The sequence below is a fragment of the Bubalus bubalis genome, chromosome 9 (assembly GCF_019923935.1).
Source record: "Bubalus bubalis isolate 160015118507 breed Murrah chromosome 9, NDDB_SH_1, whole genome shotgun sequence".
In the NCBI taxonomy this organism is placed as follows: domain Eukaryota; kingdom Metazoa; phylum Chordata; class Mammalia; order Artiodactyla; family Bovidae; genus Bubalus; species Bubalus bubalis.
Window position 1 is genome coordinate 77,260,654 of NC_059165.1, and position 144,179 is coordinate 77,404,832.

General features: G+C 37.9%; 1 long non-coding RNA gene across 1 annotated transcript; it reads left to right on the forward strand.

Annotated features, from left to right (window-relative positions):
* The first annotated feature begins 15,525 nt into the window (after positions 1-15,525).
* Positions 15,526-89,540, forward strand: LOC123335102. Its single transcript, XR_006553439.1, has 3 exons — positions 15,526-15,853; positions 86,671-87,157; positions 87,308-89,540. It is a non-coding gene; the product is annotated as an uncharacterized LOC123335102 (long non-coding RNA).
* Positions 89,541-144,179: the final 54,639 nt, after the last annotated feature.

A 144,179-nucleotide genomic window follows, 5' to 3' on the forward strand; every position in this document is an offset into this window, starting at 1 on the left:
AAGAAATATTTTTTCCAGACTTCATCAAATGCCAAAGCAGGGAGATGCTGATCTTTAATCACCTACCACACATGCAAGCTGGCATAGCAGCAAGAAAAGAAATGTCATCAGTGTGATACACCAATGTTATCTCAAAATACATTTTAAAATGTGAATTATAATTAGTATATGGTATTGTTTCTAATTCTTTGCCACCAAGCTTTACAAAGTGTGTACTGATGCATTTTCTTGGTATGAGATCAGTGTTCTAATTGCTATTACTTTTCAAAAACCTCCCATTTTATGTTTTATTTTTATCATTTGTCCAATGACCTTGAGATGTGGTCATCAAGAATGAATGTCACTGTGTTATAACTTAATTCTCTCACCTTTTTATGCCTATCTTCCAGCTTACTTTTTCAAATTCTTGAATTAATTTTTAGCCACAAAATTAAGATATTGAGGTTTGAGATACACAAAGCAGGACATTGGGGGAAAATGAAGAAGTAGACTTTCTGTATATGAGAACTAGTATATATGGTATGTGGGCCTTCCCTTGTGGCTCAGACAGTAAAGAATCTGCCTGCAATGCAGGAGACCTGGGTTTGATCCCTGGGTCAGGAAGATGCCCTGGAGAAGGGAATGGCTACCCACTCCAGTATTCTTGCCTGGAGAATTCCATGCACAGAAGAGCCTGGGGATCACAAAGAGCTGGACATGACTGAACAATGAACGGTTTCACTTCACATATATAGTAAACATTGTATTTTTCTCTATGTAAGTCAGCCCTTCATATGTACAGGTTCTGCATCTATGGGTTCTACATCCAAGTGTTCAACCAATGGTATTTGGGAAAAATTGCCAGAAAGTTCAACAAAACAAAACAAATTTGCCATGCTCTGGTAACTATTTAGATAGCATTTACCTTGTGTTAGATACTGTAAATATCCTAGAAATGCTTTAACGTTTATGTGAAGATTGCATAGGTTATATGCAAGTGTATAAGGGACTTCAGCATCAGCAAATTTTTGTGTCTGTAGGGATCCTGGAACCAAGCACCTAAGGATAAAGATTTGAAGGGCAGAGTATACATGATCTTGAGGAATGACTACATTGTGCGTGGTTTTCTGGAGAAGTATCAAGCCTAAGGAAAACTGGGTGCTATATTCTATTCCCCGAGTACATATTGACTATGCCTTTCCTCACCTGCATTCCATAATTAAAAGAATTTCCTTGAAGTCCCTTTAGGATTGAAGCATACACAAGGGATTTCTGCATTGATTCTATGGTGCACTAACAAATTTAATATCAGTTCAGTTCAGTCGCTCAGTTGTGTCTGACTTTGCAACCCCATGGACTGCAGCACGCCAGGCCTCCCTGTCCATCACCAACTCCCGGAGCTTGCTCAAATTCATGTCCATTGAGTTGGTGATGCCATCCAACCATCTCATCCTCTGTCATCCCCTTCTCCTCCCACCTTCAATCTTTCCCAGCATCAGGGTCTTTTCCAAAGATTCAGTTCTTCACATCGGGTAGTGACCAAAGTATTGAAGTTTCAGCTTCAGCATCAGTTCTTCCAATGAATATTCAGGACTGATTTCCTTTAGGATGGACTGGTTGGATCTCCTTGCAGTCCAAGGGATTCTCAAGGGTCTTATCCAACACCACAGTTCAAAAGTATTAATTTTTTGGCACTCAACTTTCTTTACAGTCCAACCCTCACACCCATACATGACTACTGGAAAAACCATAGCTTTGACTAGAGGACTTTTTTTGGCAAAGTAATGTCTCTGCTTTTTAATATGCTGTCTAGGTTGGCCATAGCATTTCTTCCAAGGAGTAAGCGTCTTTTAATTTCATGGCTGCAGTCACCATCTGCAGTGATTTTGGAGCCCACTGTTTCCACTGTTTCCCCATCTATTTGCCTTGGAGTTATGGGACCAGATGCCATGATCTTAGTTTTCTGAATGTAAAGTTTTAAGCCAACTTTTTCACTCTCCTCTTTCACTTTCATTAAGAGGCTCTTTAGTTCTTCTTCACTTTCTGCCATAAGGGTGGTGTCATCTGCATATCTGAGGTTATTGATATTTCCCCAAAAACAAATTTGCTATGATTCTCATGAAATCCCATTGAATGAATCAATGATATGTTGGTCTGCCAATTCTGGATAACTTTGTAGGTTTCAAGATGCTCATAGAGGACTTTTGCCATACTAAGTTGGCAAAAGTTTTTAAGAGGATAAAAAATTGTGGGTGGTATGTGTGGTCTTATTCTTTCTCCATCTAGCTTTTATTAGTATTGAGTAAGTAACTGGACCTTTAATTTAGTTGCACACTTTTCTGTTACCTCATGATTTATATTCACTTTTGTGAAGTAGTCTTTTTTTTAATATAAATTTATTTATTTTAATTGGAGGCTGATTACTTTACAATATTGTATTGGCTTTGCCATACATTGACATGAATCTGCCATGAGTGTACATGTGTTCCCCATCCTGAACCTCTCCCACCTCCCTTCCCATCCCCTCCCTCTGGGTCATCCCAGTGCACCAGCCCCGCGCACCCTGTATCATGCATTGAACCTGGACTGGTGATTTGTTTCACATATGATAATATACATGTTTCAATGCCATTCTCCCAAATCATCGCACCCTCACCCTCTACCACAGAGTCCAAAAGACTGCTCTATACATCTGTGTCTCTTTTGCTGTCTCACATACAAGGTTATCATTACCATCTTTCTAAATTCCATATATATGCGTTAGTATACTGTATTGGTGTTTTTCCTTCTGGCTTACTTCACTCTGTATAATAGGCTTCAGTTTCATCCACCTCATTAGAACTGATTCAACTGATTCAAATATATTCTTTTTAATGGCTGAGTAATATTCCATTGTGTATATGTAACACAGCTTTCTTATCCATTCATCTGCTGATGGACATCAAGGTTGCTTCCATGTCCTGGCTATTATAAACAGTGCTGTGATGAACATTGGGGTACACGTGTCTCTTTCCCTTCTGGTTTCCTCAGTGTATATGCCCAGCAGTGGGATTGCTGGATCATAAGGCAGTTCTATTTCCAGTTTTTTAAGGAATCTCCACACTGTTCTCCATAGTGGCTGTACTAGTTTGCATTCCCACCAACATTGTAAGAGCGTTCCCTTTTCTCCACAGCCTCTCCAGCATTTATTGCTTGTAGACTTTTGGATAGCAGCCATTCTGACTGGGGTGAAATGGTACCTCATTGTGGTTTTGATTTGTATTTCTCTGATAATGCGTGATGTTGACCATCTTTTCATGTGTTTGTTAGCCATCTGTATGTCTTCTTTGGAGGAATGTCTATTTAGTTCTTTGACCCATTGTTTGATTGGGTCGTTTATTTTTCTAGAATTGAGCTGCAGGAGCTGCTTGTATATTTTTGAGATTAATTTTTTGTCAGTTGCTTCATTTGCTATTATATTCTCCCATTCTGAAGGCTGTCTTTTCACCTTGCTCATAGTTTCCTTTGTTGTGCAGAAGCCTTTAAGTCTAATTAGGTCCCATTTGTTTATTTTTGCTTTTATTTCCATTACTCTGGGAGGTGAGTCATAGAGGATCCTACTGTGATTTATGTCAGAGAGTGTTTTGCCTGTGTCTTCCTCTAGGAGTTTTATAGTTTCTGGTCTTACGTTGAGATCTTTAATCCATTTGAGTTTATTTTTGTGTATGGTGCTAGAAAGTGTTCTAGTTTCATTCTTTTACAAGTGGTTGACCAGTTTTCCCAGCTCCACTTGTTAAAGTGATTGTCTTTTTATATTCTTGCCTCCTTTGTCAAAGATAAGGTGTCCATAGGTGCGTGGATTTATCTCTGGGTTTCTATTTTGTTCCATTGATCTATATTTCTGTCTTTGTGCCAGTACCATACTGTCTTGATGACTGTAGCTTTGTAGTAGAGCCTGAAGTCAGGCAGGTTGATTCTTCCAGTTCCATTCTTCTTTCTCAAGATTGCTTTGGCTATTCAAGGCTTTTTTTATATTTCCATACAAATTGTGAAGTAGTCTTATATATATACCTTATTATTATTCATTTGGAAAAATTAAAGCCTTCTTATTATAAAATATTAAAATATGTAATAAATTTTAAAAATTCATTCTGCATTGGGTAACACAAAGTGAGGAACACCATGTTAGGTGTAGGGATGATATAAGAGGGGATCCTCAACTACCCAGTTTATAATCTAAATGATGCATGAGGGAAGTTTTTGTCTTAGAATATTTATAATAAAGATAAATAAAACTACTTTTTTGACATAAAGACATAGGCCATCATGAGAAATGCAGTATATTTCAGAAATAGATGGTTAGATTCAAAAATATTCCAGCATTTGAAGATAGTTATTAGATTTAGGAATGCTCATAAGTTTGAACATGGGACAGAATCTAAGCCTGTTGATTTTTTGGCCAGAGTTTTACAAATATTTGAATTTGAATACTTTTGGCTGGGGAATGCATTTTCCTGTTTTACACATTGCCACTCTCTCCCAGCTGTATTTCCTGGCTTTTCGTGTTCCTGCCTTGCTCCTTTGCATTTGAGGTTGCATTTCCAGGTTTATACTGCAAATATCAATGAGTATTATAGAATTATAGAATTTCTTGCTTGAGAGTTATAAATGACATTTTAATTTTAAATTGAATTAAAGATAAGGAAAATAAATCATATTTCCCAAAGTTAATATCAATCAAAATGTAGAAATATGGCTACAGCAATGGATTATGCCTTGTCCCTCTGATTAGGCATTTCATTCATTCTAGCAGTTGGATCTTGTTACATATTTTGAATACCAACTCTGATTAATATAATTCTAACATGGTGTGTTTGTGTGTGCAATCCATTTCTTTCCACTGCAAGCACCATACATGCCATGCTTTCTATGAGACAGAATCTTTCAGCATCAGTAGGCTCCTTGTTTAACTTTGCTTCCTGCAATAACAAATGACTTTTTGTTCAAGAATGACAAGAGATCAATTAAAGAGAAAGAAGAATGTTAATCCAAGATGGAATTAGGCCCACCTTAATTGAAGAATGGTGAGCAAGAATCTGGTCAATGAATTATAACCTCATTTTAAAATTCATTCATCCATTTGATAATTAATTCTGAAGGCATCTTACATAATCATCAGAGGCTTTCCCTGCAAAGTACATGAAGGTAAATGAACCTCTACTTCAAGCTTGACATCTATCTTTGGCTCACTGTTGAACACATTATAATGAAGCAACAGACAGATGCCTGATCACTCAGGTTTAGTTAGAGAAAGACTAGTATCATTACTGTGTAATGAAATAATGGTATATATGAAACTCTGTGTCATCAACCTGTAAAAAGAGTTCTTTAATCCTATGGATTTACAAATGCTTCATTTTCATTTTGGGATTAGAAAATAATATTAAATTCTCATTTGAGTGTGATTTCTGACTTTGGTAAAAGTGAAGAGACTAATAAAAATTCTTGGAGAAGTTTGTGGTTGGAGTTGCCCTTTTATCTGGTTAGGTTTCAAGAATAAATTAGGAAAATGAAGGTCTTGACTGTCAGAACATGAAGCCAACCCATAAATAAAAGCTGGGAGAGTCTGAGACCCGAGAGAGTCTCCAGATATGAATCACCAAAGATAAACAGCCTCTGCAGTTGGTCCCTGTTTTGTACAGAGCCTCGTGCACTAATTGGAAGTACAGGGCTCGTCAGTGTCACTTGCCATCAGCCAGACTCAGGCAACTAAGTATACTGCTGACCTCTCTGAAGTGTACGACCAAAAATGAAGTCACAGTCCTGATATGGAGTTTAGAGGGTGCTCTAAAGAATGTTCCAACCATAGAAGCCTCTTTTCTTTAAAACTCCCATAACCAAGAAATATAGATAAATTCAAGCTCATGCAATTTTCTCAATATTTGAGTAAGACCCTTTCCTATTGGAGTATGGATGTTAATACAGAATTCAAAGTCAAAACATCCATTTTGCTATTTCCCCTGTGGGGATGGGTCTCTTTTTAGGTGGAGGCCAGTGGTCCGTATTTGCGCAGATGGCAGTGGATGTGATGGTCAGTAATTTCATTGCACTGGACCTGTCTTCCTGGATCATAGTTCTAACATTCATCCAAAGGTGAGGGAGTTGGGTTGTGTCTCCAAGAAGCTCTAGAACAACAGGATGGGCTCTTTGGTGAAGTTGTGGTCCTCTCACTGGTTTTGATCATCTCTGTGTCTTTTTCTATTTCAGTCACCGCAAGTAGATTTATTTTTTATCAAGCCTTTAACTTTTGACTTCTTAGTGAAATAAAATACCACCCTGCCAGAAATAGACAATTTTATTGTTAGCAATTGCTGACAAATGCAAGCTTATGCCTGTCTTTTTAAAGCAATCTATTCAACACTAAAATCAATGTGACAACTCAAAACTCCCATCTCTTCTTTCCTTAAGGCAGGATATTAACAAACAAAACACTTGCTATATAAACATACTTGACAACTGGCAACTCCCATTTCCTCTATTCTTTAAGGCAAAGTAATCACAAACAAAAAATTTCAGGAAAATCTGTATACCTTCATTTGAGGTCTAAGGATTGCCTTGAGTACTAGAGACTGATAGCAGACGTTAGATCAGCAGAGTAGAGGAAGAGATAAATGAGTGCAAAGAGATCTGGATTGTTCTGTTCTTTGAAATTTTAAAAAATTCTTGACAACCCAGAATTATACTTAGATCACTTATTTTCCTGTCTAGTTCTTTCTTTATAATTTTAATTATCTTTCCTCTACCTGTGTCTCTTACCTTTTTAATGTAAAGCCTTAATATTTAATATAGAAATTTGCTTTTAGAGAGATGGTTCCAAGCTTCAGCTATAAAGTCATCATTCATAGTGTAAGGAATCATGTGGTGGAACTCCAAGATATCAAATAGAAAGTAGATTTATGATGCGAGAAAAAAAAAAAAAAACTTGCCCAATGACTTTTATAGAGAACAAAGATGAAAAAAATTATTTTTAATTTTTACAGGAAAAGGAACCTACTCATTTCAAGAATAGGATTCAGGCACAGTAGATCAGGTTAATAACAAAGCTGAGTACTAGGAAGAGACTAGATTTAGCTCAGTTCGTAAAGAACCCGCCTGCAATGCAGGAGACCCCAGTTCAATTCCTGGGTTGGAAAGGTGACCTGGCAAAGGGAATGGCAACCCTCTTCAGTATTCTTGCCTGGAAAATCCCATGAACAGAGGAGCCTGGTGGGCTACAGTCCATGGGGTTGCAAAGAGTCAGACATGACTGAGCAATTAAGCATGAGATTATAAATAAACATTGACAGTCCTATGTTCTGCATGTGAGAGAGCAGTGCATGCAGAACTTCTGTCCCTTGGGAGGAGCAGAATATAGTACCTGGCAGATACCAGAAATATTAGTGTGGGCTCAGCATGGAGTTGAAGTCTATACTTCAGCAATCAGATAAGAACTAGTGAAATTAGAGTTATTATTGTTAATATGAGCTCCATTTATTACCAATAGACTAATGAAGCTTAGATAAATGGATGTTACCTAGTAATGAAAGCAAATTTCTCTGCTCTACTGGCCTATGAGCTTGAAGGGACAAGGCTATGCTTATATACCTCACTGTATGCAATACCCCACCATATGCAGTTTAATGAATTTGTTGACTTGCTTACATAAAATGATCAGAAACACCTTCTTATGCCGTGATCTGATGTTGCAGATGCTTTGTTAAGCATTGAGAAGAATCCAAGTAAAATTCTGAGCCACAGGGCAGAAAATCAGAAACCCAAGTTATGTTCATGGGACAAGTAGCCTCACTAACCAATTCGATTATTTTTTTCTAGAAAAACAATACTGGTCATACAAGAAATTTCAAATAAAAGGTTGCAGAACATGCTCTGACCCTTGTTTCATATCTTAAACCATATTTTCTAGTATAATGTGACAACGTTGTAAACATGAGGTGAATGATGAATAAAGTTTTGATTTTAAATTTCCATATACCAGAGAAAAATGCAGAATTTTCATAAGAATTGCTAGCTGTCAGGCCACATAAGCAAGAGGGAGTAAAAGTGTGAAGTAATAAGGCAACCAAATAAATATTAAGAAGAAATAAAATGAATTCTTAAGGTATGACACTTAAGATTAGAAATTTGAAGAAATGAAAAAAGAGAGAGAGAATCTAAAGGCAGTAACAAAGAATGGAGCAAGTGGAGACCTTCTCCAAGAGCCTCCTTTGACCACTCTATTTAAATATATCCCCTTTGTATTTCCTAGTGACTCAGACCATATTCTTGATCTGTAGGTTTATTTACTTCTTTGTAGTCTGTCTCCGTCACTAAGTGGAAAGCTTTATAAAGGCAGAAGCCATGCTGTGTTTTATCCATCACTTTGTCCTTATAACCAAGCACAATGCCTTCTGCTTGGTAGAAATAAATATTTGTTGAATAAATTAATGAATGAACAAATGAATGAAAGCGTAGAAAGAATGTGTTATAAGTTTTCATGATTTTCCATTTTGATAATGTATCAGTAGCAAAGATAATTCCAAAAAGGTAATTTATTCAAATAAAGTTATGCCTTTCTGTTTCAGGAATAAACACAAATACTCTTGGTATAACCCACCATTTTCTGAGAGGTCGTTAGAAAATTGCACTTATCTATAGCTTTCTGAATATGGGAGGTGATCCAGGATATATCTGCTGGATATATCAGAGAGATAACCTTAAGTTACATAAATAACCCTAATGTCAGAGTCCTGTTGACATAAAAGGTTCTAGTATAGATATTAATAGAGAAAATTATTATTTATTTATTTTAAAATGTATTTTTAATTGGAGGATAATTTTTACAATGTTGTGTTGGTTTCTGCCATGTGTCAACCTGAGTCAGCCATAGGTATACATAGGTCCCCTCCCTCTTAAATCTCCCTCCCATCTCCCTCCTCATCTCCCCCGCCTCCATCCCCCCACCCCTGCTCAGGTTGTCACAGAGCACCTGCTTTGGGTTCCATGTGTCCTATAGCATATTGCCACTGGCTATCTATTTTATATATGGTAATGTATATGTTTTAATGCTACTCTTTCAATTTGTTTCACTCTCTCCTTCCCTCACTGTGTTCACAAGTCTGCTCTCTATATCTGCGACTCCATTGCTGCCCTGCAATTAACACATATATATGGAATCTAGGAAGATGGTACTGAGAAAATAATTTATATGTAAATATAAATAGTTGGCAAATTATACTAGTCTAAATTTCCCCAGAGCAATCCTGTAGAGTTGGAATTTGTAAGTGAGTTGGCAAAATTTGCTCTTTTGGAATGTCTCTTGCTCCCAGTTGCTCTGCTCTTCTGTGATGGGACCGCATGGTTCATGAGTCAATGTCCTACTCATCCTGAGCACTCTAGTTATTAAGTCAGAGAGCCTATGAGTTAGCCACCATCTGGGGGAGGTGGACACTGTGTGGGCAGGGAGGTGTCAGATCAAATCTTTTTCCTCTCTTCCTTGCTTCTATCTTTAGCAGTTTAAGCAGCTGAGGATACACACGGCTCAGCCATGAGCCTTCACACATGGTGTGTATCTCCTCACATTGTGACATCTGCTTCCTTCAGAGTTACATTTTTATTCTTCTATTCAAGAAAAGCAAATGTCCTAGACTCTGTATTTAGGTAGTTTGATTGAAAACTCAGCTAGGGTGATCATGAGTTACCATTTGCTGGTTTATATCTCTTGTTTGGCATATTTATTAATAGCTCCTCCTTTAAAAATTTTTTATTTTAATGAAGTTTGGTTGATTTGCAATTTGTCTTAGTTCTGCTGTATAGCAAAGTGACTCAGTTATACATATATATATATGTATATGTACATATTACATATATATATACACACACATACATTCTTTTTCATATTTCTTTTCATTATGGTTTATTATAGGAAATTAAATATAGTTCCCTGTGCTAAATGGTAGGGACTTGTTGTTTATACATTCTATTAATATAAATAATAGTTTGCATCTGCTAATCCCAAACTCCCGTTCATCCCTCCCCTACCCCCTCTTCCCCTTTGCAACCACAAGTCTGTTCTCTCTGTGAGTCTGTTTCTGTTTTGTAGATAGGTTCATTTGTGTCATATTTTAGATTCCATATATAAGCTGTATCATATGATATTTGTCTTTGTCTGACTTACTTCGCTGAGTATGCACATCCATGTTGCTGCAAATGGCAATGTTTCATTCTTTGTTATGGCTAAACACTATTTCATTGCACATATGTACCACATCTTTATCTATTCATCAGTGAACATTTAGGTTGTTTCCCTGTCTTGGAATAATTCCTCCTTTTGATCTCAAGAGTGTCCTGAGCTGGATTATGAATTAGCCCTAATTGTAAGTCATTTCTCAAGAGACTCTTCTGAATTCCAAAATCTAGAAAAGAATCATCAATTAGTGTTGAATAGTAGTAGACACTGGCTAAGTATGTGCAGAGTATCCAGAAGTAACAAAGCAGGTTATCATCATTCATTTCTGATAAAGTCTTTTAAAGCAGGTTTCTAAATATTCATGGTTTACAGGGCCATCTGACTGCCCATGGGTGTCAGCTAGGATGTAAATCAGCTGGCTTTAGGTAAAACTAGTAGGTCTGTTGACAATCTGAGAGATAATTCTTCACAATCCATGTCCTATATATCTCTAATAAAGCAAAATGTAAATAAAATATTCAAGAACATCATAAATAACGGAATAAGGTAGTTTATAAAATTTAAAATCGGATTTCTGTTGGCAAAATAAACCCTATAGTATCTTACATGTCATCATTTTTACAATATCAACCTCATCCTCCTTGAATGTGCAATATGAAAGCAGCCTTGGTGAATGAGGAGGGCTGTTCTGTGTACTACACGTGACATGTGTGTATGTATTTACAGGTGTTTTCCTCATCAGACATTGAGCTCCTGTCCGGGGCTACCTCCCTCATCTTCTTCTAATTTCTTCAGATTGGAGGAGAGCAATTCTGCAGAAATGTGGTTACCTTATTCTTTTTCCTATTAACTTCATATTATATATGGCAAAAATATTTCTTTACCATTACTCTGTTAAAGGTCAGTTCATTTATTTTTGCCTCATGCAAAAAATTTGTACAAGCACCTGGCTTTCTAAGGATTCACATTTATGACTAAAGGCACATGTTTCCTGTACATATTTTCACATCATAAATTAAGCAGATTTTACCTTTCATCACAATTTTCTCTCTTCCTTGATGAGTAAGTAGGGCACTGGCGGAAATAATTTCATGAATCTTTCTTTTTTTTTCTTGTGTTTAGCTAGAATGAATATAGATAGAAAGCTTCAAAGAAGCAGGAATTATGCCCATTTTATTCAGCATCTGTACTTAGCATTCATCATAATGGATTGTACATGCTAAATGGTGGTGGATGGGGTGCTCAGTCATGTCCAACTCTTTGTGGCCCCATGGACTGTAGCCTGCCAGGCTCCACTGTCCATGAAATTCTCCAGGCAAGAATACTGGAGTGGGTTGCCATGTCCTACTCCAGGTACATGCTTAGGTACCCAGTTAATATTTCTTCAATATTTCTTCAATATCAATGATCTCATGGGTTCTATGATAATAAAAGAAAGAAAGAAAGTGAAGTCCTCAGTTGTGTCCGACTCTTTGTGACCACATGGACTGTAGCCTACCATGCTCCTCCATCCATGGTATTTTCCAGGCAAGAGTACTGGAGTGGGTTGCATTTTCCTTCTCCATCTATGATAATAGTCATAGATTTAAGCCACAGTCATATTCTACACTCCTAGCCTTTTATACTTTTGACATTTTCACAACCTCTATTTTCTAAATAAGAATAATCTTTTCCTTAAGCCATTTCACAAGGTTTACTTTCTAGTCCACTCTAGATAAAGAAATTCAAGATAACACATGGATAAGGATGTAGAATTGTTTGCTAGCTCATTTGTTAGTTAATGTGATTCAAATTCTTGGCTCAGAGAACAGTTACCTTCCATTAATACAGTCATTCAACAGTGAGATTTACCTTCATGTTCATAAAGCCTATAATGTAGATATTCACCATAAATACTGGGGGTGCTTCGTTTATGGTTCTTTGTTAGGGATGGGGGAGGGAGAGTAACAGAAACCAACTACCGTTAATGTTGCAATGATAAAATGTAACTTTCCTGAGGTACTAGGATGCAATGGGTGGAGAAGGCAATGGCATCCCACTCCAGCACTCTTGCCTGGAAAATCCCATGGATGGAGGAGCCTGGTGGGCTGCAGTCCATGGGGTCGCGAAGAGTCAGACACGACTGAGCGACTTCACTTTCACTTTTCATTTTCAGGCATTGGAGAAGGAAATGGCAACCCACTCCAGTGTTCTTGCCTGGAGAATCCCAGGGACGGGGGAGCCTGGTGGGCTGCCGTCTATGGGGTCACACAGAGTCGGACACGACTGAAGCGACTTAGCAGCAGCAGGATGCAATGGGAGCTACACACAAAGCAAAGGTCCTGTATTGAAATGAACAAAGCAGACGGACTTTTTTTTTAGACTCTTGGACCTCTCAGGTACCATGACCCAGGTCAATTGCATAAAAGGATCCAGGGAAGACAAAAGAAGAGATTTGTGAACTCTTGCCTAGATTCCCACTTCTCCATGAGAAAGAGGTGAGAGTCGTTCTGCCTCAATAGGACAACTCAGAAAATGTAAGATCTGCAGATCCAGGTGAGGCGCTGTTGCTGTCAACTGGTGGCAGCAGGGCAAAGGAAGAGAGCAGAGGACTGTCTGAAATGTACTTCACTCCTAGTGGCAGTTGTGCAAAGAATGCCTTCTTCCCATGCACCAAGGGTAGAACTCATAGGAAAGACAGAAATGGTGCTGCTGCTGCTGCTGCTGTTAAGTTGCTTCAGTCGTGTCGGACTTTGTGCGACCCCATAGACGGCAGCCCACCAGGCTCCCCCATCCCTGGGATTCTCCAGGCAAGAACACGAGTGGGTTGCCATTTCCTTCTCTAATGCATGAAAGTGAAAAGTGAAAGTGAAGTCACTCAGTCGTGTCTGACTCGTAGCAACCCCATGGACTGCAGCCTACCAGGCTCCTCCATCCATGGGATTTTCCAGGCAAGAGTACTGGAGTGGGGTGCCATTGCCTTCTCCAGACAGAAATCGTGAAGCTATGTCTAATTCTGTCCAAGAGAACCTCTCAGAGAACCTGAGAATTCGAAGAAAGAGTTTTGTATGGCATAGATTACCTGGATTCCTGGGAATGTGAGGGCCAAAGAAGAGAGGGCTACCAAAAGAATATGTGTATTTGTCACATTGCAGGAATTGTAGGGATTAAGCCTGCAGTGATTGGGGTATTCCTCTAGAAAACTCACTAAGGTTCTGATGAAATATATGAGCATCTGAACATCTTTCACCAAGAGGGGCCTATTGCTAGTTGATTCTAGCATTTCCTGTATGACTGCTCTTGAACCCAGCACCTCTTTCCCACTTGGATTCAACCTTGGGGATGTCAGAAACTAGTTAGAGGAGACATGGTGAGTAGAGAAAGAGAGATGATGCCCCCACCCAGCTTCTCCCGCATTTCCACTTGCAAATTGCTGTCAGTAGTAGCCTGAGAGGAAAATTGAGTTTGCATTATTATCTAGGCCCAGATACTTTAGAGAACTGAGGCAGTTTTGGGATTTTAAAGTGACTGGAGGACATTTTATACTTAAATGAAAACAGAAACTTATGGGGTTTGCTAGAGAAAGAATTTCACGCAAGGGTAAGAGAAAATTATTCTTTTAGTGAATAAAGTTTAAAGGGACAATGGGAGATAAAGTTGCATTTTGATTACATCCCATAAGGCACACTACATCAATTTTTCTGTTATTCTAGTTAAAGTGAAAAAGGAGAATTTATTAAAATATTGATTTAGCCAAAAAGTTCATTCGGGTTTTTACATAACATTGTACAGAAAGGCCCGAATGGAATTTTTTGCCAACCCAATTGTTTCTTATTGGAATTCATGTCAGGAAACATAGATGTATCTCACACAGGGAAATCACTGAGAATTGTAAAGCTGTTATAACCTTATTCACTCTCTCCCAAATCTGTTTCTCTTTGTATCTCATCTTCACTCTCTTCTCAGTAGATCAGCTTATCTCAGCTCTTCCATGTAAGAGCTGCAAACTATTGTAAAGGTCATTTTAGTTCAGGCACCAAAGAAATTAATTGGTATCTCTAGGTTTCATTCCAAATTTCTGATAGGTGGAAAATTTTCTGAGCTTATCTTGACTTGTATAACTGTATGTCTTTGGGTACAAGAGTGTGTGATTCTGGTATGATTGCAGGGACCCACAACTGTCAGAGGAGACCAGAAAGTTCTCTGAAAATAGGGGAGTTTGTTGTACAGGTATTCCATCTTTGTTTACTACGAAACCATGTGGTATGGAGGCCATGGGAAGAATGCTGGTAGCTCAGTTATTGGCAGTTTATCTGGGGTGTAAGAGTATTTGGTTTTGTGGGTTGAAATCATCTCAGAAATGTCAATGATTCTAGGTATATGTGTTTTATAGTATATTCTGCTAATTAAACATCTTAATAAAACTTCCTGGGAAGTGTACTTGTTCTGTATTTCAGATATTTCCGGGATTTCTAGGAAGGGGAATCATACTGACTGATACTTGAGAAAAATCACATAGATTTGCATGGGTTGATGCATAAACTTGGTCAGTTTGATCATGATGCTTCATTTCCTTGATATAATCTTATGTTCTCACTTGTATTTTGAGCTGAGGAGACAGCTTTGGGAGTTTGGGAGTGTTGATGTGGTTAGAGTTTTCAGAGAAAAATATTGGTGAGAGCTACAGAGAGTGAGAGAAAGAGGGAGAGGGTGCTCCAAACATCTTTGAGAGTCGGGGATCTTCAACTGACTTCTCAAAGCTGGGAAAATAACTACCAGAAAGGGGCAATCAAAACAATACCCTGAACACAGAGAGGGTCAGAAATTGTTGGAATTCCTATTAGCCACATGGGAGCGGGTGTTGGGCAGAGTATTCAGAAGGTTATTTATTGCTTCATTATTGAGGCAAAATTAACTCCAGACTAAAGACGAAGGAATGAAGTCAGAAGGAGAAGGGGGCAACAGAGGATGAGACGGTTGGATGGCATCACTGACTCAATGAGCATGAGTTTGAGCCAATTCTAGGAGATAGTGAAGGTCAGGGAAGCCTGGCGTGCTGCAGTCCATGGGGGTCGCAAAGACTTAGTAACTGAACAACAAAGACTGCTTTGGTTCTTCCTAACAAAGTTTCAAATAAATTCTTGCAAAGATCAGACATTGTAAAGTAACACTGCATCTCAGAATAGAGGTTTGGAAATCTTAAAAACATACACAAAATAATACTGGCACCTGGATTTTTTAAAATAGGTTGCTTTAGACCTAGAACTGCCTTTTAGGGATGTCCTAAATTGAGGCAAGAGGGCTGAGCCTCTGTACCTCTGCAATGACTGATATTTGGAGGTTCTTCTTTGGGAAGAAGTGTTTGTTACCAGTAAACCCCTGCATCTGAGATTAATTCCTTGAGTGGAATCAGCTGTAAGCAATCTGCGGTCAGCATTCCCAACCCCTGAGAGTAAAATCGTGAGATCTCAGCTTTGGTCTTGTGAGCTAGGTCTGGACAGGACAATCTAGGAATCACTTAAAACTCTTACATATTAAGACAGTTTATGGGCAGTTTCACCACTTTTTACTTTTATTTGCATAAAAAAAAGTCAGACATGGGATTTTTAAAAAATAATGTGCCTTGAAAGAACCTGAAAATCATGTCAAGTTCAAGATATTCAACTTTCAGATTAAGAGTAGGAGGTGAAGGTAAGTGCTTTGCTTGATGGAACAGAAGAAACTGATGCGGATTCTAGAATTCTGGTCTTCTATCTTCACCTCAGTTCATTTTCATTCTTAGAATCTCTCAGGTCTAGAGAACCAGAGAATTGCAAGTTGTTTCCTATAGTTCAAAGGTTTAGAATTTGGTCTCTACTGTAACATACTGTAGAGGCTAAGCCCGTGATTGCAGTTTGCCTTTCAAGACAGTTTCTTCTTTTTTTTTTTATTTTCTAGAACTACTGTTGCTTTGTGTAGGATCAGGATAGTAAGTAGATTGAGGTTTTAAATTCCAGTAGTAGATTGGTGAACATATATAATCTATTGTGCTTTTTTCCCTGGAAAATTGTTTTGAGTAAGTTTGTTAAATTTTATTTTTTTCTTTCTGAGTTTAACAAGAATCACCTGGGTTAAAGTGACGGTTCACAGAAATGGCTCAAATTCTGTTGTTTTGAAATGGGCTCTTTGGTTGGATTATCTCAAGGTTGGTATTGAGCACGCTTCTATAAAGCTACCCTTGTTTCAGCTAACAGGTTTTTTTGAATCCATCTGCATTCAACCACAGGGAGTTTTTCTGGCAACTGGAAAAGGCTACTGGTCTTTGGTCTCCCTGCTTGTTATTCTGCTTACTAGGTTGGCTTTTCCTAAAACAAAGAATTCTCTCTGAAATGCACAGTCTACTTCCAGGTTGAAATGTTTCCGGAAAGAAATTGTTTTCAATTTGATATTTAAGTCCCATGGTCTTTTACTGAGAGTTTATAATGTGCTAAGTGTTGGGTTATGTGTAGGGATACAAAAATGTTCAAGATAGGATATCTGCCCTGAAGGAACTTGATCTAATTGGGATATAATAAAGACCTTGGCAAATAATTTCGCTATTAAGTAATGTGTTTTATAAAGATGTGCACAGGGCTGTAGTTTCCAGAGAAAGTTGTGGGAATAACGTTGATGTAAATGAGGCATTAGCAAGTTGTGGTATCTTTGTCAGAAGGCTGCAGTTAATACACTTAGGGAGTGGTCAACTGATTTGCGTAATTAGCATGCTAAGCAGGAATGATTTCTAAGGCTAGCCAGCAGATACTGTGGACCAAGAAGGAAACGGATACAGAAGGTGAATCTCCATGCAGTGCTTAGGAATTGGGCAGCAGAGGGTTGAAAAGAGCAGACACAAAGCAGAGATAAGCTTTTGGTAGTGAGGAGAAACAAATTGAATGAATAAGTAATGCCTGCTTAGGATGACAACCCCCTGAAGCTGTGGGAATCTAAAAGTGAGGTGAGAAGCTGGGAATGAAGGATAAGCAGACCAGCCCTCCTTAGTTTAATTTGACACTTCCCCGAAATGTATGTTATGTAACATTTCCTAAATCACCTTTGGATTTAGAATAAATGTTAATGGTAAAGTTACTACTATTGTATGTTCAGTATGCATTTCTAAAGAGACTGCATTTAATTAGGATTGTGTTGCAGTATGCCTATCAAATTGACACATAAAATATCCTGCAATTACAGTATTTACATTAATATTTGGATTAGTTTCAAATGCCCCTTCCACTTCCCAGGAACTCCTCTAATGTACCTTTTTATATTTTAAAATAAAATAGCTCTTGAGAATGCATTATCCATAGCACACTGAATATGGAGTTATGTTTGGTTTTGTCAAAGCAGGAATTTACTGCAACTTATTTTTTTAGAGAGAAAGTAGGATGAGGAACAGAAGGGTGGGAAAGAGGTGGATGTCTGCATCTCACTATGTATCTGCTCCTTGCTTTTCACACTCATCTTCATGATTTGTTTTCCTTTCCCCGATATTTAAAAATTTTGAAACATTTTAAAGAACACTTGAATACCTTTCTCCTAGATTTCCAAATTGTTCACATTTTGGTGTTCCACTTTACGACATACACAGCTGGTCCTCTTCTCTTTCACTTTGTTTTCTCACAGTATCATTATGAACTCAGATTAAAAAAAATCAGTGTTATCCATTACTGTCCTTATTTTTGCTGTAAACATCAAATTAAAGAACCCTAATACTACCTGTAGATATCAATACTCTATTCCAAGAGACTTCTATCATTTTATGCATCAATGTCTTAAAAGATCTGGGAAAAATGGGTTAAAGCAAACTGGTATATTTTATACAGCCAAAAGAGCTTTGGATACTTGGAGTATTGGGGTTATGTAGGATCTTAGAAATAATTTTCTTGTATTCTTTCTTGTATTCAAGCTTTTGCATCCACTCAAGCATTTACCACTGAGAATAAGTGAAACAAAAATATGCTATCTGTAAGTCTGCAGCTTAAACTGAAGCTGCCATAGGTAGGCAATGTCTTTGAAATCATAGTTATCTTATAAAACACATCTAAATTTTTGTTTCTTCTATACTATACACTGACTTTTGTTGAAGATTAATATTTAAAATATATTAAATATAAAAATGAACACAACTATAAGTAAATGGGTGTTCATTACAGTAGGGTCTGCAACAGTGAAAGACTGGGGAAAACTTGCATACCATTCAATAGAGGATGGGTTAAATATACTACAGATTTATGGAATGGATATTGTTATGTCTCCTTCCACAAATATATAATTATGTCCTATAGTGAAATGTAGTTTTAAAGACCGTAAAGCAACTTAAGAATGATAAAGAGGCACAGAGAGTTATGGCTACTCTTCCCTATAGGAGTCAGGGACAAAGTGACATTTCAAAGCAGAGACCTCAGGATGGGTAGGAGCAGATAGGAGAGGTTAAGGATAGGAATGCTTTCTCTAGCTTTATCATTTTGAGTTTTGAGTAATGTAATTATTTAGTGAAAATAAGATTAAATTATCAGTAAAAGCCCCTAAAATTAAATAGAAACACATATAAATGAACCTGATGTTATGAAATTGATAATACAACCACACAAAGTAAAAATTCAAATAGCTTTGAACAGCCCTTTGTTAGAATTCATTCACAGCACAGAATGGCAATAAAATCTTAAACTGGACTTAGCAGGTTTGTTGTAGGTATTGATATTGATAATGTAATTCCAAAATTATTTTAAGTATATTAGAAGATAAAGAAGGTGAGTTTATATATTGATCCTTTGGGGAATCAGGGTTTTCACTGTCAAAGAAGACAGATTGAAAGTTGCTCAGTCATGTCCAACTCTTTGCGACCCCATGGATTATACAGTGGAGAAGAAAATGGCAACCCACTCCAGTATTCTTGCCTGGAAAACCCCATGGACAGAGGAGCCTGGTAGGCTACAGTCCATGGGGTCACAAAGAGTCGGACATGACTGAACGACTGGAATTCTCCAGGCCAGAAGACTAGAGTGGGTAGCCTTTCCCTTCTTCAGGGAATCTTCCCAACCCAGGAATCGAACCCAGGTCTCCCACATTGCAGGTGGATTCTTTGTCAGCTGAGCCAGAAGGAGAGCCCAAGAATACTGGAATGGGTAGCCTATCCCTTCTTCAGGGGATCTTCCTGACCCAGGAATCAAACCGGGGTCTCCTGCATTGTAGGCAGACTCTTTACCAACTGAGCTATCAGGGAAGGCAGATTACATAAATGGTATTGTAGAACATAAGGAACACCCTGTGTTAGGGTATGAGGATTTAGGAATACATGGTTTTTGTTAAGCCTTGCAGCTTATATAATTTTGGAGACTCTTTAAGAAAAATTAGAAATACTAAATTAGGTAGAGAACCTTAGAAGGAGCTCATTAGCTTCACAGTGAATCTTTGTCTCATCTGCTCGTGTTGACTTGGACTTGAAAGCATAGGTGTATTTCCTTGAGCTATAAACTGGAAAGGTCTAGATATAAGAATACCCTTACAGCAATGAGCCCACTTAGTGCTCAGAATTTGTTTTCTAAATACATTCATCTAGACAAAGAAATGAGGGTCTCTAGAGAAATGGTTGACCCAGGTTTGGGCAAGAAAAGCACAAGGAGATACTGTCACATCTCATGCCACATATAAGAAAGTGCTCCAAGACTATAGGGGTGACATCAAGATTATAAGCATTTTGCCCAACTTTGCTGTTTATATGTATATACTTACATGTTGATATAAAGACACTTTCCCCCAAGCAATGTTCAGCTCGTTGTTCTATGTTAGAGGGAATTGGCCTCATGGCCAATTAGTGTTGGGAGCTGAGCTTGGTCAAATTGAGGGGAGATGGGAAATTCTCATAAGGGAAAGGGCCCAGAGCCATTACTCAGGGATGGGGTTGCATATGTCTTACTACAAAACTCGCTCTGTGCTCTGCTTTTCAGAGAATCTGGAAATGAGTAAAATTGTTTCCTTGTGAATATCTTGATTGGCTCTTTGTTGGATATTGCTTACCCAAGGAGATCGGGGTAGGGGGGTGTTCTACTCTCCTCAAACAGTTGTGTTTTCACCTTCTCTTCTGATTTTGTCTGTAATTAAAGAAATTAATCTACTTATTGGCTTCCCTTGTATATAATTAAAATGACTCACTAACCGATAATGACTTAAAATTCTTCTTTGACATTTCCTAAATTTGTTTTAAACTCATAAATCCTGTTATGTATAAAAACCAGTTGTACCGGGAGAAAATAGGTCCTTTTTTAAAATTAAAGATGATACAGGAATAATAAACACCTTCTTTCCTATAAGGACCTTTTTTGAGAGTTAATGACTAGCTGGGTTAATGACCTTAAAATTTTAGGACCCTCAGTTTTCCCAAAATTCCCAAGACTGAAATAATTAGCATTTAAATAAAAGCAAAAATAGTGAGACCAGTAGGATATTGGCGAGATGTCAGAGACCGTTTTTATAGTGCAAATTATGAGAAAATACTGAATGTATGTGATGAATTGGTTGGCCTATAAAAAGAACTGAAAGCAAGTAATTACTGGAGTAAAAGGAAAGGGGAATAGAAAATAGTAGAGGTTGGCCAAAGAAATTATGACTGGGTAATTTAGTACCATTCAGAGTGGGTAAAAAGAAAAAAAGTGCTCACTTACAATGATAGTAGGAAATAGTAGTTCAAATACAGTCCTTGTGGAAATTTCAACCAAGTATGAATGGTGCAGTTTTTGAATATGCTGTAATTGAAAGTTGGCTTTCAAAATTCAATGTTACCCCTAAAAAATGGGTATATAAAGTAGAGAGAAATAAATGATAAGACTCTGAGGAATGCTGGTACCATGAATTGTTGTTAGAGCCTCACTTAGATTTACATGATGGTAAAACTGCATGAACAATTTTTTTGTGTGTGTGATGGGCCAAAAGGAGAATAGCTACATGTACTGTTAAACTCAGATAAAGAGAAAATGCAGAATAAACATGCATCTTCCAAATCAAACCCATTATATTACATTAAAAAAAACCTTAAGTATGCTGTTACTTCCCAGAAAGGCATACCTTATAATGTAGACTAAAACTGCATTAGAATGGATCAACATTTTGTAAATTTGAGAAAAAAGAAAGTTCTTTAACTGATTTAACTAAGGCTGAGCCTGTCATTAAGAGTATAGAAATAACTAGTAGAGGCTGTAGAAATTGTTATTAAAAAAAAAAAAATTTGTTTACTGATTTATTTTTGGCTGTGCTAGGTCTTTGTTGCTGTGTGGGCTTTAGGAAGACTTGGAAAGCTGATGAGACATCTATTTGATATGGAGATTTAAGAAAATTGGGCCAAGAATATAAAGAAAGCCAGACGGACAATTACGTGTAAAGACTGAATATTGTTACACAACTGCACTGAGTCACTCTTAGCACTTAAACAAATGATTACCAGAAGAGAACAATGCATTTGAAATTCACTCTATGTTACTCTGGGAAAAAAGTCTGAGGCAGACCATAAATCTTGTTTGTATGCTTAACATAAGCTTGGGTTCTTTTCTTGTTATTTTTTTGGCGTCACCTTAGTCATTCTAAAGTTACAGAATCAGAGTTGGAAGGACGTCTAGAGATGTCAATTAAATTACTTCTCTGCATCAATTTACCTACCTTTTGTGTAAACATTTCCAGGAACAAAACATTTTACAGCTCTCCCATGGAGACTGTTAAATCATTCCAATGTTTATAAGCTCTCACAGCCAGGAGTTCTCCATATGAGTGTCATATTTACCCTCATTCCTCTGTTCCCCGCCTTCTCACCTCCCACTCCATTCAACTTCATATTTATTTTTCATATACTATTTTTCTTTATCCAAATAAATCTGTTTTTCTTCTTTCTGCAACTCTATGACAGGTTTTTTTCTAATGTCCCAGTGCCATATTTGTTTTTCTTGTATTTCTTCTCAGCATCCCCAGATCTTTTATATTTTCTCCTAAATTTTAAGTAAGCTTATTTTGTCTTATTTTGAATTGAGAGCAAATGAACCAAAATGCTAGAAATCAAGCTGGGAGGAAATGAAGAGATTGGAAAGTATGGGTATCTAAAGGAGCATTTTCACCAATTGCAGAATTTAAAGGCGTTCTTGCAGGCTTAGGAAAACCTCAGTGCGGATGACTGCCAAACTCTCTCTTAGGTTTACTTACCCAGGCAAAATTGTTGGGGATGTTCACTGGCCAACACTATTAGCATACATAAAGCTCTCTGTTGGAAAGTTTACAGAATCAATTAAAGTTCAGAATTTTTTTTAACAGTATGGTTGAGGGACTCATTTAATGAATTGCATTTCAGGATGTTTCTATTCTTGTAGGAACTGCCTGTAAAATATTAGCGGGTGGCACATTAAGGCCATGGGAGACTGTACACTTAAAGAGGTATTTATTTGGATATATATTTTCCATCTAGCGTATTACCACATCAGTATAGAGGTTGTACTATTTCCCAAGTTGTCCCAAACTTTATAAGTTCCATAACATTTTCTGAAGAAGAATTGGTACTTTTTATCTAGACTCACTATCTATAAATTGATTTCCAAATAAATCCAGTGATTCTTCTTTTGTGAGCTAATTTTTTTTTAATTTGTAACATTTATTTAGGCAAAAAAAAAAAATTTCCTCAAGCAAAAATCTGTATACACAGCATTAATACCTAAGTTATGTCCTGATTTAAAATATAGCATGATTGTAAGCTAAATTCTTGATTCATTTATATGAATAATGCTGAAGGAGTCCTGTTGAGTTTTCACCATCAAGGCAATCCCTTGATTTGCTTAGCATTAAGTGGATATTTTTGAGCTAAGTGAGGAGCACAGTTATTTCCAAAGTTTCTGCTCTCGATAACCATACAATTGTAATCTAAAAGTAATACGTATTTATTAAGTTTTGGATAAAAATAAAGCAGTATTTTAATTTATAATATTAATAGAACGTCTGCAACCTATTTATGTTTGTGGAGGCTTACTATTTGCAGGATGTATTCCATAAAGAATCATTGTCTATCAGACAAGAATTGTATTGCAGTAGTACTGCAGAGAAATAGATTATTGTTTTGAATGACTCAGGAGTGGGAGTATTGATAGTTTGAGGTCAGGGCTCAAATACATGGGACAAGGATTTGGGGGAAGCATGAATGAATCAGAAGGGTGATTGAAGAATTCTTCATAGCTGAAGAAATAAATTTATCACTTAATTACTTTGTGACAACAAGGATAGCCCTAGCAGATAACTGAAGAAAAAAAAAAACTTGCTTTTTTTTCTGAAAGTGTGCATGTGTGTTTGTATGTGTGTTTATGTTCTGTTCTATGGGATGTTTAATTATGAATATGAGGTATAATGAGTGTCCTGGTGGCATGTGCGTTTAAAAATAGTCTTTTCTTTACTGTCAATACATAAAATCTATTCTGGAGCCTGAAGCTATAGCCTGTTATTATTCCTAACCTCTGTCCTTAAAAGCCTGTCTGCTAGGTAAGGAGACAGTCAACTTTTTCTGTAAAAAGACAAATAGTTAATATTTTCTGCTTATAGGCCATGTGGTCTCCATTGTAACTATGTGACCATTATTATAGTTTGAAAACAGCCATAGACAATACAAAGACAAATGGGCATGAATGTGTTCCAACAAAACTTTCTTTTCAAAAACAGATGGCAGGTGGGGTTTTGTCTAAGAAGTCTAGTTTACTGACTTTTGTTCTAGATCAGTGATTCCTACCCATTAATCATTTCAAACAGTGCTTTAAGAATGTTTGAAAAGGCTTTTTTTAGTCCTTTCCAATGAAGCCTATAAGAACTATATTGCAGTCAGTGTCCCTTCAATGTGAAATATTGGAAGCATGAATGGGGTACTACTTCTCTTCCAGAAGTGCTAGAATGACTCCCAGAGAAGCCCTGAAGTGAGTGCAAGAAAGAGCTCTGGCATAAGACACAGGAAGCTTGAGGTCTAGTGTCTGGCTCAGACGGTAAAGAATCTGACTGCGGTGCAGGAAACCAAGGTTTGATCCCTGGTCAGGAAGAAGGGAATGGCTACCCACTCCACTGTGGAGAATTCCATGGACAGAGGAGCCTGCTGGGCCGCAGTCCATGGAGTCGCAAAGAGTCGGAAACGACCGAACGACTAACACTTTCACTTTCTGTGACTTCAGGTCTGGGTTTCCTCAGTGCCAGAGAAGGATATTGGGACTAGACACTCTTCAAATTCTCTACCAGCTCTAGGATTTCACAGTGCTAAATTAAGGTTCTTGGCAAAGCTCTTTCTGTAGGAAGTCTCAGTTCGTGGTCTCACTTTTAAGTCGTTTCCTCTAACAGAGCCAACAGCAGACACTGGTAACTTTTAAAGGGGAGCACACTTCTTGTTTCTGCCTTAGGAATTGATAAGAATGATCCTATTTGGGCAGCTTTTAACAGTTTTGGGACTTGCCATGTAGTCATTGCTTCTCTGTGTGAGACTAACATTGCCCTTGAAGATACTTGTGGATAGAATTAGGAGTATTTTTCTTTTAAAATTTGTAGCTATAGTGTACATTAAAAAAAAAAAAATTGACTTACATTCTTATTGTTATATACTTTATCATTTTTAAGAACCACACTATTTTTTACATTTTGACATGTGTGAAATCAAAAGGCATCATGCAGTTGCTTCCATGTAGGCGACAATTGATATGCATTTGTTAATGCTTATATATGGGCATAAAAATATGTATCAGTGTGTGTGTGTGTGTATATATATATATATCACATACATGGATACTGATATTTATATAATCTAAAGCTTGCAGGAGAATCCTGAAGACAGTTATGAGGCATGATTAAAAAATGCTATTTCACCAAGGATCTTGAAACAAAGGAATATTTTATATGGAAATTATGAACCTTAATGACTCTGAATTGATCAGTAATTTGGAATCTATATGTGAAGAAATTTTAGGAATAATTATTATGCTTATGTATTTTTTTCCATGAGAATCAGTAATTTAGTAAACACATGTCTAAACGAATTCAAAAGGGCTCTTTTTGTAATATAAAATTAATAATAATTTTCATGTTCATGTTCATGTTCATGGAATTCTCCAGACAACAATACTGGAGTGGGTTGTTATTCCCTTCTCCAGGGGTCTTCCTAACCCAGGGATCGAACCCAGGTCTCCTACATTGGAGGCATATTCTTTACTGTCTGAGCTACCAGGGAAGCCCCTAGACCTATAAACATGGTTCTATTAATTATGATGGGAAATGTTTGAGAATTTAGAAGTAAATACTATCAATTTAAAATAATTAGGAAGCATAATATGTCAAGAAGGAGATTTCATTTTGCCTTTCAGCACTGAGAGAAGTACAAGATGAAGAAAACAAATCTTGATGTATGATTGTCAGCCACAGAATGAGCCAAGATTACCAGTGGAATGCTACTAAGTCCCTTGAACACTGACCTTGCCTGTCTTCTACCGCAAGGTTTCTAGCACCTAGAACAATTCCTGGCAAAGAGCTGGCTGCCCATAATTTTTTGTTGAGTGGTAGGAAAAGTAGCCCCTAGGGCAATATTGGTGTGTGGGAGAGGCAAGGCTGTGCAGAGCTTGGCTTTGAGGGTCAATAATGTTTACCAAAGTTACTCTTCACACTTGTTGATCTTACACTTGATCTCTGAGTTCATTAGACAAAGATGCATGAGTCAGTAGCACTGATGTTCAGAAGTACAGGTGTTTGTACTGAAACTGTAGCCTTGATAAAAGAAGTTAACCAGTTTGAATTGAATGAGAACAAAGTATGAGTAATCCCTGAACTTTAAAGAAAATATAACTCTGCTATTAAGATCTTGGCAAAACACTTTCTAGTAGTATTCCTTGATGAAACTATCCTTGAGGCATTATCCTGAGAGAAGAAACCAAAAGCCAAGTTCATCAGTTTCTGTACCAGTTTTGATAGAAGCAGATGCTAACTACACAGAATTCTTGCAGAACTTGTTTCCATATGGTCTCCAGTATGTTTTGTTCCTGCAAATTTTAGAGTCTGGAATACTTTGGGATGCTTAGGTGTCATCACCACCCAAGCAAAACCAAATTCTTATAAAACTTACAAAAGTGTCTTTTGGGATAGAGAAGTAAATTTATTTTTTTTAAGTGTTAGGATGTTAAAGATGATAGCTTTGCTGGGGTGGATATTAAGAATTTTAGTATGTACATATGGGCCTTAGTTTTCTTTAAGATCCTCCTTGTGGTGTTATCTAAGACATCTAATAAATATATCTAATACATATGAAGTTATCTAATTCTAATCACTTGATTCTAAATCAGTGTTCTTTGACATAGTAACTCTAGGAATAAGTATATATATAAACGTATGTATTCAGAGTTTAGTTTAGGAAATGATGGCAGCATATATTAAGGAATTAGAATATTGTTATATATATATATATGGATTATAATTTTGTGGAGACATTTTAAATGATAGAGAAATAATAAGGAGCAAAAGATCAGCGAGGGTAAGATGACTTCATCAGAATTTTGGCAGACCAAGCAGGAAGGGTTGAGTATTCCTGGCAAGGGAGGTGATGAGTGAAGTCTCAGAGATGGATATAGTGTACCGTGATGCAAAGAGGAGACAATTGTTGTGAACACAGTGGAGAGCAAGAATCTGGGAGTAGAGACAAATAGTTGAATAAAATTAAAACCGTTGATAGGATGTCCCATGAATAATGATGGCATACACACCATCTCCTAGGCTCTGTCGTAGTGCTGGTGAGTCAGTGGTGGAAAAGACACATGTAATATACTGCCCTTATGTGACTTACCTTCTAGTTGACTGCAGCAGATAAGCAAAAACCAAGTAAACAAATATAAGAAGCAAGTTTGTGATAAGTAATGGTGGTAGTGATACTGCTATATGATGAAGACGATATGAGCTGGATGCTGCCACAGTGAAAGTGGGAGATGGGAAAACATTTTAGGTAGGGTGGTCAGAGAAAACATCTCTAGGGAGTTGACTTTCAAGCCAAAATCTAAAGGTTCAGAAGGAGTCAGGTAGGTGAGAGGTAGAGAATAGAACAGATAACACTAAAAGGCATTGATGGATTCTATAAACTAACAAAAGCTTAAGGCCTGGAGACAAGAAGGGCGTAAGAAGCTCAAGATGAGTTGGATGGATAGACAAGACTCAGATCATGCTGGACATTGAGGGACAGAGTAGAGAATTTGAATTTTGTTCTTTGTGTTATTAATGGAAATTCTTTGAAAAGTTTTGAGAATATTTTCCAATATGACATAGTTTTATAAGATTGTTCTGGTTCTTGTGTATATAGTAAATTCATTGGATCACTCATCATCATCATCACCATTATCACCAAGCTACTACCTGTATAGCACTTACTCTGTGTCACACAATATTTTCACCCCTTTATAAATACCCATTTAATCCTCATAACAACCCTTTACATGCATGCTAAGTCACTTCAGTCATGTTCGACTCTGCACAACCCTATGGGCTGTAGCCTGCCAGGCTCTTTGGTCCATGGGGATTCTCCAGGCAAAAATACTGGAGTGGGTTACCATGCCCTCCTCCAGGGGATCTGTACATCCAGGGATCAAACCCATGTCTCTTTCATATCCTACATTGGCAGGCGGGTTCTTTACCACTTGTGCCACCTGGGAAACCCAGCAACACTATGAGGTAGGTACTATTATTATGTCCCATTTTAGCGATAAAGTTAGTAAGCTACAAGGAAGTCAATTCCTTTCACCAGGTTTACATGGTTTTTTGACACCAAGGCTAGTCTTTGAACTGAAAAAGTCTGTGCTCTTAATTTCTGTGCTGTCTTATAAGTAAAAAGCAGGAAATGTTACAGAAGTCTGAGAGAGAACAGATAGGATTTGGTGTGGTAGGTTAGAGCTTAATTTAGAAGGAGAATTGGCGCAGAAAGGGAAAGTCATGAATGGTGCCTAGGTTTCTTATATCGGATTACAAAAAGTATTAAATGTCAGAGTGGGTTTGTGTTGATAAATAGAAAAATCACAGAACCCAGTAGTTTTGGAAGGTGCTATAGAAAATGCTTGTTTAAGAAAGATGTGTTGGATTATGGGGGATACTGTAGTAGAACTGCAAAGTCTGAAAATCAGGGAAGTCTTTGTTACTTTTTCTGCAGTAACCCTCTGTGAGAAGCTGGTGGATTGGGTCAGGCAGTGGCCATGGGATTAGAAAAGAAAACATAGCCATGAAGGCATGAAGGATATCTTTACAGAAGATTTTTTCTTTTGAAACTTATTGGAAATGAGAAATGAATCAGAAGTGTGTACCTAAGACAGCCGAGGAATCTTTTGTATGACCTGGATGTTTTTTAATCTCTGAGCACTTCAACTCTGTTTCCAGGAGTTGCATGAACTCTTAGGCAGGGGTAAACCTGATTTCCTGGACCAACCACCTTCAAATTAGTACCCTTACCTTTGAAATGTATCATGCACAGAATGGAAATTATACAATTAAAACTTATATCCTGCTCATCACTTAGAAATAAAAAATGCATTATATTCATCAAGGGTTTATTCTGCATCAGTGAGGTGCCAGGGACATAATGGTGCAAAAAGAAAACTCATGTAGCTTTGCTTTATTTGTGAATGTTATCTACGCTTTGTTCTTGTGATGCACAAACCCACAGAGCATAATGGAAAGAACATACATGCATGTGTTAAAAATAATGCGACTGTCCACAGAGTTCCCTTAGAGATGTCATGTCATCAAAGTCAAATATCCAGAGGCTTCATTGTCTGTGGGTGGGGATGGTTTTTAAAGTGCCTATTGTAGAAACCTCTTGATACTGGTTCCAGTTTGTATTTTGAGAAAAATAATTTCAAAACATGACACATAAAAACATCAAATGGCAACAAGAATTTAAAAAATGTTTCCTGTTTTCCTTTATTTAATACATATTGAGTGCTAAATTTCTGTTTTCTACAAAGTACAGCTAATTAAGTTTTGTCACTGCCCTGCAGGAGTTTGCTGTCTGCAGCAGATAGTGCGAACAGCCATCTCTTTTTTCACATGGGATGAGGCCATACCAAATTGGGAGTTGGGAAAGCAACTTTTTTGAGGGAGACTGTAAATGTTGTTTGAATGAAGACAAAAGGAGAGGAAGCTGTAGGCAGCTAGGTGGAGAGAAATCAAATGCATATGTTTGCACATCAGAGAGCTTTGTGGAATCTCAGGGGCATCAGAAAGAGGAGAATCTATAAATGAACCCATGAGAGACTATTGAGGAGTGGCCAGTTCCTAATGGGGTGGCACCAGATGTCTAATTTAGTCTGTGCGGGGAGAATTGGGAAAATAGGATGAACATCTTGGCAATGAACACAACAGCCAAGAGAGTTAATGTCATAGAGTGAGAGGGCTAAATGAAGAAGAAGGATTTGTTCCCTCAAGTTAACTGCTGGCAGATAAAGAGGAAATTGTAGTTGCCTAGGTGAGAAATGATTGAGTTTGATGCTGAGACAGTGGCAGACTAATGGAGAACAGGACAGTGTGGGATTATCAAACCTCAGCTAGATTTCAGAGCTTGATGGTGCCTTAAAATACAACCTTCCAGATGAGAAACCGAGATTATATCTTATTATTCGAGTAACATTGAACCAGTTTCCTAATGCGGCTGATGGCCAGTTTTAGTAATCTGTAAGACGGTGTCCTGGTGCTGTTGTGACCCTACTGACATCATGTATGTGTGAACCACATAGATAGTAAACAGGAAAGGCATAATTATAGGAGACATTTAGGAAGCCATAGATTTTGGCAACAGACTCCATACAGAGTGAGAGAAATGAGTCAGAGTTTAGTCATTAACACATTCTGTTCTTTTTGGTCATAAGTATTTATGAGACTCTATAAATGAGGATGAGTAACATTCACTTGACTGTTAAGAGACACATTGGTAAAACAGTTTTCTCTGTTGGCCTTTTGTACTGTAACTCCCAAACTTTCCGTCGCTGGAGAAGCAATCATTGGTGCTGCTTGTTTTTATTGTGATCTGTCATTTGTGCAGCACAAACATCAGGTCAGTTGTTCCTTTCTTACCTTCTGATCCAGGGTATCTCTGAACAAAAGATTTAATTCTGTGTGGCTATCTTGGCCATGCTCTTCAGTGTCATCCATGGATCTCCTTGTCACCTTCATTGGCTATGTTTTGCATGAGTGTTTTGTATGGGGACTTTTATTTTCAGCAGAGTGTTTCATAGCATCCTTAGGTAGCTGTTGTTTCATAAGTACTATTGCAAAGAAAAGTCCAGGCATTGTTTTTCTTTTTGCTCAACGAAACCTTGGAGAGGGTGGAATGAATGGAGAGAGCAGCATGGAAACATATATATCACCATATGTAAAATACATAGCCTGTGGGAATTTGCTGTATGATTCATGGAACTTAAACTGGGGCTCTGTGACAACCTAGAGGGGTGGGGGGGCCGGAGGTGGGAGGGAGGGAACACATATATATCTATGGCTGATTCATGCTGATATATGGCAGAAACCAACACAATATTGTAAGGCAATGATCCTTCAATTAAAAACAAGTAAATTAAAAAAAGAAACCTTGGAACCAGAAGCCCTCCAATGGATAGCTCTGGACCGTGACCCCAAGTCACCTACTTATGAACTTACTGATGCCTGTGTGGCCAAAGGATGTTTCATTTCTAAATAGAAAATCTAACAAAACAGAAATTCCAGTCAATTGGCTAAAAAAGACTGGCTTTGATATCTTGCCTTCACTTCAGCTAAAGGTGTATTGGCGTGTGTGCTCAGTCACTTCAGTTGTGTCCGACTCTTTGCAACCCCATGGACTGTAGCCTACCAGGCTCTTCTGTCCAAGGGATTCTCTAGGCCAGAATACTGGTGTGGGTTGCTGTGTCTTCTTTGGAGAAGCCCAAAGCTGTATTTAAAATACATCAATTCTAAAATCTGTCCTTATCCTCACAAAACTCCAGTACCTGCATCTCTTATTCCTTCAAACTTACAGCATGGCTCCTGAGCAGGTCCCAGGAAATGAGAAGAGTCCTATGACAATTACTGGTGCCCAGATGAGTATCCTGCCAAGACATAGCACCAGCCTAGTAGGATCAGGCCAACTATAAGAAGCAGATGAGCTCAAAGAAAGCCTGCTTCCTGGGTTTGGAAGCAAGATCAACAGGTTCATGGGCCACCCTACAAATCATGCACCACACCCTGCCTCTGACATTTCAATGAAACAACAAATAACACACAAGGGGATACCCATAAGGATAACAGCTGATCTTTCAATGAATCTGAACATTTGAGTTTCTCAATTGGATCTTTCCTTCCCTGATTCATTGTAATATCTTTATGGAGGCAGAAGTGATAACTTTGCCAAGTAAGTAGCAGTAGCTGTGAGGCTCCCTGGAGCTCTCTCTGAATCTACTAATGGTGAATGCATCCAGTTTGGGTATTTAGCAATATCTCTTAGATGTGAAATAAAAGGAGCATATCATTTGGGTCCTTCTAAGAACCTCAGACTCAGGGCAGACACTAAATTTGAGCTGGAAAAGCTTCACCCATGTTTTTCTTAGCTATATTTACAGATTTGGTTTGTCTACCTGTCACAGTGTTGTCCAGAAGTGTTGGAACACTGGGATTCGATATGCTGGCAACATACTTTCTCTGCCTCCCTTACAGATGGGATTATTCTGCATGATCCCATCAGACTAAGTGTGTTTATTTGTTCTGTCAGCAATCTCACCACCGTCCAAGGGATTGTTTTGTTCTTTTTGTCTTCATTCAGTAAACATAAGAGTGCTCCTTCTATGCCATTCTCTGTGATAGATTCACTATGTAAATTATTATTGTTGCATAATGCTAGATAAGCACCCTCATAAAATATGAACCAGCTGCAGTGGGCACAGAGAGAAGAGAACCAGATTGTCCAATTAGGAATTTGGAGTTTTAGAAAGGTGTAGTCCATCCAGGAAACTGTGTTAGTTCATTATGGGTGGATTATAGGATCAAATAGCCAGAGATAAATTTGCTGAGTTCCTTGCCAAACCACAAGGGTCTGCCCTGCCACATGAAGTAAACTCGTGAATGCACTTCCCCATCTCACCTCAGCCTTCCTGAGTTCACCTGCGGCTGAAGGATGAGACCGTGTCTTTGCATCACAGAAGTATCTGCTTCTCCCTTTAGTACCTGAGGTCTTTGTCCAAATCAGGGGAGATATATCCTTTTCAAGAGTACCAATTGGGAAGGGTATTAATATGTCTTGAAGCATCCTCAGTAAATGGTGGTGGTAGTCAATGAGTAAACGCTCCAGTCCCTAAACAATTTTTTAAGATTTGGTCCACACACAGGGAGTCTGCAGTGGAATTGAGCCCCAGGTACCTGCAAAGCTAACTACGTGTTAACACATCCTTTACAGACTTTTCTCCCTTCCCTGTCTCTCTTTTATCATTTCATCATTTGTGCCTCTTGGGCGTACCTGCAAAAAACCAAATTGTACCCAAATACTTGTTTCAAACTGAGACACAAGAAAAAAGTATGGACTTGATCCTCTAGGCTACAGGCAGCCAATTGAATTTTAAAGCAGTGGAAAGATGTGATCTGATTTACATTTCAGAAAGTTCACTGTCTGAAGTGTGGAGAATATATTACAGCAGGACAGGACTGGAGGCAAGAATAGAAGGAGGTCATTCAGTTAATCTGGACAGGAAGTGATTCTTTGGGGGGAAAAAAAAAACTTTGAGAAAAGTTACTTCTTTAGCCCTTTTAAACCCTTATAACATTAGTACCACTCTTCAATTTGGGGAGCAGTCTTCGTAACAGTGTAAATAACATAGTCTTGTTTCTGGGGTATCAAATCTCAACTCTCTAACCCTCAATTGACTTCCCTGGTGGCTCAGATAGTAAAGAACCTGCCTGCAATGCGGGAGACCTGGGTTCGATCCTGGGTTTGGAAGATCCTCTGGAGGAGGGCATGGCAACCCACTCCAATGTTCTACTGTCCATGGGGTTGCAAAGAGTCAGGCATGACTGAGTGCCTAAGCACAGCACGCATTGTCATTTACTGTCATTCTTTGGCCTAGTCATCTACTCTTAAATCATTACATGCTCTGGATCTGTGAACAGGCTTTCATTTTTGTTAAACAGAATGACTAGTGCTCCGTTAGTCTTACTATACTTGAAATTCTGCTTCAGAGCAGAAAGTGGACATCAGCACTGATCCCCAAGAGGTTGTAGTCTGGTTGTTAGAAGATCAGGGCTCTTTTTGGGGTTTAATCCCATGAGGCACTCACTAAGTTTGTAAATTATTTAAAACAACACATTACTAGTGTCATTTCCTATTATTTTCTACATTTGTGTTTACTGAATTATGCTACTGAGGTTGTTTGTTTATCTGGAGGACAATGACCTATAATTTGAGTAATCAGCTTCCCTAAATTTGGGTACGTTTGTGATGTTTAGGCTGTGACTTACAGGCTTAAGAGGCTGCACTTATCCTTGGCTCAGAAGGAGACCACAGCTCTGATGGGATCTTCTTGTATTGACTACCACAGAGTGAAGTCTACCCCAGCATCCCAAATTACCTACCAGATAGGCTCCAAATGTGCGGATGTCCACAGTTGATGCATTCTCCCAACAAATTACTTGTTTTCTTGTTCAAATATGAAGTCTGTATAAATAGTAAAGCATGCAAAATAATTACTATTTAAATTGCACCTTTTAAGATGTATAATGTAGTCACTTTGTCTTGCAAAATGATAGCCACAATCATTAGTTAGCATACCCACAATAAAGTTAGTTAGCATGCCCATTGTCTCACATTGTTATATTTCTTTGGTGTGTGGTGAGAACTTTTCAAATCTACTCGTAGCAACTCTCAAATAAATGATAAAGTATTGTTAAATACACTTACCACGTTGAACATTACATTCCCAGAACATAACTGGAAGTTTGTACCCTATTGTCACCTTACTCCCTGTCTTGCTCAGACCCCCAGGAAACTACCATTCAGTTCTCTTTTCCTATGAGGTTTTTTCTTTCTTTTTTTTTTTTAAATTTCACATATAAGTGAGTTCGTACACTGTCTTTCTCTCTCTCTTGCTTATTTCACTTAGCATAACAGGTTCATTCATGTTGTCACAAAGGGCAGGGTTTCCTTTTTTGTGGTTGAATACTATTCTACTGTATACAACACAGTTTCTTTATTCATCATTGATGGCCACTTAGGTTATTTCTGTATCTTGATTATTGTAAATAAAGCTGCAATGAACATAGGGGTGCAGATGTTTGAGACAGTTGGATTTCATTTCCTTCAAATATATACCCCAAAGTGGGATTGCTGGATCATATGGTAGTTTTGTTTTTAATATTTGGAGGGACATCCATACTGTTTTCCATAGTGGCTTCACTAATTTATATTACCACTAACAGTATACAGGGCTCCTTTTCTCTGTATTCTTTTCAGTACTTACCTCTTGCCCTTTTGAGAATAGTCGTCCTCACAGGTATGAAGTGATATTTTATTATGGTTTTGATTTGCATTTCCCTGATGATGGGTGATGTTGAATACCTTTTCATCTACCTGTTGGCTATTTGAATATCTCCTTTGGAAAAAATGTTTATTTCGGTATTCTGCCCATTTTTAAAATTAAATTATTTGAGTGTCATTGAACCAGTGTATGACTCAATTGGTGACAATTTATGCACTTGGGCTCCCTCCTAACTTGTAGCTGCACCATTGCTCACTGAAGGCATCCAGAACTGCCTGATCATCTAGATCCAGTTGGGGGAAGGGGCAAAGCCTTGAGGAGAATGTGCCATTTTTAATGAGCTGGGCCTGGAAATGTCACTCATTTTCCTCTCCTATTCCATTAGTTAGATCTCAGTTATAAGGACATACTTAGCTGTAAGGAAAATTAAGAAATACAGTTCCTTGCTGGAAAATGTTTGCCTATTAACAACTCTACACTGAAGAATGGGAAGCTTGTATGTTTTTTGAACAGTGAATTGGTTCTGCCACAATGAATGAATCAAAGAACTCATAAAAATCCAAGAATAATTTGTTTTATATTTAAATATATATGCTTTGTAACCATTTTATAGAATTATTTTGAAATACAATTATCCTTTAGGTAATTACATCTATTAATGTATTCATATGTGGTTATATTAATATTTTGTCTTTATATTACTTATCTGAGGCACACCTGAATATAAACTAATGGGATTAATATGTTATTAAGGGAGGTTACATGACTGAATAATTTACCTGGCTTTGCGCTGGATCATCAAAAAATCAAGAGAGTTACAGAAAAACATCTATTTCTGCTTTAGTGACTATGCCAAAGCCTTTGACTGTGTGGATCACAATAAACTGTGGAAAATTCTGAAAGAGATGGGAATACCAGACCACCTGATCTGCCTCTTGAGAAACTTGTATGCAGGCCAGGAAGCAACAGTTAGAACTGGACATGGAACAACAGACTGGTTCCAAATAGGAAAAGGAGTTCGTCAAGGCTGTATATTGTCACCCTGTTTATTTAACATTTATGCAAAGTACATCATGAGAAACGCTGGACTGGAAGAAACACAAGCTGGAATCAAGATTGCTGGGAGAAATATCAATAACCTCAGATATGCAGATGACACCATCCTTATGGCAGAAAGTGAAGAGGAACTCAAAAGCCTCTTGATGAAAGTGAAAGTGGAGAGTGAAAAAGTTGGCTTAAAGCTCAACATTCAGAAAACGAAGATCATGGCATCCGGTCCCATCCCTTCATGGGAAATAGATGGGGAAACAGTGGAAACAGTGTCAGACTTTATTTTGGGGGGCTCCAAAATCACTGCAGATGGTGATTGCAGCCACAGAACTAAAAGACGCTTACTCCTTGGAAGGAAAGTTATGACCAACCTAGATGGCATATTGAAAAGCAGAGACATTACTTTGCCAACAAAGTCCGTCTAGTCAAGGCTATGGTTTTTCCAGTGGTCATGTATGGATGTGAGAGTTGGGCTTTGAAGAAAGCTGAGCGCCAAAGAATTGATGCTTTTGAACTGTGGTGTTGGAGAAGACTCTTGAGAGTCCCTTGGACTGCAAGGAGATCCAACCCGTCCGTTCTAATCAATCCTGGGTGTTCTTTGGAAGGAATACTGCTAAAGCTGAAACTCCAGTACTTTGGCCACCTCATGCAAAGAGTTGACTCATTGGAAAAGACTCTGATACTGGGAGGGATTGGGGACAGGAGGAGAAGGGGACGACAGAGGATGAGATGGCTGGATGGCATCACTGACTCGATGGACGTGAGTCTGAGTGAACTCTGGCGGTTGGTGATGGACAGGGAGGCCTGGCGTGCTGCTATTCATGGGGTCGCAAAGAGTCGGACACGACTAAGTGACTGAACTGAACTGAACTGAACTCTTCCTATGTAGTTTCCTTAACTTTTCTAGATTCGAGAGCTGAATTTCTTGGTGCATGACCCTTCCTCAGTCTTTAAGGTCAGCAGCATAGCATCTTCAAATCTTTTTCTGGTCTTGTCCTGTTACCTTCTCCTTTGTATTCAAATATCCCTGCCTCTCATTTTATAAGAACACTTGTAATTGCGTGCATGAGTCATCCACATAATACAGAATAATCTCCATATATCAATATCCTTAACTTCTCCAGAGTCTCTGTTGCCTTAGTAAATTAGCAATCACAAGTTCTAGTGATTAGGACCTGGGTATATTTGATAGTCAGTATTAAGCCTATGACAGTCTGTTCTCTCAGGTCATTCCTCTAGACCACAGTTTCCTTAATCTCACATTATAATGAACCAACTAAATCTTTACTTCTATTCTGAGGTTTTAAATTATTTTTTTTCAAATTTGTTGAATTATGCTTTATATGGTTGAACAATGTAAGTAATTAGAGAATCATTTTTTTGCTGTTAATGTTTACCAATATGGCATAAAGTACATCCAGTTTAATGTGGTGTAAAAAACTCAAAAGTTTTGGTTGTAATTTAGATGTGTTTAAATTCCTGCTTCATTTACGTTTTAGCCATGTAAACTTGAACAAATTGCTGCTCTAATCTGAGCTCATTGCTCATATCTAAAATAATGTTGATAATACTTCATTAGGATTATTGCAATAAAACATTAATAAAATGTGATTTGCCCTGTTTATTGCAAAATTACAACTAAAATGGGTTTACCATTATGCTACTTTAATTCCTTTATAGATAGACTTCCTAAGGAAGAAAATGATTCAAATAAATGGCTCTAAAAATAAGATGAATCCTCAGTACGTATGTCTATGTAAACTGCTTAGTCACTGCTGACAAAGCAGCAAGTTCTAGAGCACTTCTCCAGTTAGCTCCTTCCATTTAATGTGTGTGGATCCTTGGAGAGCATTTTTTTTCCTGGTTTGTAAACACAAGTTAAGAGTATTGTATGCGGTCTGGGTGGTTCTAAATGCTTCATTTGAATTTATTCTGTAACATCAGGCTCTTCCCAAGGCAGCACATTTGTAGTTCTCATCTTGACTCATCTGTAAACCTCTTACACCCTTGTCAGCAAATATGTAGCCATAGAACATACACTAAAGCAGCTGTCAAAAAGGAAGATGTGGGCACTGTTCCATCGTCCTGCAGCATAGGGATAGCTTGTATATGTGATGATCAGATGGAATGAATTGTTAAGCACAAATCATATATTCTTTTAGAAGGGAAATAGTGGGAGTTAGGACAACTGGTTTTCTGTTGTTGTTCTGGGCTAGAAGAGCAGAGGAATGGAGTCATTAAAATGTATATACTTATATATTTGCTTCGTAATTTCATGAAAGCTTATTAGTAGATATAAAATCAATGAGAGCAGGCGCTTGGCACTGTAGTCCAGTGCTTATTAGGAAACATCTCACTCATTACCTAGCTCATAAATACATTGATGAACACATCAGTAAACATTTGCTGAATAAGTGAATAAATGCTAGGGCTCAGTGGTCTTCTTTCATGGAAATAGAGTTGCAGAGATTAGGTCACTATTCCCTCAAGAGGAGTGTTATATTTAATGGTATCTCCTGCAATCTGTACGAGAGAGTAGGCGGTTAGGACTTATGACTTTATTATGATTTTCTCAAAATTGTCACTGGTATCAGATACTGCTAAATTTTATTTCTCTTTGACTATAAACATAGGAACATTTATACTAGAATGTTTTTTTCATTTCTTTGGTTCATAGCCACTATGAACTGCTTTGCAATGCAACTGTGGATATTTGATGAATGTAACAAGTATACATTTTGTTCAAGTAAGCATTAATCACAATGTAATGCTCTCATCAGCCTATAATTGTACTGTTTGTGCAGTTATAGAATGTCAATGGAAATGTAAAAATGTTATTACATATAGGCTGTTGCTTAGTCTCGCAGGACAAGAAAAACAGTATCTCAAGGTGGACCTCTTACGGTGAAGGTAGTCATGATCTGGTGAAAGGAAATCCCCCCAAAAATAGATATGTGATAATGATAAATGTGAACTAAAGTGGAATGAAGTGAGGTAAAAAAATATGCCAACTCCTCTATTACAGGCTCAATGGGCAATCTGGTCAAAGAATGACAGTCCTCTCACAGGAGGAAGCTTTAATGTTCTCTACTCCTGCAAGCAACTTTAATCTACTTAGGAATTTCTATTCCTTCTAAGGATCCATGGATTAGGTTTTATCCTTCTCTATAACCACACACATGGGCACACACACGTACACACATCTCATATTCAAACCGTTGAAAATAAAACACTAAAGGAATCTTGAAAGCAGCCAGAGAAAAAGGACACATTATATACAGAGAAGAAAAATACGAGTATCAACTGACTTCTAATTAGAAATCAGAAAAGCCAGGAGAAAATGGAGTGACACCTTTAAAGAGTTTTTTGTTGTTTGTTTTTAAGTCAATTATATCTAGAAGAAATATTTTTCAAAAATGGAAAAGAAATCCACAAACCTTACACAACTGATAAATTTGTGTAGACCTTAATATACACATACATTCACAAGCATTCACACACACATCCAATTGAGTATAAGTAAAACCAAGGCAATCTGAACAAGATTCAGTAACATTGTATTCGATATGTCAGTATCCTGGTATGATACTGTGTGATAGTGTATAAAAGTTACCATGGGGGGAACTTGGATTTGCATACAATGGTTCTTTGTGTATTACTCATTATAACTGCAAGTGAATCTACAAATATCTTCAGTCACAATTTCAGTAAAATAAGAAAACAACAAAATAATCCCCCCAAAATAACAAAGGCAAATTCATTAAAAATAAAAGAGAACAAAGGATAAACATGTAAAGTGAAGTGAAGTCGCTGAGTCGTGTCCGACTCTTTGCGACCCCATGGACTATAGCCTACATGGCTCTTCTGTCCACGGAATTTTCCAGGCAAGCGTACTGGAGTGGGTTGACGGTTCCTTCTCCAGGGGATCTTCCTGACCCAGGGATCAAACCCAGGTCTCCCGCATTGCAGGCAGATACTTTACCATCTGAGCCACACTTTTAAACATGTAAACATGGGGACAATTTATAACCAGCTGATCAGTGCTAAAAGAAGTATTAAAAGAAGTTCTTCAGGCAGAAGAAATATGTCTCCAAACAGAAAATTTGATCTATATAATCGATATATGGAAAATGAGCAGAGGAGGGAATATTTTGAGTAGGATAAAGGATGGCTTTAATGGTATATATTACAATAAACTTGTAGCTCAGTCGGTAAAGAATTTGCCTCCAGTGCAGGAGACCTGTGTTCGATCCCTGGGTTGGGAAGATCCCCTGACGAAGGAAATGGCTACCCACTCCAGTATCCTTGCCTGGAAAATCTCATGGACAGAGGAACCTGGTGGGCTGCAGTCTGTGAGGTCACAAAGTCGGGCATGACTGAGCAACTAACACTTACAATAATCTGTAGCTTTATAATTTAAATTAAAAAGCTGTAACATTCATACAGAAGACCCTTGAACTATGTGGATTTTGAACTGTGTGAGTCCACTTGATATGCAGCTACTACTCTTCAAGATGAAATACTGCCATACTACACCATCAGCAGTTGGTTGTATCCACAGATGTGGTTTTTCAGTTGCTACGTTGTGTCCATCTCTTTGTGACCCCATGAACTACAGCATGCCAGGCTTCCCTGTCCTTCACTATCTCCCAGAGTTTGCTCAAACTCATGTACATTGAGCTGGTGATGCCATCTAACCATCTCGTGCTCAGTCACCCCCTTCTCCTTTGCCTTCAAACTTTGCTAGCATCAGAGTTAGATTTATAAATAGAATTGATATCTAAGAAACTCTCTTTGCATGATAAAGATAACATGTCAAATGTTCAAATTAATCATTAAATAGTGCTGGATAATTGGCCAGCTTTTTGGAATAAAGTTTGATCCATACTGCACTCTAAAATATATTCCATCATTAAAGTAAGAAGATAATATATTGTTGAATATTTTTCTAATCTGAGTATTGACTGTTTTTCTATGTAGCATATAAACAATTTGTTTTCTTAATATCTGAGATGAGAACTTCTTTCTAGAGGAAACTCTCCTTATTTAGGAAAATGCTTTACTATGCCTGAGATTTGCTGCTGCCTACCATGTTTATGTCTCTCCTTTTTCCTGGGCACACTAAGACCATGTTTCCAGGCCCTACTCTATTTAGACAGAGCAATATCACTAGTTCCTGCTAATTGAATATGTGTGTCAGTGATGTATCTTAAGACCAAAGCCAAGAGCACTTGTTTCTTTCATAAACGCTCTTTCTCACTTTTGATCTCTGTGATTTGAAAGCAAAGAAAATGGTAAAAATACAGATGGAAGAATTCAGGGTTCCTGAACACTTGAAGTTAGCCCCCCTTTCCCCCCTACCACAGCACTGATCATAGCTAAAAAGCTGTTGCATTAACCACTGAGATTTTTGAAGTGTTTGTTACAGTAAATAGTCCACTCTGACCAAAACAAAGTTCTAGGACATAGCCTGGTTTATGACAACAAAAGAAGTATGTAAGTCATTCTGCATTAATATTAATTTGGTGTTTAAAGAAAAAGATAGATATAGTCCATCAAAAGAAAAAAAGCCAAGAGTTTTAAGAAGTGGAACATCTTACTTTGAATGGTCACGTGGTTTCCACCGATTTCTACACAAAATTGCCATGTGTGAATAATTTGTGATAAACAAAGAGGCTGGGTACTAGGTCTGGGTAAATATAGTTCAGAACAACAGTAGCCCAAGTGAGAGGGTAAAATCATCATTAAATTGAACTAATTCAGTGGAAACTAATTCAGTGGAGCCCGAGGTGACAGAAAATGAATTTCAATGTGTGGTTTTCTTTTGGTTTTAAAAAGTATAGTGATATCAGTTGACATCTAGTTTAAATAAGGATAAGAATAATAGAAAACAATAAAAATAGATCCAGTTATTTTGCATCTTTCTATAATTTCATCAATGAAATTAAAAGATGAAAAACAAATTTGCTCTATTTGGCAAAATAATTCTCATGGATGATTTACAATAATAAAACTTGTATATTGCAGTTGAACAAATGGAAAATATTGAGCCAATTCATAAATAGAAAATTACAAATGAATAATATATTTGAAAAATGTTCACTCTCACTAGAAATAAAAAATGCAAATTAAGATGATAATGAGATACCACTCTCATCTATTGACAAAGACTCAGTCAAATAAGTACAATACAGCATTGGAAAGAGTAGATAATTATTTATAATGTTGGAAGAATGTGAATTAGTATGAAGATTAAGGATGTTAATTTGGTAATCCACAAATCAGCCTCTGCTTTGATTGAACTCCTAAATTACCTGGGGAACTTAAAAAAACAATAAAAGAGAGAAACTTTGCCTATGTTTTTTGAAAACTCCCCCAAATAATTTCAATGTGCAGCCTGGACTGAGAAACACCAATATATAAACAATTTTAATATCTTAATGCATGATTTCTACCTTCTTATCATCAGACTAAAACTAGAATAAGTAAAATAAAATAAGATAAAAAGACAATAAAACTAGTACACAAAAGAATGTTCAGTAATGTTTTATTAGTGTAAATGTGAAATGACATAAAACTCTGGTAAAGGAATATTGTAGAATATTGTACACAAATTAAAATTAAGAGAATATCCATAGGAAAATGTTCATTATCTGCTCATAGTGAGTACAAAATTGTATATAGAACATGATTCCAAATCTGTGAATCATTAGCTATACCTCCTATTCGTGAAGAGAAATAGTACCAAATGACATACATCAAATATTTAGTATAATTTAGCTCTGGGAAAACTTCAGAAATCTTTTGTAATATTATAAATATTATGTAGGGAACATAAATGAATCTAAAATCTTCCACTGGGATCTACAGTATGTGTGTGTCCTACTTAAGACAGAGGGAGAGAGAGATGGAATGGAAGAGAATACTTCATCTCTTCTGTGATGTTGAAACTCTTCCACTGTGGCAGCAGTTCCTCTCTTTCAAACTGTCCCGCCAGGTCTTTCCCCCTTCATCTATCCACCCAAGATGTCCATTCCACTCCTCACCCCTGGACTGTGTCCAGGTAAATGATACCTTTAAATTACCTTGAAAGTGTGAGCCTCATAGCTTAGCAGCCATTCTGGCTTGCCTCAGATTTTAACTGGGTTAGGAAAGGATAGAGAGAAAAATTCATCTCTGGTTGTCCAAGATGAAATTTTTAATATACTTCCTGATGAGAAGTGTGCTTACACATGATGAATAGCCTGCAGGGTTATTTTTCTAATAGATTTCTATACATCGAGTTTCAAATGGTCTTGTATTGAATGCACTGGAGAGTCGGTTATCATTTGTAGTGTTTATTTAATGTAAAAAATTGTAAATAACATTTGTGGCTTTTCATCTGTTTGAAAATTGAGAATCTTTTATCATGTACCTAAAGTTTTTGACATAAGTAGAGCTGTATAAGACATTGATTCACGGCAGTTAATAGCAACCTGCTATGTTATGCTTATAATGTGGTTATTTGTGATGGTTAGAGAGCTAACTCACTGCTAACTCTATCTTAATCTCCCTCTTTTTCACTGAGGTCAGGGACTGTTATACTTGATTTGAGTCTAATTACTTCCTGCTGTCAAATGGCTAAAGGGCAAGATTTGTTCTGAAGTTCTATTTGCTGTCATCAGCTGTCATGTTGTTAGGTACCTAGAGGGTGAATCAGAGAACTCAAAAGAAATATCATTATTTCACCTCAGTGTCCCTATTATCTACTTAGTTCAGGATTTCAATTGTGTGTGTGGTCAAGGTCAATGACACTAGTTCCAAGAAAATTTAATGATGGATATTATCACTTTCAACTCAGTTTAAAATGGTTGGGTAGAGAACAGTAATGAAGGATTGCATCTTTAAATATCATAGGAGTAGCTTTGTAGTTATAGATATCAAAATCTTGAGAAACTTTTTTCCTAGGGTTGCCATTTGTCATTACAAAGCCCTGGTGATAAATGGATTTTACTGGATGCCTTCTTTACTAGAAATTTACCACTACAGACTGGGCTAGTGAGTCTATATAAATGATGCCAAGGAATGCTTACTAACTTCACTGTTTAAATCTTTACACCCAGAGGAGGAAATGGCCACCCACTCCAGTATTCTTGCCAGAAAATCCTGTGGACTGAGGAGCCTGGTGGGCTACAGTCCATGGGGTCACAAAGAGTAGGACACAATTGAATAACTGAGCACGTGAGAGACCCCATTATGTTGTCACAACTGGGTGTTTATGGTGCTGTTGACATCTAGCATTCAGAGGCCAGATATGCTGCTTAACTTCCTACAATGTGCTGTATAACCCCCACCATAAAGGATTATCTGTTCTAGCTTCTGGTGCTAAGGTTGGGGAACCCAGCTCCAGGTGGAAGAATGAGGAGCTAGTGAGCACGTGTAGATGTGCAGAGGACTAAAACACAGTCTCTTCCTTCAAGAGCTTATACTCCAGTACATGAGATAGAGGCAGGTGGCTGTATAACAGAATGAAATGTGATTTAATGGGGTTATGAGAACAGAAATAAAAGAACCACCTGCCCCACTAAGCAAAGGTGCCATGTGAGCTAGGCTTTAAAAGATGAAGCTTGGTCAGGACACAAGCTGGAGAATACAGGTGAAAAGAAGCATTACATGTGTCTTGTGGGTTGGGGACACCCCCAAATAATCCAGTGTGACTGGTGTTCAGGGTTCTTAAGGAGGAACATTGGGAACCAGGTGCGAGGGCACCAATGCCATGGTGAAGTCCCTTGACTGTGTGTTACAGGCATAGAATGAAGAAAGTTGCTAGGCAGATGGTAACATGGTCAGAACAATCTAGTTAAAATGAAAATATATTCATTATCCCCTTGGTTAAAAAAGTCTTCTCTCATGTGAATAATTGCTGTTATTTTTCAGTTGCTAAGTCGTGTCTTTGTTCCCATGGACTGCAGCACGCAAGACTTCCTTGTCCTTCCCTGTCTCCCGGTGTTTCTTCAAACTCATGTCCATTATTAAGTCAGTGATATCATTCAACTATCTCATCCTCTGTCACCCACTTCTGCCCTCAATCTTTCCCAGCATAAGGGTCTTTTCCAATGAGTTGGCTCTTCCCATCAGGTGGCCAAGTATTGGAACTTCAGCTTCAGTATCAGTCCTTCCAATGAATATTCAGGGTTGATTTCCTTTAGGATTGATTGGTTTGATCTCCTTGCAGTCCAAGGGATTTTCAAGAGTCTTCTCCAACACCACAGTTCAGAAACATCAATTCTTTGGTGCTCAGCCTTCTTTATGGCCCAACTCTTGTATCCATACATGACTACTTGAAAAACTATAGCTTTGACTATACAGACCTTTGTTGGCAATGTAATGTCTCTGCTTTTTAATATGCTGTTTAGATTTGTCAGAACTTTTCTTCCAAGGAGCAAGCATCTGTTAATTTCATGGCTGCAATCACTGTCTTCAGTTATTTTGGAACTGAAAAAATAGAATCTGTCACTGTTTCCATTTTCCTCCTATGTATTTGCCATGAAGTGATGGGACCGGATGCCATGGTCTTTGTTTTTTGAATGTTGAGTTTTAAGCCAGCTTTTTCACTCTCTTTCACCATCATCAAGAGGCTCTTTAGTTCCTGTCTTTGCTTTCTGGCATTAGGGTGCTGTCATCTGCATATCTGAGGTTGTTGATATTTCTCCAGGCAGTCTTGATTCAAGCTTGTGATTCATCCAGCCTGGATGTTATACTAATGTAAAGAATGAGTTTAACACTAATCTCATTCATAAATCTCTCAGGATCATCTCACACAACACACAGTGGTATATGCTGGATCCTTCTAGAGAACACCAGAACCCTCTGCCCTGTCCTCTCTCATTATTCCTTCCCTTTGCCCTGTATATGTGCTTGATTTTTTTAAAGTGTACAATTCAATAATTCTCAGTAAATTTATAGAGCTGTGTACCCATTACCATAATCCAGTTTTAGGACAGAGACCCATATGGGCATTTGTAGTCAATCCCCGTTCCTAATCCCGGCCCTCAGCAATCACTAATCTGCTTTATGTCTCTATACTTAAGCTATTTCTGGACATTTCATAAAATGTCCAGAATCAAATAACATGTAGTCTTATGCCTCTGGCCCTGTTCATTCAACTTCTTGTTTTGAGGTTCATTGCATAGGAGCATGAATCAGCAGTTTGTTCCTTTTTATTGCCAAATGATCCTCCAATCAGATATCTATTTCAAAGATGATGCTGGTTTTAGAAGGTAAGATGGGTAGGAGGAAGGAATAGAAGCCAAGGGACCATCTAGAAGACCATGGTGGTTGTTCATACTGGAGACAAAGGAGGCTTGACTGGTGGAGTGGTGGTGGTCATAGAGAAAGGAATAAAGGGAAGTTACAGGCTTGGAAGACAATTTGCTGACATGGGGTTGGATAGGCAAGGTGAGAAGGCTGAAGGAGGGCTAAGGAAAGGATGAGTGAACTGATGGCATCTCTGGGCAGATTCACACCTGGTTGATGGGGCCAAGAGTTCACAGATCCTGTCAGTCTTGAGAACCCTCCTGGTTTCCTGCTGAGAGGCCACCTCCTTGGGTCTTTGGGATGAAGACACTGAGAACACGTCTGTCCTTGTGCTGATGACACAAAGCTGTGAGGAATAGCAAATTTGGGATGACTCAATTAGAAAAGCTTGGCAGGATCAAATGATGGGCCATGGCAGATCTGGGCAGCTCTATGGTGGTAGATCTAAAAATGCCAGGAGACTGTGGCTTTCTGGATACATAATACTCTTCCTGGAATGCTATGAGCTTTGTAAGAACAAGGACAGTGTCTGGGGGTACAAGGAGGATCTCCTGAAACTGACCCCAATAGCTGGCTCTGGTTTTTGAGACCTTCTCTTCTCAGCTTCCTATGGGACTAAGAGTTCCTTTGCTCTAGCAAGAGGCTCTGTCCTGCTTGAAACATGCGTAGGCCCCAGGTCCCCACATGAAAGGTGGGCCACTCCTCTAGTGTCCCTGGACCATTCCTCTAGTGTCTCCCCATTGGACAATAAGCCCAGCACGCCTTTCCATGGGATGATGAAAAGATGGGGACCTCATTTTTGTGTGTGTGTGTGCTGATGTTTACTTTGTGTGTTTCTTCTAATAAACTCTGCTCCTTAACCCTTAAAAAAAAATCTGATCCAAGTTTGTAAAGCAGAACATATTGATCCAACTATGCTGCAAATACAGAGGTCAGTTACGAACATCAGTGTGAGTTTTGTAATTGTTTACATCATCTAAATCTCCCAGAACTAATTAAGACCACACTCATGGAGGGTTCTAAAACTTGAAAGCTTTTGTTTTCATTTTGTTTTTTAATAAGCTTGGAATAAATGTAACTTAAGTCTTTGGAACCCATCAAATGTAGACAGTAAAACTACCACAGTCTAGATTGAAATAACTACCTCTGATACATTCCTAGCATTCCAAAATTCCTCTCAGTGCCTCTTACCCTACTTTTTGTTACTTTGAAAGTAACATATCAGGATAATCCCCACCAGATTGTTCAGGGTAGAGGCTAATATACTTTAGGCATCCTATTTCACTCATTAGCTTTGAAAAATAAGGCCAGAATAAAACCCCAAAGTATCTTTGTAAGGCTTCCCATGCAAGATGAAGGAACTGGAAATATACAACTTTCAAATCTCCATGAAAGAGTTTCTTGAGTAACAGTTGAGTTAGCTGAGGGATAGTTCTTGAGTTTCTTTGAAAAAGTTCCTAAGAGTAAATAATAAAATACTTTTCCCAGATTTGAAATATTTCATAAAACACTGATGGGAAGTGTTAAATGGACTAATCTGGTAGACAGTGTGTCAATAATATAAAGGATCTTAAAATTTTTTATCTACATAATTTATGTTTCCATAATTGTAATATTTTCAGTCATTATAATTGTCATCAATTAATATTTAATTGCTTGTTAAAATGTTCATGAAGAGGATAAACAACATATTTTTAAATTTTGTTCAAAAATAATATTAGTGTACTTTGTGTATATACATATACATTAATAAATAAAATATTTTGTTCACATCTGAAATATTTCATAAAACACTGAGTTGAAGTGTGAAAAGGACTAATATTCTGGAAGACAATTTGTCAATATCAAGAACCCTAAAATTTTATATTGACACCTCACCTAGTTTTAGAAATGTGTCTATATATTTTGTATACATACATATTAGATACATATGTATATATCAGATATATACATATACATTGTATATATACATTTCTCTTTCTCTTACATACACAGATGCACACACAATCACAAACTGCTCATTCCATCACCATACTGTTAGAATTAGAGATTAGGAAATCATGCAATCTGAAATCTCTGATGGAAACAGCTGTATCCATTCTATTGCATACAGGATGGACTGGTTGGATCTCCTTGAAGTCCAAGATACACAGATTTTAATAGAAATTATTTTTCAAAATTATTTTGGTATTAAAATCTCTTTGGTGAACTAGGGAAGAATAATTTGCTTTTACCTGCAACAGAAAACAGAATTATAATGAAAAACTCAGGACTTTGAGTTATAGAGGTTTTTACTGTTTAATATACATTCAGAAAACTAAGATCATGGCATCTGGTCCCATCACTTCATGGGAAATAGATGGGGAAACAGTGGAAACAGTGTCAGACTTTATTTTTATGGGCTCCAAAATCACTGCAGATGGTGATTGCAGCCGTGAAATTAAAAGACACTTACTCCTGGGAAGGAAAGTTATGGCCAACCTAGATAGCATATTAAAAAGCAGAGACATTACTTTGCCAACAAAGGTCCATCTAATCAAGGCTATGATTTTTCTAGTAGTCATGTATAGATGTGAGACTTGGACTGTGAAGAAAGCTGAGCACCAAAAAATTGATGCTTTTGAACTGTGGTGTTGGAGAGAACTCTTGAGAGTCCCTTGGACTGCAAGGAGATTCAACCAGTCCATTCTAAAAGAGATCAGTCCTGGGTGTTCTTTGGAAGGATTGATGCTATAGCTGAAACTCCAATACTTTGGCCACCTCATGTGAAGAGTTGACTCATTGGAAAAGACTGATGCTGGGAAAGGATTGGGGGCAGGAGGAAAAGGGGATGACAGAGGATGAGATGGCTGGATGGCATCACCGACTTGATGGACATGAGTTTGAGTGAACTCCGGGAGTTGGTGATGGACAGGGAGGCCTGGCGTGCTGGAATTCATGGGGTCGCAAAGAGTCGGACACGACTGAGCGACTGAACTGAACTGAGATGGTAATTATTTTTCTGTGCACGGATAAAAACTGAGTTAGAATATTTTCCCTGAAGAATATTACCACTTTTTACACACTATTAAAACAGTAATGGTATGCAATAAGAAAATGGATTAATGTTATGTAATTGAAGAGGTTTATGTATTAAAGAAGTGAAAACTTAATAAAGGAGACAAAGGAAAGAGAAAGTATTGTGAGGGATAAACGTATAAATATAATATTTAAAAATATGATCTATAAAAGTATTCCAAATATATAGGTATTTAAAAAGTAGTTCATACATAGCATAATTTCTCTGGCTGAAGTAATGGCTGAAATGATGGCTGAATCTTATTTTATTAGCAAAATATCATACTTTTAATCAGAGTTATTTATACAAAGCAGACGTACCTTTTTTGAAATCCTTTATCAGTTTTAAAAATTTGTGCTTTTAATTTATATTATTGTGAAACAGTGACTAGATGATTGTCATATTTCATAATATTTTACCACTTATCAGCTATAATATGCCCTTAAAATTTTCTTTTATCTTCAGAAATGAAATTATCATACTTATAGGATTAGAGTGAGAATTAAATAAATTCACACATTTTAAAGCACTGACATGCTCAAAAAATAGTATAAATAACTATGAAGTATAATATAAATGGGACTTCTCAGTTGGTGCTAGTGGTAAAGAATCTGCCTGCCAGTGCAAGAGGCGTGGGTTTGATCCCTGGGTCAGGAAGATCCCCTGGAGTAGGAAGTGGCTCTGGTATTTTGCCTGGAGAATGCCATAGATAATATAAACAATTATTATTTGCATGAGTCAGCTTCTACAGTGGCTTCCAATGACCCCCACCTCCTGATACTCACTTTCTCCTTCACTGAGGTAGTCTCCATCAGTGAACATGAGGATTGGGCCGTGTGAGATTATGTGTATCCGGCCCTGCAGCCTCCATCTTGATGGTTCTCTCATTCTCTGTTGGATCTCTCACTCTAAGAGAAGCAAGCTGTCATGTGAAAACTTCATAGAGTGTTCTGTGTTCAACTGAAGGTCGAGGCCAGGAGCCATCCTGGACCTGAGGCCTGCCAGCAACCACATGAGAGTTATAAGCAGATTTTCCAGCCCTGTCAGACTGCAGGTTGACCACAGCACTGTCCAACAGCTCAACTGCAATCCTCATGAGAGATTGTGAGGTAATCAATATTTGTTGTTTCAAGCTTCTAAATACTGAGATAATGTGTTATGAGGAAAAAGCACTGAATATTCACCTCTTGTGTAATATACACTGCAGTCATTTTTGCTATGTCATTTCATATGTAATCTTATCACCACCACCCCCAGTATACCAATATTTAAATTATTATATCCATTTTATGGGTCAAGAAATAGCAATATCTGAAATATACTCATCAAGGTACTTAAGCAGTATCTCCTTTGATATTCATATCTGAGGAATTATGCTTGATACTAAGCTTCTGATTGCCAAGGCATCCAGTTCAAAAGATTTCCCTCTTGAATAAGTGTATTACCAAATTGGGAAAGGAGTACGTCAGGGCTGTATGTTGTCACCCTGCTTATTTAACTTATATGCAGAGTACATCATGCAAATGCCTGGCTGTATGAAGCACAGGCTAGAATCAAGATTGCCAGGAGAAATATCAGTAACCTCAGATATGCAGATAACACCACCCTTATGGCAGAAAATGAAGAGGAACTAAAGAGCCTCTTGACGAAGGTGAAAGAGGAGACTGAAAAAGTTGGGTTAAAATCCAACATTCAAAAAATGAAGATCATGGCATCTGGTCCTATCACTTCATGGCACATAGATGGAGAAACAATGGAAACAGTGACATATTTTATTTTCTTGGGCTCCAAACTCACTGCAGATGGTGACCGTAGCCACAAAATTAAAAGACGCTTGCTCCTTGGAAGAAAAGCTATAACCAACCTAGTTCAGTTCAATTCAGTCACTCAGTCATGTCCGACTCTTTGCGACCCCATGAATCGCAGCATGCCAGGCCTCCCTGTCCGTCACCAACTCCCGGAGTTCACACAGACTCATGTCCATTGACTCAGTGATGCCATTCAGCCATCTCATCCTCTGTCATCTCCTTCTCCTCCTGCCCCCAATCCCTCCCAGCATCAGAGTCTTTTCCAATGAGTCAACTCTTCGCATGAGGTGGCCAAAGTACTGGAGTTTCAGCTTTAGCATCATTCCTTCCAAAGAAATCCCAGGGCTGATCTCCTTCAGAATGGACTGGTTGGATCTCCTTGCAGTCCAAGGGACTCTCAAGAGTCTTCTCCAACACCACAGTTCAAAAGCATCAATTCTTTGGAGCTCAGCTTTCTTCACAGTCCAACTCTTTCATCCATACATGACCACTGGAAAAACCATAGCCTTGAGTAGACAGACCTTTGTTGGCAAAGTAATGTCTGCTTTTGAATAATGCTATCTAGGTTGGTCATAAATTTCCTTCCAAGGAGTAAGCATCTTTTAATTTCATGGCTGCAGTCACCATCTGCAGTGATTTTGGAGCCCCAAAAAATAAAGTCTGACTTGTTTCCACTGTTTCCTCATCTATTTCCCATGAAATGATGGGACCAGATGCCATGATCTTAGTTTTCTGAATGTTGAGCTTTAAGCCAACTTTTTCACTCTCCACTTTTACTTTCATCAAGAGGCTTTTGAGTTCCTCTTCACTTTCTGCCATAAGAGTGGTGTCATCTGCATATCGGTCCTAGACAGCATATTAAAAAGATGTGAGAGTTGGACCACAAAGAAAGCTGAGCGCTGAATTGATGCTTTTGAATTGTGGCATTGGAGAAGACTCTTGAGAGTCCCTTGAACAGCAAGGAGATCAAACCAATCTATCCTAAAGGAAATCAGTCCTGAATAATCATTGTAAGGATTGATGCTGAGCTGAAGCTCTAATACTTTGGGCACGTGATGCAAAGAACTGACTTATTGGAAAAGTCTCTGATGCTGGGGAAGATTGAAGGTGGGAGGAGAAGGGGACAACAGAGGATGAGATGGTTGGATGGCATCACCGACTTCATGGACATGAGTCTAAGCAGGCTCCAGGAGTTGGTGATGGACAGGGAAGCCTGGTATGCTTCAGTCCATGGGGTTGCAAATAGCTGGACACAACTGAGCAACTGAACTAACTAAGAGAAATCCAGACACCTCACTCTTGGACCCAAATGCTGGTAGAGCCCCAGGTTCATTCACTCTCTCTCCTCTTTCCCCTCCCCACTTCTCTCCCCTCTCTGGCTTCTCCCTCTCCATCCTTCTCCATTTCCCCTACCTCCCCCTTGTGTGGTCTTCAGACATGCTGTGTACCTTCCAGGATTTGTGAATAATAAAACTTTTTCCTCAAAGTTCCTTGGTAGTACTTTACTAAAGTGCACACTATGATGATCATAGGAGAAGGCAATGGCACCCCACTCTAGTACTCCTGCCTGGAAAATCCCATGGATGGAGGAGCCTGGTGGGCTGCAGTCCATGGGGTCGCTGAGGGTCGGACACGACTGAGCGACTTCACTTTCACTTTTCACTTTCATGCATTGGAGAAGGAAATGGCAACCCACTCCAGTGTTCTTGCCTGGAGAATCCCAGGGATGGGGGAACCTGGTGGGCTGCCGTCTATGTGGTCGCACAGAGTCGGACATGACTAAAGTGACTTAGCAGCATGATGATCATAAACCACAAGGCCTGAGCCAGCCACAACATTGGCCACAGGGAAATACCTGTGGGCTCTGCTTCCTACACCATGGGCCCTGGTGGAGTACTTCAGGCATTCCTAGTGGAGAGCATTATCTTCAATGGACTGGAACCAACATGCAGCCTCCATAGTACACAGCACAGATAACCCCAGCATGTTGTTTTTCTGTCCTTAATGTAGCACTACTTTGCAGAGCCTTTAATAGTAGAGGTGAGATATGCCTCAAAACCTATTGCCTAGAAGTTGTAAAGTGAAGAGGAGTTTTGCTTAGAGAGGCTTGGAGGGAATTTACATGTAGTCTTGGACTTGAGAGAAACATCTTGTGTTAAATCAACTGACAAATTATATTTAAAGACAGTATTTCCATTGTTGTTGTTGTTAATTTTTTACTCTTTTTTGCATGCAGAGAGGTTTGTCAGGTGCTCCGGTGGTAGGCAAATTGGAAGATGTCCAACAGGAGATAGCAAGAGTGAACATTGACATTTTAAGCATCAGCGAACTAAAATGGACTGCAGTGGGTGAATTTAACTCAGATGACCATTATATCTAGTACTGTGGGCAGGAATCCCTTAGAATAAATGGAGTAGCCATCATGGTCAACAAAAGAGTCTGAAATGCAGTACTTGGATGCAACCTCAAAAATGACAGAATGATCTTTGTTCATTTCTAAGGCAACCCATTCAATATCACAGTAATCCAAGTCTATGCCCCGACCAGTAATGCTGAAGAAGCTGAATTTGAATGGTTCTATGAAGACCTACAAGACCTTCTAGAACTAACACCAAAAAACAATGTCCTTTCCATTTTAGGGGGCTGGAATGCAAAAGTAGGAAGCCAAGAAACACCTGGAGTAACAGGCAAATTTGGCCTTGGAGTACACATTGAATCAGGGCAGAGGCTAATAGAGTTTTGCCAAGAGAACACACTGGTCATAGTAAACACCCTCTTCCAACAACACAAGAGAAGACTCGACACATGGACATCACCAGATAGTCAACACTGAAATCAGATTGATTGTATTCTTTGCAGCCAAAGATGGAGAAGCTCTATACAAGGGGCAAAATAAGACTGAGAGCTGACTGTGGCTGAGATCATGAACTCCTTATTACCAAATTCAGACTTAAATTGAAGAAAGCGGGGAAAACCAATAGATTATTCAGGAATGACCTAAATCAAATCCCTTATGAGTATACAGTGGAAGTGACAAATAGATTTAAAGGACTAGATCTGATAGAGTGCCTGATGAACTACGAGGCAGCAATCAAGACCATCTCCAAGAAGAAGAAATGCAATAAAGGTGTCTGAGGAGGCCTTACAAATAGCTGTGAAAAGAAGAGAAGCGAAAAGGAAAGGAGAAAAGGAAAGATATACCCATTTGAATGCAGAGTTCCAAAGAATAGCAAGGAGAGAGATGAAAGCCTTCCTCAGTGATCAGTACAAGAAACAGAGGACAACAACAGAATGGGAAAGACTAGAGATCTCTTCAAGAAAATTAGAGGTACCAAGGGAATATTTCATGCAAGGATGGGCTCAATAAAGGACAGAAATGGTATGGACCTAACAAAAGTAGAAGATATTAAGAAGAGGTGGCAAGAATACACAGAAGAACTGTACAAAAAAGATCTCCACAACCCAGATAATCACAATGGTGTGATCACTCACCTAGAGCCAGACTTCCTGGAATGTGAGGTCAAGTGGACCTTAGGAAGCATTGCAACAAACAAAATTAGTGGAGGTGATGGAATTCCAGTTGAGCTATTTCAAATCCTAAAAGATGGTGCTATGTAAGTGCTGCACTCAGTATGCCAGCAAATTTGGAAAACTCAGAAATGGCCACAGGACTGGGAAAGGTCAGCTTTCATTCCAATCTCAAAGAAAGGCAATGCCAAAGAATGCTCAAACTACTACACAATTGCACTTATCTCACATGCTAGTAAAGTAATGCTCAAAATTCTCCAAGCCAGGCTTCAGCAATACGTGAACCGTGAACTTCCAGATGTTCAAGCTGGTTTTAAAAAAGGAAGAGGAACCAGAGATCAAGTTGCTAACATCCACTGGATCATCGAAAAAGCAAGAGAATTCCAGAAAAACATCTATTTCTGCCTTATTGACTATGCCAAAGATTTTGACTGTGTGGATCACAATAAACTGTGGAAAATTCTGAAAGAGATGGGAATACCAGACCACCTGATCTGCCTCTTGAGAAATCTGAATGGAGGTCAGGAAGCAACAGTTAGAACCGGACATGGAAAAACAGACTGGTTCCAAATAGGAAAAGGAGTATGTCAAGGCTGTATCTTGTCACCCTTCTTATTTAACTTATATGCAGAGTGCATCATGAGAAATACTGGGCTGGAGGAAGCACAAGCTGGAATCAAGATTGCCGGGAGACATATCAATAACCTCAGGTATGCAGATGACACCACCCTTATGGCAGAAATTGAAGAAGAACTAAAGAGCCTCTTGATGCTTGGGGCTGGTGCACTGGGACGACCCAGAGGGATGGTATGGGGAGGGAAAGGGGAGGAGGGTTCAGGATAGGGAACACATGTATACCTGTGGCGGATTCATTTTGATGTTTGGCAAAACTAATACAATTATGTAAAGTTTAAAAATAAAATAAAATTAAAAAAAGAAAAAAAAAAGAGCCTCTTGATGAAAGTGAAAGAGGAGAGTGAAAAGCTTGGCTTAAAGCTCAACATTCAGAAAACGAAGATCATGGCATCAGGCCCCATCACTTTATGGGAAGTAGATGGGGAAACAGTGGAAACAGTGTCAGACTTTCTTTTTCTGGGCTCCAAAATCACTGCAGATGGTGACTGCAGCCATGAAATTAAGACATGCTTACTCCTTGGAAGGAAAGTTATGACCCACTTAGATAGCATATTAAAAAGCAGACATTACTTTGCCAGCAAATGTCCATCTAGTCAAGGCTATGGTTTTTCCAGTAGTCATGTATGGATGTGAATTTTGGACTATAAAGAAAGCTGATCACTGAAGAATTGATGCTTTTGAACTGTGGTGTTGGAGAAGACTCTTGAGAGTCCCTTGGACTGCAAGGAGATCCAACCAGTCCATGCTAAAGATCAGTCCTGGGTGTTCATTGGAAGGACTGATGTTGAAGCTGAAACTCCAATACTTTGGCTACCTGATGCGAAGAACTGACTCATTGGAAAAGTTGGGAAAAGATGAGGGCAGGAGGAGAAGGGGACTATAGAGGATGAGATGGTTGGATGGTATCACCAACTCAATGGACATGAGTTTGGGCAAACCTTGGAGAAGTTGATGTATAGGGAGGCCTGGTGTGCTGCAGTCCATGGGTTGCAAAGAGTTGGACACAACTGAATGACTGAAGTGAACAGAACTGAACTGAGGTGGTAGAAATGCATGAAAGATTACTTTATGGTTTCAAAAAAGTTGTAAATAATTTTCTATAATCAGTTTTTAGATTTGATCCTCATGGGTGATAGTAATCAGTAAAAATTATGGAAAGTGAGACTCTGTAAATCATGTTTTTATTAGTAAAATTAATAACCTGGAGACATTCTTACATATTTTTAATTAATTCATCTTAATTATTTTTTTGGTAAGATCAAAAGTGCTTTGTATTTGTTGAGAGACAAAAGGAAAATAATACATGTTGTTGCTGAAGAAAGTGGGAGGAGATAAATAAGTTTAGATGTTTTGCTCCAGCTTTTCCTGTAATGGAAAATGTCATGAAGTAGAAAATGAAGGTGGATGACTTTTAGTTTCTCTGTGTAGAAGTTTATGTTGTATCTTTCAGAAGAAAGACTATTTGATTGCAGTATTTCAAGTAGAAGAAAAACTACTGTTCAGAGTCTGTAGAACACAGTTGTGAAGCCCACTGATCCTTGACTTTATTTTTTATTTTTTTAAATTTTATTTTATTTTTAAACTTTACATAACTGTATTAGTTTTGCCAAATATCAAAATGAATCCACCACAGGTATACATGTGTTCCCCAACCTGAACCCTCCTCCCTCCACCCTCCCCATTCCATCCCTCTGGGTCGTCCCAGTGCACCAGCCCCAAGCATCCAGTATCGTGCATCGAACCTGGACTGGCAACTCATTTCATACATGATATTTTACATGTTTCAATGACATTCTCCCAAATCTTCCCACCCTCTCCCTCTCCCACAGAGTCCATAAGACTGTTCTATACATCAGTGTCTCTTTTGCTGTCTCGTACACAGGGTTATTGTTACCATCTTTCTAAATTCCATATATATGCGTTAGTATACTGTATTGGTGTTTTTCTTTCTGGCTTACTTCACTCTGTATAATCGGCTCCAGTTTCATCCACCTCATTAGAACTGATTCAAATGTATTCTTTTTAATGGCTGAGTAATACTCCATTGTGTATATGTACCATAGCTTTCTTATCCATTCATCTGCTGATGGGCATCTAGGTTGCTTCCATGTCCTGGCTATTATAAACAGTGCTGCGATGAACATTGGGGTACTCGTGTCTCTTTCCCTTCTGGTTTCCTCAGTGTGTATGCCCAGCAGTGGGATTGCTGGATCATAAGGCAGGTCTATTTCCAGTTTTTTAAGGAATCTCCACACTGTTCTCCATAGTGGCTGTACTAGTTTGCATTCCCACCAACAGTGCAAGAGGGTTCCCTTTTCTCCACACCCTCTCCAGCATTTATTACTTGTAGACTTTTGGATCGCAGCCATTCTGACTGGTGTGAAATGGTACCTCATAGTGGTTTTGATTTGCATTTCTCTGATAATGAGTGATGTTGAGCATCTTTTCATGTGTTTGTTAGCCATCTGTATGTCTTCTTTGGAGAAATGTCTATTTAGTTCTTTGGCCCATTTTTTGATTGGGTCATTTATTTTTCTGGAGTTGAGCTGTAGGAGTTGCTTGTATATTCTCGAGATTAGTTGTTTGTCAGTTGCTTCAAAGTCAACATCTCTAGTCAAAAACAATTTGATTGATCATGTACTTATCATTAATCATGTCTGTTTTATAAATTGATCATTTTTGATGATTTTGCTCACCAAATAAAACCAAAGCAAAAACAAAGCCCCAAATTTTAAAAATCTTTTGAGGATCTTCTAACTGCCAGAAACTGGGCAAATTGACAATATGGTTAACTTTTCAGTACAAAGTACAGTTCTGAAAGTTGTATCATATGTGGCAGTCTAATCATGGCAAGGAGAAACTGCATCTGTCTTCAAATACTCCATAAGAATGTTTCCCAGTATTTAATCTGGTGTATAATGACTTTACGGAGAAGGCAATGGCAACCCACTCTAGTACTCTTGCCTGGAAAATCCCATGGATGGAGGAGCCTGGTAGGCTGCAGTCCATGGGGTTGCTAGGAGTTGGACACGACTCAGTGACTTCACTTTCACTTTTCACTTTTATGCACTGGAGAAGGAAATGGCAACCCACTCCAATGTTCTTGCCTGGAGAATCCCAGGGACGGTGGAGCCTGGTGGGCTGCCATCTATGGGGTCACACTCGACTGAAGTGACTTAGCAGCAGCAGCAGCAGCATAATGACTTTAATGGCAAGTATACCTTAAATTATTGATCTTCTCTCTCACCCAGTTCCCCTTCCTATACCTCCTCTCTCTGCCTTACTCCCTCTCTGCTTGCTAGATAAATTTCCTTCTTGTGAATTATATTGAAGGGTTACTTATAAAATATATAAATAATGTGTTTCAGGTTTAATTTTACAAAAGACACACTCTTATAATCAGCACCAAGTTCAAGATACAAAGCATCACCAGAAAAAAAAAAAAAAAAAAGCATCACCAGGACTCTGGAAACCCCAAAGATAACCATTATCCCAAATTCCAATATCATAAGTTTAATTTTCTAATTTTTAAATATATACAATAGACTCATATAGGACATAATCTTTTGTCTGTTTTCCCTCTCGGTATTAAAATTGTGTGTTTGTGGGATTTATCTATCTTGTACATGTCTTTTGTTACATGAAAATGCATTTCCATTTGCTTTATATATGCACTTAAGAGTGTAATATCTGCATTACAGAATGTGCAAGTATTCAGCTCTTTTAGACACTGACAAATAGTGTTCCAAACTCCAGCTGACAAAGTATGAGAGTTCTAGTTACTTTATATTGTTGCCAATACAATATCTGGTTTTATCTCTGTTTTAGATGTTCTGATGGGTGTGAAGTTACCTGACTGTGATTTCAATGTGTATTTCCTGCTTGAGTTTTGTTTCATATGTGTATATGTTACTTGGATATTTTCTTTTGTAAAGTGCCTATTCACATTAAAAAAATATATATATTTTATACCAGTTTGGTAGTATTTTCCTTATTAATTTGTAGGCATTCTTTGCATATTTTGAGTGAGATTTTTATCAGATACATACACTTGCTGTGATCAGTGACATACACATAGTCAGTTGTGTCCGACTCTTTGCGACCCCATCGACTGTTGCCTGCCAGGCTCCTCTGTCCACGGGGATTCTCCAGGCAAGAATACAGGAGTGAGTTGCCATTCTCTCTTCAGGGGATCTTCCCAACCCAGGAATTGAAACCGGTCTCCTTCATTGCAGGCAAATTCTTTACCATCTGAGCCACTAGAGAAGCCCAAGAATACTGGAGTGAGTAGCCTATCTCTTCTCCAAGGGAACTTCCTGACCTAGGAATTGAACTCAGGCCTCTTGCATTTCAGGCGGCACATACTCATATACACGTACAAACAATGAAAATACTCAACTCTGTGTTGCCTTTTTAGTCTTTTACTATAACATTTTTTGGATAAATCCAAATGAATTGTGACTTAGCATCTTAGCAACGTCTTACTTTTTTAAATTTATTTTTATTGGACTATACTGATTTACAATTTTGTGTTAGTTTCAAGTGTACAGCAAAGTGAATCAGTTATACATATACGTTTATCCATTCTTTTAGATTCTGTTCCCATACAGGCCATTATAGAGTATTGAGTAGAGTTTCTTGTGCTATACAATAGGTTCTCATTAATTATTTTATATATAGTAGTGTGTATTTGTCAATAGCCCAATCTCCCAGTTTATCCCTCCTGCCTGCCCCCTTTCCTCCTTGGTAACTGTAATTTTTCCCCCTACGAATGTGACTCTGTTTCGTAAATAGGTTCAAAGCAATATCATATGATGTTTGTCTTTCTCTGACTGACTTCACTCAGTATGACAATCTCAGAGTCCATCTATGTCACTGAGAATTGCATTATTTCATTTTTTACGGCTGAGTAATTTTCCATTGTATGTATATGTATATGTGTGTATCACATCTGCTTTATCCATTCCTCCGTTGATGGACATTTAGGTTGCTTCCACGTCCTGGCTATTGCAAATAATGTTACAATGAACATTGGGATGCATGCATCTTTTTGAATTATTATTTTCTCTGAATATATGCCCAGGATTGGGATTGCTGGGTCATATGGTAGCTTTTTTCTTAGTATTTTTAGTGAACCTCCATACTGATCTCCATAGTGCCTATGCCAATTTACATTCCCACCAACAGTGTAGAAGCGTTCCCCTTTCTCCATATCATGTCTAGATTTTTTATTTATTTTTTGATGCTGACCATTCTGACTGGTGTAAGGTGATATCTCATAGTTTGGATTTGCATTCCTCTGATAATTAGTGATGTTGGGCATCTTTTCATGTGCTTCATGGCCATATGTAAGTCTTATTTGGAGTTATTGATAACTTTTGATGGACAGAATAATTTAATGGTAGTATCATCTAATTTATTACATTATTTAGCTTTAAGTATCATTTGTGTTTAAGAAATCAAGAAAATGCTCTTCACCCTGAGATTGCAAAGATACTCTTCTATGTTTTCTTCTAAAAGTCTTACTGTTTTACCTTTCACTTTTAAATCTACAGTCTGTCTAGGATTTATATGTGTGTGGGATAGAGTAAAGGCAAAGATTCTTTTTTCCTCCCTCTAAAGACATCCAGTTGGCCACAACTCACTGCACCGAAATGTCACTTTTGACATGAGTTAGGTGACCAGCTATGTGAGTCTATTTCTAGACTATTGTTTTGGTCAGTTGGTTTATAGTGTGCCAATACCTATTAAATTAATTAGCATGGACTTAAAATAGGTCTTAATAGCTTATAGTATAAATGTTTCAGTTTTGATAGTTTTCAAGAGTTCATTGCATAATCTTGGCCCTTTAGATTTCCATAAACATTTTAAAACAAATATATTGAATTTCATGAACAAACCTTTTAAGATTTTAGTTACTACAACAACTCTATACATGATTTTTTTTGAGTCTTCCAAGATAACTTTTAGTTGTTTTTTTTCTCCCCCTAGGTGTTTCAAGGTTTTAATGCTTTTGTAAATGGTATCATTTAAAAACTTTAATTTTATATGAGACAAATATGTTAAAATGCAATTAATATTTGTATACTGACCTTAAATTTAGTGGCTTTAGTAAATTCTCTAAATAATTCTTATAATCTGGCTCTTAGTTCTTTTGTATTTTCTACTTAAAAAAACATGCCATCTGCCAACAATGGAAGTTTTATTTCCTTTTTCTTTTTTAAAAAATTAATTATTTTTTTAAAATCAGAGGCTAATCACTTTACAAGATTGTGGTGGCTTTTGCCATATATCAGCATGAATCATCCATGGGTGTACATGTGTCCCACCATCCTGAATCCCCCTCACACCTTCATCCCCACTTCATCCCTTTGAGTTGTCCCTGAGCACCAGCTTTGGGTGCCCTGCTTCACGCATAGAATTTGCACTGGTCATCTGTTTCACATATGGTAATATATATGTCTCAGTACCTTTTATTTCCTTCAATTGCCTCACTTCATTGCTTCAGTTCAGTTCAGTTGCTCAGTCGTGTCTGACTCTTTGCGACACCATGAATCCCAGCATGCCATACCTCCCGGTCCATCACCAACTCCCGGAGTTCACTCAAACTCATGTCCATCGAGTCCGTGATGCCATCCATCCATCTCACCCTCTGTCGTCCCCTTCTCCTCCTGCCTCCAATCCCTTCCAGCATCAGGGTCTTTTCCAATGAGTCAACTCTTCGCATGAGGTGGCCAAAGTATTGGAGTTTCAGCTTTAGCATCAGTCCTTCCAAAGAACACCCAGGACTGATCTCCTTTAGAACGGACTGGTTGGATCTCCTTGCAGTCCAAGGGACTCTCAAGAGTCTTCTCCAACACCACAGTTCAAAAGCATCAATTCTTCGATGCTCAGCTTTCTTCACAGTCCAACTCTCACATCCATTTATGACCAACCACTGGAAAAACCATAGCCTTGACTAGATGGACCTTTGTTGGTGAAGTAATGTCTCTGCTTTCCAATATACTATCTAGGTTGGTTAGGAACTCAAAAACTGTTAAATATAAGGGGTGGTAGCAGGCATCATTGACTCATTCCTGATTGCAGTGATAAGTTTTTAATAATTCATCTCTAAGATATTTAGAATCTTTACAAGATGATTTCTATTAAGTTATTAGAGTGCCTTTCTATTGCTAACTTGCTAATTGTTATCATAAATGGATGTTGAATTATATCAAATGCATTTAATGCATTGATGGTACTGTTTTTCTCACTTACTTTGTATTAATAGGGTAAATTGCATTGATATTTTTGACTGTTAAATCTCTCTTGCTTTCATGGAAAAATCCTACTCATTTGAAGGATTATTATCTTCTTTACATATTCTTGAATTTATTTTGCTAATGTTCTGTTTAATAGTTTTTTCATTTATTCAATATATTTATGAGAACTTAGCCTGCAAATTTTGTTTTTCATAGTTATAGATAACTTTGTTATCAAATTTTGTTATGAAGATTTTTGTTGATCTAATTAAAGGGTTGGTAAATGTGTTCTCTTTGTATTTTCTGAAGGGTTAGTTTAAGATTGGTATAATTTATTCCTAAAATGTTTTGAAAAATTCACCAGTACATTTCTAACATAGTTCCTCTGAGGTCAGGTGACACACTAGAAAAATGTTGAAATTTATATACAATATCAGAGAAGGCAATGGCACCCCACTCCAGTACTCTTGCCTGGAAAATCCCATGGATGGAGGAGCCTGGTGTTGCTAAGAGTCAGACACAACTGAACGACTTCACTTTCATTTTTCACTTTCATGCATTGAAGAAGGAAATGGCAATCCACTCCAGTGTTCTTGCCTGGAGAATCCCAGGGACGGGGGAGCCTGGTGGCCTGCCGTCTGTGGGGTCGCACAGAGTTGGACACGACTAAAGTGACTCAGCAGCAGCAGTAGCATATACAAAATGCAGTCAATTTTATGTGCTTTAAAAAATGTGAATTCTGATGTGTTGGATATTTATTTCCTTTCTGATTTTTTGTATCTTTGTTCTATAAACTATTGAGAGAAATATTTTTATGCCTATGATTTTAGATTTATTTATTTCTCCTTTTACTTTTGTTATTTGCTTTAGCCATTTTAAAACTCTGCTAATGAGTGAATATAGATTTAGAATTATAATATGTTCCTTGCAGATGGAACTCATATATATTGAAATGTCCTTTTTATCTTATATTGCTTTTTGCCCTCAAGAGTTTCTGTCATATATTATTATAACTATCCCTTCATTCTTTTGGTTAATGTTCTGCAATGTAACTTTTCTCCTTTGTCTTTTACTTTTAAATCTGGTTATTTATACTTAAAGTGTCTCTTATAAGCATTATAGTGTTGAATTTTCTTTAAAGTCATCTGGAAAACTTAGTCCTTTCAGAGTCCATTTAGTCCTTTTATAACTTATGTATTTTAGTCTATATGTGTTTAGATAAATCTTGTATTCCATTTACAGGTTTCATTTCTCCTTTTATCTCCTTTCTTGTCCTCTTTGGACAGTGTAATTAAAATCTTTCATTTAAATTCTTGATTTTAATTTTTCACTTCCACTGTTTCCATTGGCTTTAAAAAAAAAATTCTCTCTAAAAAAAGAAAAAAAGCAACAGACTGGGAGAAAATATTTGAAAGAGTTTCTGCAAATCAGTAAGGAATAAACCAACAATTCAATTTTAAAATAGGCAAAGGATAAAACAAGTATTTTGGATAAAACAAGTATTTCACCAAATCTATTTATATTAATGCTTTTCTATATTTTTCTTATTTCCTTTAATATGCTGCTGCTGCTGCTAAGTTGCTTCAGTCGTGTCTGACTCTGTGTGACCCCAGAGACGGCAGCCCACCAGGCTCCCCCGTCCCTGGGATTCTCCAGGCAAGAACACTGGAGTGGGTTGCCATTTCCTTCTCCAATGTGTGAAAGTGAAAAGTGAAAGTGAAGTCGCGCAGTCGTGTCCGACTCTTAGCGACCCCATGGACTGCAGCCTACCAGGCTCCTCTGTCCATGGGATTTTCCAGGCAAGGGTACTGGAGTGGGGTGCCCTTGCCTTCTCCGTTTAATATACTAATCATTGTTTTAAAATCATATTCAGCTAATTCTGATACTCATTTATCTGCAACTCAGTTTCTATTATCTTTTTTCTTTCCTCTTGATTTTTGGTCATGCTTCTGTGTTTTAACATCATTCCAGTAATTTGGATTGCATGTCTGAACAAAAAGTTACAAAACTCCACATAATATTATCTTCCTCCTGCAGAAGTTTATTCTTCCCTCTGCAGGAAATATAGTGTCACAGTTATCATGTTAGCCTGTTGACCTGAACAAAATGACTGCTAGATATTTCTCCAACAAAGACACGTTTATTCGGGATTAGCAGAGAATTGTATTTCAGGGTTTGCAACCCTGGAAAGCCATGTACAGGTTTCCCCTTGGCAAGGAAAGAACAGTTGTACAAAGAGGAAAAGAAAGTTGGCTATTGTAAACATTCTGTCCATGGCTTTTCATTGGCTGAATCCATACCAGTAAAGAAGAGTCTTTCTTTTCCCAGTTAGGCTCTACTATCCTTGCAGGACTTGAGAGCTTCCCCTGCTGGTCTTCTAACTCTTTTGGGAGTTTTTGTTTGTTAATTTTTTCCAAGTCAAATAATGAACAGTTCTGGCTCAAAGTTGAGTTTCAGCCTGCAAAAACTCATTTATTAATACTTCTGGTTTACCTTTGGTCTTTCTTGATTTTTACTAAGGGCCAGATGTATTTTGTGGGGCCCTTCACTCTGGATTGTCCTTAATCCTAAATCTTGTTTTAGAAGGCTTCAGAAAACTTCTGCTTTCAGAGGTTTCATATGCTTCCATTTCTGCCTTTGTACCCTGTGGGTCTTCTGTAATCAGTACGTTTCTTGAGGAGAAAGGTGACCATGCCATAGAAATCCTCCAAGCCTCTACCAGCCATCTGGAGTGCTGGAAGACTGCTAGTTTCACTCTCTCCGTGAACAGCTTTTTCCTGCAGTTTTGGTACTGGAAGCTTAGTTTCTTGTCCATGCTAAAAACTGGGAAATATCTTCAGAGTAAAAATCAACTATAAAAGTCAGTTAGCTGCTTTGAGTTTTTAAATTTTTCTTTTCCCCTGTATAGAATCTTAGCTTTGTAGTTTTCATTGCTCCCTCATCTCTCTACTGTCTTTAAAATATGAGTTCTGTATTTCATTTGAACCTTTTTTAGTTTTTCTGTGTGGGCAGTAAATGGCCACCAGCTATTCTATGCAAAGTGGAAATCAATATGTCCAAACAAATTTGAGAGCTACACACATGTTTTTTAGTAATAGAATGCTTAAATGAAGTATGGTTGATCCATATTCTGGAAGATAGTACATTAGGTTAAAAGATGAGATAAATGTTTGTACTAACGTGTAAAAATCTTTAAAAAAAATTGAGAAGTGAACAAAGCAGTATGAAAATAATACATTAAGCGTGTAACTAATTACGATTTGCAAATATAATACCCTATATTTATAAAAGCATTTAAGTACACATAGAAAGCAATTATAACAAGATTTATAAAAATACACAGTAGGTTAATAGCTGTGCTTTCTTCTTTCCTGAATAGAGGAGTTGAGATTTATCAGTAGTGTTTCTATTTTTAAATAAAATATAATGGAGAGATTATTGTGCAAGTAAAAACTTTAGGAGGAGAAGACACCATTCTCTGAAATGATAAAATATAGTCAGTGCCTACCTGTTTATGTAACTAAGTTCTTTATAGTTTCAGAGATTTGTCCCCATACTTTCCTGAAAGCATTAATTAACATAATAGGAATTTCCAGATATGACAGAAGTTGAAGTTTTCCAAAGCATTTTAGAAGAATGTACACAAAGAAGTAGGATAGAGAAGTTAGATGGGATCTTAATTTCAAATTCTGCATAGGATCTATGATTTCCCTAGATAGACCGTGTTTTAGCAATTAGAAGTGTGTGTGTATATGTGTGTGTGTGTTTCTATACATACATATAAATCTATAGTGCAAAGAAAAAGACATAAACAGAGATTGAGAAAGAAAAAGAGGGAAGGAATCAAAACACAAAATACCTAGATAAAAAAACACGGTGAAATGTATAATTTAGAATTATAGCACACTAACCATCTTCCTAAAAACTTGCATGGTATAGTAAACAGACCCAATACAAAACTAAATTTATAACTTTCTTTAGTAAAAGCCAGAGACTCAACTGACTAAACAGTGCTATTCTTCACTGTGAAAGAACAGTTTTTAGTTATTTAGCATAACTGCTGCAATAATACAACTCATTGTTTTTACAAATACATAAACTAAAAAGGAATTATTTTTATAATTTCATGTTAAGATTATAATACAAAGGTTAATATGAAACACTGATTTCATATACTTGAAACATTGTAAAAGTTGAAATGAATTTTCAGACTCTGATTTCAATGTCATTTTTGAAAAGTCTTTGAAATTGGCACTAAAATATTAGTAAAATCATCATTTCTTTTAGACGTTGTCAGGTTTACCATGTAAAAAATCTTGGTTTCTAGATAGAGTTTGTATTAATACCAGTTTTTCTGGTGGTATTGCTCTGGCAGTTACTGAAAATCTTTATAATCTCAAATAAATATGTGTATCATCAGCCCTCCCTTCCTTAAGATATTTCCCTTAAGGCAATAAACCTGTTAGTAAAATATGTTTTTAAAGCATTATTTTTAGCTTTACATTTTAATCTGACCCAAGGGGTATGTTGACATGGCCTATTAAATGTCATTTCTTTTCTTCATCTGTGCCAGTTCATTTTTGCTAAAATATTTCTTTAAGCAGAGACTTCCAATGAGATTGTCATTTTGAGGTTGTGGAATTTAAACTTCTCTATAAATCAACATAACAAGTTGTCAGCTTGTCAAAACTTTGTCTTATCTTTCATATGCTTTAGAAACAATTTGAGATAAAGCTTTTTTTCTGGCTGTGATGGCTTTCTGATTTATTAGAATCAGCATTGCACATCTTTTGCTCATAACTACATGACTTGATCCAGATACACTTTCTTTTCGCCCCCATGAAGCATAAAAAGGTCAGTTCTGAGGAACTGTACCTTATTTTTCACATGGACGGCTCTGAGATTGTGGGATTTACTCTTGGTATACAAATGAAAATTTTAGTTTAGGCACCCATGCCCACATGGCAGAAATACAAACACTTTCAGGGTGGTGAAGGTTACTGCTTCTACTGCTCAATTTGTGGTAGAATGAATAGAAGCACCATTAGATCAGTGGCCTGCAACTATTCTGGTGGTTATTTGAGCACACAGGTGACATTTTTATGTTGCTTTACATAGAAAGTAATAGAAATACCCAAGTTATAATCCGTTTAACCTCCAGTGAATGTTCTTTATCCTATGTGCTATAAGGAATGTTTACTCTTTATAATCGTTATTAGAAAATTGGTCAGAGCAGAAACTGGGGCTCTCTTTCCTGGTATCACGGGCCATCCAGGTTCCCCAGAGCCTTCTTTTTAGAGAGGGCAAGGGAGGAGATGATGGTTTTTATTCAGAAGAGCTTGGGAGAAATGGTTTTAATTGGAAGTGAAAGTGAAAGTCGCCCAGTCATGTCCGACTCTTTACAACCCCATGGGCTATTCAGTCCATGGAATTCTCCAGGCCAGAATACTGGAGTGGATAGCCGTTCCCTTCTGCAAGGGATCTTCTCAACCCAAGGATTGAACCCAGGTATCCCGCATTACAGGCAGATTCTTTACCAGCTGAGCCACCAGGGAAGAAGCCCTTTAGTTGGAAAGGACTGCAGTAACTTTAGTTCAGACATACTTGAATTCTACCCACACTTCCCAAGTTAAGAAAGTTTAGATCAATTATAGAAAATAAGAGGCTGAACTGTTCCATTTTTTATGTCCATCTCAGTAAACATATCTTCTTTTATCTTGTTAATGCATCACTGAACCTACAAACCTTTTGATCACAAAGAAATTTAGTTTCCTCATCAGGGGTAGAAAGCCAGTTTTGCAGGTTTCCTGCATGTGTCTGCATAGAGCTGGACTCAGACACATTGTTCTGATCTCCAAAATCGTGGAGTGCCAGCCTTCTTAAGATCATAGGACTCTTAGGGTTTTACTGCCTATCTATGGCCAAAACTTGCATTTGCTGAGTCCCTTGGACATTTACCCTTCTGCTAGTCCATTCAAACACTTGTCATCCATTTGCATACTTTTTGGCTACCTTGAAGGGACTAAATTATATTGTTATTGTTATTCTTTTCTCTCTGCCTTCCCTTCTTTTTTCCTTCCCTCCTGTCCTTCCTTCCTCCCTCTCTCCTTTCCTTCCTTCCTTCTTTCCTTGCTTTCTTTTTACAACCAGTTAAGTTGTAAAGTTTGCAAGCATTTTTTACTGCTTCTGTCTTTCCACTGAACAAGTCTATAAATATGTCCAGAATTTTCAAAGGAGAAAATACAGATTACATTTTCAGTGGGTATAAACTTGGGTAAGAATATTTTAATCAAAAGAGAAGCACAAAAATATCAGAATATTCAAGGTTAGTAAAAACAGTGGTTTTATAAAATCAAATTTCTGAAAAATTTCAGATATAAGATGTTGGAAAAGAATTGTGAAAACTGGTGAAATTTCCAATTCCATAGAACTGAATTACATTTTCAACTTACTCATTTTGATGTAACATTATTCTAATTAAGACAGTTATATGTTTCCTATTAGTGCTATTTTATTTACAGATTTCAATGAATAAGTCTTTGTACTGCCAAAATTAATCTCAGAGTAATCTGAAAAACATGAATATGTGCTACACCAGGTCCAAGAATTATAAGTGTATTTTAAGCAACCCAGAAAATCATTTGGAACAAATGAAAAGTGAGCTTCTATTTCTGGGTATTTTGTTACAGTTTTTAGACTGAGTGTGGCAATACCCAGTTTCTCTTATCTTTACTTAAAATTGATTCAGAGTAGCCTTTTAATGAGAGATAATAGTAAAGATAGTTTTTATTTATTCTTCCAAATTTCTTTTGCCTGTTAAAAAAACAATAATTTAGTAACTTTGGTTTAAATTCTTATGAATGTATAGACATACATTAAAAATAAAGTTAAGGGAATATATAAAATTTACTCAAAGATTAGAGGCAGTCCTTAGTTATGTTATTAGAGTGCATTTAAGGGGATATTATAACCCTTGTATAGTTAAGTGTATCCTAGAAACATGAGTAACTGCTGTTGAACACTTGTTTCAAGGTTAGCTGGATTCTTATGTAAACTATAGTAGTATCTCTTATTCTTTTATCCACCATAGCACTCAGGCAGTAAATTAGCAGAGGAAGTTTTAAAATATACTGATTACCAGGCTACATTTTCAGACCAATTAAATCAAAATATGATGATTAGTACCCAGACAGTGATCATTTTTCAAAACTTTCTAAAGCCTTTTGTCAACTTAATATAAATTTCATAATAGAATGAATTTTACTTCAGTTAAGATAGTAGTATCTGATGACTAAGCACAAGTATTTATCCAGAAAATTCTGAGCACTGCTTCCTCCTTCTGCATTGGCATAAAGTTTGAAATATAAAATATATTCTGCTGGAAACTGCAGTGTAAAGTTATGTATTAGGTGTTGTTCATTTTCACCACTTTTTAAAGCTATGGCACTACATTTGATCTCTCATATTTTTATGAAATTTACAAGATTATACGAAATGTTTGAGGCTACTGCTTGTGATCAAAATAATTTTATTCAGTAAACAAAGTAGTTTGAACCAAGAAAATTCTGTTAAATATGAAAATATTTAATTTTCCTATAAACCTGTAAAGTTTATTACATATAATTAAAAAGAAACCTAATATGCAGTAAAATTATATGCATATCTACTGTGATGTATAGTAGGAAAAAATAAAACTTTCTTAAAATGGATGATAATCTGTTAGCAGATTTATATACATTTCTTGGTATAGGAAAGTTGATATTGTTGCTAAAATAACCAGCATTTGATATGCAGTTTAATGGATGGTATAACACTGTGAAAAATGCATACAATTTTGCTATGATGATTTTTAGAAAAGAAATACACATCAATTGTTATAATATAGTGAGCTACACAGTAATTTGCTATATGAGGATAAGAGTGCTAAATTTCCAGGGACAAAAGCCTCTTTTTTTTTTTTTAATTTTATTTTATTTTTAAACTTTACAATATTGTATTAGTTTTGCCAAATATCAAAATGAATCTGCCACAGGTATACCTGTGTTCCCCATCCTGAACCCTCCTCCCTCCTCCCTCCCCATACCCTCCCTCTGGGTCGTCCCAGTGCACCAGCCCCAAGCATCCAGTATCATGCATCGAACCTGGACTGGCGACTCGTTTCATACATGATATTATACATGTTTCAATGCCATTCTCCCAAATCTTCCCACCCTCTCCCTCTCCCACAGAGTCCATAAGACTGTTCTATACATCAGTGTCTCTTTTGCTGTCTCGTACACAGGATTATTGTTACCATCTTTCTAAATTCCATATATATGCATTAGTGTACTGTATTGGTGTTTTTCTTTCTGGCTTACTTCACTCTGTATAATAGGCTCCAGTTTCATCCACCTCATTGGAACTGATTCAAATGTATTCTTTTTAATGGCTGAGTAGTACTCCATTGTGTATATGTACCACAGCTTTCTTATCCATTCATCTACTGATGGGCATCTAGGTTGCTTCCATGTCCTGGCTATTATAAACAGTGCTGCGATGAACATTGGGGTACACGTGTCTCTTTCCCTTCTGGTTTCCTCAGTGTGTATGCCCAGCAGTGGGATTGCTGGATCATAAGGCAGTTCTATTTCCAGTTTTTTAAGGAATCTCCACACTGTTCTTCATAGTGGCTGTACTAGTTTGCATTCCCACCAACAGTGGAAGAGGGTTCCCTTTTCTCCACACCCTCTCCAGCATTTATTGCTTGTAGACTTTTGGATCGCAGCCATTCTGACCTGAGTGAAATGGTACCTCATAGTGGTTTTGATTTGCATTTCTCTGATAATGAGTGATGTTGAGCATCTTTTCAAGTGCTTGTTAGCCATCTGTATGTCTTCTTTGGAGAAATGTCTATTTAGTTCTTTGGCCCATTTTTTGATTGGGTCATTTATTTTTCTGGAGTTGAGCTGTAGGAGTTGCTTGTATATTTTTGAGATTAGTTGTTTGTCAGTTGCTTCATTTGCTATTATTTTCTCCCATTCTGAAGGCTGCCTTTTCACCTTGCTCATAGTTTTCTTTGTTGTGCAGAAGCTTTTAAGTTTAATTAGGTCCCATTTGTTTATTTTTGCTTTTATTTCCAATATTCTGGGAGGTGGGTCATAGAGGATCCTGCTGTGATGTATGTCAGAGAGTGTTTTCCTATGTTCTCCTCTAGGAGTTTTATAGTTTCTGGTCTTACGTTGAGATCTTTAATCCATTTTGAGTTTATTTTTGTGTATGGTGTTAGAAAGTGTTCTAGTTTCATTCTTTTACAAGTGGTTGACCAGAGTTCCCAGCACCACTTGTTAAAGAGATTGTCTTTAATCTATTGTATATTCTTGCCTCCTTTGTCAAAGATAAGGTGTCCATATGTGCGTGGATTTATCTCTGGGCTTTCTATTTTGTTCCATTGATCAATATTTCTGTCTTTGTGCCAGTACCATACTGTCTTGATAACTGTGGCTTTGTAGTAGAGCCTGAAGTCAGGTATGTTGATTCCTCCAGTTCCATTCTTCTTTCTCAAGATCGCTTTGGCTATTCGAGGTTTTCTGTATTTCCATACAAATTGTGAAATTATTTGTTCTAGCTCTGTGAAGAATACCATTAGTAGCTTGATAGGGATTGCATTGAATCTATAAATTGCTTTGGGTAGTATACTCATTTTCACTATATTGATTCTTCCAATCCATGAACATGGTACATTGCTCCATCTATTAGTGTCCTCTTTGATTTCTTTCACCAGTGTTTTATAGTTTTCTATATATAGGTCTTTAGTTTCTTTAGGTAGATATATTCCTAAGTATTTTATTCTTTCCGTTGCAATGGTGAATGGAATTGTTTCCTTAATTTCTCTTTCTGTTTTCTCATTATTAGTGTATAGGAATGCAAGGGATTTCTGGGTGTTGATTTTATATCCTGCAACTTTACTATAATCATTGATTAGTTCTAGTAATTTTCTGGTGGAGTCTTTAGGGTTTTCTATGTAGAGGATCATGTTATCTGCAAACAAGTGAGAGTTTTATTTCTTCTTTTCCAATTTGGATTCCTTTTATTTCTTTTTCTGCTCTGATTGCTGTGGCCAAAACTTCCAAAACTATGTTGAATGGTAATGGTGAAAGTGGGCACCCTTGTCTTGTGCACTTTAGAGGAAATGTTTTCAATTTTTTGCCATTGAGGATAATGTTTGCTGTGGGTTTGTCATATATAGCTTTTATTATGTTGAGGTATGTTCCTTCCATTCCTGCTTTCTGGAGAGTTTTTATCATAAATGGATGTTGAATTTTGTCAAAGGCTTTCTCTGCATCTATTGAGATAATCATATGGTTTTTATTTTTCAATTTGTTAATGTGGTGTATTACATTGATTGATTTGCGGATATTGAAGAATCCTTGCATCCCTGGGATAAAGCCCACTTGGTCATGGTGTATGATCTTTTTAATGTGTTGTTGGATTCTGATTGCTAGAATTTTGTTAAGGAGTTTTGCATCTATGTTCATCAGTGATATTGGCCTGTAGTTTTCTTTTTTTGTGGGATCTTTGTCAGGTTTTGGTATTAGGGTGATGGTGGCCTCATAGAATGAGTTTGGAAGTTTACCATCCTCTGCAATTTTCTGAAAGAGTTTGAGCAGGATAGGTGTTAGCTCTTCTAAATTTTTGGTAGAATTCAGCTGTGAAGCCGTCTGGACCTGGGCTTTTGTTTGCTGGAAGATATTTGATTACAGTTTCAATTTCCGTGCTTGTGAGGGGTCTGTTAAGATTTTCTATTTCTTCCTGGTTGAGTTTTGGAAAGTTGTACTTTTCTAAGAATTTGTCCATTTCTTCCACGTTGTCCATTTTATTGGCATATAATTGTTGATAGTCGTCTCTTATGATCCTTTGTATTTCTGTGTTGTCTGTTGTGATCTCTCCATTTTCATTTCTAATTTTATTGATTTGATTTTTCTCCCTTGTTTCTTGATGAGTCTGGCTAATGGTTTGTCAATTTTATTTATCCTTTCAAAGAACCAGCTTTTGGCTTTGTTGATTTTTTCTATGGTTTCTTTTGTTTCTTTTGCATTTATTTCTGCCCTAATTTTTAAGATTTCTTTCCTTTTACTAACCCTAGGGTTCTTAATTTCTTCCTTTTCTAGTTGCTTTAGGTGTAGGGTTAGGTTATTTATTTGACTTTTTTCTTGTTTCTTGAGGTATGCCTGTATTGCTATGAACTTTCTCCTTAGGACTGCTTTTAAAGTGTCCCATAGGTTTTGGGTTGTTGTGTTTTCATTTTCATTCGTTTCTATGCAAATTTTGATTTCTTTTTTATTTCTTCTGTGATTTGTTGGTTATTCAGCAGCGTGTTGTTCATCCTCCATATGTTGGAATTTTTAATAGTTTTTCTCCTGTAATTGAGATCTAATCTTACTGCATTGTGGTCAGAAAAGATGCTTGGAATGATTTCTATGTTTTTGAATTTACCAAGGCTAGATTTATGGCCCAGGATGTGATCTATCCTGGAGAAGGTTCCATGTGTGCTTGAGAAAAAGGTGAAATTCCTTGTTTTGGGGTGAAATGTCCTGTAGATATCAATTAGGTCTAACTGGTCTATTGTATCGTTTAAAGTTTGTGTTTCCTTGTTAATTTTCTGTTTAGTTGATCTATCCATAGGTGTGAGTGGGGTATTAAAGTCTCCCACTATTATTGTGTTATTGTTAATTTCTCCTTTCATACTTGTTAGCATTTGTCTTACATATTGCGGCGCTCCCGTGTTGGTTGCATATATATTTATAATTGTTATATCTTCTTCTTGGATTGATCCTTTGATCATTATGTAGTGGCCATCTTTGTCTCTTTTCACAGCCTTTGTTTTAAAGTCTATTTTATCTGATATAAGTATTGCTACTCCTGCTTTCTTTTGGTCCCTATTTGCATGGAAAATCTTTTTCAGCCCTTCACTTTCAGTCTGTATGTGTCCCCTGTTTTGAGGTGGGTCTCTTGTAGACAACATATGTAGGGGTCTTGTTTTTGGATCCATTCAGCCAGTCTTTGTCTTTTGGTTGGGGCATTCAACCCATTTACGTTTAAGGTAATTACTGATAAGTATGATCCCATTGCCATTTACTTTATTGTTTTGGGTTTGATTTTATACACTGTTTTTGTGTTTCCTGTCTAGAGAATATCCTTTAGTATTTGTTGGAGAGCTGGTTTGGTGGTGCTGAATTCTCTCAGCTTTTGCTTGTCTGAAAAGCTTTTGATTTCTCTTCGTATTTGAATGAGATCCTTGCTGGGTACAATAATCTGGGCTGTAGGTTATTTTCTTTCATCACTTTAAGTATGTCTTGCCATTCCCTCCTGGCTTGAAGAGTTTCTATGGAAAGATCAGCTGTTATCCTCATGGGAATTCCCTTGTGTGTTATTTGTTGTTTTTCCCTTGCTGCTTTTAATATTTGTTCTTTGTGATTGATCTTTGTTAATTTGATTAATATGTGTCTTGGGGTGTTTCGCCTTGGGTTTATCCTGTTTGGGACTCTCTGGGTTTCTTGGACTTGGGTGATTATTTCCTTCCCCATTTGGGGGAAGTTTTCAACTATTATCTCTTCAAGTATTTTCTCATGGTCTTTCTTTTTGTCTTCTTCTTCTGGGACCCCTATGATTCGAATGTTGTAGCGTTTAATATTGTCCTGGAGGTCTCTGAGATTGTCCTCATTTCTTTTAATTCGTTTTTCTTTTATCCTCTCTGATTCATTTATTTCTACCATTCTATCTTCTAATTCACTAATCCTATCTTCTGCCTCTGTTATTCTAGTATTTGTTGCCTCCAGAGTGTTTTAATATTTCATTTATTGCATTATTCATTGTATATTGACTCTCTTTTATTTCTTCTAGGTCCTTGTTAAACCTTTCTTGCATCTTCTCAATCTTTGTCTCCAGGCTATTTATCTGTGATTCCATTTTGATTTCAAGATTTTGGATCAATTTCACTATCATTATTCGGAATTCTTTATCAGGTAGATTCACTATCTCTTCCTCTTTTGTTTGGTTTGGTGGGCTTTTATCCTGTTCCTTTATCTGCTGGGTATTCCTCTGTCTCTTCATCTTGTTTAAATTGCTGAGTTTGGGGTGTCCTTTCTGTATTCTGGCAGTTTGTGGAGTTCTCTTTATTGTGGCGTTTCCTCGCTCTGTGTGGGTTTGTACAGGTGGCTTGTCAAGGTTTCTTGGTTAGGGAAGCTTGTGTCGGTGTTCTGGTGAGTGGAGCTGTATTTCTTCTCTCTGGAGTGCAATGAAATGTCCAGTAATGAGTTATGGGATGTCTATGGTTTTGGGGTGACTTTGGGTTGCCTGTATCTTGGAGCTCTGGGCTGTGTTCCTTTTGCTGGAGAATTTGCTTGGTATATCTTGCCCTGAAACTTGTTGGCCCTTGTGTGGTGCTTGGTTTCAGTGCAGGTATGGAGGCATTTGATGAGCTCCTGTCAATTAATGTTCCTTGGAGTCAGGAGCTCCCTGGAGGCAGGGTTTGGACTTAAGCCTCCTGCTTCCAGTTATCGGTCTTATTTTTTACAGTAGTTTCAAAGCTTCTCCTTCTATACAGCACCAGTGATAAAACATCTGCGTTAAAGATGAAAAGTTTCTCTACCGTGAGGGTCACCCAGAGAGGTTCACAGTGTTACATGGAGAAGAGAAGAGGGAGGAGGGAGTTAGAGGTGACCCGAATGAGATGAGGTGGAATCAATAGAGAAGAGAGTGGGCTAGCCAGTAATCTCTTCCTTATGTGCACTCCACAACTGGACCGCTCAGAGTTGTTCACGGAGTTATACAGAGAAGAGAAGAAGGAGGAAGGTGACAGAGGTGGCCAGGAGGATAAAAGGGGAGAATGAAAAGGAGGGAGACAGATCCAGCCAGTAATCATTTCCCTAAGTGTTCTCCACCGTCTGGAACACACAGAAATTCACAGAGTTGGGTAGAGTAGAGAGGGGTTAGAGAGGAGACACCGGTGACCTGGTGGAGAAAAAGGAGAGTCCAAAGGGAGAGAGAGCAGTCAAGCCAGTAATCTCGCTCCCTAGTGAAAAATGGGTCCTGAAGATTGGGTTCTTAAAGGTACAAAATTGGTAACAAATACATAAAAGCAAAAATTAAAAATCTAGAGTAGAGTTTGGAATTTTAAAAATATGATGTTAAAGAAAAGAAGAAGGAAAAGAAAGAGAGAAAAAACGAACAAGCAAAAACAAACAAGGTCGCAGAAATTATAAAGAAAATATAGGTACAGAATTGATAACTAATACCAAAAAGCAAAAGTTAAAAATCTAGAGTAGAGTTTGGAATTTCAAAAATATAATGTTAAAAAAAAGAAGAAGAAAAAGAAAGAGAGAAAAAACAAACAAGAACAAACAAAGTCGCTTAAATTATAAAGAAAATACAGGTACAAAATTGATAACAAATACCAAAAAGCATAAATTAAAAATCTAGAGTAGAGTTTGGAATTTCAGATATACAATGTTATTTAAAAGAAGAGGAGAAAGAAACAGAGAAAAAGAAAAAGAAAAAATAAAAAAGGGTCACAGAAATTATAAAAAAAAAAAAAAAAAAGCTATAGGTACAAAATTGATAACAAATACCAAAAAGCTAAAGTTAAAAATCTAGCGTAGAGTTTGGAATTTCAAAAATACAATGTTAAAGAAAAGAAGGGGGTGAAAAATGGTCAAAAAAATTATAAAAAATATATATATGAAGTTTGCTTTAAAAAAAAATAGGGTCTTTTTTTTTTTTTTTGCAAAGTAATCGGTTATAAAAGTGAAAATTAAAGGAATAATAGAGGACTTAAAAAAAATAAAACAAAGAATGATCATAAAAATAGTAAAAATATATCTAGGACTTTCTCCGGTTTTGTTGTGAGTATTGTGGGTTCAGTTCATTTTTGGCTAGTTCCTCAGTCCGACTTATATTTCTCAAGATCTATAGGCCCCTTCCTATGTAGTTGGTATTAACCACAGGGTTTTAATCTATTGCCTGTAGATTCCAAGGCGGTTCCCTCTGTTATAGCTTCTTCTGTTTGCTGGTCTCTTCAGTGTCTGGTTTCTGCCCTGACACAAAGGGGACAGTGGAGGACACTTTTTTTTTTTTTTTTTTTTTTTAGGCTCACTTGTTCAGTCGCGCTGAGGGGAGGTAGAGAGGGATGCTGCAAACAAATAACACTGGCATGTGCTCACAGTGCCTCAGCCCCTCTGGGTCTGCCCCCCGTTCACGGCGCGTGTAGCCTCCCTGCCCACACTGCTCAGGCTCTAGGTTGCTCCGCTGGGAATCATCCGTGGCCGGCCCTGGCCTGCCTGCACTTCCCAGGTCCAAGCCGCTCAGGTTCAGGCACTTGGATAGTCCTCAGAGGCGCAGACTCTCAGTTGGGCCTGCGTTTTGTGCCCTTCCCAGATCTGAGCAGCTCAGGTGATGAGGTGTTTGGCGCGCGTGATTGCTGCGACTTATCGCCTCCCCGCCACTCGGTTATCTGGGTGTAAAACCAGCGCACCTTCTCAGGCAGATGTTGACTGTCCAGACCCCTAAGAAGTTTTAGTTAGCAAAGAAGCCTGCTTACAGTTTTATAGATAATGTCTCTCTTGGGCTGCGATTGCCCCCTTCCGGCTCTGGCTGCCTGTCACAGGAGGGGGATGGTCTGCCGCCGGCTATCTCTGTTCAGTCCTTTGTTCCGTGCGTGGGCCTGGCGGTGTCTTAGGTTAGGGCTGGCTTTTCACGTGGTAGATATCCCACAGTCTGGTTTGCTAGCCCAAATTATTTCGCTCAGATAGCGCTCGGGGTATTCAGGCCAGATCCTTGCGATGCAGCCCGCGCCACGCCTCCCTGCCCAGGCCCCGCTTGCTAATGGCGGATGCAGGAATCTGCGCTGCTTTTCCTCTGGGGGAGTTACAGTAGGGCTCACAATGTGCGGGTTTTAATTGTTTATTTATTTTTCCTCCCTGTTATGTTGCCCTCTGTGCTTCCAAGGCTCGGCACAGATTCGGCAGTGAGAAGGTTTCCTGGTGTTTGGAAACTTCTCTCTTTTTAAGACTCCCTTCCCAGGACAGAACTCTATCCCTCCCTCTTTTGTCTCTTTTTTTGTCTTTTATATTTTTTCCTACCTCCTTTGGAAGACTTGGGTTGCTTTTCTGGGTGCCTGATGCCCTCTGCCGGCATTCAGAAGTTGTTTTGTGGAATTTACTCGGCGTTTAAATGTTTTTTTGGTGAATTTGTGGGGGAGAAAGTGTTCTCCCCGTCCTACTCCTCCGCCATCTTCGACAAAAGCCTCTTGATGAAGGTGAAAGAGGAGGGTGAAAAAGCTGACTTAAAACTCAACATTCAAAAAACTAAGATCATGGCATCCAGCAATGATCCAACATTGCTGGCTCATCGAAAAAGCAAGAGAATGCCAGAAAAACATCTATTTCTGCTTTATTGACTATGCCAAAGCCTTTGACTGTGCGGATCACAATAAACTGTGGAAAATTCTGTAAGAGATGGGAATACCAGACCACTTGACCTGCCTCTTGAGAAACCTGTATGCAGGTCAGGAAGCAACAGTTAGAACTGGACATGGAAAAACAGATTGGTTCCAAATAGGAAAAGGAGTACATCAAGGCTGTATATTGTCAGCCTCCTTATTTAACTTATACACAGCGTACATCATGAGAAATGTTGGGCTGGAGGAAGCACAAGCTGGAATCAAGATTGCTGGGAGAAATATCAATAATCTCAGATATGCACATGACACCACCCTTATGGCAGAAAGTGAAGAAGAACTAAAGAGGCTCTTGATGAAAGTGAAAGAGGAGAGTGAAAAAGTTAGCTTAAAGCTCAACATTCAGAAAATGAAAATCATGGCATCCAGCCCCATCACTTCATGGCAAATAGATGGGGAAACAGAGGAAATAGGGTTAGACTTTGTTTTGGGGGGCTCCAAAATCACTGCAGATGGTGATTGCAGCCATGAAATTAAAAGATGCTTACTCCTTGGAAAGAAAGTTATGACCAACCTAGATAGCATATTAAAAAGCAGAGACATTACTTTGCCGACAAAGGTCCCTCTAGTCAAGGCTATGGTTTTTCCAGTGGTCATGTATGGATGTGAGAGTTGGACACTAAAGAAAGCTGAGCACCAAAGAATTGATGCTTTTGAACTGTGGTGTTGGAGAAGACTCTTGAGAGTCCCTTGGACTGCAAGGAGATCCAACCAGTCCATCCTAAAGGAGATCAGTCCTGAGTGTTCATTGGAAGGAATGATGCTGAAGCTGAAACTCTAATACTTTGGCCACCTGATGCGAAGAGCTGACTCATTTGAAAAGACCCTGATGGTGGGAAAGATTGAGGGCAGGAGGAGAAGAGGACGACAAAGGATGAGATGATTGGATGGCATCACCGATCAGTGGACATGAGTTTGGGTAAACTGCAGGAGTTGGTGATGGACAGAGAGGCTTGGCATGTTGCAGTCCATGGGGTCTCAAAGAGCCAGACAGGACTGAGTGACTGAATGACAACAACAAAGAGCTTTTTTAGAGTAACTTTATACCTAAACTTACCAGTAACTTGAAATAAAAGTATTTTGTCTTGTGTTTATTCTCAAAGTAATTTTAAAAAGATCATCAAGTTGCTTCAAAGTTTTATGTACTATTTTTCTGATAGCATTTCATTTTCTCATATTATCTTTTTGCATTTGTAGGGTTGATTTTTATTACATATGGTTCATAGTAGATTTTTGTTCCGTCATTCCTAGACTCAAGGCAATGCAATATTCTTTCCATGTGTGGTTTATTTTAAATCATTTAAACTATATTCTACCTTTCAGACAAAGATTTGAACTAGAGGACTAAAATGATTAGATCTTGCTTGATTTCTTTTCAGTAATTTAACATTGCCACAATTTGACAGATTTCTAATAGAATATTAGGTATAAATTTGACAGACATCGTCTTGTCCCCACCAAATTATAGATGAGAAATATGCAGACCCAGTGTAACTCAATCACCTCCTCAATCCTATTTCCACTTTCTAAACCTTATCCATTAATAAATTCAAGTATTTAATACTTAGTAAAAGGAAGTGGGTAAATTTGTTCAGTTATGAATACATCAAGGTAGGTAAAAGCTGAATTCAAAATACTCTGCTTACTAAGTAATTCAACATTGGGTAAATATGCTTTTTTTTTTTTTTTTACATCAGTGAAGAATCTTTGTATTTGAATAGTTAAAATCACTGAAAAAATAAGAGCATTTGGGCAAAGTGAAAATTAATTGGCAAAGGAAGTGCTCAAATTATAGTAATAGTTGGGCAAAGCCACAATAAGCCCAATAAAGACTGTTCTGATTTGGGGAGAAGAGCTTTGAGGCTTATTTAGATCAAATAAGTACATACTGTTTTACAGACAATTTTTTAGAATAGTTTTAAGTTTGCAAAAAAACTGAGAGGAAGGTGGGTTTCCCAAACACCCTCTTACCTCACACATGTATAGTCTCCCCCATTATCAATATCACTTACCAGAATGGCACATTTCTTACTAAGGATGAATCTACATTATCACCTCATAATCACCCAAAGTTCATAGTTTACTTTAGGGATTTTTCTTGGTATTATATATTCTATGGACTTGGGAGAAATGTTTAATGACACAATCCGTTATTACAGTATTAAACAGAGCAGTTTCATTGCCCTAAAGATTGTCTGTGCTCTGCCAATTAATCTCTCTACCACCCTTCTCTCCAGTAGCCTCTCATCTTTTTATTGTATCCATAGTTTTACTTTTCCCATAATATCATATATTTGAAATCATATAGGATATAGCCTTTTCAGATTGCTTATTTCACTTAGTAATAGGCATGTATGATTCTGACATGTCTTTTCATGGCTTAATAGCTCATTTTTTGTGTGCTGAATAATACTCCATTTTATGAATGTACTATGGTTTATGTATCCACTCACCTAGTGAGGGACATCTTGTTTGCTTCCAAACAAGCTGCTATTAACAAGTCAATTATGAACAATTATGAACTGCTATTAACATTATGTGCAGGTTTCTGTGTGGATAGAAAAATTTCAGCTTCTTTAGGTAAATGCCAAGGAGTATGTTTGCTGAATTGTATAGCAAGAATATGTCTAGTTTGGTAAGAAATGCCAACTTGTCTTCCAAAGTGGCCGAACCATTTTGCATTCCCACCAGCCAAGTCTAATACCTGTTATTCAACATCCTAGTCAGCATTTGGTATTGTCATTTCCTAGATTTGACCATGCTAATAGGTATATGGAGGTATCTGATTGTTGTTTGAATTTTCATTTGCTTGATGATGCATCATTTTATATGCTTATTTGCCATCTGTCAATATTCTTTAATGAGATCTCTGTTAAGGACTTTTGCCCAGTTTTTAATTAAATTGTTTAGCTTTAAGAATTCTTTGTATTTTTGGATAACTTCTTTATCACATGTGCCTTCTGAAAATATTTTCTTCTGTATCTTGTCTTCTCAATCTCTTGAAATTCTTTTACAGAGCAGAAATGTTTAATCTTAATCAGTCCAGTTTACCAGTTACTGAATATTTATTTCAAGGATTGTATCTTTGGTGTTTATTTAAATGGCATCATCATACCCTAGGTCATCTAATCTTTCTACTATGCTATCTTTTAAGAGTTTTATAGTTTGAGAATTTCTGTGTCAGTCTGATTCGTTTTAAACTATTTTTGTGAAGGATGAAAGGTAGTGTGTACATTCAAGTTTTTGCACATGGATTCCCAGGTGTCTAAGCAGCATTTGGAGAAAACATTATCTTTGCTTCATTATATTGTCCTTTCTCTTGCCAAAGGTCAGTTGATTACATACATGGGGGTCTTCAGTTCAGTCGCTTAGCCGTGTCCAACTCTCTGTGACCCATGGACTGCAGCACGCCAGGCCTCCCTGTCCATCACCAACTCCCGGAGTTCACTCAAACTCATGTGCATTGAGTCAATGACGCCATCCAACTCCCTCATCCTCTGTCATCCCCTTCTCCTCCTACCTTTAATCTCTCCCAGCATCAGGGTCTTTTCAAAAGAGTCTGTTCTTCGCATCAGGTGGCCAAAGTATTGGAGTTTCAGCTTCAGTATCATTCCCTCCAAAGAAATCCCAGGGCTGACCTCCTTCAGAATGGACTGGTTGGATCTCCTTGCAGTCCAAGGGACTTTCAAAAGTCTTCTTCAACACCACAGTTCAAAAGCATCAGTTCTTCAGCTCTCATCTTTCCTTAGGTCCAACTTTCACATCCATAAATGACTGCCAGAATGACCATAGCCTTGACTAGAGGGACGTTTGTTAGCAAAGTAATGTCTCTGCTTTTTAATATGCTATCTTGGTTGGTCATAACTTTCCTTCCAAGGAGTAAGTGTCTTTTAATTTCATGGCTGCAGTCACCATATGCAGTGATTTTGGACCACCAAAGAATAAAATCTGTCACTGTTTCCGCTGTTTCCCCATCTCTTTGCCATGAAGTGATGGGACCGGATGCCATGATCCTCATTTTCTGAATGTTGAGCTTTAAACCAACTTTTCCACTCTCCTCTTTCACTTTCATTGAGAGGCTTTTGAGTTCCTCTTCACTTTCTGCCATAAGGGTGGTGTCATCTGCATATCTGAGGTTATTGATATTTCTCCCGGCAATCTTGATTCCAGCTTGTGCTTCCTCCAGCCCAGTGTTTCTCACAGTTCTCTGCATAGAAGTTAAATAAGCAGGGTGACAATATACAGCCTTGACGTACTCCTTTTCCTATTTGGAACCAGTCTGTTGTTCCACATCCAGTTCTAACTGTTGCTTCCTGACCTGCATACAGGTTTCTCAAGAGGCAGGTGGTCTGGTATTTCCATTTCTTTTAGAATTTTCCACAGTTTATTGTGATCCACACAGTCAAAGGCTTTGGAATAGTTAAAAAAGAAGAAATAGATGTGTGGTTTTTTTTTTTTTTTTTCCTGGTACTCTCTTGCTTTTTTGATGATCCAGCAGATGTTGGCAATTTGATCTGTGGTTCCTCTGCCTTTTCTAAAACAAGCTTGAACATCTGGAAGTTCACGGTTCACGTACTGTTGAAGCCTGGCTTAGAGGATTTTGAGCTTACTTTGCTAGCATGAGAGATGAGTGCAATTTTGCAGTAGTTTGAACAATTCTTGGCATTGCTTTTCTTTGGGGGAAAAAATAATTGGAACAAAACTGACCTTTTCCAGTCCTGTGGCCACTGCTGAGTTTTCCAAATTTGCTGGCATATTGAGTACAGCACTTTCACAGCATCATCGTTCACCCAAGATGGATGGGTCATGGTGGAGAGTTCTGATAAAATGTGGTCCACTGGAGAAGGAAATGTCAAACCACTTCAGTATTCCTGCCTTGAGAACCCCATGAACAGTATGAAAAGGCAAAAAGATAGGACACTGAAAGATGAATTCCCCAGATCGGTAGGTGCCCAATATGCTCCTGGAGATCAGTGGAGAAATAACTCCAGAAAGAATGAAGAGATGGAGCCAAAGCAAAAACAGCACCCAGTTGTGGATGTGACTGGTGATGGAAGCAAGGTCTGATGCTGTAAAGAGCAATATTGCATAGGAACCTGGAATGTTAGGTCTGTGAATCAAGTCAAATTGTAAGTGATCAAACAGGAGATGACAAGAGTGAAGGTCTAAATTTTAGGAATCAGCGAACTAAAATAGACTAGAATGGGTGAATTTAACTCAGATAACCATTATATCTACTACTGTGGGCAAGAGTCCCTTAGAATAAATGGAGCAGCCATCATAGTCAACAAAGGAGTCCAAAATGCAGCACTTGGATGCAGTCTCAAAAACGACAGAATGATCTTTGTTCGTTTCTAAGGCAAACCATTCAATATCACGGTAATCCAAGTCTATGCCCTGATCAGTAATGCTGAAGAAACTGAAATTGAATGATTCTATGAAGACATACAAGACCTTTTAGAATTAACACCCCCAAAAGATGTCCTTTTCATTATAGGGGACTGGAATGCAAATGTAGGAAGTCAAGAAATACCTGGAATAACAGGCAAATTTGGCCTTGGAGTACAGCATTATCATGCGAGTGTATACTCCTCAGTTTTTGTCTCATCACAACAAAGATTTGGAGTGATGGACACTAAAGCCCCCTCCGCGTGTAACAGCTCTTGGGTCTTGGATAGACCGTATTATAGCTCTTAGACAAATCAGTGTTACAGCTCAGTGTTACAGCTCTACTTTATTTAGAAGATAGAAGAAAAATCCATCTTCGAGCTGTTAGGGCACCTTGATCCAAAGACTTGAAGAGAAGAGTGCCCCAGCACATGGGGGGGAGAGAGAGAGAGAGAGAACGCGCGCGAGCGCTATAACACGGTCTATCTAAGACCCGAGAGCTGTGACACGCTGAGGGGACTTTAATGTCCATCACTCAGAATCTTTGTTGTGACGAGAAAAAAACCGAGGACATACACTCACCTGGCAGAATGAAGCAGGGCAAAGACTAATAGAATTCTGCTAAGAGAATGCACTGGTCATAGCAAACACCCCCTTCCAACAACACAAGAGAAGATTCTACACATGGTCATCACCAGATAGTCAACACCAAAATCAAATTGATTATATTCTTTGCAGCTTAAGATGGAGAAGCTCTATACAATCAGCGAAAACAAGACTGGGAGCTGACTGTGGCTCAGGTCATGAACTTGAAATGTTGTTGCAGAACTACGAAAGACGTTGGGATTCTTGACCTCTGGAGGAGAAGAATTCAATCCAGGGCCAGAGACGAGGCTTGATTGCTCAGAGCTTTTGTGTAATAAAGTTTTATTAAAGTATAAAGGAGATAGAGAAAGCTTCTGAAATAGACATCAGAAGGCGGCAGAAATAACACCACCTGCTAGTCTTTAACTGGATGTTATATAGTTACTAGCAGTCTGTCAGTGAAAGAAAGGAATGTCTCAAAACTCAGAGAATGGCCCCAGGCCCCTCACCCACAAGATGCATTTTGAGATAATCTTGGCACCAGGGGAGTCATCTGGGGCCATAAACGATTGACTTGAATCTTGTATAAAGGTAGATTACCATACAAATAGTTCCATTTACATGGATTAGCAGAACAATGTATGAGGATAATATATGGTTCTGAGCCTAAATCTGAGCTTTTAGAAGGAATGGACTTGAAGATAGAGTCTGCGGTAAATGCATAGTACATTAACATAGTTTAAGACAAACATTTCCATAAGAAAAATGTATTGGTTATCTCAAGATTTGAGAAAAGTTAAGTTCAGGTGGAACCGTGTGTCATTATGGCAACACAGTATTTTAAGAAAAACCTCTTTTTAAATTTGTATAGAGAAGGGGAAAAAATATATCACTAGTTTGTTTCCTCCTGCCACTTAAGAGAGAGATTTAAAAAAATGTCTGACACTTGCAGCCTATATCCTCTGTTTGGAGACCCCTGGCCTTCCTGCCTGTTACCCTCTCAAACTCATTATTGCCAAATTTAGACTTAAATTGAAGAAAGTAGGGAAAACCACTAGACCATTCAAAGTGAAAGTAAAGTGAAGTTGCTCAGTCGTGTCTGACTCTTTGCAACCTCATGGACTGTAGCCTACCAGGCTCCTCCGTCCGTGGGATTTTCCAGGCAAGAATACTGGAGGGGGTTGCCATTGCCTTCTCCAGGAGATCTTCCCCACCCAGGGATTGAACCCAGGTCTCCAGCATTGCAGGTAGATGCTTTACCGTCTGAGCCACCAGGGAAGTCAAAAGTAGAATGGACTGAAGTATCTCAGATCAGCTCATATATGGCCTTGTAACCCACAATAAAGGATCTTGACATTGACATTGAAGTCGCTCAGTCATGTCCGGCTCTTTGCAACCCCATGGACTGTAGCCTACCAGGCTCCTCCGTCCATGGAATTTTCCAGGCAGGAGTACTGGAGTGGGTTGCCATTTCCTTCTCCAGGAGATCTTCCCGACCCAGGGATCGAACCCAGATCTCCTGCATTGTAGGCAGATGCTTTACCGTCTGAGCCACCAGTATGACCTAAATAAAATCCCTTATGATTATACAGAAGTATGCACAGTTAGCAAAAGGGTGCAAATGGTGTGTGGGTAGGGCATATGTGGTACTGAAGGTACTTGTAGTTCATTGAGGGGATCCATGGATGCGATATTCCCAGTGGTTCAGTTATGGGCTTCTTGATGGAGTCCACCATACCATTAGTAGGATCTGAGTTCCTTTATTGTACCCCAAGTGTTCTGTCTTCTGTACTTCTCAATCCTAAATTGTGTAGCTCATGAGTTAGTATTGTGAATGGGGTGACAGAGAAATTAGCCTCTTTGGCAGAATCTTGCAGACCTGGGGAAGTCAAATGCTCTCTCTTTTCCCCACAGGAGATGTCACAGGCTGAGGAATATCTCTGTTAGCTCTAAGGTATGCTGCCTTGGAACATAAAGAAGGCTGAACACCAACGAACTAATGCTTTTAAATTGTGGTGCTGGAGAAGAATTTTGAGTCTCTTACACTGCAAAGAGATCAAACCAGTCAATCTTAAAGGAAATCAACACTGAATATTCACTGGAAGAACTGTTGCTGAAGCTGAAGCTCCAATACTTTGGTCACCTGATGTGAAGAGCCAACTTATTTGAAAAGACCCTGCTGGGAAAGGGAGAAGACAAAAGGGAAAGGCAGAAGCAAAAGATAAGATGGTTAGATAGAATCACCAACTCAGTAGACATGAATTTGAGCAAACTCTGGGAGATAGTGGAGGACAAGAGGAGCCTGGTGTGCAATAGTCCATGGTGTCGCAAAGAGTCAGACATGATTTAGTGACTGAAAAACAGCAACAACAAATGCTGCTTTGGATAAGGTGAGATGCAGGTAAGTTAATTTGTTTCCCTTACCTACTTCAGTGTATGTTAAGTCATATTTATTTGGCTCCAGTAGTGTGTGGAAATTCTTCTCTAGAAACTTAGACTTCTACAAAGGCTCTCTCATTCATGGATGATCATCTAACTCAGTGTTCTCTAGGGGTTCCTGGGACCACAGCCAAGAGGAGCTCGGTCTGGCTCATGGTCCACAGCCAGGATTGAGGTCTATCTGCCATGTCACCTGCCATGTGGGTGGATGACACCGCTTCCAGGTTCCTTTGCCTGTATCTCTGATTCTCAAATCTCCCTCAGAGGTACTTTTATCCATGGATTGATGCTGAATTTTTACCGTTGGGTTAGGGGAAAGCATGGGAGATACTACCATGATGCTGCTATCACCCACCAATACATTGCATTTTCATTTTCATTTAGTATAAAATGGTTTTAAATTTGTCTTGAAATTTCTTACTTGGCTTCATATGTTATTTAAAGGTATGTTGTTTGATTGCCCATATTTTGGAATTATCCAGTTGTCTTTTTGTTATTGATTTCTAGTTTAACTCCACTGTAGTCTAAAAGCAGGTTTTGTTTATGATGATTTCTATGCTTTTAAAGATGTTTTATGACCCAGAATGTGGTCTATCTTGATGAGTGTTTTATGGGGGCTTGCAAAAAAAAAAAAAAAATGTGTATTCTGCTGTTTTGGCTGAAGTAATTTATAGATATCAATTATATTGTTGATTTATGGTACTGTTATAGTTAACTCTATCCTTACTGTTTTTCCTCCTGCCTGGTCTGTCCATTTCTGATGGAGGGTTGTTGAAGACTTCAACTCTTCAACTGTAACAGTAGATTCATTTATTTCTCCTTGTAGTTCTATCAGTTTTTGCCTCATAGAGTTTGATACTGTCATTGGGTGGATACACATTAAGAATTGTTATGTCATCTTAGAATGCCCTTTTTATCTCCAGTAACTTTCCTTTGGTGTCTGTTCTATAGTACATACTGTTTTCACATGATCATGTTTACAGGAAAGAACGACTTGGGAAAGGTTTGAGTTGCATTTCTTTTTAACCCCTGTTTGTTGATTTCACTCGTTATCAAATGAGTACTAAGATCTGAAAGCTGAAGGCTCTGACAAGTGTTTTTTAACTGGTTTTCTGTTTGAATATAGCAGGATTACTGAGTGTTAAAAAAATGAACAGACCATGTCATGTGACTCTAATTACTGATGTTTTTCACCTCTCTTTTTGTTTCTTTCCCTTCCCTTCATTCCAAAATAATTGTATAGATATAACACAGAATGGGAATACAAAATGACAGTCTATCAAAAATAGAAGTAATGAACATTAATTACTCTAAAGTGGGAAGAAAAAAGAAAGTGTCTTAAATGAAACACAAAAATTCTATAGAGCTTCTATCAGAAGGGAGAGGAGAGTAAAGAACTCAATGCAAATGCTATGTCATGTTGAAAAATATCGTCCTTTTGGGCAAGGTAATCAGTTTAGAACTTTAAATACATATTCAAAACCAATATCAAGTTCAGATTAATTATGTTAATTTGATAGGTAATTCTCTTTGATAAGTATTATTTTCCTGAGGGTAATCATGTAATTACATCTTTTTTGTCTTTCTTGGCTAGTTACCCAGGACACTCATGTAACATTCTTTATCCTAAACTTGATATAATTTGATAATCTTATATTTAATCTAATCTATAGTTTTTTTTTAATGTGTTAAGATTTTTCTTTGTGTTTATGTGCATTCTATTTGATATTGAGCTTAATTTTCAGACGCCATTTAGCATATGCAGTTTGGATGTTAATTCCACTTCCAGTGGTGAGTTATAGTTAATATAAGCCAATCGTTCTCAGTTCCAGCTACAAATTAAAATCACCTGAGGGATCTCTACCCATGACACATACCTGAGCACCACTCAAATGGATAAGGCCTGATTATTGGGATATTGTTTTAAAAACTCCATAGTTGCGTCAAAAGTGCAGGCAGAGTTGAGGACAGTCAACCTCAAGAAACTATTACTCTCATCCTCCTCTGACTCAGGCTCTCAAACCTAAGTCCTTAGTGACAGCATTGACCTGAACCACAGAGACAGGTCATGGATAGACACATGATCTGTTTCAAAACATGGAATCAGAGAGGAATTTGCTTTGTATTTTTGTAAGAATTCCTCACTGTAAAGAGAAAGCCATTGAAATATTTGGTCCCTAATGTCTATGAAGGCTTAATGTCATGTCTAAGTTTCCTAATGTCTAAGGACTTCCCTGGTGACTCAGATGGTAGAGAATCTGCCTCTAGTGCAGGAGACCAGGGTTCGATCCCTGGGCCGGGAAGACCTCCTGGAGAAGGGAATGACAACCCACTCTAATATTGTTGCCTGGTGAATCCCATGGACAGAGGAGCCTGTCAGGCTTCAGTCCATGGGGTCACAAAGAGTTGGACACAACTGAACGACTAATGCTTTCTTTCTTTCAGTGTCTATGAGTATTGTCATTTGTTTGGCATAAGGTCCAATACTTCTTCATCTACCTTGCTATCAATATGTGCAGAAATGTAGAGCTGATGAGAAAAATGCAGGAGAGGGGAGTTAGTCACTGATTTATCTAACTCTAAAACCAGCCTTATGGCTCATGTTTATGTATAGGAAATTAACCAATTGATGTCCTCCCATAGGTTTTGGACACTCCTGGATTCCATATCTTTACTTCACTAGTTTGGCTATGCATGATGCAGCAATGAATTTGGCCTGTAATGATTTTTCTTGAAGCTTACCATAGATGTATTGCTAATTAATGTATGTATATATGTCAGATTAGTCACTTCATCATTGGTTATATTTATAGTTTTCTTCATAAGCATGATTTATTTTCTGTTAAAACTATATTTGGGTTGTTGAGCACATCTTCTCCTATATATCCTTATGATAGTTGTTCACAGAAGTTATCCAAGTGTAGTGGAGAAAGAAATGGTAAATATTAGAGGCTGAAGTGTTAGAAATGACTATTTTTTAAAATCTAACTGCATATCAGTCTTCCCACAGCATAGAACTTCTTGGAGTACTGATAGTTTTACATCTTTGGTAATGTCTTTACATGTCTTCTTATAATATAAATTGACAAAGCCATGCATTTTTGCCTACTTTACTGTTTTCCATGTATTCTTCCAGCCAAATGAAATGCAGCAGCCAATGGCATGTGCCATTTTTACTGTTTTACATTATGAAACCCCCAAGTAAGTTTGTAGATGTAACACCATTGTGCAGTTTTATAAAGTACTGCTTCAAACTATTAGATTTTCATCAAACTTCCCCAACACAGGTGCTGACTAAGTCTGGGGAGAAAGTTACACCAGTGTTGAGTTCTCCACATCAGGGAGGCTGAGGGGGCCAACGGTACTCTATTTCAGTCTATTACGGCAGTGCGAAATTGCGGGGTTAAAGTTAAAAGGTCATGCAGATCTTTTTTTATGGGAACTTCTGATGTTTAAATATCCGTTAAACCAGTCAACAAAGAAACACACACCATGTGGGTCAAACACATCTTGCTTGCTGACTAGCTGTATGTATGCTTGGGAGTGACTATAGTCATCAGTCTGAACTAGGGCTAGGAATCTTCTGTGTCCTTTCCCAGCTCTTGCTAGCTGTAGACTTTCTCTCCTAAGACACTAGTGACCTGGGTCTGCCTTCCTGCATCATTATCTTTTTGAAGTTATCAAGTGTGAAGAGCTGCCAAAAAACGTATTTTCCTGCTTTCTTGTGTATGAGTATTCTACATTTTCTTTCGCACCTTTCAGCTCGGTTGGTCACCCACGTTAGAGCAATGGATTAATTTCGGATTTAGTGTTTGGTGTTGTTTTTAAGCCTTTCTCTTAAATCTTTGTAATTATTTTTGAAGCTGCCTAGGGCCTGCTGGCTATTAATTATATTCTACTGAAAACTGAAAGTTCTATCATAGAGTTCTTTCACTATTATAGATGCATAAATTTATGGTGTATGTGGATGTGTCCATGTACACATCAGATCAGATCAGATCAGTTGCTCAGTCGTGTCCGACTCTTTGCGACCCCATGAATCGCAGCACGCCAGGCCTCCCTGTCCATCACCAACTCCTGGAGTTCACCGAGACTCACGAGCATCGAGTCAGTGATGCCATCATGTCCATCGAGTCAGTGATGCCATCCAGCCATCTCATCCTCTGTCGTCCCCTTCTCCTCTTGGCCCCAATCCCTCCCAGCATCAGAGTCTTTTCCAATGAGTCAACTCTTCGCATAAGGTGGCCAAAGTACTGGAATTTCAGCTTTAGCATCATTCCTTCCAAAGAAATCCCAGGGCTGATCTCCTTCAGTATGGACTGGTTGTATCTTCTTGCAGTCCAAGGGACTCTCAAGAGTCTTCTCCAACACCACAGTTCAAAAGCATCAATTCTTCCGTGCTCAGCCTTCTTCACAGTCCAACTCTCACATCCATACATGACCATAGGAAAAACCATAGCCTTGACTAGACGAACACACATAGGTAAATTTTAGGATAAATTAAATAACACAGTAAATATAAAATAAACTAGGAAAATAACTGAATCTCCTAGCAGAGTTGATGACAAAGTCCTACTTTATCAACACAATTTTCCTATGTTTCAAATTTGAGTGAAGTATAAGGTATTTCTTGCTGGGAAAGTCAGTCACACATGTGGTTCAAAATTGACGACAGCTGAAGGTGTGAGTTCTTTCCACCACATAAGGGAGTTGTTAGCAGCTCCTACTCTATTATTCTGTGGCCTGGCAGATTGGTAGAAAAGAATTAAAACAGTCAATAATTACCTTCAGAAACCATGCACACTGCTTTGGCAGGGGTAGAGAATGCAGTTGGCAGATTTTCTGGAGGACAGAACCTCAAAGGCCTTTTCTGATATTTTCCAAAGTTTTTTAGGACTGCTCTGTTACTTAGCAGTCCCTACCACTGTTTCATACCCAGTTTTGGCAGAAAAAAATCTGCCATTAAATAAAGCCTTGGATCTAGCAATAATTTTCCAAATGTTCAATTTCTTTGGATAAAATGGCCAAGGACATTTCTTATAACCCAGTAAAAATTAGTTTCAGTGAAGTCCTAATTTCATTTATTTTTTAAAAGCTGTCTTTTAAAATAAAAATTAGCACTATAAAAGAATCTACAATGAAAAATTAGTGTAATTTTCACCCTAGATTCTGACCTCCCTTCCCAGTGCATTTTATTTTTAAGAGTTATTCTACACACACACACACACACACACACAGATGGTGAATTGTTTTTCTTTCGGTTATTGAATTTTCAATAAACTAAAAATAAGCTGAAATGAAGTATATTTAGTTTTTGAAGAGGTATACTATAATTTCTATGCTAGATTACCAGTCTAGCAACTATCCATTGCAATCTCCAACCTTCCGGGTATGTAAAAGCAAAGCAGACTTTGACAAGTGTTAAAGAAAGGCTGTATGGTGGAATGGAGAGATTTGAGTCTCATGTGGCCTAATATGTCTTTTCTCTGTTCCCTACCCTGGAGGCGAGGTAAAAGGAGCCTACTTTTCCCAGCCTAAGCCAAATGTAGGACCTCTTGTAATTCCTGCTGCTGCTGCTGCTGCTAAGTCGCTTCAGTCGTGTCCGACTCTGTGCGACCCCATAGACGGCAGCCCACCAGGCTCCTCTGTCTCTGGGATTCTCCAGGCAAGAACACTGGAGTGGGTTGCCATTTCCTTCTCCAAGGCATGAAAGTGAAAAGTGAAAGTGAAGTCGCTCAGTCGTGTCCAACTCTCAGCGACCCCATGGACTGCAGCCTTCCAGGCTCCTCCATCCATGGGATTTTCCAGGCAAGAGTACTGGACTGGGATGCCATTGCCTTCTCCGCTTGTAATTCCTAGGGGGAGTCTATAAGAAGAGGAGGGCAGCATTTAACTCCTCTACTTGGGACCCGAGTCAGCAATGGCACCAATGTTAAGTTTGGTGGGAATGTTGATAGAGCTCACAAGCATAGACACAGAAGCCTGTTTCTTCCTCAAAGCATCCTCAAGACAGAGTACGGAGAGAAGACAGACCTGCTCTACTACTACGTGCTGTGGGAAGAGATGCATTTACCCCAAGCCAAATGGGCACTAATGAGGGTAGCTTGGCTTGAATTATCTTGATAAACTTCTCCCAAAATGTCAGCTAAGGATGATGGTGAGAAGGCTCAAATAATGGAAGGCTTTCTGGGGACCTCAGTAGCAGGCAGCAAATAATCTCTGATGTGGGCCTCTCCTACCATAAGAACTCACCTGAGGCAAGAGAGGTCCACATCAAGGATTGTGTACTATGGAGGTTTTCTTGGAAGAGCTGTATCCACCCTACACTACATCTAGCACTCGGTTGCCTTCTTTCCTGACAGTAGGTATGGCCAGATTACATCAGTCACATAAAAGACTTGAGCCTCCTTTCTTGCAACCTGACCTCTGACAGTGTGGGACCATCAGAAGCAGAATGACAGGGGTGTAGAACGAGGAGGATGTAATAGACCAAGGACAGGGTAGTGGAAAAAGAGATGCAGCATCCCATCCCCAGCGCATGACTCCAGTCACAGCCAACCCCTGAGATGGGGAATGGAGAAGTGTTGCATTAGATGTGGTTTGAGTTTAGAATAGACTAGAGTTTATAGTTGGAGAAGGAAATGGCAACCCACTCCAGTGTTCTTGCCTGGAGAATCCCAGGGACGGGGGAGCCTGGTGGGCTGCTGTCTATGGGGTCGCACAGAGTCGGACATGACTGAAGTGACTTAGCAGCAGTAGAGTTTATAGTATCTTAAAAATGAGTCATTAGTATTTTTTAAAAAAGATTATTATGAATTACAAGTGATTCAAAAGCTATGAGGTGATGGGAAAAGGCACCATGAAGACAGAAATATAAAGTGGATTCCTATTTTCCTCGAAGTTAAGCTCTCAATAAGTCATCTATGCATATAGAAAAGATATCTCTGTATTCTTTTTAAGGCATAAAAGTGAAATACTACCTGTGATGCTCCATGCTTTTATTTCCTCTTTAATGTATTTTGCATGTCTCTTAAATGAGCATACCCTTTTAGTTAGGGTCTTGCTAGCTGCTGCAACAAATGAGTTCTGAAGTCTTAGTAGCTCAGTTCATTAGAAGTTTCTCTTGCTCATGTGATCAGCAACAATCTTTCCTCTTCGATGCTTTCTCTAGCTGCTTTGCATCTTGAACACCTGGCTTCCAAGGTACCTATTTCCTCTGCATTAAACAAAGCGCATAGAGGTAGAATGTGGGAGGTTTTTGTGGACTAGCACCAGAAAGATATGTACCATGTTTGTCCATATCCCACTGACCTCTGTACATGGCCACATCTGCCTGCCAGGATAGCTCGTAAATAGAGCCTAGTTCTGTGAGTAGTATGAAGAGTAAACTGTTTACCTGTCAGCTTACTAAGCAATAACTAGTAAGCTAGTATATCTACATTTAACTTCAAAACAGCTCCAGACTGTTCCATTTTTTGGCTGTTCCATAATTTATGTAATGTTATCTGATCTTTTTCTCTTTCAAACAGTACTGCAAAGAACATTCTTATTCATGAATTTGGACATACGTGAATATACCTTAAGTTCTTAGAAGTGAAATTGCTATTTGAAAATTGAAAACTTTTATTTGTTTCCTTCCAAAGAAAGTTTTATCAATTACATGCCGATAAATAATTTATGCGAGAAGGCAATGGCAACCCACTCCAGTACTGTTGCCTGGAGAATCCCAGGATGGCAGAGCCTGGTGGGCTGCCATCTATGGGGTGGCACAGAGTTGGACATGACTGAAGCTACTTAGCAGCAGCAGCAAATAATTTATGAGGTTATCTATCCTGCCTATCTCCCACCCCACTTAAGTGGAATTAGTTCTCCATTGTTATTTCTTTCAATTAATATACATTTTACTTGCATTAATTAGTTGCAATTATTCCTGAGTGCTGTTGTAAATATATCCTTTGCAGCTAGTTTTCTCCTAGTAAAGTCAGAGGTAGCAGAACTATAATTGGTTACTTAACCAATTCTGTGGCTTTGGGGGAGGAATCACTTTGTATCACATGGGCTTATTTGGAAAACTGGGATGTTAGATATGACTTTTTACAAAGATCCTTCAGTTCATATAATTCAAGCAAAAACTACAAAATAAAGCATTACAAGCAACTCTAGGTCAGAAACATGCTAACAATGATTTCTTAATGAAGTAAGACATATCACTAGAAATAATACTGCTGCTGCTAAGTCACTTCAGTTGTGTCCAACTCTGTGTGATCCCATAGATGGCAGCCCACCAAGCTCCCCTGTCCCTGGGATTCTCCAGGCAAGACCACTAGAGTGGGTTGCCATCCCTTTCTCCAATACATGAAAGTGAAAAGTGAAAGTGAAGTCGCTCAGTCGTGTCCAACTCTCAGCAACCCCATGGACTGCAGCCCACCAGGCTCCTCCATCCATGGGATTTTCCAGGCAAGAGTACTGGAGTGGGGTGCCATTGCCTTCTCCAGAAATAATGCTAGAGGCATTTAATTAAGAGGCAAAATGCTTACCTGAACATTGGTGTGATGCCGTTTAGTGTAATACTTTATGATCCTGCAAAAACAGATGCTGCTGTAATACACAGCATCTGTGTCTCTTTAATTAATTTTAAATATTTTAAAAATTAAGTAAATGAAAAAAAAAATGAAGTTTCCAGCTTTTATATCATCTGCTTTTCTGTTCTTTTGTTAAATAATCTTGTGAATATCTTTCTTTGGACAAAAAATTGGAAATAAATAATTAAGCAGTTTTCTAATGGAAATACAAGCTAGTAAAAGTCTAAATTGATACAATTTTTTTAAACTAATGGTAATACTCTAAAGATGTCTGTTGCCTAATATGCTTTGGCCAAACTTTAATTTGCATTTGTCTACAGGCAGGATCTTAGGTTTAATTTGCTTATATGTATGGGTACATGTATCCCCTTGACTAGTGTGGAGTATGTGAGGAATATTTGAGGAATAGTTTGGAAGCTCCCTGTATCAGTTGGACTGAGAGCTTGGATTGTTGGATAAGTATAATTAGAAAGACTGGGACTGTGATGCTAAAACTTGAAGGTCTGATGTTAATGTTTATATCCCTGTAATGGAGTTTTGTGAGCTGGTGGTGGGGAAGAGAGAGAATGAGAATTGGGGTCCTATCTTTGCCTGCATTGCTATAGTGTCTACTCTATCTGAAATCAGTTGGGAACCAAGATTCACCTCACAAGTGAAGAAGGGGAATCTAGGGAGAGGAGAAATCTGATCAATCAAGGCAGTGGAGTTTTCTGGCAGGTTTTCCAGGGTGTTGCCATGTCCTTTGCTTGACGTGGGCTCTACTAGGTCCAAGGCAAAGCCGTGAAGCAAAGAGGGGTCATAGTTTCAATTTGCATTCTAATTCTTTCACTTCCACTTCTCCATCCACTTAGAGGGCTCAGAAAGGTAAAGTAACTCTAGCACCTAAAATGGAAGAGCAGTGGTATTAACATAAGGAAGATCTTAATATTCCAAATAGAGTCCTCTTTTGCAACTCTCTGAATAGAATTCAAAAATTATAAGCCACCTAAGGGTCCTTTCCTTCAAGTTTTCATGTCATTCTTCACTCCAGATTCAGTGCAGGTGGTGGGTACTTAGTATTTTTCAATGAATGTATGAATAAATAAATAACTGAATAAACAGGGGAGAACTTCAGGCTCTTTAACTATTAGCATGATTTGCTATCAATCTCTTATTAATACATTCAAAATGATAAAATATTTCCATGTGAAACTGAAATGGAAACATTGAGCTTAAAATAGTCCTAAATTATATTCATTAGGCATTGCATTTAAACAAAGTCAATGTAAAGGATAGCGCCTCATGATTTATAGGCTTTAATCCACAAGGCTGTATTTTGCACACTTGCTCTTATGTATGTTTAAGTGTTTCCCTGTGGAATATGTTAAAAACCTAATGAGTTTGGTGGCCATTTGGAAAGGCTGACAGTAGCTTTTCATTAGGCTGCACTAACATGACGGGCAACCAAAGTGAGCACTGGGGAGGTCAACCTGAAGAGTCTGTCTGGCCACCAGACAGACATGGGCATTGTGTACAAGGAAGGAATGATTTTTCTATCAGATCAGATCAGTCACTCAGTCGTGTCCGACTCTTTGTGACCCCATGAATCTCAGCACATCAGGCCTCCCTGTCCATCACCAACTCCCGGAGTTCACCCAGACTCACGTCCATTGAGTCAGTGATGCCATCCAGCCATCTCATCCTCTGTCGTCCCCTTCTCCTCCTGCCCCCAATCCCTCCCAGCATCAGAGTCTTTTCCAATGAGTCAACTCTTTGCATGAGGTGGCCAAAGTACTGGAGTTTCAGCTTCAGTATCATTCCTTCCAAAGAAATCCCAGGGCTGATCTCCTTCAGAATGGACTGGTTGGATCTCCTTGCAGTCCAAGGGACTCTCAAGAGTCTTCTCCAACACCACAGTTCAAAAGCATCAATTCTTTGGCACTCAGCCTTCTTCACAGTCCAACTCTCACATCCATACATGACCACTGGAAAAACCATAGCCTTGACTAGACGGACCTTTGTTGGCAAAGTAATGTCTCTGCTTTTCAATATGCTATCTAGGTTGGTCATAACTTTCCTTCCAAGGAGTAAGTGTCTTTTAATTTCATGGCTACAGTCACCATCTGCAGTGATTTTGGAGCTCTGTGACAAAATTAACACCCTAGACATTCGACACTGCCAGTGTTGTGTGATGGAAAAGGCATTGAACTGAAAATCATTCTAGTCCTTACTTTGCTCCATTAGATGGTTGCCTCTTGGTATATATATTCTGGCTGATTTAGGCAGAAGAGACCAATTATAAGACCAATTGGTCTCTATAAAAGAGACCAATTAGAAAACAATCTTATCTTAGAAGAACAGGATTCCCAGATGGTTTTTCAGTGGTTGGAAATTGGTGTTTGTTAAACGAACCAAAACTGTCACCTTGTCACTGACAAACAAATTGCCAATGAGGAGCATGGGCAAGTCTTCATTAAAGGACTCACGGAAGGGAAGCGGGGGATACCACATGGTAGCTATTTACTTAGGAAGGTAAAGATTCAGGAAGGCCTGAAAGAATGAAATTACATCATGTTAATTCCACCTCTCATTATTTCTTGACCAGGAAGCATCAGTGGCCTCCTGAGGCCAACATGCCTCCAGTCTATTTCCCTTGCAATATACCCTCCAGCCAGTCCTAGAGAGGAAAGGAGGACAGCATTGTTCAAGAGCAAGCAGTTTTTTGACCACTGTACACACACTTGGCCAAGTCAGCTTCATCTGTCTTCTAGATGGCTGTGATAGACCTTGTTTATCTCGCTCCATTCTGGTTCCTCTGGTGTTTTTTTTTTTTTTTGCCATACTAGTGACAGAAGTCTCTGTTTAAATAAAATCACATTCTGCGACTTCCCTTGCTTTTCAGGCTCTTTATGATCTGGCCCCTCGTCATCTCATTGGCCTCATTTCTGAAGCTTGTACCCACACTCCATTCACATTTCTTATAATTTCACAAATAATATACTTCCTTTGGGGTCATTTCCAGGCTTTGTTTATTTTATTTCCTTCACCTGAAATTCTCTTCTTTGCTTTAGGTTTTTCTTTAAAAGGTGAATCTAAGCACAATTGACTCCTATGTTGAAATTTGGGATTGTATTACTCTTTGCCAAGACATTGTAACTTCCTGATTTCTATAGGAGAAAGAAAAAAAAGTTACTTACACACTACCAAGAGTCTCTGCCTACAACGTACTTACTAACTGCTAGTTTTGGTACAGCAAGTGGGAAAGATTGGGTGGATTACATGAAAGGGTCTTGAACTCCCAGTCTCTAAATCGCGTACATTTAGCTGGAAGGAGAAAGGCCCTTCTGTCTGAACTTTGAAGGTTCTATCAAAGACTTTGCCTTATTTTCCTGAGGGCAAAACAACTACTTGTGTGGTGCTCTTACGATTTCATTGATTATCACTTGGAACAGAGTATGCCCTCTTACCACCCCCTCCTCCCAATAAAGGAGGGACCAATCACTTTGACTGATATTAACAGCTCTCTTTAAAAACCATTCTGAACACGTGGAATGTCAAACTTTCCTTTCTATAGGCTTTTGAAGGTGTTAATTATATTAGTTTTCTATTGCTGAGTAGAAAAAGACCACAAACTTAGTGACTTAAAACAATACCCATTATTATATCACAGTTTCTGTAAGCTGGGAGTCTGCGTAAAACAAACTAGATCCTCTGCTCAGGATCTCATGTGACAAAACAAAACCGAGGTGTTGGCCTGGCTGGACTTTTCTGCACTCTTCGGGGAAGAGTTTGCTTTCAGGCTCCTTCTGGTTGTTGGTAGAATCCAGTGCCTTGTGGCTGTAGTTCTGAGCCCCGTTTTCTTGCTGGCTATCAGATGTCTGTTCTTTGCTCTGAGAGGCTGTTCACATTTCTCCCTACCTGAAATATTCTAATCAGCAATAACACATCAAGTCTTTCTCATTCTTCTAGTCTCTCTGACTTTCTCTTCTGCTATGAGCCCAAGAAAGTTCTCTGCTTCTCAGGCTCATATGATTTCATGTCTTAAAGTCAAACTGTGCCCAGGTTCCAGTGCCTAGGGTATGATATTTTTGAGGGGTCATTTCAGAAATTCTTCCTTTACCACTAACCTTACACAGGCATTTATTGACACAACTCAAGAGACATGCTCTTGTAATCACTCTTTACACTTAAATGCACAACTTGTGGCAAATAAAATTTTCCAATTAAAATACTTGGATTCCAGTTTTCAGGCCTTTCCAAATGTAATCACTTTTTCCAGCTAATCATAAGGAAAAGTATCACAGAGTTTCTTGCCAGGAGTAAAATGGTTCTTTAAAAGAGATTTCCTGCTTTTAACTCAGAATGTCCTTTTTTATCCATGTGGCAAATACTTAATCTTCCTTCAATGACAGTTGGCATATGTCTCCCTCTGTGAGCGGCTTCTGCATTTTCCTCAGGCAGAGATAGTACCTTTGCTGTGTTCTCACAAAGCCTGGTTCACGTCTTTATGTCTCTTAACATTTTGAGCTGTGATTTTCAATTCTGTGTTTCTCTCCATTAGTGGATTTGGACTCCCTGAAGGTAGATACACAGCACAGTGGAAATTTTCTAGAATGTAGTAGATAGTCAAAATATATTTTCTAAATGAATGAGTCAAGATGGCTACTAAAATAGGATATGAGGGATAGAATATAAAATAAAAGATCAGGAGATTCTGGTTTGATAAATCTTGCAACTTTAGTTTTATGTTTATGCTATTACTACTACTACTACTAAGTTGCTTCAGTCGTGTCCGACTCTGTGCGACCCCAGAGACGGTAGCCCACCAGGCTCCTCCGTCCCTGAGATTCCCCAGGCAAGAACACTGGAGTGGGTTGCCATTTCCTTCTCCAATGCATGAAAGTGAAAAGTGAAAGTGAAGTCACTCAGTCGTTTCCGACTCTTCGCGACCCCATGGACTGCAGCCCACCAGGCTCCTCCATCCGTGGGATTTTCCAGGCAAGAGTACTGGAGTGGGTGCCATTGCCTTCTCCGGGTTATGCTATTAAGTTAATATTTTCTTTGGTAATAACTTGCTCTTTCATGTACTGTATTTAATTTTATTCTTCTATCACTCCACTGAGGTAAGCAGATATTGTAGACATTTTACATATGAGGAAAACATATCAAAGATGAGTTCAGTTCAGTTCAGTTCAGTTGCTCAGTTGTGTCTGACTCTTTGCGATCCCATGAATCGCAGCACACAGTCAGCAAAAACAAGACCAGGAGCTGACTGTGGCTCAGACCATGAACTCCTTATTGCCAAATTCATACTTAAATTGAAGAAAGTAGGGAAAACCACTAGACCATTCAGGTATGACCTAAATCAAATCCCTTATGATTATACAGTAGAAGTGAGAAATAGATTTAAGGGCCTAGATCTGATAGATAGAGTGCCTGATGAACTATGGAATGAGGTTTGTGACATTGTACAGGAGACAGGGATCAAGACCATTCCCATGGAAAAGAAATGCAAAAAAGCAAAATGGCTGTCTGAGGAGGCTTTACAAATAGCTGTGAAAAGAAGAGAGGTGAAAAGCAAAGGAGAAAAGGAAAGATATAAGCATCTGAATGCAGAGTTCCAAAGAATAGCAAAAAGAGATAAGAAAGACTTCTTCAGTGATCAATGCAAAGAAATCGAGGAAAACCACAGAATGGGAAAGACTAGAGATCTCTTCAAGAAAATTCGAGATACCAAGGGAACATTTCATGCAAAGATGGGCTCAATAAAGGACAGAAATGGTTTGGACCTAACAGAAGCAGAAGATATTGAGAAGAGGTGGCAAGAATACACAGAAGAACTGTACAAAAAAGATCTTCACGACCCAGATAATCACAATTGTGTGATCACTGACCTAGAGCTGGACATCCTGGAATGTGAAGTCAAGTGGGCCTTAGAAAGCATCACTACGAAAAAAGCTAGTGGAGGTGATGGAATTCCAGTGGATCTATTTCAAATCCTGAAAGATGATGCTGTGAAAGTGCTGCACTCAATATGCCAGCAAATCTGGAAAACTCAGCAGTGGCCACAGGACTGGAAAAGGTCAGTTTTCATTCCAATCTCAAAGAAAGGCAATGCCAAAGAATGCTCAAACTACCACACAATTGCACTCATCTCACATACTAGTAAAGTAATGCTCAAAATTCTCCAAGCCAGGCTTCAGCAATACATGAACTGTGAAATTCCTGATGTTCAAGCTGGTTTTAGAAAAGGCAGAGGAACCAGAGGTCAAATTGCCAACATCCGCTGGATCATGGAAAAAGCAAGAGAGTTCCAGAAAAACATCTATTTCTGCTTTATTGACTGTGCCAAAGCCTTTGACTGTGTGGATCACAATAAACTGTGGAAATTTCTGTAAGACATGGGAATACCAGACCACCTGATCTGCCTCTTGAGAAATTTGTATGCAGGTCAGGAAGCAACAGTTACAACTGGACATGGAACAACAGACTGGTTCCAAATAGGAAAAGGAGTTCGTCAAGGCTGTATATTGTCACCCTGCTTATTTAACTTATATGCAGAGTACATCATGAGAAACGCTGGACTGGAAGAAGCACAAGCTGGAATCAAGATTGCTTGGAGAAATATCAATAACCTCACATATGCAGATGACACCACCCTTATGGCAGGAAGTGAAGAGGAACTCAAAAGCCGCTTGATGAAAATGAAAGTGGAGAGTGAAAAAGTTGGCTTAAAGCTCAACATTCAGAAAACGAAGATCATGGCATCCGGTCCCATCCCTTCATGGGAAATAGATGGGGAAACAGTGGAAACAGTGCCAAACTTTATTTTTTTGGGCTCCAAAATCACTGCAGATGGTGACTGCAGCCATGAAATTAAAAGACGCTTACTCTTTGGAAGGAAAGTTATGACCAACCAAGATAGCATATTCAAAAGCAGAGACATTACTTTGGCAACAAAGGTCCGTCTAGTCAAGGCTATGGTTTTTCCAGTGGTCATGTATGGATGTGAGAGTTGGACTGTGAAGAAGGCTGAGCGCCAAAGAATTGATGGTTTTGAACTGTGGTGTTGGAGAAGACTCTTGAGAGTCCCTTGGACTGCAAGGAGATCCAACCAGTCCATTCTGAAGATCAGCCCTGGGATTTCTTGGGAAGGAATGATGCTAAAGCTGAAACTCCAGTACTTTGGCCATCTCATGCGAAGAGTTGACTCATTGGAAAAGGCTGATGCTGGGAGGGATTGGGGGCAGGAGGAGAAGGGGACAACAGAGGATGAGATGGCTGGATGGCATCACTGACTCGATGGGCGTGAGTCTGGGTGAACTCCGGGAGTTGGTGATGGACAGGGAGGTGATGAATTACCAAAGTTCAAACAGAGCCAGCACTTGATCTCAAGCTAGAAGACAGCTTGACAGAGCAGATAGGTCATGAATTTTAGAGTTAGAAAGATCTAGACATTTAGCAACTGTATGAACTTGTAAAGCTCATTAAAATTTCTGAGATTCAAGATTTTTTGTTTGTAAAATACAGATAATATGCTCCTCAAATTATTTTAAAGCTATTCAATCAATTAATACATTCATATATTGTGATATAAGAAAAATTCCTAGAAACATGGTTGGCTTGTATTAAAAATCTTAGTAAATATTTTAGTTTTCTACCTTCTAAGGTCAATATTGTAGACTTTGTAGTCTTTGGTATCTCTACATATTCTTTTTGAACTATTTTATTTCCCCTTTCTTCATTGTTGCCCACTTTGTTTCTGTTGCTCTTTATCAAGGTATCTTATGTTGCCCCATATCGAAACTGGGTGCAAGAAAAGGAATCTTGTGAACTCATTTTCACTAAGGTGTTAGAACACAATAAAAGTAATAATAAGAGCTTCGGTTACTGAGTACTGCATATGCATGTGTGCCTGCTAAGTTGCTTCAGTTGTGTCTGACTCTGCAACCCTATGGACTGCAGCCTGCCAGGCTCCTCTGGCCATGGAATTCTCCAGGCAAGAATACTGGAGTGGGTTGCTATTTCCTCCTCCAGTGTCTTTCAGTTTATACACATTTCCTACACCTGCACCAAATTTGCATGATAGGTATTATAGTCTCTAGTTTTGCAAAAAGAAATTGAGGCTCAAAAGTTTAGTAGCTTGTCTGCTGCTAAGTCGCTTCAGTCGTGTCTGACTCTGTGCGACCCCATAGATGGCAACCCACCAGGTCCCCTGTCCCTGGGATTCTCCAGGCAAGCACACTGGAGTGGGTTGCCATTTCCTTCTCCAATGCGTGAAAGTGAAAAGTGAAAGTGAAGTCGCTCAGTCGTGTCCGACTCTTCACGACCCCATGGACTGCAGCCCACCAGGCTCCTCCATCCATGGGATTTTCCAGGCAAGAGCACTGGAGTGGGGGTGCCGTAGCTTGTCCACAGTTGTGCATTAGGAAACAAAGAAACTGGTATTCAAACATAATCAGAATGGACTTCAGTATCAAGCTTTCTCCCTTATACAAAGTTTCTTCTTCTCAAGAAGAACTGGTTGACTGGCCTCTAGAATTAGATGAGAATATTCTTGGCTGGTTGAGCTTCTCTAGAATGTTTTCAGACCTCACTATGTAGACAATTAATGGAGTCCTTGGTCTTTCATGAGCTCTACACCCTATTGTATAGGATATGGATTCCATTTTTTCCCCAGGCTTTGTGCTTAGAATTGTACAAGAGATTTTTAGATGCTATGGGAATCTGTCAAGGGCCCCTAATAGGGTTAAGTGGGATTTTCTGAGGTTTAGTAGTGATATTATTGGGCTTGGACAGAAGAAAGAAAGAGGAGGTTATAGGGAGGCATCTTCATCCTGGATAAAGGAAAAACACAAAAAAATCCAAGTCAAATCAGTGAGCATCTCACTGTTTGGAGATACTACTTAGTGGGCTAAGAAAGGGATCATGAACACTGGGCTAGGTGCTGGCACAGGAGGATTAGCACAGAAACAGATGCTCTTGAGGTCAGATGTGAGCTGGAGAAGAGAAAGGAGACTGTCAATGTAAATAGCTCCTTGCATCAGTATTTTGGGCTTTGCTAGTAAGAACCTGATAAACATGAGATAGAACAATATTTAATATGAAAATTATAATGACCTTATTTAATGAATGAGTAAGATATAAACCAATATTGACAATAAAATTCTAACTCGCTTAGTTCTGGACCTGTTGGAGTTGTTCTGATTCTGGGGACAAACAGGGGGTCTTGGGAATGGAGAAAGAGGACACCAGAGGAAATTTGGTAGCAAGAACATTGTCTGGTTGAATAAGTACTTCTACATCCAGTATCATTTCCCTCCACTTGGGTCATGGAAACTTCTACAAGTTTAGAAAATACATGTTGGTTAAAAAAAATACACACTTTTATTTATAGAATTGTGTGGAATGTTGGAAGAGTTAACAACTGAGATGAATTAGTTATGATAATGTATTTTTCCCATGATGAGTAAAAACAATATACTTGAGAATTAGTACTAAAAATGTGCTTTGTTGCTGGTGTTTTGAGGAGCTCCTACAAAATAAAGGATGCCATTAAATGTTACTGAGAATATTTTTAAGACAGTTTTTAAAACTGAAGAATGTCTTGAATGCTGAGTAGCCTGGTTTTAGGGAAATGTCTTTGCTGTATGAGGCCACCATGCCTCAAATTTATTCATGATTTTCCTTTCTGTTATAGGAAAAAGGACTTTTTATACTTTTTCACTTCAGTGTCAAATAATGCCATGAGTTAGGTTGTAGTTATCCCTTTCTCCTAGATTTAATTAAGCCTAAAATAAGTGGGAGACAAAAATGATAGGATCATTTTTTTCTAGGAGGAAATGCTTTTTGATTCTGGTTTCCTTGGAGCACATATATGTTTTGGTCGACTTTATACTTGTCTCTTCAATTGCTGTACCCTGCTGCATAACCACTGAAGACCCTTGACAGGACAGAATGAGGTCAGAGAAACATATGCAAGAAGGACACAGGGCGGTATGTAGGCTTAACGGATGTCACTAAACTTTCCACAGGAGAAGGAGAGCTGACAAATGGTCATTGAAATAATTGCCTTAAATTAAGGAGATAGCACTTTCAGAAACTGATAAAACGCATTTGAAATATGTTTTGAAAAGTGTTCTGCTTTCCTTTGGAAGTGAGACACTTGTCAGGAGAATTAATAACTGAACTTCCTTATATTAACTTGCCATTCTACAGTCAGAATAAAGCCAACATCTATTTTGTGCTAAGTAATAGGGAATGATTTAATATTTGAACAAAGATACATGAGTTGAATAATGTATGATGACCATAAAAGTGTCACTTGCTGTAGGCTGACAAAAGAACTGTTTTGTTTGCACGTTGAGAAGATGAACTAGGATTATCTGCTGTAAGAAATATTTCAGATCCTACTTAAATCAAAGTAATGCAATGAGAAAAGGGTACCATTAATTTAATTTATGTTCTGATTTGAAACTTAGGTTGCATATTGAACCTGGGGGACTTTTTTAAAAGTGCATTGATAATGATGGCATTGAATTCATTTGCCATCGGAAATTTCATCCAGGAAATTAAACTGAACTAACTTTAGACAATTTCTCTTGTCCCAGTTTCATTTCTGTGTTAAAACTATTGATCACTGTGCTATGTCCTTCCACCATACATTTCTTTGATCCCATTCTGTTCTGCCAAGGGTCTTCAGTGGGCTACCCACCAGCTATAAAGTTGATTGAAACTATACTTTGAACTAAAAGATGTAAAGCAGTGGCTTAGAATATGACTATAAACTAGAAAGCAAATCTAACTTCTGCAGTATAGAGGCATTTAGTTAGACTAAAATATCCCTAGATGCAGGCAGATAATTTTTATCTTCCCCTTGTTCTAGTCCACATGCACAACTTTGATTTCTGAGCCTGCCCCACCCCTAGGAGAACTGCTATGTCATGTTTGAGAATAATGTGAACCTTCAATAATGTGAAATATTTGGAAATAAGAGAAGCAGTAAGTATCTAGAATTCAGAAAGGAATTTCTAAATCCAGAAATTTAAAGCTTATCTTTGTTAAAAGAGATTTTCAATTTCAGAATATTTTACTTAGTTATTTCATTTTGAAACTTAAAAACCTGCATTCCTCAAGAAAAAAGGTCAATATATCCAAACACGGTGTACTTTTAGAAGATCTGAAACATGTTTTCTCCTGATTTTCTAACATGGGTCCTGGTCATTTTCCATCCATTAAATGTTTTCTGCTACTCCTTTGATGTAAAGTGTTTCATTCCCCCTTATTTTTTTGCTAGGCAACATTAGCTTGAAAAATTTTCTCTGATTTTAGATGAAAGGATCACTTAGAAAAAGAAAGATGCATGTAAAACCCAACATCTAAAAATAGTTTCTAAATATGAAGCAAAGAAAGAACTGTAGTCTTCCTTATAATTAGAGATGTGCCAGAATGTCAACGTGATGGAATAAGACTCATTTATGAAAAAAGGAAAATGGGGAAAAAATGCTACCGAGAAAGAAGAGTTTTATTTAATTAAAAATAAATTTAAAATTTTTATTTAAAAGGATCTTATAAGAAAATTAAATACTCCCAAGGAGATTTGTATTTCCACCTTAAGAATCTTATTTGAAAACACACACACACACCCAGAGAAATTGACAGAATTGTGTTTACAAATGTGAAATGCATACTACCCAGCAGACTGAAAAGTTAAACATGCAGATAGTGGAATAAAATTATAAATCAAACAAAAAGAGTCATCATCAAATTGTATAACTGATATTTGCAGTTTCATTCAAATGTCTTTGTTATAGAGATAGCCTATAAAACTCGCACAGCAATTCTTACATAACACAGAATGCCCAGTTATATATCTATACACAAGTCCTATTCTGTATAAGAGGGTTGTAAATGATTATAAATGATTGATTTTTAGTATCCTGAGAAATACAGTTTTGTGAAATGTTAGAATTTACTACAAAAACCATAAAACCTGCTGTTATTGAAAATTCTTTGAACTACTTAAAATGCAAAAAACAAAAATATTATTAACTGACAAAATTTTTCAGCTTTGGGGTGTAAAAAATTTAATATCTATGCTAAAATGTGCTTTTATTTTTTAATGCAAATAAAAGTGATTATATTTATTATTAGAAATAGAATATTTTCTAATTCTATAAAGATATAGATGATTAGGAGTGTATACGGTTTTGTGTGTATATATATGTCTGGTGTTGCTAGAGGTGAGAAAATAGTGGACCAGGGAAAGAACCTAGTTGCCAGTTTTTATTTTTAAGGGAGAAGGTTAAAAAGCATTACAAATGTCTTTAGATATGACCTGCATCTTCCAGGTAACTGTTGTTTCTTAGCATCGTGCATAATTCTCCACACTTCTAAGTCACGTGTTGGTCCCAAATGACAGTTCAGTTGTAATACTTGTTAAACAGTCGAGAGGTCCAAATTCAGTGGTCAGCAGCTCTACAGAAAGAGTTTTGTGGAGGTGATAGTTCATGGTGCGTTTAATTTTTGCTTCTAAGATCTACTTAGCTTTATCAGTTGATCCCAATTTGATCAAAATTTTGGGGATACACAAAGATTAACTCATAAGAGATAATTCTTATACCAGGACACAGTCTATTAACTTTACAATGGGTTATATATTTCTCTATTAACTAGACAACTGGTATCAGTTAGTTATCTTATCTGAAGTATTAAAGCTTTGAGGAAACCAAATCTTTATGGATACACTTAATTAGTGAACAATGACTTATCCAAACAGTATTCAATAGTCATTAAATCTATTTTAGGCAAGCTGTGAAAAGGCAGATTCCCCACAATAAAATTCATCTCAATGTCAACTAAGGGACCATTAATTATTGACATATAGTCTATTTCTCTGACAATGTTTAATATACTCAAAATATTACTGTGAAATGCTATGCTTAGTCTCTCAGTCATGTCCAACTCTTTGCAACCCCATGGACTGTGTAGCCTGCCAGGCTCCTCTGTCCATGGAATTCTCCAGGCAAGAACACTGGACTGGGTTTCCATGCCTTCCTTCAGGTAATTTTCCCAACCAAGGGATCAAATCCAGGTCTCCCACACTGCAGGTGGGTTCTTTACCTTCTGAGCCACCAGAGAAGCCCAAGAATACTGGAGTGGGTAGCCTATCTTTTATTGAGGGGACAAAATTTTACTGCCCATTTACTTTTCTGGACATATGTCAAAGAATCATCCTAATGTTGCATGTTGGAAATCAGATTGGTAGTATCACACATGATTAAGTTAATAGATTTCTTTGGTTTGTCAAGTCTCAGGTAGAATTACTTCTGTATATGGATAAGGTTATCTGTCATATTTGAATTATTAATAATTTTGCCCTCTTACAGTTCCAAATAAGATATAAGGCATATTCATAACAATGAAATGGGGATGATAATGAAAAGTATATATATATTTAACAATTTAAAAACTTCTTATATCAAGATTTACCTTAGAAATAAGCCATACCAGGTAAAGATAACCAACAAAAGAATTGTATCATGACTACATATCCAAACACATTTTTACAGACCTAGAAGAGACATATGAGCAATTGTATGCAAAATGGGGGAAAACATACACATTTATAAACAGGGGAAACAAATTGCGAGGAAAATAAGAAGGGACAATCAACCTCAACCATAATTACAAATTGATATTATTTTATGCTAAACAGACTGGGTAAACTAAATATTCATATATATTTGAGGCAACAGCATACACCAATAGTGAGAGAGCAAATTGCTAGAACTTAGGAATTTGACATTATTTTATAAAGCCAAGGATGTATCTTTGGAATCATGATTGCCAGGAGATATATCAATAACCTTAGATATGTAGATGACACCACCGTTAAGACAGAAAGCGAAGAACTATAGAGCCTCTTGATGAAAGTGAAAGAGGAGAGTGAAAAAGTAGGCTTAAAACTCAACATTCAGAAAATGAAGATGATGGCATCTGGTCCCATCTCTATATGGCAAGTAGATGGGGAAACAATGGAAACAGTGAGAGACTATTTTTTGGAGCTCCAAAATCACCTCAGATTGTGGCTGCAGACATGAAATTAAAAGACACTTGCTTGATCTTCCCGACCCAGAGATTGAACCTGGTCTCCCGCATTCCAGACAGATGCTTTAACCTCTGAACAACCAGTATGTACTTACTGTGACCAACCTAGACAGCATATTAAAAAGCGGAGACATTACTTTGCTGACAAAGGTCTGTCTATTCAAAACTATGGTTTTTCCAGTAGTCATATATGGATGTGAGAGTTGAACTATAAAGAAAGCTGAGCACTGAAGAACTGATGCTTTAGAACTGTGGTGTTGGAGAAGACTCTTGAGAGTCCCTTGGACTGCAAGGAGATCCAACCAGTCCATTCTAAAGGAGATCAGTCCTGGGTGTTCACTGGAAGGACTGATGCTGAAGCTGAAACTCCATTACTCAGGCCACCTGATGTGAAGAACTGACTCATTTGAAAAGACGCAAATGCTGGGAAAGATTGAAGGCAGGTGGAGCAGGGGATGACAGAGGATGAAATAGTTGGATGGCGTCACTGACTGTATGGACATGAATCTGAGCAAGGAATCAAAAGCATTACACATCAGAATTAATCATCTCACACACATATTGAGAAGAAAGAACTGTAGGAGACATTAAGTAGTTTTTTAAAACACAACAAATAAAACTCAACACATTATGTAGGATATATCCATTTTCATAAACTATAAAGAAAACAAAATTATAAACACTTGTTTTTGAAGAATGATTGCCTTGAGGGGGATAGGAAAGTGAAAGGATGTGACTGGAGAAGGGCCCAGAGTTTCAAACGTGTGGGTATGTTGTTTGTTATGAGGTATGAGTACACAGATCTTTATTTTATTGTTCTTTGTATAGCCAAGCCGTATTCTGTGTATGCATTAAATACATAGATTTAAAAATCAGTTTTCAAAATAGGTTTCACTCAGATGATGCCTTCATGTTGCAGTCCTGGGGCTCCCATTGGAGGCTAACTATAATGCATCCAATAGTTGTTGCTTAATATCTGTTCTGCTGGTTTATTTTCAGCTTTAGTCTTCTGTGATTAGTAAACCAAGGGATTCTTCTTAATTTACATTCAATCATGATATGTACTAACTAAAAACCTGTCTTCAGTTGGGTTCAGTTCAGTCGCTCAGTCGTGTCTGACTCTTTGCAACCCCATGAATCACTGCATGCCAGGCCTCCCTGTCCATCACCAACTCCCGGAGTTCACTCAAACTTACGTCCATCCAGCTATCTCATCCTCTGTCGTCCCCTTCTCCTCCTGCCCCCAATACCTCCCAGCATCAGGGTCTTTTCCAATGAGTCAACTCTTCGCATGAGGTGGCCAAAGGACTGGAGTTTCAGCTTCACCATCATTCCTTCCAAAGAAATCCCATGGCTGATGTCCTTTAGGATGGACTGGTTGGATCTCCTTGCAGTCCAAGGGACTCTTAAGAGTATTCTCCAAAACCACAGTTCAAAAGCATCAATTCTTCGGTGCTCAGCTTTCTTCACAGTCCAACTCTCACATCCATACATGACTACTGGAAAAACCATAGCCTTGACTAGATGGACCTTTTTTGGCAAAGTAATGTCTCTGTTTTTTAATATGCTGTCTAGGTTGGTCATAACTTTCCTTCCAAGGAGTAAGCGTCTTTTAATTTCATGGCTGCAGTCACCATCTGCAGTGATTTTGGAGCCCAAAAAAAGAAAGTCAGTCATTGTTTCCACTGTTTCCCCATCTATTTGACATGAAGTGATGGGACCAGATGCCATGATCTTCGTTTTCTGAATGTTGAGCTTTAAGCCAACTTTTTCACTCTCCACTTTCACTTTCATCAAGAGGCTCTTTAGTTTCTCTTCACTTCCTGCCATAAGGGTGGTGTCATCTGCATATCTGAGGTTATTGATATTTCTCTCAGCAATCTTGATTCCAGATTGTGCTTCTTCCAGCCCGGCGTTTCTCATGACGTACTCTGCATATAAGTTAAATAAGCAGGGTGACAATATACAGCCTTGACATACTCCTTTTCCTATTTGAAATCAGTCTGTTGTTCCATGTCCAGTTGTAACTGTTGCTTCCTGACCTGCATACAAATTTCTCAAGAGGCAGATCAGGTGGTCTGTTATTCCCATCTCTTTCAGAATTTTCCACAGTTTATTGTGATCCACACAGTCAAAGGCTTTGGCATAGTCAATAAAGCAGAAATTGATGTTTTTCTGGAACTCTCTTGCTTTTTCCATGATCCAGCGGATGTTGACAATTTGATCTCTGTTTCCTCTGCCTTTTCTAAAACCAGCTTGAACATCAGGAAGTTCACGGTTCACATATTGCTGAAGCCTGGCTTGGAGAATTTTGAGCATTACTTTACTACCGTGTGAGATGAGTGCAATTGTACAGTAGTTTGAGCATTCTTTGGCATTGCCTTTCTTTGGGATTGGAATGAAAACTGACCTTTTCCAGTCCTGTGGCCACTGCTGAGTTTTCCAAATTTGCTGGCATATTGAGTGCAGCACTTTCACAGCATCATCTTTCAGGATTTGAAATAGCTCCACTGGAATTCCATCACCTCCACTAGCTTTGTTCGTAGTGATGCTTCTTAAGACCCAGTTGACTTCACATTCCAGGATGTCTGGCTCTAGGTGAGTTATAATACCATTAAATGATTTTACTCATTAAAGAGAATGTATTGATCTTGTCTAGTTGCAAAGAACATAGTATATTAATTTTTAATTATATTGAGTTTAAAAATTTGGGAGCTTCCAAAACTAAATCTTGATACTCTTTAAAAATTTTCTTTTTACTGTTATTAGAATATACTTGCAATTTAAAACTTGAAAGAAAGGAATAGACAATCAGGAGTCCTCTCTGCTTGGATTTGAGTTGAATGGGATCATTTTAGGGAGATAGATTTGTCTTTCAAGTGTTTTGGGGTCAGGAAGAGTTGATAATTCTGCAGCAGGAAGGCTATTGGTTCTCAATACAGGGATGTGAATTCTAGTTTGGATTTTCCTACTAGTTGCTTATGCAACTTTTGGCAAAGCACTTAACCTCTTTGTGCCTCAATATTTTTTTTTCTTTTTTCATCTGATTAATTGAGGAGGTAGTCTACATATCTCTAAGATACCTCTCAGCAAAAATATTCTCTGAATCTGGAAATTTCAAGAGAAAGAGTACCAATATCAACTAGCCATATATTAGAATCTTACTTGTTTAGGAATTGTCGTTCCCCTTCTTATGTACATTTTTCTTTCAATAGAGCAAATATTTTTCCTTCTTATGAAATTCTAATTTCAGCAATGCTGACTAACCTTGCAAACTGAAGCCCTAGTAATGTCTTTAATCCAGTGACAATGGAATATGGCTGAGAAATGTGGTTAATGGTATATGATTACACAGTATAGATAATGGCATGTCATCAGTTTCCAATTAGTTGACTTCCAAACTGAAGGATTCATATTGATTTATAATATCATCCTCATATAAAAAGACTTTCATGATCTAGAATTTAATATTCCCTACCTTTATCATTGAATACTAAACACTTGGTAGCATGCTGAATATTGAGAGGAATTAATCTCTTTTCGTCTAGGTACTTTTTTCCTTTTAATAATTTATTTTTTATTGGAGTGTAATTGCTTTATAGTGTTAGTTCCTACCATACAACAAAGTGAATTAGCCCAAGAGGGAGGGGATATATGTGTACATATAGGTAGTTTTTGTAAATAACTTTGACAAAGACAAGAGTGTAACATTTAGTGCATCTTAACAAGAGTGATTCTGCCAGACAACAAACTAAAGGTAGACTTCTGATTTCTAAATTACTTTAAGAGTTGATAATAGAACAACTCCCTAGAGCCAGGCTTTATCATCAATTTTAATAAGAGAAACACAATAATTTATTTCTACATTTCTGTCCTGCCGGGAGCCGGCGAGAGACATTCCACTCGTGACAAAGGTCATGAGGAAGGAGGCTCGGCATACGCAAAGGCGGGATCGAGCCTCGGGAGTGCCCCCGGATATTCTCGAGCATCTACCCCCCAAAAACCAGAGTCTGCCTACTTTATTGCTTTGTGCTCTCACCTCTGACTTTACTGGGGGCTTTCCCCCACCACCATCTCGCTCTCTCTGTCAAAGAGTTAACTTACAGCTCCAATTAATAAAGTTCCTGGGCAATTAGGAGTGTTTAAATCCAAACCCCTCAGATGGCTCTCTAACTCGCCTGACAAGTTTACCCGGACACCTACAGCTATGCATACGATTGTTTACAGTCTCCCAGCCTCCAGAGGCACGGGAAGCTTAAGATATTCAAATAGCTTAGAGCCTCTCAGAGAATTAGAAACTGTCAGAATAAAACTAGTAAAAGATTTCATTGATGAGCCAATGTTTGTTGCCAAGTTTTCACATCCCCTGAATTGTATCCTTAAATGTGCATTAATTAATATAGTTGGTATGTAGAAAAAATAAGTAGTGGCCTTGGTGTTAGTAACTTTAGACCCTTAAGGTAGTAAATTCTTTACTTTGTAAACCCATTACACATCCACCCTATAGGAACGTAATCTTATCTTCGGAAGATGGCGCCAAACCTTAAAATAATTACTCTTAGAGAAAATAAGTCTTTGTTGATAAGTCCTTGTCAAGAGTCATAAAATGTTAATAGGCCTCTGGCCAGAAGATGATGTAAATCACCTAAACCATTTGTATACGATAAATCTGCAGGAAAGAAACCCTGGTTTTTGATAAGCATCAAAGACTGCTGATTTTGCATCCCCTATTATCCTCTATGTGTAACTTAGGGTATAAAAGCCCCTGTTGAAAATAAAGCTATGGGCCTTGCTCACCAACGCTTGGTCTCCCCATGTCATTCTTCCCTTTAATTTCCAGCTGAGTGTCCATCTGGAGCGCGGATGTCCTCTGCGACCATTTATTTGCCTGGGCTTCTAAGACCCACTCGAGAAGGTGTCTAAGGTGGGGCACCTTCCGCTATTCGAGAGGGCGCCTGCGGCCTCCGTGGTCAGAGCTAACCTGGTGTCACGGGTTATATTGATTTTCCGCGTAAACCAAGCCACTCAGCTTCTTTTCTCCACTGAATTTTCCTACTGAGCTATCCTCATTCTATTACTCTTTATTATCTCTAATTAACATTTGAATAGGTCGCCTAGCCGTCTCTCCTTCGAATACCCTGGATCAGCCAGGGCTGGACCTCGGCACTGTCCCATGTAGCAGGAATCAGATGACCAAATGCAGTATCAATACAGCAATTATTAAATAAATGGCTTGGCCTGCTGATTTAATTATTCTTTATTTCTTTGATTCTTACTTTAAAAGATTTTATTATTCTTGCTATAAAATGAAAAAATATTCCATTCCTTTAAGAATTTAAGTTAAAGGAAGACAAGGTTATAGGTGTATAAAGAAGTGTCCTGAGAAAAGAGTATATCAGGGTACCAGACTAAAAGTTCTTTCGGGAAAAGAGAACTTTTCCTGGGCTGGACTTTCTAGCAATGGGTCTGTTGCTGCGTGTCTAAGGCTGTTGTTGTTTACTGATGTCTGGAGCCAGAGTTTTAGAAATTGCTGACAGCATACATCAAGTATTTTCCCCCTAAGATAATAAAAATGCTGCAAAAATGAGATCAGATAGATATTAAAATCTGTTTTTTATTAAAAAAATTCTGTGTTGTTTATGGAATTCAGGAAGTCTATTAGGAGCTTTATTTATAGTTGCCTTGTGGAACTGACATCTCTTTGTTGTATGAGGAACCCCTAATCAAAGAGGGATGTTTGACCTCTGAGCTCCTGGGCCTTTCAGAATTGAGAAGACAAATAGTTCTCTCTGGTTTAATAAACCATGAAGCCACTCCACTCTAAGATGACAGCATCTTCTTCTTTTCAAAAAGTAAACTTATGTGCTTTATTTAAATATATCCCATTGTCTTAAGAGCTGACTGACATGGAAAGGGAGATAGGCATCTGTCTGTCTTCAGAGGAGTCTCTATTTATCTTTATCTTTTCTGGGCAAGCCCCCTTGTTCCCAAGCAGCACCCAGGGAACATTATGAATTACACGCACTTTGTGTCTGAAGTTGCATGCACTTTGATACCGATTGAAGCAGGTGTCAGCCAGCATCATGCAGGGCTTTCCTGAGGTCCTAGCAGTAGGCTAAGAGTGCACTGCTTGTGTCTCAGGTCCTTATAAACTTCTTGGTCAGTCTGGAAGCATTGTCTTCCCTCATTAAATGTTCTTCTGACAAAGCAGAGATCTGCCTGTGTTGGTAAGCTAGTATTTTGGTTACGGCATCATCAGAAAATTGGGTTTCAGGATTCAACCAATGAATGGATGAATTTCAGCCTTAAGAAGAAAACATTTTTTTACTCCACTAAGTCTTTTTCTCCAGCCTAGGCTTGATCAGCAATAAAGCTGATATTTTAATCTCTGTTATATACTTTCCACTATTGACTTGTAAGTATTTATAGAATTGGTTTTATTATGTAAACTCTACTTGACTTTTTAAAAGGATACATTGAACTTTCCTTTACTATTTCAAAGGAAATGATATCCAACTAATGCAACAAGGTAAAGGACAAATAGTTTGAGAAAGTGGTTCTAGTGGAAGGCCCTGAAATTGATCATGTTAAGAAATTCATAGAGTTTTACGTACATACGTACCTCACCCTGGAGCTCTGCCTGGCACGTCTCACCAGCTGTGTGTGTTTTTCTCTTGGATGCTGCTTTTATCAGACTATATTCTCATATATTCTCTAAATATTACATTCTCTAAATATAGCTATATTATCTAAATATAGCTGATCTGTGTTACATTGTGTTATGTGCCACTTCTAGTTTCCTTTAGCCACTGATGCCTGTGACAGATGGTATAGGACCTTGGGAGTTATTATAATCTTTAAAAGCCTATCTAATATCTGAGTATCAAAACTCCTCCAGAACCAGAGCATTATCAATTTGTGAAATATGTCCATCTTTAACCACTGAGATTACATTTGTGACAGATGGCTGTCTTCGGAATCTTGCTGTGCATTTTGTAAAGTAGCTTAGTGTGTGCTTAGTCACTTAGTCGTGTCCAACTCTTGCGACCCCATAGACTGTAGCCTGCCAGGCTCCTCTGTCCATGGAATTCTCCAGGCAAAAATACTGGAGTGGGTTGCCCTTTCGTTCTCCAAAAGTAGCTTAGTACAATTCAAGAATTAGCTTCCTACTTCATGGCCAGGTGGTACTTACCATAGCAACAAGATAAGTTTATATGAATGAGTAGTTTTTATTCCATAGCACATCAATAAATGCTTAATTAACTAACCAGTAGCTTTATTGGACATATCCTTCTTGAGATTACTGATACTATGGTTAATTGTTATAATAGATTTTTGAAAATTTTAATTTATTCATTATTTATACAAATTGATAGTCTTTTTGTAAAAATAGGAGTTACTGGGATTCTGAAGATTGCTGAGTACAAGTATAATAAAGTTTTGGTAAATCTAAAATCATGCTGTACAACTTAGAAACCATAGCTGAGTTGGACTCAGACAGCAAAAGGACTTGAATCTCAGCTATTCACACATTCTGTAATCTTGAGAAAGTCAATTAAGCTTTGCAATTCTCAATTTATTTATGTGTAAAAATAGGAGTGAAATGTCTATTTTTCTCTCTGATATCTCTAATGTGGCCGAGTAGAGTTTGGTTCTTTTGTGTTTTGATTGAGAAAGGCGGATACCTACTTCTTCCCCTTCCCTAAAGGCAAAGGATAGAAAACAAGAAGACTGTGTCAAAGGCTTCTTAGAAGCCAAATGAGATGTGAACTGAAGAGATTTTGTTGTCTACCACAGGTTTTATTCTTTATGGCAGTCTGGTGGCAACTGGGTCCTTTGTATGTAGAGGACCGTGGTAACTCCAGTGGTAGGGTTAAGTTGGGGGCTGAAGAGAATCGAGAACTGGAGTCAGTAAGCATAGGAAACTGTTCAGAGAAGTTTGACAGTGTACCGAAGGAGTAATTAGAAAAGTGCATGAACAGGAAACAGTTCTAGAGAGTGGTTTTCACAGTGATTCTAATTGTTATTCTGGCTACGGTTGCATTTATGATAAAGAGCCAGAATATTTTCAAATTCTGATAAGAAGATCCAACATAGGTAGAAAGTTTCAAGATCTAGGAACACAAGTAGCATATGATTTCTGACTAGGCATAAACTGTAATAGAAAATTTGTGGAGAAACTGGCCATAATTGAAAAGAAAAGAGAAGTTGACTAAGCTTATAGATATGTGGTCTTTTAAGAAATTTCATGTAAAAAACTTTTGTTTTCTTTCTGAATTAGGAAACAGGCCCCTGCTGAGTCTGGGGTTGAGGAAGCAAAAGAGGCGAAGTTGGAGATAGGAGGAGAATGAAGAAGATTGAAAAGTAGCTAATAAAACTGTGGTTATTTGGGGATTTGGGAAATTGAAATAATCATTTTAGTTCATTTTCATGGTAATAATCCCTGATGTGTGTATAGCACTTCATTTTTCAATTAATGTTTTCACATGCATCATCTCATGAACAAAATTACCAGCTTTTAATTTTTTCCCATCTTTTTTGAGGTATAATTGAGAATTAAAAATTCACATATATATTTAAGATACTCAGCATGATGATCTATATCTGTATACATTGTGAAATAATTACTGCAATCAAAGTAATTAACACATCATCACTTCACAGAGTTATTATTTTTGTGTGTCTGGTAAGAACACTTAAGATTTACTTTTTAGCATATTGCAAGGACATAATACAGTGTTATTAAGCATAATACCCATGCTGTCCATTAGATCCCTAGAATTTAGGCATCTCTTTTCCCCACTTCCCCAACCCTGATAACCCATGGCAGTCACTAACTGACTGTTTCTTTGAATTTGACTTTTTCAGATTCCACATAGAAATATTATTTAGTATTTGTTTTATTCTATCTGGCTTATTTCATTTAGCAAGATGCCTTCTAGTTTCATCCATGTTGTTGCAAATAGCAGGATTTCTTATTTATAATTGAATAATAATCCACTGTATGTATGTGTGAAGTGAAGTGAAAGTGCTAGTCACTCAGTCGTGTCCAACGCTTTGTGACCTCACGGACTGTAGCCTGCCAGGCTCCTCTGTCCATGGGACTCTCCAGATAAGAATACTGGTAGCCGTTCCCCTTTCCAGGGAATCTTCCCAACCCAGGATTCAAACCAGGTCTTCTACATTGCAGACGGCTTCTCTACTGTCAGCCACCAGGGAAGCCCGTGCATATATGTATATGCATAAATATATATGCATATATATGTCTGTGTGTGTATATACATATATTCATATTTATATGCCACATTTTCTGTACTCATTCACCAGTTGATATACACTTAGGTTATTTCCATATCTTGACTTTGAAAATAATGCTGCAATAAGTATGGAAATATAGAAATCCCTTTGAGGTACTGTTTTTATTTTCTTTGAATATATACACAGAAATGGGATTTCTGGATCTTATCATAGTTCTATTTTTAATTTTTTGAGGAACTTTCATATTGTTTTCCACAGTGGGTTGCACCAATTTACATGCCCACCAACCGCCCTCAAGGGTTCCTTTTTCTCTGCATGCATCCCAACACTTGTTCCCTCTTGTCTTTTTGATAATAGCCATCCTAACAGATGAGAGGTGATATTCATTGTGGCTTTGATTTACATTTCTCTGATGACTAGTCATAGTGAGCACCTTTTCATGTACCTGTTACTTATTCAAATCTACTCTGTGGAGAAAAAAGTCTATTCAGGTCCTTTACCCCATTTTTAAAAAACAGGCAATTTTTTTTTTTTTACTATTGAGTTCTGTGAATTCATTATATATTTTGGATACTTAACCTCTTGTCAGAAATATGGTTTGCGAATATTTTTTTGTATTTCCTAGGTTGCTTTTTCATTTCATTGTTTTCTTTCTAAAAATCTGCAGAAGATTTTTAGTGTGATATAGTTGCATTTATTTTTGCTTTTGTTGTCATTTGAAAAAAATCATTTCCAAGACCAATGTCAAGGAAATTTTCCCTTATGTTTACTTCTGAAAGTTTTATGTTTTCAAGTTTTACCTTCAGTCTTTAATTAATTTTGAATTCATTTTTGTGAGTGGTATTAGATAGCCTTTTTTTTTTTTTTCTGCCCACTGATATCCAGTTTTCCCTGCATCATGTATTGAAAAGACTACCCTTTTCTTATTGTATGTTCTTGGTGCTCTTTTCAAAGATTCATTGACCATGTATATGGGGTTTTATTCTGGGCTCTTGATTCAGTTGAACTATGTGTCTGCTTTTATGGCAGTACCATACTATTTTGGTTGCTATAGATTTATAATGTAGCTTGAAATCAGGATTGCTTTGGCTCTCAAGGTTTTCTGTTGTTCCATGTGGACTTTCAGCCAAGTTAGGTTAGAACTTCATGTAACACATTTTCATATAATGTACTTTTCTTCTATAGCAGTTAATACAGTTATAATTTATAATTACTACTAAAAATAGTTTTAAGAGATTTTTGTATCTGTTTGAGTATAATGACCATACAGTACTCTTGGTCACTAGTGTCTACCACACTACTTAGAGTGTAATAAATATTTGTTAAATTTGTTATTAAAATAGGCTATGTAATGAGTGGATAATAGTTATTAAAAATTTGAAGTCAGGATGGGTGTTTGTGCATTCCTGTGTGGCTCTGTTCAATGGAGTGTAGTTTTCTGTATTCATCTAGTATTTATCACAAATGAGTTTGTGTATAATCAAACACAAAATGTGTGTTATGTTCACATAGTTCCCTAATATATCAATCATTTGGAACAAATTTGCATTTTCAAAGTAAGCATATGGCAGAACTGACTATACAGTTTTAACACATGGTTACTGATGTTTGGATTCAGTAATATTGGGGAGTTACCTAGTCTATATGACGGCAAACAAGTTTCTTAGTTAATAACATCAAACATCTAGGTTTTGAAAGTAATATTATTTTTAAAAATTTTGAGATTGGAGTGTAATGGGTTGTTACTAGAAAGGAAGGAAAAAATGCTCACAGAAGAGCTAATAGGAGTGAAGGTGGTGGTGAATTATATAAAACACATATATATGTATATATATATACAACACACACCATGTTGATGAAAATTTAGATTCTTTATAATGTGTTGCTATGAAAATTAGTGGCATTATGAATGTACAAATATTCTGCATATAGGCAAATATGCATATATGATAAATTTCTGAAAGTTGAAAGTCTGGGTCAAAATATATATTACAGCTTTGATATATAATGCTAAATTACATTACATTAAATTTGTTCTGTCTGTACCCATTTATGTTTCTACCACCACTGGGAAAAATTGTATCTGTTGAACACAGAAAGCCAAATGTCTAGGTGGCAAGACCAAATCATCTGAAATAACATTTTCTGGGGCTACAGGTACTCGGTTGCCCATCAAAATCTGGGCTAGCCATCAAATTCTGATACAGGCATCCAGCCATGTGGTTTTTAAGCAACACTATTGAAGAAGTGCCAGTCCTTAAACAGCTACATTCAAGGCCTTGTGTCTGAGCCCTGTGTGACGGCAGCAGCAGGGAGTGCCAGAGCTTTCCTCCATCCCTTTTTCTGCTCCTTCAGCATTTTTTGATTGGGGCCCTTCTGCTTGCATGATTAGAGGTCTGGGGTGTGAAACTCGTGGTTGCAGCTCTAACAGGACCTTTGTTCTGAGTTGCCATCTCAGCTTGACTAGGATTGTTTGCCTCCAGCATTTGGCAAGAGCTGGTTTCCATGTAATTTTGCAGAAGGCCAGCCTGTAGGAAGTTGGCTGGGTCATGTTAACCCTTACCTCTTGGTCTCTCTCCTCAGAACCTCACCCACACTCTCTGTTGACCTGCGGTACTCACAAATACTGAGGCTTTCTCCCCTCCATTTTCATTCATCTTCTGAGTATTGAAAGCAGGATATCAGTGCCCTAGACATGGCCCAAAAGCGTGGCCCTCTGACTGCATCCACCTGAGCCCTCTCTAGTGAGTAATTTGGATAGCAGTTTGGATAATTCAAGAACAAAATTAATTTTGTAATGGTAGAGGCTTCCTTCTCCAAGATTAGACTTTCCACATCACTCATAATCCAAAGATGCATATTTTTTCAACTTCATTTTGCACCAGATAAGCTAATAGAAGAATTGACATCTATCATCAATTATTCATTTCTTTTCTGAACAATTATATAGAGTTAATGGAATTGGTATCCTGTCTACATAGATATGTAGGGAATTTTATGGAGACAGCTCAAGGATTAAAGGAAGGAAAAATTAAAATGAATATGATTCATAGATCAAGACCCTCCAGATTGTATTAAGTTTTAAAGGAGGCCTATCTTCATTAAGTGGGGCAAAAATGATAAATTAAATAATTGAATTTGATGGAGAGAACATAATAAAAAAGTTATTTCCCTCTTTCCCACCTTATGTTTGAAAGTTTCTGCAAGATGCAGAGACTGAAATCTTAACTCCTCTTTGTTGAGTCCAGAATCTCTGGACACATTCTGTAACCACTGGATGAAGAAATGTCAGGAGATTGCAGGATGGCATAACCATATCTTCCTTCTCTCCCACATCTCTTATGGAATGCAGATTGGGTTTCCCATGATTCTAGATCAGGCAAAAGAAGGAGGTACAAGCATTTTCTTTTTGGATATCTCAAGAAGTTGAGCTGCCATCTGAAGGACCTACCTTAGTGGACTCCAAGAAAATATTTACAGGTTGAGGGAAGGAATCAGCTCTATCTCGAAAGATGTTTGTAATTAAGTGACTGAGGAAGAAACATCAAATGGGGTGCTTAAAGACCATCCACCATACTCAATGAAAGAACTGAAACAGAAGCTTGTCAGGTCAAGACACACAGGACCTGTTAGCATGTGGCCTACGGGGTGATCTTGGCAATAAGATCTTTTATATACAAATATCAGAGCTTTTGGAGTAGGAAATGGCAACCTACTCCAATATTCTCACCTGGAAAATTCCATGGACAGAGGAACCTGGCGGGCTGTAGTCCAGGAGGTTGCAAAGAGTAGGATACAGCTGAGTGACCGAGCACACATCAATACTTTTTAACCATGCATTGCGAATCACAGACCACAGAAAATAGACTTCAATACATTTTTAAACCAGTAAACTAAACTTGTATAAACATTGTGATTAAAGCAGTTGCTCCACATAGATGACACTATTTTAAAGTTAAATAATATTAAATAACTTCTTTCCTTAATTTAACTTTGAAGTAGTATTAACTTTCATTAAAAGCTATTTCCATTTAGTTGACAAGTGACATGTACACTCCTTTCATTTTATAATGAAGCTATGAGTTTAAATCTTAATATATTTAAATAACCCAGAGATAAAACATCTGCTCATTAGTTTTTATATTGGCTTCTGGTTTATAAATTTATTTCTTAGAATTTTGGCTATAGAAGGCCAAGTTCCTATTTCAATATAGAAATGAAAATGTCCTGAGATATATGAATGCAAAAATTTTAGATTTTTAAGTAAGTGTTTTTTTTAATTTATTTATTTTAATTGGAGGCTAATTACTTTACAATATTGAAGTGGGTTTTTCCATACATTGACATGAATCAGCCATGAGTGTACATGTGTCTCCCATCCTGAACCCCTCTCCCACATCCCTCCCCATCCCATCCCTCAGGTTGTCCCAGTGCACCAGCTTTAAGTAAGTGTTTTGACTGGCATAGCTATGAGAGCTTAAGGAAGGAAATGAGTCTAGAAAGAACCAGATTTCTCTGCCTAGTTCTCATAAATGTTATCTTTAGTTTGATTCCCATGACTATTTTATAGTACTGTCAGCATGAAATTGTATATATTTGATAACTGGATTTATATATATTTACATCCTAAAACTGGTTTCTTTCTCTCTGGTGTAGAATAGTCTGGGGAGTATTTGCTTAATTGATATAAAGGGTAGATTTATGCTTTTCACAGAATCATTTCTGTCTACCTTGTGACAATTTATAGAGCATTTCATGATCATTTAAGTCTTCCTCTTTATTCAAACTTCTTTTAATACACAGAGTCTCACAGTAACATGGAAATTTAATGTTTTTAAAAGCCTTTAAATATTTGTTTTAATTTCCTAACAGCTTTGAGAATTGGGCCTTACTCTTATCATTTTACATCTGGAGAAATTAGAGCTCAGAGATCTTAAGGGACTTGCCAAGAACTGCAAGGTAAATAAGTAGCAAAGGCTGAGCCAGGATTCTGAAAAAAATGTATATTTCTACAAAGATTCTTAATCATGGCATTTAGCCTCTTACATCGGAGAAGGCAATGGCAACCCACTCCAGTACTCTTGCCTGGAAAATCCCATGGACGGAGGAGCCTGGTAGGCTGCAGTCCATGGGGTTGGAAAGAGTCGGACATGACTGAGCGACTTCCCTTTCACTTTTTACCTTCATGTGTTGGAGAAGGAAATGGCAACCCACTCCAGTGTTCTTGCCTGGAGAATCCCAGGGGCGGGGGAGCCTGGTGGGCTGCCGTCTATGGGGTCGCACAGAGTCGGACACTACTGAAGCGACTTAGCAGCAGCAGCAGCAGCAGCCTCTTACATGCTGGTTGTACCTTATAAGAAGTTTTATGAACTTACATACAGAACAGAAATAGACTCCCGGACATAGAAAAGAAACTTATGATTACCAAAGGGGAAAGAGGGGAAGAGAGATAAACTAGATTGGAATTAACATATGCTGTTGTTCAGTTGCCCAGTCACGTCCCACTTTTTATGAGCCCATGGATGCCAGGCCAGCACACCAGGCCTCTCTGTCCCTTAGCATCTCCCAAAGTTTGTCCAAGTTCATGTCCATTGTATCAATGATGCCTTCCAGCCATCTCATCCTCTGACACCCTTTTCTCCTTCTGCCTTCAATCTTTCCCAGCATCCAGGACTTCTCTGATGAGTCAGCTGTTTGCATCAGATGACCAAAATACTGGAGTTTCAACTTCAGCATTAATATATAAACACTACTATATATAAAGCAGATAAACAGCAAGGACCTTCTGTATACCACAGGGAACTAATGTATAGCATGGGGAACTGTATTCTATATCTTATAATAATCTATAATGGAAAAGAAACAGAAAAAGTATAGTGTGTATATATGTATGCATGTATGTATATATACACATGTATAACTACATATATGTGTATATAACCACATATGTAGTTCTATGTGTGTATACATACATATATACATAGACGTATATGTAACTGAATCCCTTTGCTGTATACCTGAAATTAACACAATGTAAATCAACTGTACTTCAATTAAAAAAAAAAAGTTTTCTGTCTCTGAGGTTATTCTTTGGTTTCCCAATGCTTGGAGGACTTTGACTTCAAATTTTGGGTGCATATAGTTGGATTAAACTAGGGAAATTCCTGTCAAGTGTCCTGGGAGACTTTGTGGTGCTTTCCTAGAGATGGTAGTGTCTCAGAGTCATTATCAGGTATAACTAACCTGAGCATCTTCTGAAGAGGTGGTTAAAATTGTGTTGGAAGGAATGATTCTGAATGATTACTTTAGGGTGTTTTTTTTTTTTTTAATTTTAGATAATAAACAACTGCCATTGTTGAAGTTCAGTTTTGAAGTATCCACAGGGAGTGATGATTTAAATGTTCATTTGAATTATATTTGTTGTAAGACAGTACATTTAAAGTATTCTAAAGAAATTGTCACCATCTGGAGCCTGCAGTATAGCATTTGTCTCTAAATAATTAGACTTTTGTCACGAGCCTCTCGAAAAAGACAACCTTACTTAGGAAGTCTAAGTGGATAGCCTCAGAAAGTCCTGATTTCCAGCCACTCTTGTCTGTCTCTGAAAGCTTGCAGTTTATGAGCCCTCTTACCAAGCTTGAAGTAGGAGACCAGCTTGCGGGAAATACCTGATTGTCAGAACTTTTATTCCTTTTTTCTTTACCTCCTCTGCTGACATCTGGAAACTAAAAATGTTGTTGTGTGTGTATTATTCTAACCTTTCAAAAGCCCCTTCAAAGATGAGGAGTTATAAAGTGTGTAGGTTCTGAGATGCTCATTTTTGAGTGTGTGAATCGTCTTGTGGAAAAGAAAAACCTCTGATTTAATGAGCAAGATTCATGACTTTGTCCTTCCAGAAGAAACCCTAATTTAATTCTGGGAAAAGTACATACTGACCTGAGCCTGGTACCAAAGAGGATGCTTGCATCCTTGCCCTGATATCTGAGCTGACCCCAAGGCCACTTCACTGGCACAGGGAAGGTTGTGTATGGACTTCAGCCACTTGCTACACAACAATATCTGTCTATATAATGTTTAGAGTATAATAGCATGGGCTCAGTTCTCCTATGTGAGAATTAGAATTAAATAAGTTTCTTTTAATTGTTTGATAACTCAGTCCATGAAATTCTCCTGGCCAGACTGGAGTGGGTAGCCTTCCCCCTCTCCAGGATCGTCCCAACCCAGGGATCAATCCCAGATCTCCTGCATTGCATGCAGATTCTTTACCAGCTGAGCCATAGGGGAAGCCCAAGAATGCTGGAGTGGGTAGCCTATCGCATTTCCAGCGGATCTTCCCAACCCAGGAATCAAACTGGGGTCTCCTGCATTGCAGGTGGATTCTTTACCAACTGAGCTATCAAGGAAGCCCAGATAACTGACAGTAAGATCTAAAGAAGAAAAATGTGAAAGGTGAGTTAGAGCTGTTCATCTACAAAGATTATTGCAATATTATGATTAAGTTTATGGATCACTTGTTTCAAAAATAAAATTTATGTTCTCACATCTTTTATGAGATTCAAGCAAACTAACCTTAAGCAAGCCAAATATTTGATTCACAAATGAACTCAGACATTTTTGTGGGCTGGTATTGGAAGGTCTTATTCAGAACAATTAGCCTTTTAAATAAAAGGTTCATAACTAAAACAACAATGACTAAAGCTTGGGAATGTGTTAACGTTCTAGTTGCAGTAAAACTCAATGGGGTTGGTGTAGAAAAAATCAGGGCAATTTATCTTGAGCAATTATATATCCATTTCAAAGGGAAATATGGAAATGTTATAGAAGTTCCAGTGACTGTCTTTCACCTCCTTGAGAATAAATATCTGAAGAAAGTGTTTATAGTACAAATGCATGGAGACATTCATGCTTGCTCCCTTTCAGTACTTCATTGGATTTTGGAGTAGGAGAAGCTGTCACCTACAGGTGATTGAAAAAGGCTGCTTATGTGAGATGACATAGGAAGGAGTAAAATGCAATTTTGATACAATAGTGAAGAACCAGCTGGCTTGGCTTAGCTTTTACTTTCTCTTAAGATGAAAATCAGCATGTTTAAAGGAGTGAGGAAATGCTAGATGGAAAATAATTCTTTCAAGGTTTTAACTCCAGCTGAAAATTGGTTTTGATTAGCTTGTTAAAAGTTTAATACAATTTAAGTAACCCTGAATTTTTCCTTCCAATGGACAGCTTAATTCTCTGTCTTCTGGCAGGACCCAGAGTGTTTTCTAATCTATGTCCATTAGAAATAATTTAACTCTAGTCACTTGAATGTAATATTATTTTAGCGCTTTTAAGTGTTCCAACTATTACAGTCCAAACTTAGCCATCTTGGAGGTAAACTTGATGGCATTTGTTTGATTCAAATTCTGAAACTAAAGTGACTTACAGAATTTTAAAAACTCACTAACATTTATTGTTTGACTGAAAATATACTGATTACTGGAGCTTGCCTGGTGGTTCAGTGGTAAAGAATCGACCTGCCAATGCAGAAGATGTAAGTTTGATCCCTGGGCTGTTAAGATGCCCTGGAGAAGGAAACAGCAAACCACTCCAGTATTCTTGCCTGGGAAATCCCACGGACAGAGGAGCCTGGTGGGCTACAGTCCATAGGGTCACAGAGAGTCAGACACAACTTAGTGACTAAACAACAGTAGCAAAAGCATAGTGATTTTTGTTGGAAAAACACATTGCGTGGCTCTCATAGTGCCTGCTAACTTTATTCCTATCCTGGCTCACTGTATTATTTCTAGGTTGATGGAAACAAAGTATGATCATTCTTATGCCAGATTATTGTCAGACTTAGGACAGCAAAGAACCTGTGCCCTGTAAAACATTATCTCACTCAGTTTGTACTAAGACCAGCCAACAGTTTTGACTAAATTGACAATTGTTTCTTGTATGATTGTGTGATTGTATGTTATTGTGTGTGTGTGTGTGAGAGAGAGAGAGAGTACAGACACATCTATGATTTCAGGAGTTCACCTCAGTTAATTTATTGTTCAGTAATATTAAGGCAAGTTTCTTCTTGCTTCTTTTTCATTTGAGGCACTTTAGAGTATCAGTCCTTTCAATAAGCTGGATGAAGTCGAAGGTGCAGTTGAAGTATATCAGATGATAGATATCGATAGTGATTACATCTGATATCTTAAACTAAAGCCAAATTGAGTTTATTTTACAAAATGTAAAAACAAAAAGGATAATATTGATAACGTCCTTGTGAACTTATGAGATTATTTCTTCTTCTGTTTCTCAAGATATTCAGTGTTTGAAATGCTAGGTGTCTCCCTTTGTGCGGTTTATCATAAGCTACTGCAATGGAATAGAAACTGATTGTTATCTGGAGAAATCGCCCACCATTTCTCACTGTAATGTTACCTTTGGAAAAATCTGAAGAAAGCCAGGGAGTTTTAGTGTAACATGAAGATTCAATTTTTCTGTAAAATGAGCATCCAGAAAAGCGTGTACAGTTATTTCTTTTGTTCAGCACATACAGAAGTGTTTAAGGAACCTATTTTGGCTGCTGTTCAAAGAAGGTTAATTGATAGTATCAGACGTATGACAGGTTAGCGAGGACACTTACCCTTTGTATGTAAAAACTGATCTAGTTTGATATTTAATCAAAGGGTATAACCATATCATTTTTCTGAGACCAACTTCCTCACATGCCTACCAAAGGAGCAGCATCAAGTTACTCCCGTAGTGTTTTGTTTCTAAAAATTAGCCAGTCTTTATATGTTAAATTATTTCTTTTAAAAACTCTTCATTAAATTCCCAAACAGTAAACAGTTCTAGAGAAATCTATATTTTAGTGTTTCAATGTTAACATTATTTACTTCCCAGGAAAAGGATTTCTGTGCTAAATCAAACATCTGCGTTGTGGAATCTTTTGTTTTATCTAGTAACATGTATAGTGAATTTTTGTTCTCTTTATTAGGAATTCACCTTTGGTATGGCATCACCGACTCGATGGACATGAGTCTGACTGAACTCTTGGAGTTGGTGACGGACAGGGAGGCCTGGCGTGCTGCAATTCATGGGGTCGCAAAGAGTCGGACATGACTGAGCAACTGAACTGAACTGAACGGATGGCTATACTCATGCCAAATGCTGCTTTCTGGAGTAGAAACAGTGTCAAAGCCTCAAATGATTTGGGCATAATTAGTCTAAATCACATGCTAGATAAGTGTTGTTAACTTGAATTTTCTTAAATATCTATTTTATTTAAAACTAAATAAAATTGAATTTGAATGTAAGTGTTTACTAAGGTATTTGTATAAAAATTTCCCAAGAGAAGTCGAAACACGTAAGTAGTGATCTTATAGATATCAGTAGATACAGATCTCTGTGTGTGTTTTGATACTTGAAAATGATGGTGCTGAATACAGTACAGGATCACTTCCTACCACAGTGCCTGGTTGGTGCTGTTTCCATGGCTTCAGTTCAGTTCAGTTGCTCAGTTGTGTCAGACTCTTTGCGACCGCATGGACTGCGGCACACCAGGCTTCCCTATCCACGCCGTCTCCTGGAGCTTGCTCAAACTCATGTGTATTCAGTCAGTGATGCCGTCCAACTAGCTCATCCTCTGTCATTCTCTCCTGCTTTCAATCTTTCCCAGTCTCAGGGTCTTTTCTAAGCAGTCAGTTCTTTGCATCAGGTGTGTTGCTAATTAAAGAATGGCCTTACCTATCACTGGAGTATTTAAAATCTGCCAAGCCCTCATGCCTTTCAACTGTTTAGTTCATAATAAATATGAGGGTAATGATGCACGATTGCAAAAAAAGAATGAATGTACAAACAGATTGTGAATTCCTATATTGTGCATCTGTTGTTACAATGAGCCAGGGCTTGTCTAACCTATTCTTGTATTAGATTATTTTTAAGAAGAGAGGGATGAAATCTGTGTACTGTGGTAACTGAATTAAACTGTTTCAAACTTTTCTCTGCTCATCTCTTGGTCTAACTCAGAAGTCTATACATTGTTTCAGTGACTCTGGTTTGAGTAGGAACAGAGATAGGGCCAAAGAAGGGATGATGTACTCTTCCTGGGGAGTCAAAGAGTGCTCCTCCAAAAGACACATCTGAACTGGGTTTTGAGGAAGACATATATATTTTTTTAGCATTTTTAACATTTATTTGTTTGTTTGTTTGAAGGATAATTGCTTTATAATATTGTTTTGGTTTCTGCCATACATCAAAATGAAATACCATAGATATATATACGTCCCCTACCTCTTGAACCTCCCTCCCACCTCCCACCCCATCCCACCCCTTTAGGATATCACAGAGCACCAGTTTGAGCCCCCTGAGTCATATAGCAAATTCCCACTGGTTATCTCTTTTACATATGGTAGTGTATATGTTCCCATGATACTCTCTCCATTTGTCCCACCCTCTCCTTCCCCCAAACCCCTGTGTCCCCAAGTGTGTTCTCTATGGAAGAAGACATAAAGACATTTGACAGGACATTTGACTCTTAGAGATCTATTAAGTATTGCTGCTTTATAGTAGTCAACCATTCATCTTTCTAATTAGATGTTACATCACTGCATTACTTTCTCATTGTACACCTCCCAATGCAAAAGATCTGCATGTGAAAAATTTCTCTTTCTTAAAGGATCCTGAGAAATTTTGAAATAAATAGGAACTCAAATCTAAGTGTAGATAATTAATATAATTTTTAAAATATATCCTTAATCTGACCTTGGGACAAATGCATGGTTCTTGGAGCTCTACCTTAGTGAATTCTATTGTAGCATAAAGATGATGATTAAATATTTAGTGTTGCTATGTTTTAAAGCAGTATTCAGTTCAGTACAGTTCAGTCATTCAGTCGTGTCTGACTCTTTGTGACCCCATGGACTGCAGCATGCCAGGCCTCCCTGTCCATCACCAACTCCCGGAGTTTACTCAGACTCATGTCCATTGAGTTGGTGATGCCATCCAACCATCTCATCTTCTGTCGTCCCCTTCTCCTGCCTTCAATCTTTCCCAGCATCAGGGTCTTTTCAAATGAGTCAGCTTTTCACATAAGGTGGCCAAAGTATCGGAATTTCAGTTTCAACATCAGTCCTCCTTCCAATGAACATTCAGGACTGACTTCCTTTATGATGGACTGTTTGCATCTCCTTGCAGTCCAAGGGACTCTCAAGAGTCTTCTCCAACACCACATTTCAAAAGCAGTGTACCATATATTATTATTTTTTTTAATTTAATTTTATTTTTAAACTTTACATAATTGTATTAGTTTTGCCAAATACCATATATTATTTTAAAGCAATGCTCTAAGTGCTTTAATGTCTTCACAACTGTCCTATTATCTATCCCATTTCATAGATGAGCACACTGAGGCACAGCATGACAGTCACTTGTACAAGGTTGCATAGCACATCAGGAACACACCCTTAACTGTCTTTTTCTGATTAAATTCATATCAACTATTCACCACATTTCCTCCAAAGTTATCCAATTAAAAAACAGTGTTGGTCACTTTACCTCACTAGTTAAACCTTACATTGGCAGTTCATGTGGTCCAGGACACCGTTCATGATTCTCAGAAAGGAATGTAAAACTTTTTATAATCAAGCCACCCACTAGCATCATGCCCTGTCGAGTATATGGTGGAGGGCCATATAAATGCAGATTTATCACCTTACTGTAAACAACAGAACTGAGTTTCAGAGTTTAGCAGCATTTTTAACAGCCTCTTCTGGTTTTTTAAACTGGGAGCCCGTGCCCTTCACCGGCAAATTGTAGAGACTTCCAAATTCAGCAATCATGTACTATGCTTGCTTCCCCCAAGACTTCATACATTGACACTTGAAAGTCTCAAAGCTCAGAATATCTTCTTCCTTATTTATACGTCTTCTTCAAAATTTGGTTCAGATGTGGGTTCTTTGGAGAAGGATTCTTTGACCTCACCAGACAGAGGTCACCACTCCCTTTTCTTGTCCCTTCTCTGACCTGTGTGCAAGCATTATTAAACCTCTACTACAATGTGATGATTTTTCAACTTTTCTGTCTCCCTCATCAAAGAGACAGTTGTGAGGGAAACTTGTCAGAGATACATTTCCTTTGTGGTTCTTTGTAATCATCATCTTCAGATTTTAGTTTCACATTAGCCACATACATTCTCCTCGGGTCTAAACAGGTCTTCATCTTAACCTGATTTGTCCCCTGCAGACTTGATGGGACACTGCTTATATCAGATCTAATATATGTATCTGCAGAGTTTTTAGCCCTTGACAATAATTATCTACTGTGTAAATTCAAACTAAGTAATAGTAGCAAATTTATAAAGAACTTGCAAATCTAAAACCTTCACATGTCTTAGGTCAGTGCTTCTCAAATTGTTACATGCCCCTGATTGGAAAAAAAAAAAACAAAAACAAAAACATGCACTTCAGTGTTCATAAAAGCATTATTTACAACTGCCAAGTATGGAAGCAATCTGAGTGTCTATCAGCAGATAAAGAAGATGTGGTATATACACACACAATGGAATATTACTGAGCCATGAAAAATAATGCAGTTTTACCATTTGCAACACCATAGATGGACTTGGGGAGGCTGCTCTGGTAACTCAGCTGGTAAAAAGTCCACATCCACCTGCAATATGGGAGACCTGAGTTTGATCCCTGGGTTGAGAAGATTCCCTGGAGGAGGGCATGGCAACCTATTCCAGTTTTCTTGCCTGGAAAATCCCCCTGGACAAAAGAGCCTGGTGGGCTACAGTCCATGGGTTGCAAAGAGTCAGACATGACTAAAATGACTTAGCATAGCACAGATGGACTTAGCATAATGCTAAAGTGAAATAAAGTCAGATACAAATACTGTATATTATCACTTATATGTGGAATCTAATGAATATGATAAACTAGTAAATATAAGAGAAAAGAAGCAGACTTACAGATATAAAGAACCAATGAGTGGTTATTAGTGGAGGGAGGGAAGGGGTAGAGGGACAATATAGGGGTAGGGGATTAAGAAGTCCAAACCATTAGGTTTAAAATAAGCTGCAAGGATGTGTTGTACAACATAGAGAATATAGCAAATATTTCATAGTAACTTTAAACAGACTATAAACTTTGAACACTGCAAATCACTATATTGTATACTTGCAACTTATGTAATATTGTACATCAACTATACTTCAAGGAAAAGTCCTGTCACATGCCACATGTGAAAATTGTGAGATTTTGCATTTCTAACAAGTTCTGAGTAATGCTCATGCTGCTGCTCTGCTGGTCAAAGAATAAGGTAGAATCACTAATACTCTATTAACTTCATTTTTCCTGATTAGGAACCTGAAGCAAAGATACATTATATCTATTACCATAGGCAAAGCTTATACAAGGCACCACCAGGACTGGACCCAGGTACTAAGGCTCCAGAGTAGGGGCTCTTGACCAGCACTCCACACCGCCTCTTCAACATGGAGCTTTGCCTCCTACGTACACTCATCTTTGGCTCTTTCTGTTCCTAGATGCTATGGCACTAATCCTTATGAGTTTGGAAGGTAAAGAAACACTGGCTTTTTGCTCTTTGCAAAATGTCCTAATGAAGTTGTCCGGGAATGCATTTGCTTTTCTTAGAAGGAATAGTGAGGCGTAGGGGGAGGAGACAAAATTTTTATCAATGGTTTCCATATTGTCACACTTAGATTCTTCTTTCATCACATTCACACAAAAAAAATTCAAATAGACCTTGTTTCTACCTCATCTGTAAGAGTTACTAATTATGATTTACTTGCTCTTGGGTCAGATATTTCTATGTAAGAAGATCTGAATGCTTTTTTATATGGACATTATACAAAAAACCAAAAATGGTAGCTAAAAATTACTTCTGTACACATAATTAAATGAACTATAGTAAAATCACTAAACTTACACACACACACATACAAACACAAATATATGTGTGTGTGTGCTATGTCGCTCAGTTATGTCCAACTCTTTGCGATCCTGTGGACTCTGGCCTGCCAGGCTCCTCTGTCTGTGGGATTCTCCAGGCAAGAATACTGGAGTCGGTTGCCATACTTTCCTCTAGGGGATCTTTCCAAAGCAGGGATTGAACCCAGGTCTCCCTCATTGCAAGTGGATTCTACACACACACACACACACACACACATATGTGTGTGTGTGTATATGTTTATATATATGTGATTGATATGTGAAAATAAATATACCAAATATAATTGGTATTTATATATAGCTACAGTATGGTGATTTTATTCTGCTAAATAGTTTGGCAAGCCTCACTAGGGAACTGGAGAAACTTTCCTAACTGGGAAACATCATAAAAAAATACAGATTCCTGTTCTCAAGGCTACTGAACAAAATTGCTGGGCATGGAGCCCAGGAATCTCTAGATTTAAAATGCTGCCCAGGTGATTCTGGTGATCATCCAAGTTTGACCACCAATATTAGACTACTCTGGCTTCTGGCAGAAAGAGAACAGCTACTTCAATATCTCTAAGCCCATTAATCAAAGAAATGTCTCTAGGGTAATTTCTTCTACCATATCATGTATCACTGTTGACCACAGCTGCCAAGGGCTCTGCCGTATAACCACTTGATGCTCCTTGAGCCTTGGTACATCTGTGCATGACTGTGATCTAGACACTTCACACTTGGGAAGCTTATTTGCAGAAATACTGTCTGCTGGAAATCAGACACTGCTATAGAAGGAAAACCAATTGCTAAAACATGCTTGATCAAATCTCTGAGACATTGCGACAAGTGTTAAATAAGTTTTTGAAGATATGCCAAGCAGCAAATGAGAAAACAGTTGCTAGTTTCAGAAATATTTTGCAAGTGTGTGGTAATTCAAATTTAGCAGGGAAGGTAATTTTACTTATTGAACAAAAGTGATTTATAAATAATCCTGGAAAATTAAGCAGCTGGGCTAGCACAGGGCTTGCATATTTCATGATTTTTAAATGATTACAAAGTTGACTCAAAATAAATCTGAACAATTTAAAGCAATTTTATTTATCAGTGTAACCTTACTCAATTGCTACAAGAACTTCATATTTGCTTTTATTTTGTGTATAAAGTAGATTATCTTTCTATTGAAATATTTTTATATTTCCTATGTGAAATGGATCACATATCTGATATTTATGTATCTGAGGTCTCTCACTCAACTTAGAAATGTATTTTACATTGAGTTCTGTAGGCCTTCAAATAAACAAATAGCAGATTATTTCGAATGTGAAAAAAACCAAAGTTCTAGAAAGTAATTGTTAGGCTTTCCAGCATAGCAGGTGTGTGCATAGTAATACATTTTAACATCATTGACCCTTTGAATTTTAGAGCTTGTTCAAAAGAAAAATGTAAAAAAATCTATGCTGAGCAATTAAGAGAGTAGCATTTAACAAGTGGGTTTGGAGTAGAGGAGCTGAGGTCAGAGTTTAAGAAACGATTGCAAACATACAATGAGAATCGTGAGGATGATTTTGGGGGATTCAAAAAAGCCATACATTCATTTTTAGTTTCCTATCACCCAAAAAGAGGAAACAGATAATTTTAAACAATAATTATTGTTTTTTATTGCTAAAACATATTTGTATCCTAATAAAGAGAGCTTTATGGCTAATGCTTTTAGCATTTCAAACTGTGCAAAACTTCAAAACTATGTAAAAGTATATTAAATAGCCACAAATAAGAAGGAAATAATGACATTTGCATGGACCTAGAGACTGTCATACTAAGTGAAGTCAAACATATGAAATCACTTACACATGGGAGCTTAGAAAAAAAAAATGATACTAGTGAAGTTGTTTACAGAACAGAAAAAGACTCACAGACATAGAAATGAAACTTATGGTTGCCAAAGGGGAAAGGGCTGAGAGAAGGATAAATTAGGAGTTTGAGATTAAAATATATACACTGCTGTATATAAAATAGATAACCAACAAGAATAAAAATGTATATATATAAAACTGAATCACTTTGCTGTACACCTAAAATTAACACAACATTGTAAATCAACTATATTTCAATAAAAATTAAAAAGAAACTTTGTGAAAGTGACCTGTATAAAACTGTAGGTAAGATGAGAAGTTCCTTGTGAGCAGCCATCATGCATATTCATCAGAATGTCCCCTAGACCTCTAGAGAGCTCAGTATTTGTTGCACAATAATTATCTTCTAGATGAGTAAACAATGTGAATAGAGTCTGCCGTCTGCCTCTTTTTCCACTCTCTCTGTTGAACCCTGAATTATTTTGAAATAACAGTGTTTTATATATATAAGTTTATTTTAGTATTTTGATAATGATTTGAAGTTGATTCTTCTTGTTTAAATATAAAACATGATGTGTGGAGAGGGAGAATAAATTTGCTTCAGTGTCGAAGTCTGAACTTTGACATGTTAAGAACATGAGTAGAGAAAAAAAAAGCTAATAGATTTTTAATTGATAAAGGATATCTAAGGTATCAATAGTAGCTACTATCTGAGAGTCAGGCATGTTTGAAAATGTAAGTTGCCAATAATTCTTTGGTTCAATTAAGCTTGTGCTTCTATTTATTTTTCATTGTATTCACTTTTACAGAAATAATTCATTTATTTCAGATAAGAAATGTGAAATTATAAACAGTGTATTTGTAGGTCCACTTTCTCATGATTTTTCTTGGTTCCATTGCTTACTCCTGTAGTGCATGCTAGAAGACTTAGCTCTCCCTCTCTCTCTTTTGATAACTTTCCTAAAATTTAAACTTATTTTAATTGGAAGATAACTGCTTTACAATATCATGTTGGTTTCTGACATACATCAACATAAGTCAGCCATAGATATACATATGTCCCCTCCCAAACCAATAGTCAAAGTTCTTTGATTTTTTTACTGTCTTTGAAGATCACATGGTTAAATCTGTCTCTTCCATTTTATTTGTAATTGCTGGAATGAAATGGTTTGTAAATTCTGATGGAAAATAGTTTAGACAAGTATGTGTTTTAATTTAAACATGCACATTGTAAAGAATATCAATAATGTTTAGCTGTTCTGAAACATTGCACTGGAAGAATCAATGTGTTTGTGTACATAATTAGTTTGGCTTAGTAAGTATTTAGTTTTTCTGATGAATTGTTTTTCAGCTGTTTTTTTCAGCTGTTTTCATGATAGAGGTTAAGCTGATGGAGTATGTTGTCAATAGGAAAAAATAAAACAAAAGATATTTCTTTAGCCTTCAGTTAAAACTTTAGTCTTAATGCAATGTATTTAGACATAATTTTTCCTTTTTTGCATAAAAAGCATTTTGATTTGTATATTATGTGTATTATTATATATTTTAATTGGATTTGGGAGAAACTAACTGGATGAAAGCTTTGGTTTGCAAACTTGTTGATAATTTACAAAACCCTATGGTAGTCATTCATATTTTAAAAGCAAAATGACATTTTTCAACCCAAAGTATAGCTAAAAGTGGCTACATAAAGCATTTTGTTTTATATTTGTTACAGAAAAATTTATCAATGTAGCGACTTGGGACATAGTTTCTTTCAAACCCTAGAAATAACACATTAAATAAAATATATTCAGCTCAGTTCAGTTCAGTAGGTCAGTTGTGTCCAACTCTTTGCAACTCCATGGACTGCAGCACGTCAGGCCTCCCTGTCCATCACCAACTCCCGGAGTTTGCCCAAACTCATGTCCATTGAGTTGGTGATGCCATCCAGCCATCTCATCCTCTGTCGTTCCCTTCTCCACCTGCCCTCAATCTTTCCCAGCATCAGGGTCTTTTCAAATGAGTCAGCTCTTCGCATCAGGTAGCCAATGTACTGCAGTTTCAGCTTCAACATCAGTCCTTCTGATGAACAATCAGGACTGATCTCCCTTAGGATGGACTGGTTGGATCTCCTTGCAGTCCAAGGGACTCTCAAGAGTCTTCTCTAACACCACAGTTCAAAAGGATCAATTTGTCAGAGCTCAGCTTTCTGTATAGTCCAACTCTCACATCCATTCATGACCACTGGAAAAACCATAGCCTTGACTAAATGGACCTTTGTTGATAATGTCTCTGCTTTTTAATATGCTATCTAGGTTGGACATAACTTTCCTTCCAAGGAGTAAGCTTCTTTTAATTTCATGGCTGCAGTCATCATCTGCAGTGATTCTTGACCCCAGAAAAATAAAGTCTGCCACAGTTCCCACTGTTTCCCCATCTATTTCCCATGAAGTGATGAGAGCAGATGCCATGATCTTAGTTTTCTGGATGTTGAGCTTTAAGCCAATTTTTTCATTCCTCTTTCACTTTCATCAAAAGACTCTTTAGTTCTTCTTTAACTTTCTGCCATGAGGATGATGTCATCTGCGTATCTGAGGTTATTGATATTTCTCCCAGCAATCTTAATTCCAGCTTGTGCTTCATCCAGCCCAGCATTTCTCATGATGTACTCAGCATATAAGTTAAATAAGCAGGGTGACAATGTATAGCCTTGACGTACTCCTTTTCTTATTTGGGACCAGTCTGTTTTTCCATGTCCAGTTCTAACTGTTGCTTCTTGACCTGCATGCAGGTTTCTCAAGAGGCAGGTCAGGTGGTCTGGTATTCCCATCTCTTTCAGAATTTTCCACAGTTTGTTGTGATTCACACAGTCAAAGGCTTTGGCATAGTCAATAAAACAGAAATAGATGTTTTCCTGGAACTCTCTTGCTTTTTAGATGATCCAGCAGATGTTAGCAATGTGATCTCTTATTGGCAATTTAAGATATATTAAAGTCATAAAATGTATATTATGATTATATTATGTTAAGTATGTTATACTGGGTCAAGTATATTAGTCCCTCCCTCTGAGAGAATTCATATGTAAAATTAATAGTTGTTGCAAATATTTTCAGGGCTTATTTTTATGCTCTCAGGAAAATAAATATAAAAGAAAAAGGAGAGTTTTATTTTTTAAAATAATAGGAACAGACACTTCAACAATGGATGTTTTTGTGCTTATTTTTTAACTATCTTGATTTTTCATCATTACCCTATGACCTAAAATAAAGCCTAAGGAAGTAGAAGAGCTGAGGGTTTCCTACCAAGAATTTATTGCCTTCCTTTGAAGTTAACATTCCAGAGTAGCTAGGAGGGCTTTGTGGTAGGTTTCATTTGTCATGATATTAAGAAGAAACTTTTTAATTAAAAAAAAAATGAATAGCAGGTATTACTTTAAAGAAATATGTGAACTCTCATATTCTTAGTATTATCAACTCATAAATGTATGTTAAAGTTTTTGGTAATGTGACTGCTGCCGAGGCATGTTTTAATCTCTGGCAGTTAATCTTTGATCACAGAAAGCCATTTTGTTACGCCTTCAATACTGATTATGGTTTGTGACCATAAATTATATGCTCTATAAAGTTAATGGTGGTATTTGATTATTTCTATGAATCAAGTTTGGTCAAAGAAACTTGTTTGTTTTAGGAAACTGTATTTGAACATATATGGAACACTTAGCAAAGAAAAATGGGTTGATTGTGCAATAATATAGACATATGATCCAGATTATTAGATAAACTCATAAGCAGAGGTTTCAAAGGCCTTATTCCTATTTGATTAGAGAGCCATATGTATCCTATTTGATTGCTGGTTTATATATTACAACTGTATGGGTTGACAACAGACAGGTAGGATGTGGACACAGTCACAATCATAGATTTTAAAAGAAATTTTATGTTACAATAGAAAACAGAATGGAGCCGAGTTTTATCATCTGTGTTTATCTTGCTAGCTACTCATACCCACACCGGGGCTTCCCAGGTGGTACTAGTTGTAAAGAGTCTGCCTGCCAATGCAGGAGACACCAGAGATACAGGTTTGATCCCTGAGTTGGGAAGATCGCCTAGAAAAGGGAATGGCTACCCACTTCAGTATTCGTACCTGGATAGTTCCATAAACAGAGGAGCCTGGCAGACTAGAGTTCCTGGGGCCACAGAGAGTTGGACACAGCTGAGTAAGTATGCACATACCCATATAGGCATATAAATGCTGCTCGTAACAGTATTTTTGCCTTTGTCCTTTGTTTCTTCAAATCTCCATATTGCTCATTTGGTATTGATTTTTTTTTTTAAGGAAGGAATTGAGAATTTAAGCAGAAAAGAATAAGCAACGTGGCAAAAGGCCAAATGCTGAATGTTGCACTAAGCTGGTGAAAGTGAAAAAATGTTAATAAGTAAAAGATGGCAATAAGACTGCTGTCACTGCCTTTTCCAGAGAAGCCAGAGGGGAGGTGAAGAGTATAGGAAGGGAGGTTTAAAACTATTCAATAGAAAGTAAATTGGGAGACACATATAGACAATTGTAAGTGATTTCCTGGGGATATGAGGAAATTAAAGCAATTAAAAAATCTGATGGTGTAGAATACAAACCGAATAAAACCTCTCTTTCTCTTTTTTTTAACCATTTTAAATTTAAGTATATTTAAATTACAATGTAGTGTTAGTTTCGGTTGTACAGCAAATTGTCTCAGTTACTCATATATTTTTTCAGCTTTTTTCTGTCATAGGTTGTTATAAGATATTGAAAATAGTTCCCTGACTATATAGTAGGTTCTTGTTTATCAATTTGTCTTTATCTTACTTCACTTAATGTGATAATCTCTAGGTCCATTCATGTTGCTGTGAATGGCATTATTTCATCTTTTTATGACTGAATAATATTCCATTGTGTATATATACCACATTTCCTTTATTCATTCATCCATCAATGGCCATTAAGGTTGCATCGGTAAAGCATCTGCCTGCAATGCAGGAGACCTGGGTTCAATTCCTGGGTCAGGAAGTTCCCATGGAGAAGGAAATGGCAACCCACTCCAGTATTCTTGCTTGGAGAATCCCATGGACAGAGGAGCCTGGCAGGATACAGTTCATGGGATTGCAAGAGCTGGACACAACTTAGCACTATCTTTCTATGTCCTGGCTATTGTCAATAGTGTTGCAATTAACAGGATGCATATATCTTTTTGCATTATGGTTTTCTCTGGATATATGGTGGGACTTCCCTGGTGGCTCAGATGGTAAAACGTCTGCCTGCAATGCGGGAGACCTGGGTTCGATCCCTGGGTGGGGAAGATCCCCAGGAGAAGAAAATGGCAACCCACTCCAGTATTCTTGCCTGGAAAATTCCATGGGCAGAGGAGCCTGCTAGGCTACGGTCATGGGGTCGCAAAGAGTCAGACATGACTGAGCAACTTCACTTTCTTTCTTTCTGGATAAATGCTCAGGAGTGGGATTGCAAGATCATATGATAAATCTGTTTTTAATTTCTCAAGAACCTTAGATACTGCTTTTCATTGTGGCTGAACCATGTACATTACTACCAACAGTGTAGCCAGGTTCCTTTTTTCCCTACACCCTCTCAGTTCAGTTCAGTTCAGTTGCTCAGTTGTGTCCGACTCTTTGCAACCCCATGAATTGCAGCATGCCAGGCCTCCCTGTCCATCACCAACTCCCGGAGTTCACCCAAACTCATGTGCATCAAGTCGGTGATGCCATCCAGCCATCTCATCCTCTGTCGTCCCCTTCTCCTCCTGCTCCCAATCCCTCCCAGCATCAGAGTCTTTTCCAATGAGTCAGCTCTTTGCATGAGGTGGCCAAAGTATTGGCATTTCAGCCTCAGCATCAGTCCTTCCAATGAACACCCTCCCTCAAGTATTTATTAATTATAGATTTTATGATGATGGCCATTCTGACTGGTGTGAGTGACATCATTTCACATGAGTCTTCGATATATATTATACACACACACACACACAGAGTCCCCTAGTCAAATTTGCCCTTTTTTTGACCGTCCATTCATTTTTTTGATCAGTGTCCATTTGCTTTATAAGTCCTACAACCTGAATGCTTTCTTCTTTCTGAGTCTTCATCTATCTAAATTCTCAAGGTCTAGCTCAAATTCTACAACTTCCTGCTGTCATCTTTAATTGCTCAGACACACAATGATTCATATATAATATGTACACATGTTTATAGTTTGTACATAATTTGTATATGCACATATATATATACACATTACTCTATTTAACATTTATCATCCTCTTCTCTCATAATAGTAATCTTTCTTTTGAAAAAATTCTCCTACTATCCTGAATAGTGGAAGAATAGTACGTGTGACATACAGTTAAGCCAAGCAACACCCTCGAGGCTCCCCCTTCCCTCCTCAGCCCAGACATATGTTGATTCATAGATATTAATACAACTTAATTGAGACCTGGGAGACTAGCCCAAATGCTAGTAGAATTTAATCATATATATATATATATGTATATATACACACATACATATTAATACATACATACATATATACATTCATACATACATACATACATACATACACTGGATATGTTGGGAACCACCACAGGTAAGCATTCTGTCTACATTGAAGCCTAAACAAAAAGAAGTAGAGCTTTAATAAAGACCAGATTCATCAACCACAGTTGAGACTGAAGTTGCTGGCACCAAGTAACCTTTTTCAGTGAAATGAATCCACATTTTTTTAAAGTTTTAGGTACCCTTAAATCATATAGTGATCATAAAGTGATCCAACCTCTAACAATTTATTCATTTGTTACTTTTCACATACTGAATTAAATTATAGATTTCTGAGTATGTCTCATTTCTTTTTCTAGTATATAGACTTCCTAGGCACAGGGGAAGTAAACCTGATACATCATTTGGCATATTTATGTTTTTTATTTAGTAGACACACCATAAATAACTGCTGAATTGATATAAACTAAAATTCTGTCTTGCAATAACGGCCAATTTGAGATGTTTTTTCTAAGAATTTCCTTAGAATCATAGCCTTATACTCTAAAAGTACGTTGTTTTTTTCTTCTCACATATCTGTATTTCATAACTATTCCGGGAATTTTATGTATAACTTCTTCCTTTGCTTAGCCATAATTCATCCCAAACTGTATCCTTTTGATTTATTGAAAAGCTAATAATTTCATCCTTTTATGACTCGCATGCAACTTTAAACTGCTCTAATGCTGAGTTTTTTAACTTATTTTTTTTTAATTCTCTCTTCCTTTTTCTCCTCCTCCTCTCTCCCTTTCTCTCTAGCCATTGCTTTGCTTTGAATACTGATTAGATGCCAATAGTTAACATATCTATGTCTCCCAGGTTTGTATCTCCTTCTCAGGACTTCAAGACACTTAAATACAACTGTTCACTTATTAAACTTGTAAATCTAAAAATGCTCCTGCTCTTACCCCCATAAACCCACTCTTCTCACATTCTTCTTCAACTCTTTTGGTAGTAAATATATATACTTCCAGTTGCACAGATTAAAACCATGAAGTTATCTTTGATTCCTTGTTTCCCCTCACATTCCACTGCAAATGCATTTGCATGTCCTAGATCTACCATAGGAGAAGACAATGGCACCCCACTCCAGTACTCTTGCCTGGAAAATCCCAGGAACAGGGGAGCCTGGTGGGCTGCCCGTCTATGGGGTCGCACAGAGTTGGACACAACTGAAGTGACTTAGCAGTAGCAGGATCTACCACAAAAAATGTTCTAAGGATAATCACTTCTCACCAATTCTACCATCATTATTCACATCAACAATATCTCTCACTCAGATTGTTATAATTGTTTCCTGATTGATTTCCATTGCCTACTTCCTGCCATTGTGTTCTCTGCTGCTGCTGCTGCTAAGTCGCTTCAGTCGTGTCCGACTCTGTGCGACCCCATGGATGGCAGCCCACCAGGCTCCCCCGTCCCTGGGATTCTCCAGGCAAGAACACTGGAGTGGGTTGCCATTTCCTTCTCCACTGCGTGAAAGTGAAAAGTGAAAGTGAAGTCTCTCAGTTGTGTCCGACCTTTAGCGACCCCATGGACTGCAGCCTACCAGGCTCCTCCGTCCATGGGATTTTCCAGGCAAGAGTACTGGAGTGGGGTGCCATTGCCTTCTCCTGTTCTCTTCTCTACGTAACAGTAAAAGTAAAATTGAAAAACATAACCAGGTAAAATTTCCTCAAACATCTCCATGACTTTCTCTAATAAATGTTAAGAAAATTTTTG